At 54.0% G+C, this 122,396-nt stretch overlaps 3 protein-coding genes across 8 annotated transcripts; 2 read left to right on the top strand and 1 right to left on the bottom strand.

Annotated features, from left to right (window-relative positions):
- Positions 1 to 9,146: 9,146 nt before the first annotated feature.
- KCNAB1 (potassium voltage-gated channel subfamily A regulatory beta subunit 1) lies at positions 9,147 to 70,707 on the top strand. Of its 2 annotated transcripts, none has more exons than XM_071566709.1 (14): positions 9,147 to 9,553; positions 47,875 to 47,918; positions 54,684 to 54,721; positions 56,053 to 56,132; positions 56,883 to 56,927; positions 58,260 to 58,304; positions 59,037 to 59,080; positions 61,246 to 61,332; positions 64,976 to 65,061; positions 65,515 to 65,635; positions 66,374 to 66,468; positions 67,856 to 67,976; positions 68,579 to 68,667; positions 69,322 to 70,707. In XM_071566709.1, exons 1-14 carry the CDS (start codon positions 9,282 to 9,284, stop codon positions 69,409 to 69,411), a joined length of 1,257 nt encoding a protein of 418 aa, XP_071422810.1. In that variant the 5' UTR covers positions 9,147 to 9,281; the 3' UTR covers positions 69,412 to 70,707. The 2 variants fall into 2 exon arrangements, with proteins under 2 accessions (XP_071422810.1, XP_071422811.1); XM_071566710.1 differs by lacking the exon at positions 9,147 to 9,553 and adding an exon at positions 25,044 to 26,010.
- A 2,451-nt stretch (positions 70,708 to 73,158) lies between these two features.
- Positions 73,159 to 76,565, bottom strand: SSR3 (signal sequence receptor subunit 3). Its single transcript, XM_071566728.1, has 5 exons — positions 76,366 to 76,565; positions 75,589 to 75,715; positions 75,001 to 75,099; positions 74,363 to 74,494; positions 73,159 to 73,680 (listed from the first exon to the last, which is right to left on the bottom strand). Exons 1-5 carry the CDS (start codon positions 76,502 to 76,504, stop codon positions 73,614 to 73,616), a joined length of 564 nt encoding a protein of 187 aa, XP_071422829.1. The 5' UTR covers positions 76,505 to 76,565; the 3' UTR covers positions 73,159 to 73,613.
- A 9,579-nt stretch (positions 76,566 to 86,144) lies between these two features.
- Positions 86,145 to 107,001, top strand: TIPARP (TCDD inducible poly(ADP-ribose) polymerase). 5 transcript variants are annotated; one of them, XM_071566576.1, is made up of 6 exons: positions 86,145 to 86,200; positions 88,687 to 89,682; positions 100,295 to 100,577; positions 101,277 to 101,458; positions 103,949 to 104,218; positions 106,016 to 107,001. In XM_071566576.1, the coding sequence occupies exons 2-6, from the start codon at positions 88,730 to 88,732 to the stop codon at positions 106,461 to 106,463; spliced, it is 2,136 nt and encodes a 711-aa protein (XP_071422677.1). In that variant the 5' UTR covers positions 86,145 to 86,200; positions 88,687 to 88,729; the 3' UTR covers positions 106,464 to 107,001. The 5 variants fall into 5 exon arrangements, with proteins under 5 accessions (XP_071422677.1, XP_071422679.1, XP_071422675.1 ...); XM_071566578.1 differs by lacking the exon at positions 86,145 to 86,200 and adding an exon at positions 86,487 to 86,747 and having other exon boundaries at positions 106,020 to 106,368; XM_071566574.1 differs by lacking the exon at positions 86,145 to 86,200 and adding an exon at positions 86,490 to 86,747.
- Positions 107,002 to 122,396: the final 15,395 nt, after the last annotated feature.

Genomic DNA, 122,396 nt, shown 5'->3' with positions numbered 1-122,396 from the left:
CGTGTTCTGCTGTTTGTAGTGAAGCAATAATTGGAGAGATGGATACTTTGGACATGGAGCTTTTCTGATGTTTTGAGGCAAAGCCATTTCCATCCACCTGCGAGTCCTGAGCATGCCCTTTGCCAGGAACAGTTGGAGTCTGATCTGAGCAGGTTGCTGGGTGCCTGCTGGGACCTCCCCAAGAGAACTGGAATGTGTATCCAGGCTCATCCCTCTTATCCCTGGTGTTCTGATTTAAGCAGTTGAGTTTTGTTCAGCTGCAAGTTCACCATAGTGTTATGGGGTAAAATACTTGGTTTGAACTGTTCAGTAACATGGAGTATTTCATGGCTGTAGCTACTTCTCTCTCCCCTTGCCTGGATTTGTGAACTGGAATAATGTTGGAAGTGTTTGTTCTATATTCTTGGTCACACACATTTTCCTGTTCTTACGTTCACTGCCTACACATTATGGAAATTGGGTTTAATTTCTGCTCCTAGGAAATGGCCAACTGGTGTCAATGGATTCTGTTGCCTGTGTCAGGGGTGGGTTTTTGTGAGGGGAGGAGATGGTGTGTGCCAGCCCTCTGCTCCGGGGGCTGGTGGGGACACAGGGGTGCAGGAGGGCAGCACCCCAGTGGCTGCTGTGATGTGGAGTGGGCAGTGCCTCCCCTCCAGCCCTGCTCCTGGAGGGCTCTGCAGCTTGGGCAGGTCCAGCTGAACCTGCCTCAGCTGCCTCCTTTATAAAGGGCAGTGGTGACTGGCACTGGTCAGAACCTCCTGCAGCCCTTTGGATGGGCCTGGTGTGGTGTCAGGGATTACCAATCCTGTGTTCCTTTACTGCAGGATGGTGATCTGTAGGAGCTCTTGGTTACACCCTGGGAGTGCTGGGGCAGAACGTGGCCCAGTAGGGTCTGGGAGAACAGGCTGATCTCAGAGGGAACTGCCTAAGGAAGTTACAGCTTCAGAGTGCATTGAACTGGTCAGGAAAGGGGAGGCTTAGGACAGTTGACAGCTCCAGAGAGTGCAGAACTGAATCCCTGTGGTGTGGTGCAGAGATCCTGAGGCTCTGTGTCCCCCCCGCCCTCCCTGCGCAGACTCGGCCCCGCTGCCACCACGGGCTGTGTTGCCTTGACAGCAAACAGGCAGAGCTGGAGGAGTCACTAAAAATAATGCACAGGGTGCTGAGCCCCTCTGCAAAACAACCCTCCTCGGGGCTGAGCCACACACACCCCCACGTGGGGGCTGTGGAGATGGAGCTGCAGTCCCACAGCTGGGATGGAACTCGGGATAACACACCCCTGGGGGTGGTTGGGGGTCACAGGAGTGGCTGTGCCTCTGCCCACACACCTGCAGCACACCTGGCCAGCAGGCCCTTGTTCTCTGCAAGCTGCACACTTGGAAAGGTCCTCCTTGGACCATAGGCATGATGTCCACCTGTGTCCTGAAGTGTGCCATGCACTCATCCCATCCTGTAACCCCCTGGGCTGCATTCCTGCCGCTGGACAGCAACTCTGGGTTCTTATTTTTAAGCCAGAAAGTTGAGTGTTGAAAATTTTAGGCATAAACTATTGCACTATAAATCCCAATGTCTTATGGGTGTGAACTGGTGAGCCTTGGCTCTCTGCCCTGTCTGACCCCTGTGCCATGTGTGGCAGCTGTGGTGGGTTTGCTGAGGAGGGTTGGGGTGATCATCCCAGAGGTTCTTGGCTGTTGCTGTGGAATCCACGTGTACTGGACAGCCACAAGTGGAGAGAAACATCATCCTCTGTTCACATTTCTTAAGGAAAAATGGTATTTAGCACTAGGTTACAAACTAATACCTGTAGCTGCCCTGTACAATTGTTCACCTCGAGTCTTCAGTAAAACATGTCAGCAGTTAGAGGAGTTTGTATTGGGGGCATTCCCCATCAGTCTCAATTTTTAACATTTTTCTGCTTGTGAAATGATAAAAGTACTGTGAGCCTTAATTTTTATCCACAAATAAAAATATTATGTTTGAACCTTGGTGTGACTTTTTTTTAAGGGCTTACATGTAGAATGTATATTCTAAAAGTAGTTTCTACATGTACCTTATAAATGGGAGTGTATTTTGGGTTGAAAAAGCTGGTTTTATGGAAGTAATTGATTTGAAAGTGTGCTCAAGAGCCCCCTTAGAGCTGGGATATTTTTCATGTGGATCCTTCCCCAGAGTAGTTTGGGCTACAGAGGTCACTATAAAACTGCTTGCAAGTTTTCTTATTTTTAATGGGTTTTAGGGTGAAAAAAGTGTGGGAAAATGTTCTGGGGTAAGTGTAAACTTTGTGGACAGCCAAGTTTGAATTGTGTGTTAATTAAGAGAAGTGTTAATTAAAGAGAAGAGTTTGGGCTCCATGTAGGGGCAGGGGTTGGGACTGAGGGGCTGTGCCAGGGTGGGCTGGGCACCATCCTGTCCTGCTGCTACGGGGGGCCCAGGCTCTCCCTTCACAACGAGGTGTTTGCCCAGGTCCCTGTGCCCACACTCCCCTTGATGAGGCAGCAGCAATAATTGAAGGCTGCCATCCATAATTGATGGCTCTGACACCTGACCATGAGCTCCTGTGGCCCATGACCTGGCCACTGACAGCAGAGTCCCTGTGCTGCTGTTTGTCCCGTGGAAACCTGTGGTGCCTTTGGGAAAGGGAAGCTCAGCACTGGGGGCTCCTGCTCCCACAGCTCTGCCCCTGGTGGCCCCTGCTCCTGTCGGGTTTGTGGCCAGGGCTGGTGTTCCTGAGCAGCTTTATCCTTTGGGGTCACTTCAGGTGCACCCTGGGCATCCAGTGCTGCTCTGGCACTTTGCCCCCTGGGATAACTTTGTTATAGTTTGGGCAAGGTGTGACCTGGGACAAGGCACTGCCAAGAGCCCTTCTCTTTCTGTGCCTGGAGCTTGCCCAGCTTCTCTTTCTGTGCCTGGAGCTGCCCAGCTGTCCAGGTTTCTTGGTGTGGAGGTGGGATGCTGCTCAGGACACTGGGAATGCAGTGGGCATTGGTTGGATTTGGGGGTTTTCAGAGGGCAAAGGAGGTTTCCTGGCTGCCCCCAGCCCCAGGGGGCTCTGGAGTGATGCCCCCTGTTCTGTGCAGCTCCAGGCACTCTCAGGGGCACAGGGGCTGGGGCTGCAGGGGATGCTGTGCCTGTGCAGGGGGAGCTGAGTGTTGGAGGGGGTGGGTGGGCATGTCCTGCTGTGCCCAGTGGGGAGCAGGGACCCAGCACCCCCCACCCCCAGGGCTGCAGGTGGCTGAGCCCGGGCTGGGATTCGGGATGATCTTTGTGCTTTGCAGAGCTGAGCGTTATTTTTAGTGCCTTCTGTGGTGCTGATTGCCATAGCAATGCCATGGCACTGTGTGGGCACTCCCAGGGACGTGCTGGTTGTGCTGCTCCAGGACCAGGGGACAGGGACAGGGCTCCTGGCCATGGTCTGAGGGGGCAGTGGCAGCCCAGTGTCCAGGTGTGGTCCATGGTGCAGACTCAGCTCACTGCCTGCCCCAGCTGGGCTCCACACCCCTGGCAACCAAACAATTCTCCAGGCACAGGAGCCTGCCCAGGAACTGCATCCTGGGAGCATCAACTGCTCAACACTTGGTTAGATAAGGCAGCTCAGCCTGTTGTCTGAAATTCGTGCAGAAAAGTAAAGCACATTGGGGGTGGTTCTGCACCTTCTCGTGCTGAGTGAGAGTGGTCAGGGATCATCAGGCTCTGGGGCAGGGCTGGGCACAGGCTCCCTCACCCCCTGCCCAGCACAGCTTCCCTCAGCCCTGCCCAGCACAGGCTCCCTCAGCCCTGCCCAGCAGAGCCTCCCTCAGCCCTGCCCAGCACAGCCTCCCTCAGCCCTGCCCAGCACAGCCTCCCTCAGCCCCTGCCCAGCACAGCCTCCCTCAGCCCTGCCCAGCACAGGCTCCCTCAGCCCCTGCCCAGCACAGGCTCCCTCAGCCCCTGCCCAGCACAGGCTCCCTCAGCCCCTGCCCAGCACAGGCTCCCTCACCCCCTGCCCAGCACAGCCTCCCTCAGCCCTGCCCAGCACAGGCTCCCTCAGCCCTGCCCAGCACAGCCTCCCTCAGCCCTGCCCAGCACAGCCATGTCCCTCCAGGAAAGGCTGAGGGTCTGGATTCCCCTTGACCTTGGAAAAACTTCCCCTTCCTAATCACGGGTTTCTTGGTCACTGGTGGGTGCAGCTCAGCAAAGCCAGAGAGCAGCTCGTCCATGACCTCACTGAACTTGGCAAAGAGGAAAATCAGAGTTAATTAACGTACCCAGGCATTTTGCTCCTCACTTGGGTGTGCTGGGACTGGCCTTTGGCCCCACAATCACATCTAGAAATTATTGGAGAAGATAAAAGGCTGGAGAGAGTCACTTGCACTCAGTTTTAATTTCAGCAGATTGACTCACTGGAGCTGCTGTGACCCGGTGCCCCCCGAGCTCCCAGACCCCTTGTGTCCTTCAGGGACACAGATGGAGCTCTCTGCTGTTGGGATTGGGGTTAACAGGTGGGCTCAATGATCTTCAAGGTCCTTTCCAACCTGGAAGATTCCAGGACTCCCTGCTGTGGGGAGCAGGTTTGCTGAGGGTGCCCGGGTACAAAGGCAGTGGCTGCTGCCCAAGCAGGAGTTCATAAGTCACTGCATTTAAGCGCTGTCAGAGCAGGGTGAACCACTTAGGCCCAATTAAGTGCCTTAATGAAGCTTTCCCTGATGGGGTTTCAATTACCTGGAGCAGAGAGTGTGGAGCAGCAGAGCCTTGAGCCTCACAGCTAATTGGGTCAGGATGTGGGGATGATTGTGCTCCTGTGGGACCAAACAGCTGTGTGTGCTGAGGGAACACTTCCAGAGGCTTCCACACCAACCTGTACCTGTGCCAGGCTCGTGTTCTTCTGCTTAAACCTCTCCAACAGGACCTTGCAGGTTATTTACTGCTGCTCATTTGTTTGGCCTGGGAGTGTCTGTGTGTGCAGAGGTCTGGGATGTGCAGGTACAGACTGGGAAAATGTGGGGAACAGGCACTGAGAGGTTACTGTGGAACCTGAACAGGCACCGAGAGGTTACTGTGGAACCTGAACAGGCACTGAGAGGTTACTGTGGAACCTGAACAGGCACTGAGAGGTTACTGTGGAACCTGAACAGGCACCGAGAGGTTACTGTGGAACCTGAAAGAGGTTACTGTGGAACCTGAACAGGCACTGAGAGGTTACTGTGGAACCTGAACAGGCACTGAGAGGTTACTGTGGAACCTGAAGAGCTGGGGTGGATTTTGAGGTGAGTTTAAAAGAGGATGAACTGCAAATGTGTTTTAGTAGAATTACTGGAGAGTTGCTGGATCAGACTGTGCATCCTGCATGGCTTTAGTCTGGAATGGGGGTGTTCACCTGGAGAAGGGAAGGCTTCAGAAAGATCTGAGAGGCCCTTCCAGAGCCTAAAGGTGTTCCAAGAGCTGGAGATGGACTTAGGACAAGGGATGGAGGGACAGGACAAGGGAATGGCTTCCCACTGCCAGAGGGCAGGGTTAGATGGGATACTGGGAAGAAACTCTTCCCTGGGAAGATGGGCAGGCCCTGGCACAGGTTGGGCAGAGAAGCTGTGGCTGCCTCATCCCTGGAAGTTGAAGGTTGAACAAGGTTTGGAGCAACCTGGGCTGGTGGGAGGTGTCCCTGCCCAGAGCAGGAGGTGGAATGATGTTGTCTTTAAGGTCCCTTCCAACCCAAACCATTCTATCAAACTAAATTTGCATTGAAGATAATCAGGATAGACTTTCCAGGCATGTGGCATTGTGGGATGTTGTTGGACAGCATGGAGGTGGCACTGGATGGCACATAATGATGGAAAACTACTTATGAGATTCTAAAACCAGGTTAAAAATGGTCCCTGTGTGCAGTGCATTAACTCCCCGAGGTGACCTCCTGCCTCCCTGAGCAGAAAACATCTGCTGAGGGGGTTTTAGAATCTCTTATTTACATCTGAAAAACAGGAGGTTTGGCTAAAAGGGTGCCTGAGCCAGAGGAAAATGTATTAATCCTGAGCTCCCATCGTGGGGGCTCAGGGCTGGGTGTTACTGGAATGTTCTGCTTTAAAACCAGTGACACAAACAGTGTCGTTGGGGTTTTAACTCTGCTCTGTCCCTCTGCACCCCTCAGTGTTGGAACCCCTCCCTTGGCTCCAGACAGCCCAGGGTTTAGTGCTGGTCAGTGCAGGGCTCTGCCCTGGGCACAGGGAGATTAACCCATGGGGTCTGGGGGGGCACACGGGGCTGGGGACCCCCAGGAGCTGCCAGGCTGGGGTGGGCATGGGGACACTCCTTGGCTTGGATGGTTTCCATATCCTGTGTCCAATTCCAGGGACCATAGGTGGAATAAAAATCAGATTTTAGGGAGCATTTTAAGAAGAGTCAGAGAAATTTTCAAAGCCTGGCACAATTTATTAATAAATTTAAGTTCTATAATATTATATAATTAATATAATAATCAGTTATAACTTGTAGTAAGCTGTGGGTAGAGAGTTCCTAAACATGTTTCTGCACATTCATATAGTGTATAGATAAGTCAGAAATATATAATTCTAATGTTACATATTACTTTGACCAGTGATTGCCTGGAAAAAGGAATATAAAAGGAATACAAAAGGCAGGAGGTGCCTCCAGCCCTGATCACTTTGAGGTGTCATTCACTGGATTGTCACATACCCTGACCCTGCTCTCCACGGCCCCACAAACACCTGCCATGCCCTCACCCTGCTCTCCACGACCCCACAAACACCTGCCATGCCCTCACCCTGCTCTCCATGGCCCCACAAACACCTGCCATGCCCTGCCCCTGCTCTCCACGGCCCCACAAACACCTGCCATGCCCTGCCCCTGCTCTCCATGGCCCCCCAAACACCTGCCATGCCCTGCCCCTGCTCTCCACGGCCCCACAAACACCTGCCATGCCCTGCCCCTGCTCTCCACGGCCCCACAAACACCTGCCATGCCCTGCCCCTGCTCTCCATGGCCCCACAAACACCTGCCATGCCCTCACCCTGCTCTCCACGGCCCCACAAACACCTGCCATGCCCTGGCCCAGCTCTCCATGGCCCCACAAACACCTGCCATGCCCTGTTCCTGCTCTCCATGGCCCCACAAACACCTGCCATGCCCTCACCCTGCTCTCCATGGCCCCACAAACACCTGCCATGCCCTGCCCCAGCTCTCCATGGCCCCACAAACACCTGCCATGCCCTGCCCCAGCTCTCCATGGCCCCACAAACACCTGCCATGCCCTGCCCCTGCTCTCCATGACCCCACAAACACCTGCCATGCCCTGTCCCTGCTCTCCATGACCCCACAAACACCTGCCATGCCCTGCTCCTGCTCTCCATGGCCCCACAAACACCTGCCATGCCCTGCCCCAGATCTCCATGACCCCACAAACACCTGCCCTGCCCTGCCCCTGCTCTCCACGGCCCCACAAACACCTGCCCTGCCCCTGCTCTCCATGGCCCCACAAACACCTGCCCTGCCCTGCCCCTGCTCTCCACGGCCCCACAAACACCTGCCATGCCCTCACCCTGCTCTCCACGGCCCCACAAACACCTGCCATGCCCTCACCCTGCTCTCCACGGCCCCACAAACACCTGCCATGCCCTCACCCTGCTCTCCACGGCCCCACAAACACCTGCTATCGGTGGCTGCAGGTGAGGTGTGCCCCCCAGGAGATGCCCCCCAGCCCCCTGGACGCCCACCCTGCCCGGGCAGGGGCTCTGAGGGAACCAGGATCCCAGCCAGGATCAGCATTTCGGCAGCTGGGCAGCTTTGCTTTCAGGAAACCAATCGTTCTGCAATTTTTATGAGCTGAGCCGGGTGTCCTTACCTGCCGGGAGGTAGAATCGCCCCGCAGACAATACCGAGTGGCGTTACCTGCGCAGGTGACTCGTTAGGGAACATCCACCGCACAATAGCCCGATGCGCCCAACAATGGCCCGCTGAGACAGGGACAAATCGCCAGCAGCGCCTTTAATTTAATTTACCTTTCAGGTGACTGATACCTTTCAAAGTCTTAGGGAACAACAGGGCATTTCTGTGGTTAAAGGAATGATAAACACGGGAGGCTGAGGAAGCACAATGTGGCTTTTTTACAGCTCCTTAAGAACGTTATTTCACTTTTGACAACCAACTTCCACAGGGAAGGACCTGGAGAATCTTCAAGTTGTGTACCTGTAAAATAAGTATGGATTGCTTGACTGCTCGGGGTTGGTTTAAAGGCTTCTGGAGCTGCTGGAAACCTTCTCCTTTTTGGGAAGGGCTGTGGAAATTTAAGGATAAATGAGGAAACACTTTGGAACAGACACAAAATTGGAAAGTTTTAACAGCTTAAAGTCTGAGTTATTTTTTCTAGCGTTCTGCAAAACTTCTAGTGAGTGTTTTGGTGTCATTTCTGCTAAACAGGCTGGGTAACACCGGCTCCTGTTGGAGGCCAGAGACCTCCGGAGATCCCTTTTCCCTGATCTGCATCCCCAGGAGACCCGTGCAGGGCACAGGTGGGGATTGCTCTGCTTTGGGGCGATTACGAAGCTTTTGAGTGCAATGACTTGAAAATCCTGCCTGCCTTAGGGGGCTTTTGCTCTGCCTGCTCTCTCCGCACACGGATATGCTCCCGAAGTGGCTGCTGTGATTAGAGCTGTAATCTCTGTATCAGCTTTTACATTTCAGGCCGGGGAGGGAATTAATTCAACTCCCGCGGCCGCCCTTTCCTACGTTTTCCCCAAGACTGTTTGCTCAGGAACAGCCACAACTTCCTTCTCATCCTAAGGGTAACCAAAGCCCCGAATTCCTGCCAATCCCTTGGGACATGGAAGCTGCTGCTGGACGGGGCGAGCCGAGGAGCTGGAGGAGGAGGAGGCGCGGGGGGCTGGCACGGCGGGCTCGGGGCTCTGGCCGAATCCAGGGATGCTACAAGGCCGCGGCCGCAGGGACCGCGCCGCAATCTGCTCGGGGCAGCCCACGTGGCCCGGGTTTGCCGTCAAGGTGACACGTGTGACTTCCCCTCCGATGTTTACGGCGCTGGGGAGCCGGCCCAAGCCCTGGTGTGTCCGAGCCCAGCTGGGGGGCTGGTTTTGGGGCACATCCTCCTGGCTGGCTGCGGAGCCGCTGGCACGCGGAGCCGCCGCAGATGGTTCCATGAGAAGGTTGCAGCTCTTCTTTCTGGTTAAGCCCCGCAGACACGTCTCTAATTACAGCTTTGTGGCCGGCGTGAGGTTATAGAGCGAGGAAAGTGCGCGCTGCAATCACTTTCCATGCTTTGAGGGCACCGGGCAGGACGCGCGATGCTGGCGGCGCGCACGGGGACCGTGGGGGGCAAGAGCGCCGACGAGTCCCTGAAGCTGAGGAAACAGTCGGTGCTGTCCCTGGGCAGCAGGGACAGAGCCCTGAAAGCCTCCTCGGACAGCGGCAAGGAGGGCCGGGCGCGGCCCGGGCAGCCCCAGCAGCGGGCACGGCGCCTGGCGCTGCTGCGGGAGCTGGAGATGAACTGGTACCTGCGCGTGTGTGAGCTGTCCCACGAGTACACCATCGCCTACACCACCGGCATGCCCCACAGGTGGGTACCGCGGCTCTGCCCGGGCCGGCAGCGCTGCCGGGCACGGGGTGAGGAGGAGAGCAGTGATAACGGGGACAACAGTGACTGTAGTAATATTAGTAGAAGGGTCTTTGGCTTTGCAGCCTGATTTTTCTGATTATTCCCGTGTTTTCCCCCTGCACACAACGGGTGTGTGTTACAGAGCTGAAAATCCTGTGAAGTTTCTTGTTTCCCGTCACTTCTTGGGCACAAACTGCCTCTGGCTGTTCGGCCTCGTTTCTCACGAGCTGTTTTGTCCAAGTGGTTGCAGTTCTGTTTGAGTAGAGCTGAAAAGTTGCTGCTGTTGAGCAGGGACCGTGTGGGTGCCAGGAGGGTCCCCGTTTGCCCCGTCCCTGCCCGCAGTGCCGGTGGCTCAGCCGCCAACGAGCCGCTCGGGAGGGGGAACCTGCGGCTGCTGCATCGCTCGTCCCATCAGTCTTAAATGTCGCAGGCTCCAGAATCTGATCTTGCTCCTTTAAAAAAATATAAGGGGATCTTGGTATTAGTGGAAATTAGACGTGCGACTCTCTAATCTCCTGTGCAGGGTCAGACCCTCAGTGAAACCGGAACCCAAACGGGCACGGCCGGGGGTGCTGCTGTCCCATCCCCGCAGCGGCACCGGGGGGAGCTTCGGGGGCTGGCACAGGCAGGAGGGGGCTCTGGAACCGCAAGGGACGGGGCTGCTGCCGAAGGGGGTTCAGTCTTTCCCCCAGCTCGACTCAAATACATCGGTAGCAGGCGGGATTTTGGATGGGAACAGGCTGAGATCTTCCCTAATCCAAGACAGGATGGGGGTGCCTGAAGAGCCCGGCACAAACTGAGCTCTTGCAGATAGGCTTGGATTAGGAATTGTTTGGAATGTCGTTAGAATAAAAATTAGGAATGGGATAAATGAAAGGAGAACAAAGTAAAACAGACGGAGCAAGTGCTCGTTGAAGTGCAGAAATACCCACAAGCACCTGCAGAGAACACGAGGGGCTGTGGGCTGGGAGGGAGCAGATTGTGGGGCACGGTGCCCATCGGTCCCACCAGCCCCTGGTCAGGCACCCGGGGGCTTGGACAGCACCAGGAAAGCAAAAAAATTCAGAGGAGCTTGCAGAAATATTTCTTTGCATTGGTTCCCCTTGCATTATAGATGAGCAGAGGGCTGGGGCTGGCAGGAGGTAACAGCAAAGGCAGAGATCACAGGTACAGCCTTCAGGGGGAAAACACGGTCCCTGCGAGGCAGGAACAGCCGCAGCCTCGGGACTCGCTGCCCTCCCTGGAGCGTCCCTGGGCTGCAAAGAGCAGGGCTTGAAACCCCCCCCTGCACCCCACCCTTGGGGAGAGCAGCACCCCCATCTTCGGGCAGAGGAGTGTGGGGGTTCCACAGGGCTGGGGGGCCCCGGGGCAGCAGGGCAGGACCCTCCCGGGCACACCCAGGTCCATCAGTGCCCGATGTGACAGTGGCAGAGGGAGAATAGCAGGGTAATCCCCGTGTCCTCGCCACACTCCCCTCTCTGACATTGAATTATAAGCTTTTAAAATATATTCTGGGTGTGGGATCAGTCTTTCTTTATCTGCTTTGAAAGATTTAAGGATTAGTTGAGTTCATGATACATCCATCACTTGATTATTTAACTTATTTTTCTGATCTATTTGGGGCTGGAATGCCGGCCCAAAAATGGGTTGAGCTTTTAAAATAGAAGAGCTCAGAGATTTGCCTCAGTGGTGTGTACCAGACCTTGGCAGGATTCTTTGCTGGGGCCACAAAAGGTCACTGTGGTCCTTTTGGGTGTTGCCTTGGCCAGCAGTGATGAACACCCTGAAAAACATCCCTGGGAGTGTCCCAGGCCAGGTTGGATGGGGCTTGGAGCAACCTGGGCTGGTGGGAGGTGTCCCTGCCCAGGGCAGGGGAGTTTGGAATAAGATGGTCTTTAAGGTCCCTTTCAACCTAAACCATTCTATGATTCTATGAACAAGAAACCTTTTATTTTCTGTTTATCAGTAGTGAAATAATTGACAAAATTATGATTTTATTCATATTGATTGTCAAAGCCCTGGGAGGCTGCAGAAGTTCCCGGGCTGGGTAACCCCAGCAGTGCACTATGAGAAGACCAAATGTTCTAGTGAGGGGCAGGAAAGCTGCCTGCAGCTTCATCTGGGCCTGAAATACACCCTGGGAGAGTACCGGGGTTGTGCTTATTGGCCTGGGATTGAATCCCAAGCAAATATTCCTCATTATCTAAATATAAGACCTGGGAAACGGGGTCAGTGCTGTATTCCCACTGTAGCCCTTATCCCTTGGAGGCCTGGGCTGGGAGAGGCCCCGGCAGATGAACAAGATTGCTGATCTTGGCCATAATCCACCCTGGGCAGCCACTGAAAGGGGCCGGTGGCAACGATATAAACAATGTCTGAGGCAAAGGCGGCTCCAGCGCGCGGGGACCCTGCTGGGCAGCACAGCCCTGCGGGCCCGCTGGAGAGGGTGGCAGAGGGGTGGCAGGGGGGTGGCAGGGGGGTGGCAGGGGGGTGGCAGTGGGGTGGCAGGGGGGTGGCAGGGGGGTGGCAGTGGTGGCAGGGGGGTGGCAGTGGGGTGGCAGGGGGGTGGCAGGGGGGTGGCAGTGGTGGCAGGGGGGTGGCAGTGGGGTGGCAGGGGTGGCAGTGGGGTGGAAGCGAGGAGACTGTGGGGTGGCACTGGTGGCAGTGGTGACAGTGGGGTGGCAGTGGTGGCAGCAGGGTGGCAGTGGTGGCAGTGGGTTGACAGTGGTGACAGCGTGGTGGCAGTGGGGTGGCAGTGGTGACAGGGGGGTGACAGTGGATTGGCAGTGGGGTGGCAGTGGTGACAGTGGAGTGGCAGTGGGGTGGTAGTGTTGGCAGTGGGGTGGCAGTGGTGACAGTGGAGTGGCAGTCAGCTGACAGCAGAGTGGCAGTGGTGATAGTGGGGTGGCACTAAGGTGACAGTGGGGTGACACCTGGGTGGCAGTGGTGACAGCGGAGTGGCAGTGGGGTGGTAGTGGTGTCAGTAGGGGTGGCAGTCATCTCATAGCGGAGTGGCAGTGAGGTGGCAGCAGGGTGGCAGCAGGGTGGCAGTGGTGATAGTGGGGTGGCACTGAGGTGGCAGCGGGGTGGCAGCAGGCCCGCCCTGGGCTCTGCTCTCCCAAGTGCACCGTGGGAGCCACTGAGGCCGGGGGGCCGGGGCCATGCACCTGTACAAGCCGCCGTGCACCAACGTGGCCCCGCACAGGCCAGGCGTGCCCAGGGGCACCGAGGCGCTGCTGCTGCGGGGCAGGAAGGAGAGCGGTGCCCCGCGGGCACAGTGCCCGGCCGCGGGCTGGCCCGGCACGCCCAGCCCCACCGCCGAGAGGAAGCAGCTGGAGAGGTTCCTGCACCTGCACGGGCTGTCGCTGCAGGACACCACGCGGGCACGGACTGGCATGAAGTACAGGTACCTGTGTGGGCACCGTGGGCACTGCTGGCACCCACCTGGGGGAGGCACCCAGAGCTCCCCCGGGGGGTGGCACCCTGTGCCTCTCTCTGCTTCACCAACTCTGCTCCTCTGAGTCTTCTGAGCACTACAAGACTTGGAGCACAGCTAAATGCATCTGACCTGTTCTCTCAAAACTCTAATTTGATCTTTTTCTTCTAACGTTAATCACAGAATCCAGAATGGTTTGGGTTGGAAGAGACCTTAAAGTCCAACTCATTCCAACCCCTGCCCTGGGCAGGGACACCTTCCACTGAACCAGGTTTCTCCCAGCCCTGTCCAACCTAGCCCTGGACACTTCCAAGATGGGGAAAAACACACTGAATTTTCCAACTTGGGGTTTGAACCCTGAGGTGCTCTGCCCTCCTTATGGAGCAAATGGACTGAAGTCTGGCTGGGTTTAGGGTGGGAAATATGTGGCTTCTGTGTTAGGAAAAGTGTCCAAGGGAGTTGGAGCAGCCTGGGAGAAGAGGGTGTAGACTGGGGATGGTGGGTGAAGACATGGGTGTGCTCAGCCCATTGGTTGTCATTGTGTTTTGTTCTAAAGAGGTTCATTTCAAAAGGAAGATGTTCCACATGGAAAGTCCACACGTCCTCTGGGCTTCTAATAAAAACAGGTTCTCTTGGAAGTGTTTCCTTTCCCAAGAGGTTGATCTTTGCCCATGGCCCGTCTGAACCTAAAACCAAAATAAGACATGACTACTGTTTTTATGGATCCAGCACAGTTGTGTCCCAGCTTTAGCTGCTGGCCAGCAAACTCTGGTGGTGTTTGGAGGAAAGAGCAGCTTTGGAGCTGCAATCAGGAGAAATGGCAAAGGGCTTTGTAGCTCTGCTCTGCTGTGGGATCCTGCCTGGGCATCCTTGGAGCCCGTTGGGGCTACTCAGCCTGGAAAGCTGAGGGAGTGAAGTGGGTGATGCTGATCCCTCGTGGCAGTTGTGTTGGTGTCAGTGCACACACAGAAATCTCCATTTATCTGGTTCCTCTCTACTTCAGCACTTCCTGTGCTGTTGCTCCACTCCAGACATAGTTTAACCCTTGCTGTGCCCTCTCTCAGGAGCACAAGTGGTGCTGTGGGCACAGTGTTCCCATGGAGTGGTTGTGGTCTGGAATGTCCTCCCCAGGAGATTATCCTGCCAAAGCCCTGGTGCACAGACACCTCCTGACGTGGAGCTGGGCTGTCACTGAGTCCTAAAGCATCACTCAAAACCTCACAGTGATGTTCCTTCCTACATTTTTCTGCATAGAAACCTGACCAGTCTGGGGCAGAAACCCTGCAAAGAGGTTGGGTAGAAAAGTTCTATAGGGTTGAATCCCAAATTCGATGGAGAGAGTCCTTAAGCCACAGAAAACTGTAATTAATGAGAGATTCTGGGAGTGCTGAGTGCAGGGGTGGCTGCTTGGCCTTGAGGCTTTGCCCAGCCCTGGGGGCTGTGGCTGCAGGCTCAGCTCTGCAGGGCTCCAGGCTCACACCTCCCTCCACCTCTGCTCCCTGGCTTAATAATTGGAGTATTGTCATTCACCAGAGCCATTAGTCATGGGGAAACAAAGCCCGTGCTGCATTTCTGCTGAAGCTGAGGGGCTGGAGCATGTGCTGCACCTTAAGTGTGTGCATTTTTCACAGCTGACAGGAACAGCCTTAACACGTTGTGCTTCCAGGGCGCAGGGGATGTGTCCTGGGGAGAGGGGGCTCTGCCCCAGGGGCAGGGATGCTCCAGCAGCCACCACATGCTGTTTCCATAGGTTGTTTGCTCTTCCACAAGTACAGGGGCTCTTCTAGTCTGATTGTGAGCTTGAAGATTTTCTTTTCTCTTTCTTCCAGATGTTTCTTCAGCTCTCCTTAGGTCCAGCCTAAAGACAGCACAATAAATCCCTTTTTTATTAAGGTCTATTTAATTATATGTGGAAAGTACTGAACTGTGAACAGGAAACACTTGCTAAATACTTATAAGCTGGTTCATTTACAGAATGACCAGTTCCTTTTCCTTTCTTTGCTTTAGCCAATACAGTTAGTGCAGCCTCTCAGAGGGGAGCCCAAAGTGCAGCAGTGGATGAGCCTGGCCCTTTTCTGATGACAATAGTATTTCTCAGAGATGAAACACCATTTTCAGAGCAAATTTGTTGTCTTATTATGCCCTGGGGTAGTCACTGCACAGCTTCCTCCCCTGCACACTTTGCAGGGGATTGGGGTCTGTCCTCACACTGGGAGGCTGTGGCTGTAAAACCTCTCAGTGGTTAAACAGTGTCTGTGAGCTGGGGCAGCTGCACCCAGAGAGCCTGGAGGGGAAATGTTGGATGTGTATCTGTGTCTGCAAAGGCACCCAGGCAGCCTCTGCCCAACGTGCTGCTGGCACATGGGAGGGTGGAAGGGATTTCTGGAGGCCCGAGGCAGGGCAGGCTGGACCCCCTGGCTGGACCCCCAGCACAGCAGCCAGCTGGGCTGCACTTGGCTCTCTGGCTTTGCTCTGCTTTGGATTCCATGGAGGTTTTGCTCCAGGAAGGTGAATTCTTCCCTGGCAAACCCACTTCACCTGGTATGACCCCCCCGTGGTGTCCTGCAAGGACCCCCCAGAGTTCCTGCACCCCCAGAGAGCTCTGGGATGCTCTGACTTGTTTCTGTTGCTTTGGTTGGGTAAGTGAATTAAACCTTGGGAATTTAGGACTGGGATGCTGAGCTTTTGTACAGTGATGGGCAGCAGGTACCCTTTGGCAGGATGTTCCCTTCTCCCCTTCTCCCTTCTCCCTTTTTCTCCTTTTTCCCTTTCCCCCTTTTTTTCCTTTTTCTCCCTTTCCCCTTTTTTTTCCCTTTCCCTCTTTTTCCTTTTTTCCCTTTTATTCCCTTTCCCCCTGTTTTCCCTTTTTTCCCCTTTCCCCCCCTTTTTTTCCCTTTTCCCCTCTTTTTTCCTCTTTTTCCCTTTTCCACCCTTCTTTCCCTTTTTGCCCCATTTTTCTCCATTTTCCTCCTCTTTTTCCTCTTTTCCCCTCTCTTTCCCTTTCAAGAGTGGAATGGGCAGTGTGAGGAGCTGACACCCAAACGTGGGCCAGCTCTGGCCACCCCTTTTCAAACAGACACAGCCAGCTGGGCTGTGGAGGCAGAGGGGGCTGAGGGATGGGATTGTCCCCACACTGGGTGATTAAACAGGCCTTTAGCTCAGGGCAAAGATGATTGACAAGGATTACAGATGTGTTTAAATCAGGAACAGCCTGTGGGGATTCACTCCCTGTCCCCCACAAAGCAGGAATGGAGGCAGGGGGAATAAATTGAATTTGTGGACAACAAGTTTAGAAACAGACAACCCTTTCCCAGCATCCTGTAATGAAATTGGGGGATTCCCTGCCATGGAATCCTGTGGATACTGGAAGCTGAAAGTGTTATCAGGTATCAGCCAAGGCCATCCATGGTATTAAATACCAAGGCAGGGTTTAACCTGGGGCAGCAGAGCCCATTTATCAGCTCTTACCCCTTTTTCTAGGGTTGGGTTTATACCCCCCCAGAGCTGCCCCAAAAGAGGGGAATTTGGGAAAGATCCCTTTGCCATAGCTGCTTTTCCAGGCTCCCTTAGTGAGGCCCATTTTGTGCATTCAAGCTTTAAAATATCTAATCTTTAGATGGCAAAATATGTGAGAGCTCTTGATGGGGTCCTGTAATCCCACACTGTAATCCTGAGCTCATCTGCTCCATGCAGAGCCCTCGGTTGGTAGAGCTCCCAGCCCTCCTGTGGCCCTGTTTCCTGGGCAGGTTGAGCCACATCCAGCTGTGCCCTTTTTTAAACAGTCGCTGTCACGTGTCAAAGGGTTTTTCAGCCTTTCCCACTCTGTTCAAGCCCCAGCTGCTCCCTGGGGCACTGGGGATGGCACCCATTCCCGTGGCTGTCTTTGCCCAGGTTATTCCAGTTCCTTGGGGGTTGTGTGGTTTCTGTAGGGTCCTCCCCTAACCCATGCCCTGCTGGGGAGGGTGGGATGGCAAGGGCAGCTGTGTGGGCTGGGCAGGGATCCCTGGGGGTGGGGGGTGGGGGTGCCAGGGGGTTTGCCCCTTGCAGGGACTCCCCCTGTGCTGAGGTGGGCACCTCTCTGTTCCTGCCTCTCCCAGGGGTGCAGAGGGGTGTGGGCAGCGTGGCTGCCCCTGCTGTGCCCTGCGCTGCTGGGCAGGGGAGGCTCCAGGAACAGCATGAACCGCCTGGGCAGAGCTGCCACTGCCTGATAAGCTGCTTCTCCCTCATTCCCAGTGTGTTTTCCTGGTGCTTGGCTCTGTCTCTGCACCAGAGAGACTCCAGGAGCCAACGCAGCGTTACGTGATTCCAGGGTTGTGGTTGCTGGTTTTTCCCGGGGTGTTACTGCAGTGCAGGGGGGTCCTTGCAGGGTCCAAACGGGCAGGGGGAGGCCGTGGTGGGCACTGCCCCCTGTGGCTCAGCCACCAGCAGGGTGAGGGTCCCCCCTCCCAACCCTCGGCTGCCTCCCCAGAGCTGGGAGGATGAAAGGCACGTTTCTCACTGCAGAAAAAGACACAATCTGTAGATTGCAGGAGTAATTATTCATTTCCCCTGAGGGCCTAATGAGCGGTTATGCATTTGGCAGTAAGTAATGATCCTCTTGCAAATCTTTTTGTTAATTAAATGGGCGCCATTCCAGTATGAAAGTGGTTGTTCGATTCCGCTTGGGATGTGCTTGGAGATCAGGAACTCTTTGCCCAGCCAGCACCAGTCCCGGGGAGTACAGAGAATCCTTGGCTGGGAGTGCCTGGCAGTGCCTGGAGGTCACAGGGAAGCTGGACAGTGCCTTGCACTTAATTTATTAAAAGGACATCACCCCATCCCTGAAAGTGTCCAAGGCCAGGCTGGAGCAACCTGGAAGGTGTCCCTGCCCATGGCAGGGGGTGGCACTGGGTGGGCTGTAAGGGCCCTTCCAAGCAAACCATTCCATGACATTGTGCTGCTCTGAGGGACATCACACTCTTGCCTTGAGTACCTAAAGAAACAAGGTAAAAGCCTTTGCTGGAAGTGAAGTTCTGGAAGTGAAAAGAGCAAAGGAAAATTAGGGAGCTGAAGAGTCCCTGAGCCCCCGGCTCTTGCCTGGCAGCAAAGGGCTCTGCCTGCACCTGGCCAGGTAAAAAGCACATTCCAGAAGCCCTGAAATGCTGATTTTTAGCTGGCTGTGTGGGCTGGTAACCAAGTAGCAGAGGAAGTGCTGACACAGCAGGTTTTACCGTGTCCCTTCCCCGAGGAGGAGCCTGGCAGAGTGAAAAGGCAACAATAAAATTAATTGGGCTGAAGATCATTCCTTAGTAATCTGCCGGATTTCAGCAAATGGCATTGTCCTGGGTGATGTGCTAATTGTCCTCAGTGATTAATTCCAGCACGTGCCTCATGCCTTAGGAGTGTGGTCAGTGGGGAGAGCTTTGTCTCCAGTGCAGGACTGAGCTCTTGTGCCAGGTTTGTTGGGACAGCTGGGGGGGTTTGTACCCTGTGTCACTCACTTTAATAATTAGAAATGCTGTTGCAGCTGAAGGAGAGACTCTCAGGAGAAGAATTAAAATTCTTCTTTGAAAAGTGCTATTTGGGAAGGTGGTATTTTAATAGTGCTTATTATTCAGTTGGTGACTTCTGTAAGATGAGTGATGGAGACACGTGGCTTTCATGGAGTTGCTCCCAGCGAGGACAAGTCCCTGCATGGGCCAGAGGAGGGGGAGCTCAGGTGAGAGCTGAGTGGGGGCTCCTGGGCGAGGGGCACGGTTGGTGAAGGGGTATCCATTGCAAAAGAGTTTTCCAAACAACCCAGTCTGCTGTAGCTCATCTTTATTCTGACCCTCTGCCAGCTCATCTCAAAGAATCAGAAGTTATTGCATGATAATTACTCCCCCATCTGCTCCAGTGTGTCCCAGAAAAGGACAGCACAGAGCTGTGTGTTTTCCAGCAGCCAAATCGACGCCTCAGCAACAGATTTCTTCGTAGAAGTTAATTTAGAGCTTTGAGCTGTTACAAGTAATGCTTGGGTGAGGTTTGACGTGTGTGGATAACAGAGCACTGTACATAATTGCCTCAAATCTACTATTCAACAGGCACAGCCAAGCTGCAAGAACACTGCTTTATTCTGAATATGTTTATCCATCAGGTGATGCAAAGCTCCTGGGGCAAACCTGCATTTTCTGTATGCACAGACTAGAACATGAGTATGGTGAAATGGCAAAGCATTTCTGTGCCCAGGACTGGCACAGCAGCCCTGAATGCCCACGGGTCCTGCCACTGCTGCCAGGGATGCTCCTCTCCTCTGGGGCTGGGGTGGATGCTCAGCTCCTGGGATACCTGAACTGGGGGCTCCAGCCTCACCTGGGGGGGAAAAGCAGAAGAGCCTCCTGTTCAGTGCAGTGGAGCTTTGTGCAGCTCTAAGTGTTTCAATCATATTTAATCATAGAATCTCAGAATGCTTTGGGGCAGAAGGGACCTCACAGCCCATCAAGTGCTCGGTGTAGCACAGTACATTCATATAATGGGGATTTCTGGAGCCCTTCGTGTGAGCCACAGGCTCTCAGTCAGCTGAGAAATGGAATAGAGAGCATGGGAAAATTGAATTCCCTGCTTTGGAGTGGGGACACAGCAGCTCTTGGGCAACAGGCACCATTCAGGGGGTGTTCAACTCACAGGGACAAGTGACCTGTTCATGGAATTGGGCAGCGGTGATTCCATCCCCCTTGTCAGACACGGAGAGCTCTGGGGCTCAGTCCCACTATTGGTCCTGTCTCTCTGGATTAAGCCAAGATTTAATTAATTAATGTTGCACAGAGCTGGCTGGGACAGAACTCTGGTGGGGGCAGCCCCTCAGTGCTGGGGCAGAACTCTGGTGGGGGCAGCCCCTCAGTGCTGGGGCAGAGCTCTCTGGTGGGGCAGCCCCTCAGTGCTGGGGCAGAGCTCTCTGGTGGGGCAGCCCCTCAGTGCTGGGGCAGAGCTCTCTGGTGGGCGCAGCCCCTCAGTGCTGGGGCAGAGCTCTCTGGTGGGGGCAGCCCCTCAGTGCTGGGGCAGAGCTCTCTGGTGGGGCAGCCCCTCAGTGCTGGGGCAGAGCTCTCTGGTGGGGCAGCCCCTCAGTGCTGGGGCTGTACTGGGAGTGCTGGTGGCTCTCAGTGGGTTCTCCTGGGGGGACTGGAGATCAGGTGGGTGTTTGCTCATGGATTCACAGAATCACAGAATCCCACACTGCTTTGGGTTGGAAAGGACCTTAAAACCCACCCAGTGCCACCCCCTGCCGTGGGCAAGGACACCTCCCACCAGCCTAGGCTGCTCCAAGCCCTGTCCAACCTGGCCTTGGGCACTCCCAGGGCTGGGGCAGCCAGAGCTGTTTCTCACAGCCCAGCCCTGGCACAGGGGCCGTGGTGGCAGAGCAGCCTCTGTGCTCTCCCACCCCTGGGCTGGGTCCCTCCTGGGTGGATGGAGCCCTGGGGGCTGCCAGGGGCTCAGTGCTGTGCCAGCCCTGCTGTGCCATCCGAGGCAGCCCGGGCTGGGCACTGCCTCCAGCCCAGCTCAAAACCTGCCACAACGACGCCTTTTAACTAAAAACCGTTTAATGGGAGTTTTGATCAGTTTTCCTCAAGTGCAATTACAAATGCAAATGGGGTTTTTGATGTGAACCCAGCGGAACTGTGGTGGCTGTTGGCTCGATAAGCCGGGGCTGTTGTTCTGCAGCTCTTTGCCTGGCCCGGCTTCCAGCAGTGCCACCAAAAGGATCCATTCCTGGTGGGTTTAGATACACCCCAAAGAGCTGCAGATCCCTGCGGGGTTTGTCCCGGCTGCTTCCGACGGGCCCCTCCCGGGATGAGCTGAGAGCAGCCTGGCCTGGCTCCTCACTGGGGTGATCCCAGGGCAGCCCCGTTGGGAGCTGCCTGTCTGTGCCAGCGCTCCAGGGTGGCACCGCTCCTTATCTCCCCAGTGCCCGTGTCAGCCCAATTCTGGGAGATGGAACGGAACTGCCGCAATCCTCGGTAATTATCCCAGCAGGAAACCTGTTCCCAACAGCTGTGGAGAGGGAGGGAGCCAGCCCAGCACGAGCACGGGCTGTGATTGTCAGCAAAGCCCTTATGGCCCAATAAAACTTTTATAGGGCCGTAATGTGGGATTGCCCTGAGCTGGTCCTGCCGTGCTGCGGCAGAACTGCGGGTGCCAATCCCAGACCCAGCCACTTGTGACAGCACATGGAGATGATTCCTGGCAAGGCCAGTCCTGGAGGCTGCTGCCTGCAGAGTCCCTGGTGGCCTTTGGAAGGTGCCTGTGGACAGGCTGCAGTGGCTGCAGCCAGATCTGGGCTGTTGGATAAAATAAAGGTGGAAAAGCTCCAAGGGCACGGCTTGTGGAGCAGGATCCTGCCCTCCTGGTGCTGCCAGCTGTGTTTGCAGTGTTTCCATGCCATCTCCTGAGGTCTGGTCCACCCAAGGACATTGCATGCAAAGTCTAACTGAGCATCTGTCAAAATGTCCACTGTGGTTAAAACTCTCTCATGAAGGCTGAATCTATATTTTTGATGTCTCTCTAGGCTGGAAGCCCTGACTTTCCTGTCCTGCTGCACCTCCCCAGCCCTGGGGCTGCTCTGGCCCTGGGTGAGGATGACACTGGGAGCTGAGGGACACTGTCAGGGAACAGGGAAACTGTCAGGGCAGAGGGAACACTGTCAGGGAACAGGGACACTGGCAGGGCAGAGGGAACACTGTCAGGGAACAGGGACACTGGCAGGGCAGAGGGAACACTGTCAGGGCTATACAGCTGGTCATGCTTAAGAGCTGTGCTGGGTTTTGCACCCAAATCCCACCTTAGGTGCTGGGTTTGCACCCAAACCCCTTGCAGGGTGCTGGGTTTGCTGGGGTGCAGGGTGCTGGGGTTCTTCTCACAGCCACCTGGCTGAGGGCCCACAGCAGTGCAGAGAATCAGAGAATGGTTCAGGTTGCGAAGGGCCTTTAAAGGCAATGGACCCTGCAATGAGCAGGAACACCTCCCACCAGCCGGGGTTGCTCCAAGCCCTGTCCAGCCTGGCCTTGGACACTTCCAGGGATGGGGCACAGCCTGTGTTTTCCAGGATGGGAAAACAGCCTGTGGCTGCAGCCTTGGAGAAACAAAATCTCCAGCCAGACTTGACATCATGTTTGAAGTTGTTCCACCATTAGATGAAACTTCAAGTAAAAAGGAAGCAGCAAACAGCATGCTCTGCTTGAAGTGTGCCTGGGCAGGGCCTGCAGCAGCTCCCAGTGCTTCCCCCAGCTCAGCCTGCAGGACCTCATGAGGTTCATGTTTGTATTTTGGGCTGCAGAAGCATCTTTCCTTCTCTGGTTGCAGCCAGAGCTGTGCTGACCTGGGAGCAGAGTCCCTGTGGGCACTGGGAAGGGCATCTCCATCACCAGCCTGTGCTGTGCCTACCCCCAGGAGCCCCCCGTGCCTCTCCAGGACCTGACCCAGGCTGGATAAAGCACTTTTTGCTTTTTGGAGGTTTCTGCACTTCTCCCTGCAGTGCTGTGTGTCATCCTGCCCCTGCAGATCCTGGGCAGGGAGACACATTGTCCAGGGCAATGAAATGTGGTTTGTGCAGGAGCCCCAGAGCAGCCCCTGGGCTCGTGCTGCCCCACAGCACCCTGATTGCTGGAGCTCTGTTTGCTCTTTGCTTTGTAGGTCTGTGCTTGGCTCTTTATTTGCCCCTTGGGGTGGATGTAGCAGCTCCAGGGATGGGGCTGGTGGAGGTCACAGGATGGTCACAAAGCAGATCTGCTCGATGAAGCATTTTGAGCAAGTAATTTAATGAGCAGTTGTTGTCTTCCTCAGGGAGATGCACAGGGGCATCTTGGCCCAGCAGTTTGGTGGCACTGAGGTGGCACGGGAGCCTGGCCAGAGTGGCCTCTGTGCCTCAGCCCTGTCCTATGCCAGGGCTGTCACGTCCCTCCTCCTCTATAAGCTCAGCATTTTCATGACACAAAATTCCGTTACTCCACCGTTTTAGTCTAGAAGTGATTATCTTGCTCAGGGAAATGAAATAAATCCCATATTTAAATACATATTTCTTTGGCAGAGACTGTAACCCCTTCAAAGTTAAGCAGCTTGAGTTAATATGTCCTATGGGATGTGTCAGCACAGAACGTGACTGTCCCTCTCTGTCCCCCCCCTGCCCCTCCCCTGCCACCCCGGGGCATGGGCAGCCACGGCAGGGGGGACAAGGACCAGGACCTGGTGACAGTGACCTGGGCACATCCCCAGGACCAAGCCACAGCATTTGCAGAGCCTGCTGCAGTGGGAACTCTCCAGACACATATAGAACGAGAGGTAAAAATATACCTTGAAATATCTGTGACATATTTCCAGCAAGAGAGAGTGAGACATCAGAGAGGGAAATATTCCTGGGTTTGTCAGTCCTGCTCTGGGCTCTGAAATGCAAAGCTGGCCTCCAAAAGCCAGGTGGATGAAGAGCCCTGTGGGTGCCACCAGCAATGTTCCAGCTGCATGTCCAAGGCCAAGAGAGCCCTGGAGGATGTCCTGGACGTGGGGCACCTTGGTGCCAGTGGCCCCATGGCTTGTGCCCCCCGATGCCACACTCTCTGCTTGTATTTAACAGCATTTGTTGATCTGTAATACTGACTCTGTGAGGAGGTGTCTGCAAACTCTCCAAGGGGTCCTGCTGCTCCAAAGCCCTGTCTGAAGGTGAGTCCAAGGAGACCACCCACAGCTGGGAGTTTGTGGGTCTGCTGTGTGATTAACTGTTAATCATATTTTGGAAAATATAATAAAGTAACTTCCTTTGTTCTGAATTAATGCTTTCCATCCTCAAAGGAATGTGCTGGGTACCTGCTGATGAGCCATCAGTTAGAGGAACTGCAGGGATTGTCAGGAGCCTGTCACGGGGTGGTGGGTGGCCTTGGCTGGCTGCCAGCTGCCCACCCAGCCTCTCTCACACTGCCCCTCCCGGGCAGGACAGGGGCGGGTAAGGGGGGTCGGGGCAGAGGGAACCGTGGTGTGCCTCTGCTGTAGGACAGAGAATCAAAGGTTTGTCACCCTGAGCTCAAAACAGGCTGTGATCACCCCACCAGCACCCACAGCTTCTCCCTGCCACTGCTCCTGCTCCACCTTTGGGTGCCCTGGGCAGGAGAAGCCTGGCACGTTATCAGAGGGTGGGGGCTCCAGCTTTGGTGCAGCTCACGGCCCGAGGGGTTGGCTGGGGGTCAGAGGGCCTGGCAGTGAGTGGGAGGTGGGCACAAGGAGCTCTGGAGGTGCCCCCTCACCCCAAGCCTCCTGGCAGTCTGGGGCAGATTCAGGAGTGGTGTCCTGTGGACCATTTCCCATGGCCTGTGCAGGGTAAAGGGACCACAAGTGACTCTGCCCTCGCCCACCTGCCTGCTTGGCATGGCCACCACACTCACCCCATGGGCACCCTCTCCTGTGGGCTGCACCCATGGAGACCCCCACTGCTTGTACCCCACTCCTCTGTTGCCCCCAGGGTCTCTCTGCTGGGAGGCAGTGACACACAGGGGGCCTGGGGGGACTCCAAACTGCCCCAGCCCTGGTGACCCTCCCAGCACTGCAGGAGCAGCTCCCCGGCCCGGGGGTCACCGACTGGCCCTGCCCTCGGTGCCCAAAGCCAGCGGCCCAGGATAGGTGAGCATGGCAGTGGGCACTGCTGGCACACGGGCTCCGACAGCAGGGAGGGCTGGGGATGGTTTGCTGAGGGATAGGGATGGTTTGCTGAGGGATAGGGATGGTTTGCTGAGGAATAGGGATGGTTTGCTGAGGAATAGGGATGGTTTGCTGAGGGATAGGGATGGTTTGCTGAGGGATAGGGATCATTTTCTGATGGATGGGGATGGTTTGCCGAGGGATGGGGATGGTTTTGCTTCAAAGCCTTTGCGCTGCGGTTTATTCCACTGGCGCTGCTGGGGGAGCAGGGATTAACCCTGGCCCTGCTGCGAGCCGGGGGCTGCAGGCGGCGGCTCCGGGTGCCAGGAACACGGGATTAACGTGTTAACTCCCTCGCACACTGGAGCAGAGCGATCTTTCTCCCCCTCCCCCTTTTTTTTTTCCTTTCCCCCATAATTAACCCGTTCTAACCCCCTGCTAGAGAAGTGCTCTCCTCGCTTAGAGATGCCGGCAGCGATTTTTCCGGGCGGATCTGCCTGAATTGCCTGCCTTCTCTGTGAGCACAAAGGAGGCCCGTCGCTGCCGTCCTTCTCATCCTTCGCATCCTTCGCATCCTTCCCATCCTTCGCATCCTTCCCATCCTTCCCGCAGGCTGCTGGCGGGGGATCCCGGGCGCTGCCAGCGCGGGCTGCACGGCTGGCAGGGAGGGGAAGGACACCGATGGATGCTGCCGCTCCTTAGGGACGGCGCTCGGCCGTGCCTGCTCAGCACTTGGCGGTCCGGCGGCCGGAGCAGCGCTCGCAGGATGCCCGCAGTGATTTAAAAGCGGCGGCCAGGAGGCTGCAGCGAGAGCCGGCGGCTGCGGAGCGCTGCCCGTGGAGCAGCGGCGCTCCGGGAGCACCTGACTGCATGGATGCTTCTGGCTGAGCGGCATCGCCAGGGAGAGCCCGCAGCCAGCCCAGCCCTGCCGCTCTGCCAACTTCGGGGGTTCTCTGTCCCCGGTGCCCAGGGGACGCGGCGCGGCTCTCCCGGACAGAGGGGGCCGCTGCCCCGGCGCTTCGCGGAGCCCAAGGCCGGGGGTCCCTCGGCGGCGCTCGAAGCCCCCGCGCTGCCGGGGCAGCCTCAGCCGCCACCCGGCCCGGGACTGACGGGGCACCGCGGGCGCGATGCAAGTGTCCATCGCCTGCACAGACCACAACTTGAAGAGTCGAAATGGTGAAGACAGACTCATCAGCAAGCAGAACACCACGACCCCGAACGTAGTGAATGCAGCCCGGGCAAAATTTCGGACAGTGGCTATTATCGCTCGCAGTTTGGGGACATTTACCCCCCAGCACCACATTTCATTAAAAGAATCCACCGCAAAGCAAACGGGCATGAAATATAGGTATGGGCACGGTCTCGGTCTTTGTTCCCTTGCAGTGAAATAGCTCTTTACTTTGCCTGCCTGGATGCACCTGGGTTTGCAGAGGAGCTCTCTCCTCAGGTTATTAATAGATTTTTAAACTTGGGCATGACTGAATAGCTTTTGGATGTCGATGCTTTGGAAGGCATATGTATTTATAATTTTATACAAAACCCCCCACTTGCCTGGGTAGATTCCATACAGTGTTGTGAATTAGTGACCGTGATGGGAAGGTGGTTTCTATTAAGTGCTTAATATAACTACTATTGGTGCTAATGAGCAGAAAAATCAATTAGCAAAGCATGTTTGGTGCTGGCCAGGGAAGTTGGTTTGCAGCATGTTGTGTGGAGCAGAGGCGTCTGCCTTGGGTACCATTCCATTGTGGGGGTGGCTCACTGACTTCTCACCAGGTTCACTTGGAGAGGATGAGATCAAAGCCAATTTTAGGTGAATGCAGAAAACAAAATCTCGGGCATTCTGATGGAATGCCTCCTGCATCTCACAGGCTTTTATTCCTGCTAACCTAGGCAGGAAAAATAAGGCATGGCTGAGTTCATTCTGAAGTGCTCAGTGTGGGCTGGAAATGAGAAGGATTTGTGTGCCTCTGGTGCTGACTTTTGCCTGGTCAGGGGGTCCCTTCTGGCCACTAATGGGTGGTGTTCGCACTGGGAGTGGGGGACAGCCTGGGATGCTCTGCTGCCCGTGCCTGAGGCAGAGCTGCTGCTGCTGGAGGCAGCGGGCATGAGGGGGGCTCAGCGGGCAGGGCGAGGGGCACAGGGCTCTGGGCAGCCCCAGCCGTGCTGGTTCCCAGTCCTTCAGATGACATCCAGGGCTCCTGTGCCACCAGACCTGCTCCAGGGGAGCAGCACCGAGAGAGGTGCAGTTTTGTGTTAGTGCTGCTTTGAAGGTCCTGGGACAGATGCAGAGCCACCCTGGTTTTATCATTCACACGGATCCAGGAGTGGTGCAGTCAGCACCGGGCTTGGCTTGGGCCGTCCTGCAGCTCGGAAACTGTCAATATTAACTGTCCAGGAACGGCGCAGATTGGAAGGAGGGTGAATGGGATGTTCAAATGTAATTTTCTGTGAGTTGCTAGAATGGGTGATAAATGGCAGGGAGGCTTTGCCTGAGGGGAAGGAAGCCCAGCCCTTCCAGCTGCTTGTTCCTGTCCTTTGGCCATGACCAACTTTCAGCAGGAGCCTTGCACGCTCCCAGCACCGTGTTGGCACAGAGGTCCATAGCGAGCCTGTGGCGAGGGCAGAAGTGCTGATTGATAAATACCTCCTGGAGCCAAGTCCCAGCTGGGGGTGGCCTGGCAGGGGCAGTGCCCAGGGGGATCCTGGCTCCCGGGTGCTGTGGTCTGTCCCGCCGGGAGGGCAGTGTCTGGGGGATGGCCGTGGGGCTTGCCTGAAAACAGGCAACTTTCAAAATCGAGGTAACTTGTCCTTTAATCAGCTCCTGGTGGAGCAGCGGATCAGGCGCTCCTGCGACCCCTCAGCCCTCCTGCAGCCCAGTCACTGCCTCAGTTTCCTGCACAATCTCGTCTGTGGGAGATGTGTCTTTGGTGGTGTCATTCAGAGACAGGATCTGTTACCAAGTCATGCCTTGTGCTCCCTGGATGTGCGACCCTTGTGCTAATTGCCAGCAGTTTCCCTGCTGATTTCCCCTGGGCTCCCAGCGCTATCAGCGCACCAACACGCCGGCTAACTGCAATTCCTTCCTCCTGCAGCCTCCAAAGTTGGGCCTTGGTGAGTTCTTTCTGCCTAATTCCTAGATAAGGTTTGCACAGTAAGGGTGGATTGTCCCACTGGAGTTGGCACAGCCCTGGCACTCTCTGGGCTTCAGCAGCCCCAGACCTGGGAATTGCACCAGGAATAGCAGCTCGGTGGTGACAAGGCTGAGGTTTTATCTTTATGACTAATCCCACTTATGTGCCCAAGTCTCTGCATATCCAGAGCTGATTTCTCCCCCAAGAGAAGCAGCCCAGGGGAATTTGGAGGAAGAGCTGAGTAACCCTCAGGCTCAGCTGCGACGCTGCTGAGTTGCGACCACCTTTGGTTAGGGAGGACACCTCCACTCAGGGATGGAGCTGGTATTTCATGTTCATCTTAGGCTGCTTCTTCCATCCCAGGGAAACCCAGCGCTGGGAGAAGCCAAAGGCTTTTCCCAGCGGCTGTGACAATAATCCTGCAAAGCCCTCATCTCCCTCACATCTGAAGCTGAAGTCCTTCCCAATTCATTTTCTGCTTGAATTATGTCCTTGATGCCGGGCTCTGCAGCGGGAGCCGCTCCAAATGCCACGGCAGCTCTGCTGCCACTCGATCCACGCTAAAAATACCGCCGGCCACCCCCTCGGGCCCGCGCGGTGCTGCCGCCCCCGCGGCAGGGCTGCCCCGCAGCGCCAGCCCCGCTCCGGGATGAGCGGCCCCGGTCCGGAGTGTGCGGGGCCCCGGTCCGGGCTGTGCGGCCCCGCTGCGGGATGTGCGGCCCCGGTCCGGAGTGTGCGGGGCCCCGGTCCGGGCTGTGCGGCCCCGCTCCGGGATGAGCGGCCCCGGTCCGGAGTGTGCGAGGCCCCGCTGCGGGATGTGCGGCCCCGCTGCGGGATGTGCGGCCCCGGTCTAGAGTGTGCGGCCCCGATGCGGGATGTGCGGCCCCGTTACGGGATGTGCAGCCCTGCTCCGGGATGTGCGACCCCGGTTCGGGATGAGCGGCCCCGGTCCGGGATGAGCGGCCCCGCTCCGGGATGTGCGGCCCCGCTGCGGGATGTGCGGCACCGCTGCGGGATGTGCGGCCCCGCTCCGGGGTACTGGTAGCCCCGGGATGTCCGCCCCGCTGCGGGATGAGAGGCCCCGGTCCGGGATGTGCGCCCCGGTCCGGGATGTGCGGCCCCGCTCCGGGGTACTGTAGCCCCGGGATGTCCGCCCCGCTGCGGGATGTGTGGCCCCGGTCCGGGATGTGCGCCCCGGTCCTCCCCCGGTGCCAGGCGCGCCCGCTGCCAGGGGCATTATGTAAAGGGAGAGACAGCGACTGTGCCTGTGACAGGGGTGGGGGCGGGAGAGGAGCCAGCTCGGGGGCTTTTCACCAAGTGACATCTTTCTGGCCCAGCTCCAGCTCAGGCACGGAATTGGAATATGGAAGGCAAAACTTTGCGGGGATAAATCCATTCGCCTGGGAACAGCTGCACACACGAGGACTCAGGTGCGTCCCCGCGGCGCTCACCTGAGCAAAGCTCGGCTTTGCCTCGGCAAATGAGCTTTACATTTTGCGTGTCCCCTGCCGGGTTGTGGCCTCAGCCGGACAGGCCCTCGCAGCCATCGCCTCTGCTGCCTCCTCCTGCCCAAGGCGAGCGGGCACGGGGCTGCTCCCTTTATCCTTTATAATGCTCCAGTTCAGTCCCACTGGGGAGCCTGGCCAGATGCTCGGGGAGAATATTTGGGATCACTGCAAGCCCTCCTTTGAAAATGATGTTGTTGCAGCGCTTGGCTTGGAAAATTGCAATCTGCTGCACCACTGCTGGAAACAAAGATGTGCTTTGGCTTCCCTGCCATGCACAGCGGGGAGGAGGGATGGCAGGCTGGGCCTCCACCTGCTTTGGACATGGAGAGGTCTCAGCCTGGGTTCTTCTCATGCCTAACTTGCCATATTTTCTTTAACATTATTTCCAGTGAAGTGCATCCAGCCCCAGTCCTGGTGTTGGGGACTATTTGGGATGTGTTGTGGCTGCCTCAGGGAATCTCTCAGCCCGGGACTGGCATCAGCCTTCCTGTCCTCATGCTTAGGTTAGACATTAGAAAGAAGTTTTTTACAGTGAGGGTGGGCAGGCCCTGGCACAGGTGCCCAAAGAATCTGTGGCTGCCCCATCCCTGGGAGTGTCCCAGGCCAAGCTGGACAGGGCTTGGAGCACCCTGGGCTGGTGGGAGGTGTCCCTGCCCAGGGCAGGGGTGGCACTGGGTGGGCTTTAAGACCCTTCCAACCCACTGTAGAATTCCATGATTCTGTGATTCCAGCCCCTTTCCCTCATACCTGCAGCAGGGCAAAGCCTTGCCCAGAGCACACCAAGAGGCTGCCCCGTGCCCAGGACATGCCGGGCTCTGCCACTGCGGTGCCAATTCGGGGCTGTCAGCAGTTCTGAAATAGCCCTTGGTGAGCCCTGCCCGCATGGGCACCAGGGACCCAATTTACTGAGCACAACTGTCTATTTGTGTGCATACATAATTGATGGAGCAGCTTTGGCCATTAACTCTGGCGTGAGCCTAAACAAAAATTTTATCTGCAAAGGCAAATTGGTGCAGTAAATAGTCAGTGGAGCCTGGACAGGGCACAGAGAGGCCAGGAACTGTCCCTGGAGGGGAGACCCATCCCTCCCAGGCAATGGGGCCAGAATCTTCCTTCATTTAGAGAATGTTATTAATGTTGGTAATAAAAGATATGAAAAACAAGTGAATAAGGGGGAAAGAAGGGAGGGCAGAAAACAGTTATTTCCCTCCCAGCATTGTTTTCAAATCTGGGGAGATCTGAGCATTTGAGGATGGTGAAGGTACAAGGAGGAATCTGTGAAAGTAAAGCTACTGACATTGGAATTATGTAAAGGTGATCTGGGCAGATAAACCTTGAAAAGCAAAGTTTGCTTTCTTCCTCATCCCTTGGGAAAGGGGCAGGATTTAGATTAGAGCTTAGGAGGAAATCCTTCCCTGTCGGGGTGCTGAGGCTGGGGCACAGGATGCCCAGAGACGTGGAAGTGTCCAAAGGCAGCAGCAGCAGCAGCAGTGGGTCTGTCTCAGGTTGTGGGTGCTGCACTTGGAGTGAGCCCAGCCCAGGGGATCCCACTCAATCCTTTCCTTACTGGGGATTTTTCTGGCGCTCTGCCTGGGTGCAGCTGCTTGACGGGACCTTCCTCATGCCCGGTGGCACCGAGGCGGTGCCCTGGCCACAGTCCAGCAGGGTCATTTCATCCTGATGGCTGAAAACCCATCAGCTGTTTCAGGCGTGTGGAGATCGGGGGTTGTCAGAGCTCATTAACAGGAGCTGCTCCTGCACCACAGCACAGGGTGGGTGTGCTGCTCCCGTGGCTCCAGGGGGATGTCCTCCCTCCCTCCCTCCCTCCTGGGAAGGCAGCCCTGGACTCGCCCTGCCCAGGGTCAGAGCAGCCCTCCCTTGGCTCTGTGCACCACTCACAGGGGTTAAAATGCACCGTAAAAATACCACAGCACAAAGAACTCCTCATCCCACCCCTCTGCCTGAATAAACGTCCTCTGGCAAACACATTTAGGGTGTGTAACCTCAATCCTGTGGTTAACTCAAACCTCCTGGTGTTGCGGGCTGGCAGCACCCAGGCTGGAAGGGGCTTAGAGCACCTTCCCTGCCAGGAGCAGCAGGATGGGGAGAAGGGACAAGGTGCTTCTGGGAAGCATGGCTTGAACTGCCTGAGGGCAGGGTTAGATTGGGCATTACCTGTAAGGCCCTGGCACAGGTGCCCAGAGAAGCTGGGACTGCCCCAGCCCTGGGAGTGTCCATGGCCAGGTCGGACAGGGCTTGGAGTAACCTGGGACAGTGGGAGGTGTCCCTGCCCAGGGCAGTCCGAGATGGTCCTTAAGGTAATTTCCAAACCTGTGAGGATTCTGTGATTCCACAGAACATCCCTCAGCCATTCCCCCTCCCTGGAGGGGTCCCTGGCGGAGCTGCCAAGTGCTCCCAGAGGGGGAATGGCTGCCTGGGGGGACAGAGCCCCGCCAGGACCCAGAGCTGTGACTGAGCTGTGTGATCACCGTCAGCCCCTTTGCTGCTGCCATCGCCGGGTTCCTTCCCCTCCTCCGAACACAGCGGGGTCACCCAAGGGCTGCGAGCAGAAACCGCAGTGCTTTTATTGAAATGCAAATGCCCTCTGTGGAATCAGGCTATTACTGACGCTGGAATGGCCCGCAGAGCACGTGGTGCCCCTGACCCTGTGCCATGATGTGGGTTTGGAGGAGGGAACACCACCCCAGCCTGATGGGAAACGCACGGGTCACTTTGGGCTGCAAAATCCCACGGGAATAGAAGAGAAATGTCTCGTGCTTCCCAAGGGCTAGAAGTGAAAGGTATTTCTTAGCAGCGTTCCAGGACTTGTGTCTCCTTTTTCCTTGCTTTTCTTTTTCCAAGAATTAACCACAATAACCACCTCACATATTTAGGAATCTGTGGTTTATTTAAACCTTGCTGCAATTATGAGCAGTTTCAAACTCTCCCATGCAAATGGAACAATTATTTTGATATCAAGTTTCATATTATTTCAGTAGCTCTCCACATCAGGCTGTCTTTTATGGCTCATCATCTGATCTTTATTTTCTTGCTGCAAATTAAGATTAATCCAGTGAACAGAATGGATTTACGCTGAATTCACAATGCTTTTCCCCCCAGGACTGTAGCTCATAATGGGTACAAAGGAGGCAGGAATAACTCCAAGGGGGAGGAAAGGGAACCACTTGAGTAAAGAGAAGCTGCTGATCTGTGCTGCCTTCAGCCTCCCAGCGGCTCCCCAGGAGTCTGGAGCTGGAGGTGAGGCCGGGGCTGGTGGGGTCGGGATTTGTCTCGTCCGTCACATTGATGCAAAGCCCTGTTTGACTGTGCAGTGTTAAACCAGCTTTAGGTTTGAATACACGTTTATTTAAGCACTGAAAACAGGGCAGTGCAAGGGGCTTGGCAGGGGACACTCCTCTCTGGCTTGCACTTCTTTGGTACGTGGCAGCGCTCGGTTAGCAGTGGGGCTCAGTCATCTTCCAGGTCTTTCCAACCACAATAATTCCATGATTCTGTGCTAAATGAGGACCTTGCAGGTTGTCTGGGCTGGTGTGAGGGGGAGCTCCTCTTCTGGCCGTCAGATAAAGCCAAGTTGCCTTTGCCTTGCAGTGCCTGCCCAGCTGCTCCCAGCTCTGCTCCGTGGCTTTGCCCCCAGAGCAGTGATGCCCAGAGCTGCACTGACTGTGGGCAAAGAGTTTGCTGGTGCCCACCCTGAGTGCCACACTGGGACGGCCCCATCCTGCAGTGCTGGTGGCACTGAGGGCCCTGGGCAGAGCAGGAACCCAGGGCTTGCTCTGCCATCGATTCCTGCCCCCCCACTGGAATCCCGAGGGGGAGAGCTGAGCTCAGAACAGGATCCACGTCAAGGACAAAGAGTGTTCCAGGAGCACGACTCAGGGCAGTTGGGTTGAGTGGAAGCAAAACGATGATATTTTAAGGAAGCTTTTAAATAATGCAGTGGTGCTGTGGGAGGGAGTCCCAGAGCCACTCACTGCCTGCCTGTGGCCCAGGGTGAAAGGCACGGAGCAGTCTGGGTGCCTGTCCCTGTCCCCTGTGGGTGCCTGTCCCCATCACCCATGGGTGGCTGTCCCTGTCACCTGTGGGTGAACATCCCCATCGCCCATGGGTGGCTGTCCCTGTCACCTGTGGGTGAACATCCCCATCGCCCCTGGGTGGCTGTCCCTGTTCCCTGTGGGTGCCTGTCCCCATCACCCATGGGTGCCTGTCCCTGTCCCCTGTGGGTGAACATCCCCATCGCCCCTGGGTGGCTGTCCCTGTCCCCTGTGGGTGCCTGTCCCCATCACCCATGGGTGGCTGTCCCTGTCACCTGTGGGTGAACATCCCCATCGCCCATGGGTGGCTGTCCCTGTCACCTGTGGGTGAACATCCCCATCACCCATGGGTGGCTGTCCCTGTCCCCTGTGGGTGCCTGTCCCCATCACCCATGGTTGGCTGTCCCTGTCACCTGTGGGTGCCTGTCCCCATCACCCATGGGTGCCTGTCCCTGTCACCTGTGGGTGAACATCCCCATCGCCCCTGGGTGGCTGTCACCAATCACCCCTGGGTGGCTGTTCCATTACCCCTTGGTGGATGTACCTGTCACCTGCAGGTGAACATCCCCATCACCTCTGGGTGGCTGTCCCTGTCACCTGTGGGTGCGTGTCCCCATCACCCATGGGTGGCTGTCCCTGTCACCTGTGGGTGCCTGTCCCCATCACCCATGGGTGGCTGTCCCTGTCACCTGTGGGTGAACATCCCCATCGCCCCTGGGTGGCTGTCCCTGTCACCTGTGGGTGCCTATCCCCATCACCCATGGGTGGCTGTCCCTGTCACCTGTGGGTGCCTGTCCCCATCGCCCATGGGTGGTTGTCATCAATCACCCCTGGGTGGCTGTTCCATCACCCCTTGGTGGATGTCCCTGTCACCTGCAGGTGAACATCCCCATCGCCCCTGGGTGGCTGTCCCAGCCCTGCTGCTCCTGTGCCCCCCAGAGCTGTGCCCCTCTCCAGGCAGTGGGTGGCTGTCCCCTGGGTGGGGCATCTCCCTGGCTCACAGCAGTGGCAGGAGCAGCTCCCTGACCCACCAGCTGCTAACCCCCACCCCACTGCCCCCTTCTCCTCCCAAGCCATCCCTGCAGTGTGGTATTTTCCATCCAAGGCTGCCTGACAGCTTTAATGTGATGCTTAAATGGATGGAAGGCAAGTCGTGGTGCAGGAACGCTGCTAATTTAATTACTTGTGAAGTGCACAGTTTAAGACATTTCAAATGTATTATTTTAGCCTGGCTGCTTTGGAGAAATCCAGTCAGAATTTTGAGCATGCTCATTTTTATTTTAGACTAACATTATAAAATGCCTTCTGTGGAACATGTTTGTTAAGAAATTAATTGTCTTTGAGGAGGAGAAAACGCTCTGTGTGTGACTCGGTGTGAGCCCAGGGGTAAAGCCAGGGGGAGTGTCCTTGCTGTCAGTCAGGGGATGTGTCCCCTTCGTCCAGGGCTCAGTGTGTGCCCAAAAGCCATGGTGAGGAGGGACATCCCTGGGAAGGTGTTTCCAGAGCTTCTGCTCCACAGAACTCCCTGTGTTTTAGTATCTGGAATATACCCAAGGAGCCAAGGTCTGGTGGCTCATGGTGCTGGGTTGGCCATAATGCCAAGGCCCCCTCATGCACAGAGGGCTTTGGGTGCTGTGTTGTGTCCCTTGTCCCAGCCCTGCTCTTCAGGATGGTCAGGCCATCCCTTCCATCCCTCTGCAGAGTCACAGCACCATTTGGTGGGAGCTTCTGGAGGGCTGGAGGGTGTTTCCTTGTGAACAAACCCAGTGAGAAGATGGAATCACGGAATGGCTTGGCTTGGAAAGGACCTTGAAGCTCATCTCATTCCACCCCCTCCCAGTGGTGCCCAGCAAGTCACTGCCCCGGCAGTGGGAGATGGAACAGCCTCCCTTGGCAAACTGAGACTCGCCTCTCAAGGCATCTGAATGTGTCAGAAGGGTTTCCCAAATGCCTTTATAGCACCATAAAAGCTCCCATCAGGCAGGAGGGAGTGGGGAGCAGTGCCTGGTGCCTCCCATCCCTTGGCCAGGGTGGCCAGGCCTTGCTCAGGGCTCTGCTGGCTCTGAACTATTTACTGGTGAAGCTCCACTCAGAGAACAAACAGAACTAATCAATGGGACAGGGGCTGGAGAAGCAACAGAACAGGAACCTTATTGAAAAAGAAGGTCCTGAAGCTCCTGGAAGGCCCCAGCAGGGTCCTGGTACCTTGTCCCTGGCAGCTCCCAAAGAGGGAAGTGGGGTGGGTCTGATCCTCAGCTTTGCTTACAAAAGGCAGGAGTGGCATTGAGAGTCTATGCAAGCCCCATGGCAGCCGAAATCCAGCTGGAGGGAACACTTCTGGAGCACCTTGGATGCCATGGATGGGGTGGTGTCCATGCATGGGAAGGGCTCAGGGGAGGAGAGCTGGGCTGGGGCTGGTGGGATCAGCTCTGTGCAGCCACCCTGCACTCTGCTGCTGAAAGTCAGCCTAACAAAACGTGCCCTTTATGTAAACAAGCTGCTTTAGAGATATTTTGGGGATGAAGTAATAAAAATTTTATGGCATACCTATATTTTCCTGTTGGCATTGAATTTGCCATAAAAACAGACACAGAAAAACAGCCTCAGCTGTTCTGGCTGTGAAACTGCTGCAGCTGCTTTCACAGAGCCATAAAATCATCCCAGAATGGTTTGGGTTGGGAGGGACCTCAAAGCCCACCCAGTGCCACCCCTGCCATGGGCAGGGACACCTCCCACCAGCCCAGGGTGCTCCAAGCCCTGTCCAGCCTGGCCTGGGACACTCCCAGGGCTGGGGCAGCCACAGCTTCTCTGGGCAGCTGTGCCAGGGCCTGCCCACCCTCCCAGCCAGGAATTCCTTCCCAACATCCCATCCAACCCTGCCCTCTGGCTGTGGGAAGCCATTCCCTGTCCTGTCCTGGGTCCTCGTTCAGCAGTACTTAAAATCTGTCAAAAATGCCTTTTCTCTCATGAAAGGCCAAAGTCCTGCACAATAATTCAAACATAAATTCCCCTATTTTTCCTGGTGGTTTCCCTGCCTCAGCCTCCTTATTTTTATAATAATTCCTGCAAATGATTTTTACCTAAATATGGATGGAAGAATGAACTGCCCCTCCAAAGGGACTGTGTCCCCCTCCTGAGCTGGCCCTGCTGAGGATGCTCCTGGTGCTGATGGGATGGAACTGCTCAGGGCTGCACTGAACACCCAGGGTTGGTCCAGGGCTGCTCACATTCCTCCTCCTTCCTTAGTTTTGGAATTGTGTTGGAATCAGCCTTTCCTGACTGTGGAGAAAATACCTATTTTCCAGTTGCAGCTTATTCAGCCACTTCAGCTGAATGACTAATACTTTCCAGGGTGGGTCAAGGGATTGGGAAGGAATAACCATGGACAGGCTTTTACAATTTTTTTTTTCCTCTTTCAGGGTGAAGCAGCACCAAAAGGCCTTTATTATTTCCAGCCCTGTGGGGTGTGTTGGCTGTGGCAGCACAGCCAGCACCCTACACGTGGGTGTGACCTGGGGACTGATCTCCTCGTGTGTGAGGTGGGAGGGATGGTCAGGGGAGCAGGGCCAGGGTGGGTGCCAGGGCTGCTGCTGGGGCTGTGCCCATCCCTGCATCCCTGTGCCCTGCCCAGCCACGGGCTGGGTACCACCGTGGGGTGATGGGGCACTGGGATTACCCCACACAGATGGGGTGGAGAGACCCTGATCCTTTTGTTTCTGGCAATAACTGAATTATTTTTACAAGGATAATGCAACTCCCTCAGACATTTGAGATGCTGCCCTTTACAAGCCTTGCTGCAGAATGGCAAGTAGTGTTTTGTTTCCTCCCTTTATCCCAGATCCAAGGATGAGGAATCACAGTGGGGGCAGCAGGGCCGTGGGTGTGCCCTGCTCTGGGATGTGGCACTGGGATGGGTTGCCCTGGGAACGCCGGTGCCAGCGGTGCCCCCGCCCAGGCACCCCCTCCCTGTGCCCCACACCAGCTGTTCCAGCTGTTCCAGCTGGGGGCTGTCCCAGGGTGGGCAGAGCATGGCCCAAGCACAGCAGCACCTGCCAGAGCCCCTGCTTGGGCACGGCCCATCTCCTCTGCCCTGTCTACATTTTAATGTGTCATCTCCAGCTTTCCTGAGGATGCAGCCAAGGGAAATGCTGGGAATTGCAGCTGAGCCCCCCACCCCACAGCCAGTGGGGCTGGAGCATGGAGGGAGCTGGGAGGTGGGAAGGGAGCCAAGGAACGGGGCTGGACACCCTTTGGGCACCTGCTGCCCCCCATGCCATCTATGGCCGTGCTGGCTGCCCCTCCTGTGGCTGAGCTGGGCTCCCACTGCCCAGGACCCACCCCCTGCCTTCCCTGCTGCCCTTTCTCAGCCCACCAGCACTGTCCTGTTTTGCCTCTGCAGTTTTCCACCAGTAGCAGGTTTTTTCTGCTCTGTATTAGTGACCTAACCCTCAACAGCCCTGCTCTGTGCTGCAGGAGCTGGATGGGAGGGGAGATGCCCAGAGGAGCCCCTGGCATTGTGTTCCAGGCCAGGCTGGAGCTCTGGGGCTCTGAGCAACCTGGGGTAGTGGGAGGTGCCCCTGCCCATGGCACAGGGCTGGAACCAGATGATCCTGCAGGTCCCTTTGGACCCAAAGCACTGGGGGTCCTGTGGTGCCTGTGCTCCCACCCAGCCCTCTCGGGACAGCCCGGCTGCTCCAGGGGCAGCTCCCCAGCCCTGCTGCAGACACACCACCCAAACCCAGTTTACTGGGGATTATTTCTGTGGCACACAGGAGATCACAAAGCAGTTTGCAAAGCAGCAAACGGGAGCACAGTCACACAGTGCAGGTGTCAGATGGGATGTCAGAGCAAAGCTAAGGATGCACGTGCTCAGGCAAAGAAATAATCTGTGGTTTTGGCTTGCTGGAGTATCTGCTGGGACACCTCCAGCTGTCCTGCTTCTGCTGCTCTGCATGTTCATCTCTGCCTCCCAGCATTCGAAAACAGAGTTAAAATTTCCTGAGATCTGATGCTTTGCACAAATATCAGAACTTCAGCAGAGCCAGGAGGGTTTGGACAGTGCTCTCAGGCACACGGTGCCATTCTGGGAGTTGTCCTGTGCTGGAGCAATTCCAGGGTCTGTCATCCTGTATGGAGGGTGAAACAATTTCCATTTGGAAACAGGGAATATTTCTGAGGGACAAGTGGGAAGCTGGTTTGTGTCAGAGCAAGGACAGCTGCTCAGGAGGACTCTGGTTAAACCCACCACTTTTGTTTTCCAATACTGAAGGTTTTAACCCCAGTCCTGCACTGAACCCTTTCCCCCAGCAGTGACCGAGTCCTGTGGCATCACCCACAGTGGGTGATGTGCCATGCCCAGCCCTTCCCTGGCATGTGCAGGAGCCCCAGGGCACTCAGACCTCCCTCACCTCACCCTCTCTGCACGTGGGAACGGCTTGGAAACAAAGAGCAGCCCAAAGCTGCGACTGCCGCTCTGCAATTAGGGCTAATCCAGGCGGTAATTTAGAGGGAACTGCTGTGCGTGTTGTGAAGTGTTTTGTTCTCCCAATGAGACACAGAAAGTGTTATTTGTGTCTCTTCCCACCCACAGCACTCAGAGACAAGCTCTGCCACCTGAGCCTGGCACAGGGACAGCTCCTGAGTGCCCGAGATCTGCGGGGCTTTGGGGCTGGGGAAGCAAAACCAAACCCAGCCCGAAGAGCAGGAAGCCACTCAAGTTAATTAAAGGAGAGAATTAACACCTCCCTGGTGCCTCAGCCTCGGCTCCCAGAGGCTGAGCCCGATGAATCGTGACATGTGCATGAGATGGGAGGATGAGCTGAGCATCTTCCAGGACTTGCAGGGGGTTATAAAAAAGAAGGAGAGTGACTTTTTACATGGGCAGGTTGTGATAGGACATGGGGAAACAGTTTTAAACTAAAAGAGGAGAGATTTAGATTCGATGTTAGGAAGAAATTCTTTTCTCAGAGGGTGGGCAGGCCCTGGCACAGGTGCCCAGAGCAGCTGTGGCTGCCCCAGCCCTGGGAGTGTCCCAGGCCAGGTTGGACAGGGCTTGGAGCACCCTGGGCTGGTGGGAGGTGTCCCTGCCCATGGCAGGGGTGGCACTGGGTGGGCTTTGATGTCCCTTCCCACCCAAAGCAGTCTGGGATTCCAAGATCTTCCCCTGCAGGTGCCAGGGAGGGGGTTGGGATCAAGGCCAGTGTCACTGTCCCACTCCCCATGTGACAGTGAGGGACACTGGATGAGCTGCAGAGGGAGAGGGCAGTGGGGAGGGTCTCTCCTTTCACTGGGATTTTGGTGTCACTTGAAACAGCCACTATTTTTTGTCAGGGAATAAATTACATATTTTATTCATTTCTGCATAGAAAGGAGTGGTTCTGGAGCCTGATGGGGATGTTTCTAAGCAACGTTGTTTTCCCACCACCAGTGTCAGGAACAGTGACTTTTTTACTTTTTTTCACATTTTTGTAGCAATAAAACAACTCTGCAGTTTTTATCCTGGCAAACCATGTCATGATTTCCCCAGTTTTGTTTATCAGGTGGGTTGAGGCTGTATCCTCACCTTTGGGGTGCCCAGCCATGGGGGAGGTGTGAGGGGTCAGTGCCACATGGGGGCTGCCCCAGTCCCCCATTTCTGCAGGTGCTGGAGGATGCCCATGGAGACCCCTGGGTGTGATGCCTGTGCCAGGGGCTGGCTCTGTGCCCCTCCCAATCCCCTCTGCTCCCCCCCAAGCCCCTCTCTCCCCTACCACCTTTTTCCCCCATCTCTCACTCCCAGCATGTTTCCCCAGGCTGGAATACTCAGAAGTGCCAGGATTTGCCTCCCCCTCCTGCCTCCCTCATGCTGAGGCCGAGGGCACCAGGAGCAGGTGGTGCCCACACAGGGGGTGAGAAATGCCCCCAACAGCCCCAAGAACTCCACTCCTCCACCTCTGGCAGCTCCAGGGCCAGTGAACAGGGTCCTGGGGGTCACCTGCCCCTGGGGCTGCTGTGGTGGCACCGACCCACACAGGGTCTGTGCCCTGGGTTTGGCATTTCTGGCACAGCTTGGTCTCTGTGGGCACAGCCACGGGCACAGGGCAAAGAACTCAGGGTTGGAACGAGCCAAAAGCAGCTTCATCTGGTTTCTGTAGAGCTCTCCCAAGCCTGATGATTCCTCTGTGGGTGTGGAGTTGAAAATGTTTTAGTCATTGTATGTGTTATTGCAGAGATTTTATTTAAAACTTCTGTTTTTCCATAGAAAACCCTCTCACTGCTTCTCTCTCCCATTCCTGATCGACAGAGAGATGGATGGGTGGAGAGATGAAGAGATGGATGGATTGATGGGTGGAAAGATGATGGAGAGATGAAATGATTGATAAATGGATGGATAGACAAATAGATGACTGGATAGACAGGCAGGATGGGTATCCTGATCCCTCTGCACAGCTGGGAATGCTGGAGGGGAAGGGAAGGTTTGGGCTCACTTGGGGGTGTCAATGGGACTGGTGAAACCCAAACTCTCCCTGTTCTGAGCAGGGAAGGGCAGCAGGGAAACAAATCCCCAGCTGGATAAATGGGATGTATTTTCTTGTAATTGCTTTGTCTGTGAACAACAGAGGAACCACTTGTAGGTTAATGAGGTGATTAATCAGCACAGGAGTCTCAGGCCATAAATCAGTGCTGGGAGGGTGAGGGGTGTTGGGTGTCCCTGTGTGGGGCTTGTCCTGCTCTTCCAGCCCATGTGGTGTTTGGTTGAAGCTGTGGAGGAGCTGCAGGATTAATGCTGAAGGTTGTCCTAAAGGTGGGAATTAGTCTGTCCTGCTGCTCTGTTGAGTGGTAAGGGGTTTGCCCAGTGCCAGGGCTGGGTGCCAGGGCTGGGTGCTCTCTCCTGCTGGGGGCTCTGGGACCTGGGTCTGTGTCACCTGGGGAGGATGGAGGTGGGGATGGGGATGGATCCCTCTGAGGGATGGGGCACCACGTGCCAGGGGTCCCTGGGAGGTGCCCAGCCTGGGCTGGGGTCTACCCTGGGGTTGTTCCTGGGTCTCTGCAGCCCCTGTTGCAGCTGCCTCTGGTTCTGCAGCACCTGCTGCCACTGCTGGGCTCTTACTGATCCTCCTGCTCCAGAACTGATTAAAAGTGAGTAATTGCCCTGGCTTTGTGCCCTGTGCCACAGGAGACACCACCATTCCTGCCATATGGCACGGGCTGCTTTGGAGACATCTCTTCCCCCACCTCCTGCTACTTTTCTGTAAGTGAAGAGCCTTTGGCTCTGACCCCCCTGGCCCTGGCAGTGCCACCGTGCCATGGCAGACCCGGCTGTGCCCGTGGTTGTATTCTGGTGCCAGGGGTGGGAACCTGCCAGGCTGTGGGGGGCTCTGTGTGAGGTTTTGGGCCCCTCTCCCCCTGTGTCTGTGGGAGATGCCTGGCACTGATGCCACGTGGGGCTCCAAGTGCCAAAGCTGAGTTGGGATCTTAATGAAAGCCTTGCCCTGTGCAGAGCCGGGCTGGGCTCGGCCCCTGCCCCTCCCAGGGAAAACTGAGCTGTTTCCCCTCTGCTGAGACCCAGGGCCCCTGCTGGAGGGTGCCAGGTCTGGGGGCATAGTGGGGGGTGCAGGGCTGTGCTGTGCCTGTTGCCCCATCAGTGGGTGGTCATACAAATGTCACTGCATTGGGGTGTTTTCCCTCTCTCTGTCTCCTTGTGCCAGAGCTGAGCCTTCTCCTCCCCATGGCCTGCTACTCTCCAGTCTCCCTCTCATTTCTCATGGCTCCACAGGATCCCTGTTCCCCTGGGAGCTCTTTGCTCTGGGCTCATCCCACATATATATGTATATATATATAAATTATATATTCCTTTTGCTCTTGTTGAGCTCTGACTGCACCATCAGCACTTACCCTTGCAAGGAAATAATTCAGCTCTGAGTTCCCATAAAAGCCATGAAGGAGGCACTGGGTGAGCAAAGAGGCAATCTGAGGACTGGGAATTTTCCATGTCTCCCACAGTCCTTGCTGTTGAAGGAGGGTTAGTCTGGGCCTGAGCTGGGCACGGCTGGTTTAGGGCAGGATTGTGTGCTGGTTTAGGGCAGGATTGTGTGCTGGTTTAGGGCAGGATTGTGTGCTGGTTTAGGGCAGGATTGTGTGCTGGTTTAGGGCAGGATTGTGTGCTGGTTTAGGGCAGGATTGTGTGCTGGTTTAGGGCAGGATTGTGTGCTGGTTTAGGGCTGGTTTAGGGCAGGATTGTGTGCTGGTTTAGGGCTGGTTTAGGGCAGGATTGTGTGCTGGTTTAGGGCAGGATTGTGCCCTCCTCACCCACGTGCAGCATCCACTTCTTAGGAGCAAAGGAGAGTGAAATCCAGTCCCAGGGGATCTTTCCCTTGTACTGTGGCCATGTAGGAAGATTGGATTGTGTGCAATGTCAATTTTAGTTAAAAAGACAAGAACCTGAGGTTTAAAAGGGAGGTGAACATTTGGCAATGAAAAGTGAGAAGAATTTGACTGTGCAGTGACCCTAAAGCCATTTAGGTCCCTCCCTCCCAGGAAGAACATTTAGTGGGAATAAAATCATCCCACTTCTCATCCACTTGGACATGTTTTCCTCAGCGTGGTGAGGTGAGCCCTGAACAACCACAGGATTATGACTGGCTGCCCCCAGTGTACCTGTGTGTTATTGGGGCAGCAGCATCACAGGAAGGGCTGTTCTGTCAGCAAGAAATGGCTCAGTGCTCCTTAAACTGGTTTGAGCAGAGGGATCTGGGAGAGGCTGGAAATAGCAATCCCAGGGCAAAGGCTTTGCTGGGGGCACTGTGGAGTGGAACTGAGGCAATAAAAAGCTTTGGTTAAATACTGCAGGAACTTCCTATCAGGAGATCCAGTGGAGCGTGTCTGAAAGGAGGGGCTGCTGAGTGGGGCCACTCTGTGCCCAGCCAGGAGGAGCCAGCCCTGTGCCAGAGCAGCCTCACTGCACCTTGGGTCTGGTCTTCTTAATGAAAATTAACACTGCAGACATAATCTAATCTTCCTACACAGCCACATGCCAAGGAAGAATCCCCTGGGGTGGATTTCACCCTCTTTTTGCTCTGGGGAGTCTGAAGGGCTGTACTTTGCCCTGTCTCTCTGGCAGCCTTTGTGCCAGACACCCCTCACTGCCCTCACCACCCCTCTGTGCCTCTGCAGGATGTGCCATCCTCTCTTCTCCCTTTGTGCCACTTTCTGATGCTGAACCAAAGGGCTTTTGAAGCAAAAAAAATTCACCTTGACCTTTTTTGTGTATATTGGACCCTGGTTCCTTGGACACAAACCTGCTCTTAGCCCTTACCCCTGATCTGACACATCTCTGTGGTCCTTGGCTTTGCCCATAATCTGCTCACAGCAAAGTGACTAACAAGCAAAATGCTGCTTTTCCACCAGCTTTGGGAAGCTGGAGGGTTTTGCAGCCCTGAGCATGTCCACAGGGCTGGATTCAGGCTCTGCCTCCTTGTTCTGCACTGACCTGTGTTGGCCCTGAAACACCAGTTTCATTTATCTACTTGTTTCTGGCAAAATAATTGGGCTTATTTGGCATTGTAGCAGGTCCTGAACCAAAATGTCTTTCTGAGGACAGTTTCCTCCGTGTTTGCAGTCTCAGTGCTGTGGTGGAATTTGGGGGGTGATTTTCCTCTCCATTTATACATGAGCAGCTGAGGTGGGATATGAGGAGCCAGATGTGGTGCCCAGGCAGGGCTGAGCTGCTGCTGCTGGGGCTGAATCTGCTGGAAATGAGGAAAATGGGAATTGGGCCCAGAGGTGAAGCGACTCAGAGCCCTTTGTGCCCCTGAGCCCCAGGGATGTGCCACCTGCTGGCCAGGGAGATGCTTTTCCCTTCGCTGCACGCTGGGAAGGGGCAGGAGCAGCTGGGCAGAGTTTCCAGGTCTTTGTGCCACTGGAATAACCCCTTCACCTGCAGAGCTGATGCCCCCTCAGCTGGGCACTGCCTGCCAGGCCACTGGGCAAAACCCTGAGCTCATCCCAGGGAACATCCCTTCAGTAGTGGGGACAGTGACTCTGAGCCCGGGGGGCTGGAGGAGGATGAGGAAGGAGCAGGCACAGATGTGGCAAGAGAAAACAAGGCTGTGATGTTCCTGGAGCTGCCCTGCCATGGGGCAGAGGGGGCAGTGACCTGCCCTGTGGCTGTGCCATCCACGAGGGGCCTGTCTGGCAGGAAGGTGCCATTCCTTCCCCACCAGCTGTGGGCTCACAGCTCCAGTGGGTGCCAGGCTTCCGCCTCTTCGCAGCCTTTTCCCTGCCAGGCTGTTGGCACGTGGTGCTGGCTGGCATTTCACGGCGGCTCCGGAGGCTGCTGGCACGTGGCTGGTGCCACGGAGCTGCCATCTGGGAGAGACCCACAATCCTGGGAGATGATGTGCCCTGTGCTTGGAAATGCCCAGTCCAGGGCAATGCCAGCCGTGCCCGGGGCTGTTCCGGTGCTGGGTGTGTTTTTCCTGGGCAGTGGGTGCTGTGACTCAGAGCTGACTGTGCTGTCAGCCCCCCACACTCTGCTGCAGGCACGGGGTGTGGGCACAGGGAATGGCACCGTGGGCTTGTGCCAGAGGGCAGAGCTTTGTTAAACCCACCAGCAGAGCTGGGCTCTCTTTGTGCCCCCTGGTCTTGCTTGGCAGTTTTGCAGCTTTCAGACCTGACTGTCTCCGAATGTGTGTGATTCCAGATACACACCCGGGAGCTGCAAGGAAGGTGTAAATGTGTGTCTGTCTGTTTATGTTTGCTTAATGAGGTTTTGTATTTTTGTGGGGGTTTGGGGATTCTGTTCATGGAGCTACAGAACCAGGTCTTGGATTGATGCTCTGCCAGCCAAATTGCTGCTCTCTGTAGGAACCAATAAGGAGCTCAGGGCTGGAGCTTTTCCAGCACGAGGTTTGTGCTGGGAGCTCAGGCAGCCCCAGAGGGACCGGGTTTGGGGCTCCCTGTGTGAGTGGGGTCCCTCCACTTTCCCCCTCCCTGCAGTGTGTCTGAGTGCCCTGGCATGGGAGCACACCTGGTGGTGCCCCCCAGGCAGGACCAGGGGCTCAGGGATCCTCCTGCCCCTCACCTGGTGGTGCCCCCCAGGCAGGACCAGGGGCTCAGGGATCCTCCTGCCCCTCACCTGGTGGTGCCCCCCAGGCAGGACCAGGGGCTCAGGGATCCTCCTGCCCCTCACCTTCTGAGCTCCCTTTGCAGAGAGATCTTGCACTGCAGAAACTTGGCATTTTCAGCGTCGACTCTCAACATAAATTTTCCCAAATATCCAGGTCATGTGTGTGCTGAGTAAATGGCAACGCTGTAGAAATCCAAACACAATATTTCTGTCCAGATTTGTTGGTTGAGCAGACTCTTCAGAGAGCTGGTTATTGGTCCCTGGAAGAAGACTGAGTGTGTTTTACCCCCCCAAATCCCTGGAGTGGAGAGGGGCAAGCCCTGATGTGGCTTTGTGGCACAGGACAGGACAGGACAGTCCCTGCTGTCTGGGCTGAGACCCTGGAGCAGATCCTGCTGCTGGGGGAGTGCTGAGCCCTCTAAATGTACGGAAACACCCCAGAGATCCACTCCCAGCCTGTACTTACATATGCAATTATAAATGTATATATATATATCAGGGGGTGTGTGTAGAGGATGTGTTTGCATGCAGGTAACAGGTATATGTGTGTAGAGATCCAGTCATATGTGTATAAAAGGGGAACATACAAACAATATGAACATGCATATATGTATTTGAAGTGTGCAGGGGTGTGTATATAGAAGGTTACACATGAAGGGTATGTGTAGGCATGCAGATAAAGGGAGTGTGTCTATACATAGAGGAGTAGATATAAACAATATACATGCAAACGGGTGTATAAAGGGTGTGTGTTCATATTTGTGTAGGGAGAGGGGCCCCTGGCTGAGCTGGGCCCTCACAAACCTGTGCACAGCCAGACTCTGAAAGGCAAAGAACAGGTCAGTGAGAAACAGGATTTTAAATCCCCTCTTCTATAAAATAATCCCAGCCTGTCTGGGGGGGGGGGCAGCAGCCCTGGGCTCCAGAGGGCCATGCAGGGGTTGGGCTGAGTCCAATCCCAACCCCAGGAATTTGGGATTCCTGCAGTATTGCAGCTCCTCTGGAGCCCCCAGGCAGCTGCTGGGGGTGTGCCTGGAACCTTCTGTGGTTCCAGCCCGTGCTGGGGAGGATGAGCAGCCTCTGTGCTGCTCTGGGTCTGGGCTGCAGGGCCAGCTGTGCCTGCACTCAGGAAAAAAATCAAAGGAAAAAGACTAGGAGAAAAAAAATAAAAAAGAAAATATAGAAATGGAAAAAAGAAAAGAAGAAAAAATAGAACAGAAAAAAGAATCAGGTCAGTGCCTGCCCCAGCCCTGCTGTGAGCCCTGGGGCTCGTGGGGCTGCAGAGGCAGCTGCAGCTTCTCAAGCAGCTACTCCAGGTCAAGTCACTGTCTCTCCCAGAATATTCAATTGTCATCAGCAGGGCTGAATTTTGGGTGCAGCAGTGGCATAAGGGGCCCTGGGTGGGCACTCAGTGCCAGGGGTGCTGGCTGGTGTGGGGCTGCCCCTCCTGCCCCCCGGGGATGCCTTTGGTTGTGCTCCAGTGGGAAATTGTGCCATAGGAATGGAAACCTGAAATGGCCACAAAATCAAGTGTGTACAAAGAGAAAGAGCTGAAAGCACAGGGCACAACCTGTGCTAATGTCAGATGTTTTGGCTGCCCCCTTCCCTGACCCTGCTTGTTGGTGAGCAGGGCTTTGGCTTCTCTTCTATTTTATTGGCCTTTAAATAATTCAGCAGGAGCAGCAGAAAGTGCTGGGGATGTTTGTGGTGCTCTGCAGCAGAGAGGAGATGGATGGCCCCTAAATTACACCCTGGTCTGGCAGAACACTGCCCAGCCCTACCTGTGCTGTGGAGGTCAGAGCAGGAGGGGGAATTAGAGGGGATTTTAATTAAAGGGGTTGATGTGTGGCACCTTGTGTGGCATTGGGGCTGATTGTCTTGTCTCCAGCACAGCTCTGGGAGGAGGGTGATCATTTTATCTTGTGGATGTGGAAGAGCAGCTGCTGTTGGGGGTCCTGGTGCTGCCTCCACTTGGGTGGGAAACTGGGGGGTGTTGGTTTGTGGAGAATCCACCAGTTTGGGCAGGGATAGATGGGATATTGGGAAGGAATTCCTGGCTGGGAGGGTGGGCAGGCCCCGGCACTGGTGCCCAGAGCAGCTGTGGCTGTCCCAGCCCTGGGAGTGTCCAAGCCAGGCTGGACAGGGCTTGGAGCAGCCTGGGCTGGTGGGAGGTGCCCCTGCCCATGGCAAGGGTGGCACTGGGTGGGCTTTGAGGTCCTTCCCACCCAAACCAGTCTGGGATTCTGGGAAAGGGCAGGAAATGTGCATGACTTACCCCAGACTGCTTGGTCAGCACCCAAAGCAGATGATTTGGACAAAAAAATTGGGACTTGTCCTTTCCAGCTTCTGGGTTAAGTTGTGTGTCCCTTGAGAGCTGAACAGGGTTTTCTAATTGTTCTCTTTTCCTTTTAGGAACCTTGGAAAATCCGGGCTGAGGGTGTCGTGCCTTGGACTGGGTGAGTCCCTTTGGCTGCGGTGACGTTCTCCCCTCTCAGCTGTACTGGGGTTGTGGCACCAAATCCCTCTGCTGTGGCACAAAATCCCTGTGCTGTGCCCCAGTGCCCGTCAGGAACAGCCCTCAGGGGGCACATCTGAGATTACTGTGGGTGTGTCCCCCCCCCACCCCCCGGGGGGCTGTGGGTGTCCCCAGGGTGTTCCCCCCCCCCGGGGGGCTGTGGGTGTCCCCAGGGTGTTCCCCCCCCCGGGGGCTGTGGGTGTCCCCAGGGTGCTCCCCCCCCCCCCCCCCTCCCCCGGGGGGCTGTGGGTGTCCCCAAGGGCTCTGAGTGTCCCAGCTCCTGCCTTGGGGCTGCCCACCTGCCTGGGCTGGGGGCAGGTTCCTGTTCCGTTCCCTCGTTATTCCTGTGCTGACCTGAAAGCCCAAGAATCCCTTATCAGTATTTCCCCTGTGGGTCTTTGCTCCCCAGGGGCCTCTCTGAGCCCCCCAGTCCCAGCCCCCCAGGCCGTGGCTGTTCCTGTGCCCTGGGCTGGATAACCCAAATCACCCAGCCCAGCAATCCCCTGGGTGGCAGCTCAGCCACACGTGGCAGGTGCTTCAAAACAGAGATTTTATTTTTTTCATAAAAACCGAATGCTGTGGAAAGGAGGAGGCTGTTTCCTTGCTGTGGGCACCTGCCCACAGTGCCAGGCTGGGCATCAGCAGCCTCAGTGCCCGGGGTTGGGCAGAGCCCCCCAGGGGTGGGTGTTCTGCTCTGCCAGAGCCCTGGGGAAAGGGGCCCTTGTGCTGGGGGGCAGAGGGGCTGGCACAGCGGGTGGAGGCACCAGCAGGACTGGTGTTGCTTGAAGGATCACCAGAAAGGGTACCAGCAAACCAGGTTTTGTATGAATTTGTGAAAGGGTGGCAGAGTCTGATGGCACAGTTCATTCTATTACTGCATAGGTAGAACACAGGAAGGAAAATCAGATTAAAATCAGTCTACAATGACTGAAGTGGCCAGTGGGACACGGAAGGGTGAGGATGCAAAGGGCAGGAGACCCTCCTGGAGTCACAAAGTTCAGAGCAGCCAAGCTTGGCCTTAGACCAGATCAGTGGTTTAGGTCTAAAGGATTTAGCAATGCTTAATCAACACAACAATGGCAGTGCTTAATCAGTTGGCTAATTTAACATTTACAAAATGACTCAATAGGATTAGCTATAAGCACAACAGTAACTTCATTATGAGCCTGAGCTAATGATGAATCTGAGATGGCAATGTTCATCTATGCACACTCAGAGTATTTAAATCCATTTACATACAGATACAAGGAGTCTGTTCTGAGGTTTAAACCTGTGAGTTCAGGGGAACACTCCTGTCCTGCCTGGAGGTTTGTGACCATCCTACAGGATGCTTGGCTTGAATCACCAGTAGATTCCATCCTGGATGCAGTCTGGGTTGGTAGTCAGTTCTTTGAAAATTCCAGTAATATCACTATTTAACAATAACTTTATTAGCTCTGAGCAGCCTGGGCTGTGGAAGGTGGTTTGGAACAAGATGAGCTTTAAGGTCCCTCCCAATCCATTCCATGATTATTCAGCTCAGGCTGTTGTTCAGATGGAAAAATAAGGTCTGGGGGCTGTTTGTTGGAAAACAGGAACTTGATGGAGCCCAGAAGCTCTGGGAGTGTTTGGGGGAAGCTCAGGGGGGTCCCTGCCCAGGTGCCAACAGTCAGGGCTGGGCATTGCTGAGGTCCAGGGGAGGGGCTGCTGCCCCCAGAGCTGCTGGGCACCACTGAGAATCCCCTTCCAGCTCCATCCTGCCAGGGCTGGCAATGCCCACAGGGCAGGGGGCAGCTCAGTTTTTCCCAATGTGCTTTGATGTTTGATTTTAAAATAGAGTGAATTGTGAAAGTCACCCCCTATCACAAGTCAGATAAATAAGGCCCACTCTGCCAAGAGCCCTTCTGGTTAAAATAGACCCAGCCTTGGGAAGGACTTGTCTTGTGTGTGCAGAGGGTTTATTTATCTTGCTCCCAGCTTCCCCAAGTGCTGATGTGGTGCTGGAGAAAAGCTCTGGGAAGGAAGCAGGGAAAGAACCACTTTGTGGAGCTGCTCTCTAATTTGGAGCGGGTGGAACTGCAGCAGCATCTAAATATGCTGAGGCTTTGTGAGCACAGCTGTGCAGGGCTGGGGGCTGGGCAGGGCTGGCAGCCTGCTGGGCACCTCAGCCTGGGCACAGCACTGCGCCCAGCAGCCCTGGGTGCAGGAACAGGGCACAGGAGAGCTGGAGAGCCAGAAATTTGGGAATTCTCAGGAGTGGACAGGTGTTTCTCTTGCAGTACAGCATCATAGACTGGTGTGGGGTGGAAGGGACCTTAAAGCTCATCTCGTTCCACCCCCTGCCCTGGGCAGAGACACCTCCCACCAGCCCAGAGGGCTCCAAGCCCTGTCCAGCCTGGCCTTGGGCACTCCCTGGGATGGGGCAGCCACAGCTGCTCTGCCCAACCTGTGCCAGGGCCTGCCCACCCTCCCAGGGAACAACTTCTGCCTAATTAATCTAAATCTCCTCTTTCTCAGCTCAAAACTGTCATCCCTTGTCCCATCCCTCCCACTGCAGATCCATCAGGTGTCTGTTCCCAGTGCTGCCTTTATATGACTTTTCTAAATGGCTTCTCTGTTGCAGTTCCCCCAAAGATAAATGTGTTTCCCTACGCTCTCTGCAGCATGAAAATCTAATTTAAGGTTCACTAAAGTTTCTGAAGGCTCAGCAGTCCTCCTCTAAAGCCTTGCAAAACCTCAGCAAGGTGGGAGTGTGCTCCATCCTGCAGCATGAACCAGGGGAGGCAACGGGAAGTGGGGCAGGAATCAAAGGCAGGAAGGCCCTTCAGTGCCATCCTGCCTGTGCCAGCTCACGAGGCAGGGACTGTGTTTGCTGCATGAAGGGCCACAGGCGTTGAGCAAGTGCAGGACAGGTGTGTTGGCAGCGTGTTCCACAGGCAGGGACACCTGGGAAGGGTCCCTGAGCCGCTTGGGTGGTGCCTGGGCATCACTGCTGGGGAGCTGAGCCCCTCAGGGCAGTGCCTGGGCATCACTGCTGGGGAGCTGAGCCCCTCAGGGCAGTGCCTGGGCATCACTGCTGGGGAGCTGAGCCCCTCAGGGCAGTGCCTGGGCATCACTGCTGGGGAGCTGAACCCCTCAGGGCAGTGCCTGGGCATCACTTCTGAGCAGCTGGACCTCCCAGTGCTCTGCCAGGCTGAACTTCCCTGGCACTGGGCTCCTGGTGCTGCCCCTGCCCGGGCTGAGCTTTCCCCTCCTGCTTTGGCTGAGCCACCTCCAGGTGAGGCTTTACCTGAGGGACCTTCCCCACCTGCCCCTGGGCTGGCACAGGCTCTTTGCCTGGTGCTGGATCTGAAAGGGGATTGTGATGCAGGGGAAAAACAAGGTCATGCTTTTCATGTATTCAGTTCAAAGCAACTCCTGCCCATGGATTCCTGTTGCTTTTGAGAGAATGTTGAGACAGCCCCCAACAGGGTGATGAGCCCTGACTCAAAGGGAAGGAGCAGCAGGACAAAACCAGCCATCCCAAATCACAAACCCCAATTCCATCTCCTAAAGCACAGGGGAAACAAGAGCAACTCCTGCAGTCACTGTTGGGATATCCTGGGCTCAAAACTGGCTACAAAAATAGATGTTTGTGAGCCCAAAGTGGTCACATGTCTGTTTTCCCCTTTGGTCTTTGCTCAGGGCAAAGATTTTGGGCACCCAAGCCCAGCCCAGGCTCGTGCCATGCCCAGGGCTGGTGCCAGAGCAGCCCCACGTGCCAGAGCTCCGTGTGGCACCGTCCTGGGCAGGAGCAGGGCAGGGCTAACTCTGTGCTGGCAGGAGCAGAAGCCGTGGAGCTCAGCCAGGAGCTCCTGCAGAGGTGACACATCTGCTGGCAGTGCCATTATCCAGGGGCGGATTTTGCATTGGCACAAATCCCACTAAGAATCACACCTTGCTGGGCTCGGGGGTGTGATGGAAATGGAGCCAAAGCTGCTCTGAAGGCAGAAATTCCTGTTGAAGGGGAGGAGGTGCAGCTGGGAAGCTGTTTTCCAAGGCAAAGGAACACGGTGGTGGGCAAGGAGCAGGAGAGGGAGCTCTGTCTGTCACTGTCATGCTGAGCCTGGGCTGGGGGTTGTCTTTATAAACCAGGAATTGGGAGAGGCAAGAGAAAGGCACTGACTTGGAAAGGGGAAAAGTAGCAATTAAAAAAAGATGTATCTTTCTCTGGTATATTTTTCTCCCCAAATGAGTGTATTGGCTGAGGCTGTGAATCATCCTTGGCTGCTGTTTGAAATGCCAAGTGTGCCTTGTGCTTGTTTTTGCCCTTTTTTAAATTTTATTTTAAAAGGGATTTGTGTCACTCTGTGCCTCTGCCCCAGCTGCTCTGGGTGTGGGTGCCCCCCTGGCTGCCCAGGGGTGGTTGAGGAGGGGGATTCCTGTGCCATGGCCAGCTCCAGGTGCCAAACCCTTGAGCAGTTCACCCTTGTGCCCCTTGGTGGGCTGTGGTTTGTGCCCCTTGGTGGGCTGTGGTTTGTGTCCCTTGTGCCCCTTGGTGGGCTGTGGTTTGTGCCCCTTGTGCCCCTTGTGCCCCTTGGTGGTTTGTGCCCCTTGTGCCCCTTGGTGGGCTGTGGTTTGTGCCCCTTGGTGGGCTGTGGTTTGTGCCCCTTGTGTCCCTTGGTGGGCTGTGGTTTGTGCCACAAGGCCATGGCCAGAGGAATTCCAGGCAGGCTGTGCAGGCCACGGGGGTATAAATAAATAATTCTTCTCCTTCTCACCTGTGCTGGGGACCTGAGCTGCTTCTGGAAAAAAAAAATCCTCACTTTGGGATAAACAGACTCAACCCATTTTTTTGATAGAAACACATTTTAATGTATTCCTATGAAAATAACACCTCCAAAGCTTTAACATGGAAATCGGGCTTCATTTGGTTGGGGTTTTTTATCTACATGAAGAAGTTTAATGGTAAACTGAAACCTGCATTCATTTTTATCTTTGTTGTGCAGGCCCAGAGCCTCTTGCTCCAATAGTAAGTGAAAACACTTCTCCTGAGGTCTGTGAGGTGTAGCAGGGGCAGCTCCTGCCCTGTTATTGCCCTTGGAGAGAGCAGAAGTTGATGCAAAATTAGCCAGAAATACGTGTGCTCTTTGCTCATTTCTTTTATTTCCCCATTTCTGATCTGTGAAAGCTCAGCTTGGGTTGTTCTGCAGGAAATCAGGAGTCTCAGCCTGAACTCACACTCTGTGCATCTTTAAATAACTTTATTTGCACTCAAAGAAACCTGATGTATTAAAAAATTCAGATTGACCTTTTTTTGAGGGAAAGAGGGCAAGATTCTCCTGACAGAGACAACTCCTGTTGTGTGGCAGCCAGGGCTGATCAAAGCAGGCTGTGGGAGCAGCAGGGACCGGCCCTGCCTCTGCCTCTGCTCCGAGTTCACCTCCCAGTCCAGCTCCAGGGAAGGTGTGGGAGCACCTGTGGATTTGCTGCATCCCTGTCAGTGCCCCCAGGCAGGAGAATCAGAGGTGTCCCCTTGGCAGCAGCAGAGCTCGACCTCTCACCAGCACCACAGGCTGTGTCTTGCTCAGATCATAATTCATGGACTGGTTTGGGTTGGAGGGACCTCAAAGACCACCCAGTTCCACCCCCTGCCAAGGGCAGGGATGTTTTCTGCTAGACCTGGTTGCTCCAAGCCCTGTCCAACTTAGAGTCATAGAATATTTCAAGTAGGAAGGGACCCACAGGGATTATTGAAGTCCATTCTGGCCTGGAAAACTTCCAGGGATGGAGAAAATCTCACTGGATTAGGAAATGTGTTTTCCTTAAGTGCAAACATATAAAATAGCTCAGGAATTCCCTGAGGGTTGGACGAGGTGACCTTTAAAGGGCCCTTCCAGTGCAAACTATTCTATGATCCAGTCAAATCCACATGTTGCTTCCACTACAGGCTATTTACTTTTGTTTGAGCCAATGGGCATAAAGAAATAATGCTCCAGGATTTCCTAATAATAGAGCAGAGTCTGCAAGTGAGCCTAAACTGCAGCTCTGTTTGGAGCCAGCCTAAGGGAAGCTCTGCCCACGGGCTCTGCTGGCACTGGGCATTGGCTTCATGGAAAAGGTCCTGGGGAAAAGTCACTTTGGGTTTTAAGTACTTCATGTCAAAAGAAATATCTTTTTTATTTTTTTTTTCCCCATATTTTGGCCTGTACAATGTGAAATGCTGAAACACATATTGAAGAAGACTTTCCTTCCCTAAGTGACGTGTTGAGGCAGCATCATAAATTTTTTCCAATTTATCAAAGTGAAGCTTTGGGAAACAAACTCTGTTTTGCAAAGAGCTTCAGATTTCAAGGTTGGGAAGTGTCCAAGGCCAGGCTGGGTGGGACTTGGAGCACCCTGGGCTGGTGGGAGGTGTCCCTGCCCAGGGCAGGGGGTGGGATTGTGTGGCCTTTAAGGTGCTTCCCAACCCAAGCCATTCTATGGTGATTCTGTGGTTTGACTCAAACTGTATTTTGGCAGAGAAACATCCCCCTGGCACTGCCCAGAGTGGCTCCATGTGCTGTGCCATCCTGGGAGAGGGGGCTCTGGTGCCAGCCCCACAGGAGCTCTCCTGGGCACTCACCCCTCTCTGAGCCAGTTCACCCCATTTTAAACCCACTTAACCCCAAGGAGCCTGAATTTGGGGGAAGTGGAATTTTGATGTCAAACCCCTCTTGCAGTAACAGGTTCTCCTGCTTTTTTCCAGGGACATGGGTCACTTTTGGAGGGCAGATCTCAGACGAGGTAAGTGCTGTTTGCTGTGAGTGTGAAGCACAAAGTGCCCCCCAGTTTGAGGCATTTTCAGTGAAACCACAGCTCCCAAACAGCCCCTCCCTGCAGGGGCAGCAGCAGAGAGGGCTCTGCAGAGCTGCCCAAAGTGCTGCTGCAAACCCCAGTGACTGGGACTCTTCCAGCTCCAATAACCCCCCTCTGTCCCCGCATCCCTTCAAGCCTTCTCCTTTTCCCTGCCATCCAGAGCGATGCCTCCTCCTTCCCACTGGCAGTGGCTCCCACTCTGGAGTGGAAACTGGGCTCTGCTTTTGCTGGTGGATGGAATGGGCCCCACACAGGCAGGGGCTCAGCTCACCAGGAGGGTTTATCTGTACACAATGAGCTGAAAGCAGAGAGATGAGCTCAGGATTGCTCCGTGCCCCTCCCTGCAGCAGATGGCTCCTGAGCTCCCTTAGTCCTGGGGCTCTGGGCAGCACGTGGGCCCCTCCATGCCAGGTATGCTCCAGATGTGAGTGCCCAGGGCAGAGCAGCCACTCAGCTGCCTTCCCCCAGGACAGGGAAGAACCACCAAAATAGCTCTGGAATGAGGAAAAGAGCCTGAGAGCCTGAACTCAAAGGGTACTCAAGCCTTTTAATTCCTTGGTCTTCCATGGTATTGCTGCTTCCCCTGGTGGCTCCCCAGGTTCAATCCTGTCTCAGTGCTGTGAGATGACTTGTTTGGATGATCACTTTGCTCCCTGGTTCTCCTGCCCTCCTTAGCTTGAATATGTCCATGCAATGGGGTCATGCATGGAAAAAGAGGGCAGAAACACAGCCCAAGGATGACCATCCTTGGGACACTGGCCTAGAGCTTCCAGCCCTTGGACTGCAGAATCCTCAGGGAGCAGTGAGACCACACTGGGGATCCCATAAAGTGACTTTCAGGTGTTTCCATACCCCATGGCATCTCTGGAGAGCTGCAGGACAGCCTGTCAGGGAGCCAGAAAAAGGTTCAAGTCTTACCATTCTGTGTTAAATTCTGTAGCTGTGCAGAGTGTCTTCTGTAAACCTATTAAATTCTTGGCTGCTTTCCTGATGGAAAGCTCCTGTGGGAAGAGATTAATTCCTCCCAGGATGAGTCAAATGGAAATGGATGTAAATCCGTGTTTTGGTGCCTCTCATGCCCAGTGCCTGACCCCTGGTGCCCTGCTGAGGGGTCTCCCTGGGCAGGGGGTGCTCACACCCCTCCCAGCGCCACTGCAGCCCCTTTGCTGCTCCCAGGGGCGTTTCCCAGAGCAGGAGGGGGCTGCTGGCTGGGGCTGTGCCCTGTGCCCTGTGCCCCTCAGCCCCACCTGTGCCCGCAGGTGGCAGAGCAGCTGATGACCATCGCCTACGAGAGCGGCGTCAACCTGTTCGACACGGCCGAGGTGTACGCGGCGGGCAAGTGAGTGCCAGGGTCCTGCTGCCCGGGGGGGGGGGTTGGCAGGGACCCCAGAGGTCACCCAGCTCCATGGGCAGGGGCAGGGGCTGCCCTGGCTCTGCTCCTCCCTCTGCACAGCCCCTCGGGCAGGGGTGGGCTCTGGGGGTGCTTGGAAAGCCCTTTCCCCTGAGAAGCCCTTCTGTTTGGAGCACTCTTAAAGGAAATCACATAAATTACCCAAAGCTTCTTGTCCCCAGCAAAGACTGGAATGTTTGTCTTGTGCCCTTTGCTGTTGGCAGAGGGAGAAAAATATCCTGGATAAATGAAAAGTCAGAGTGGCTCTTAATGGTGATGGATGGCCTGGAACTGTGAGGGCTCCCGGTGGGAATGGCTCTGACTGCAGCAGAGCTGGTGCTCCCAGTGCCACTGTGGGGCAGGGGCAACATCCATCCCGAGGGAATCCCACTGGCATGACTTATACAGCTCGACTGCAGGTGGAAGGGGTGCTGGGCATCGTGGCACTGCCGTGGGGAGGGACAGAGTGGCTCCACCTCCCACAGCAGGGTCAGGCAGAGGTGGGGATCAGGGATGTGGGGCTGTCCCACAGGAGTGGGGGGATCAGATGCTTTGGATTGATGGATGGGATCTGTCCCAGCTGGGGGGCACTCTCAGGAGGGGAGGGGAGAGCTGTAGCTGGCATGGGGGCACAGGGTGGGCACATGGGGCCGATGGTGTCCGTGGGGCTGAGCATCCTCCTGCCTGTCTCTTGCACAGGGCTGAGGTCATCCTGGGCAACATCCTGAAGAAGAAGGGCTGGAGGTACTGTACAGCATTCCCTGTTCCCCCACAAACCAAGGGGACCCCTTGGCATGAGACAACCTCCTGGACTGTAAAACTTCCCCCTGCCAGGTGGTGCCATCTCGGGAGTGGGTGCAGCATCCTGTGTGTGTGATGGTTGCACAGGGAGCAACCAGACCTTCCCAGTGCCCAGTAAAAGCACCCTGCTGGATTTCTTGGGTGTGCCAGTGGCTCAGGAGGCTGTGCCCATCCCTTGGTGCCATCCTGTCAGTGCCCACTGCCCTGGGAGGTGGGCGATGTGGCTGTACCAGATCGGTGCCCCCGAGGTGTGGATTAAGGATGCAAAGCTGTGATGGGCCTTCATCTCAGGGAGCCTGGTAGGAGATGATACCTCATTTAAATGATGCACATTAGCATATGTTGTGCAGTTTTAAGAGCATTTACATAATCTTTAAAGGCCTCCTGTGTGTGTCACAGCCAGACTGACTGAAGGGTGGGTTCTGGTGGTGCTCTCTCCAAAATCAGCATCCCTGTGTTAGGGCTGAGGGATTACTCAGGAAGAAATATTCTGGGTGCTGTGGAAGAAAAAAAATCCACCAGAAGCTGGAGAAATTGTGCTGTACATGTCTGGTTATGCAGCAAGGTGGTTGGAGAATGATAAATCCTTGATTTAACATCATGTAGGAGTTTATAGATTAATTCAGATGTATCACTCTTGAGTTTTATTAACTCTGGGAATACTGCATGGTAATGAGCAGCACTGGACATGGATGGCAGGAGGCAATAGCACTGCAGCCCTTGGTTAAGGGTTTGGAGATTGCTCACACTGTAATTAAAAATGTTTGGAGGTTTTTTTGGTCACTCCACTTGAATTAGTTTTGATTTCTGGGCCCCTTTCCTAATGTCCAGTCCCAGCTTTCCCTGGTGCAACTTCATTCCATTTCCTCATTTCCTAAATATTTATGAATACATATTTTGCCAAAACACCTCCAGGATGCTTTGCTTTCCATCTTCTAAACCAATTCCAGCCTGGATCCCCTGTGCTGCTCAAACCCCGTGGCTGAGGAGCAGCTCCCTGGGCACAGAGATGCCATTCCCCAACACAAGGGAAGCTCCTCCTTGCTCAGGGGCTGCCCAGGTTCCCTCAGCTCAGGACTAATCCCCCCAGATCCACTCTGGAGTCGGTGTCTCCTCCACAGGTCACTCCTGCTCCTTCCTCTCTGAGTGCTGCCAGCAGAAATGCTGTTCCTAGATTTTGGAAGTTGTTGATGGGCAGCACCTTGCTTGGTTATTCATATTTGTTTTTAATACTGATTTTTTTTAATAATGATATTTTTTCTGCTCTGTTTGCAGGAGGTCCAGTCTGGTCATAACAACAAAGCTGTACTGGGGTGGCAAGTAAGTCTCCCAGTGACTCGTGCTGGTGTTTGCTACTCCAGCCCTACAGCCAGGGGCAGAGTAACAGCACCAGGGAGATGCTTTGCTGCTCTCCTTGTCCTTCTCCTCATCTGCCAAGTGTCTTAAGGAGTCAGAGCTTAGTGGAGGTGGCAGCTTCCCACAAAGGCCAGGATGCAGTGCTGGGAGTGCTCTGCCCTGAGCATCCCTGTGGCTCCAGGGGGTGTGAGCAGCAATGGGGGACATGGGGCTGCTGGAGCGAGTCCTGAGGAGGCCCCAGAGACACTCCAAGGGCTGGATCTCTCTGCCCTGGGATAGGCTGGGGGAGCTGGGGGGGTCACCTGGAGAAAAGAAGGCTCCAGGAACACCAGGAGAGCTGGAGAGGGACTGGGGACAAGGGAGGGAGGGACAGGACAAGGGACAGGGTTAGATAGGACATTGGGAAGGAATTCCTGGCTGTGAGGGTGGTGAGCCCCTGGCACAGGTTTCCTGAAAAACCTCTGGCTGTCCCATCCCTGGGAGTGTCCCAGGCCAGGTTGGACAGGGCTTGGAGCACCCTGGGCTGGTGGGAGGTGTCCCTGCCCATGGCAGGGGTGGCACTGGGTGGACTTTAAGGTCCCTTCCCACCCAAGCCAGTGTAGGATTCTGTGATTTGGGGGGTATTTAAATCAGCACACAGTCAGTGCTCCCCAGTTGCTGGCCCCTCACAGCCATGTTGCTGTTCTTCCCTTGCAGAGCTGAAACAGAGAGAGGCCTCTCAAGGAAACACATCATTGAAGGTACGTGTGGCTGGGGGCTCTGGCTGTGCCCACGTGCCCTGGGCAGGGGGATGCTGCTGCCTGGAGCCCAAGGTGGGGGCTCTGCCATGAGCCAGGTCTGTTTGATCCCAGTGCTCCCTGTGCCAGCCCTTTGTGGGGCAGTTCACAGACTTGGCTGTGAAGTGCCCAGAATGCACCAAAGGATTATTTTGGCCCTTTCCAAAGGTGTGAGCAGATGAGTTGCACTCAGAGCCTCCCACCCTCCTGCTTGGTGACCCTTGGGCTTTGCTGCAGGAGGCTGCTCTGGGGACACCCCCAGCTCTTTAGGCGGCTGCTCTGGGGACACCCCCAGCTCTTTAGGCGGCTGCTCTGGGGACACCCCCAGCTCTTTAGGCGGCTGCTCTGGGGACACCCCCAGCTCTTTAGGAGGCTGCTCTGGGGACACCCCCAGCTCTTTAGGAGGCTGCTCTGGGGACACCCCCAGCTCTTCCCAGCAGCAGTTTGTGGTGGCACGAGCAGGGAGGGGGGAGGCTGAGGGTGTGGGTATGATGTCAGGCTGCAGAAATAGCCTCTGGAGGGGTGCCAGGCCCTGGCTGGCACGGCTGAGCTCTGCTCTCAGTGCTGTTTGTCTCAGGTGCTCAGGTCTGTTGTCCATTCCCTCACCTGGCTCCTGGTATCCGGTGCCCTGTCCCGCTGAGCGATGCCATGTGCTGCCTCACCCTGCCTTGCTGGGCATGGATTATATGGAAAACATGGATTACATGGCAAATATTATTCCTATATTTCTATTACTCACCCCTTGCCCGGGATGTCACTGCCCCCTGGTCACAGCCTGGCTGGTGCTGGCCCAGGCAGGTCAGGTGGGATGGAGGTGGTCCAAAGCAGAGCAGCCCCTCCCTGGGTGCAGCTTTGGCTTCTTCCGTTCTCCTTCCCATTCATGACCAGGAGCATCCCTGGAGCATGGGCAGTTTCCCAGGTCACACATCTGGGATTGCCCTGGAAAGTTTTTATCATTAAGTGTTTGCAGGATCCAGCTGCATTAAGGTGTGACTGTCAGAGTAAGGTAATGCTGGAGAAAGTTGGGGGGTTTGTGGGGTTTTGGTAACATTTTGTTGAATGTTAATTTGAATAATCCTCTGTGAAGTGGTGCCTGGCTGGGGGTGCCACTGAAGGTGCTCAGGGAAGGGGCAGCTGTGCCACAGGAGCTCCAAATGCATCCATTTCCCATCTCTTGTGGAGCAGCCTCATGAAATGACAGACAAACCCTGGCAGTAGTTGGAAAACTTCACAGAACACAGAGCAAACAACGTTAAGGTCAATGGTAGCTATTCTGTACATATATATGTATGTATTATATGTGTGTGTGAGAGAGGAGGATTTCTAACACTTATTTTCTCTGAATCTTCCCAAGAACAAAATGTTTTTATGAATGTTCATGAAGAATGAGTCAAAATAGAGCAGGCTGAAAATGTTTGCTGAATTTTGAGATGGATAAAATGCCAATCTTCTTTTCTCTCATACACATGTACATATATATATATATATTTATATCTCTAGGGGTTTGATGCCATCTCCCATCAAATCCTCCCAGAGAGGCTGTCAAAGTTATGGACTGAGCTTCAAAGGTCCTTGACTTGATCTGCCAACCTCCCTCTGCCCTTTGCTCAGCTTTGGGGGGCACAGCTCACCCTGACAGGAGGTAAAACCCTCCCTGATCCTCATCAGGAGACATCAACCTCCCCTAGAACTGCATCCCTGGAATGTCCCCCTGGGGACACCCATCGTGAGGCAGGACTGGAGCAAGGACTTGCCCAGAGAGGAAGGCTCTGTGACAAAATTTGGATTCAATTAGCTCAGAACAGGGCACAGAAATCAGTCCCTGACAGCTGACACGGGCTCAGTAACCAGGGGCTGTTCAATCCAAATCCAAGGGGATTCAAAACCAAAGCAAATCCCATGGAAGAGGGGCCCAGATTGGTGTTCTCCTCCTGATATGGCTGCAGTGATATGGGACAACAATACTCAGCATCCTTCTCATGCCCTGTATGGTTGTATGTATGTATATATAAAAATACGTATATTCAAACACACCAAGCTGTATTTTAGTCCCAGTTTGGCTCTGCCCTGTGCTGCCAGCTCTGCCCCCCTCTGACCTGCCTGTCCTGCCTCTGCTCTCCCACTCCCAGGGCTGAAGGCTTCTCTCCAGAGGCTGCAGCTGGAATATGTGGACGTTGTCTTCGCCAACCGCCCCGACAACAACACCCCCATGGAAGGTTGGTGCAAGCCTGACCTAAAGGTTTAATCTGATCCTGGCTTAGGGGCTGAGACCGAGGAGAGTAGCAAATGAAGAACAATTTTTAATTAAATATTCAGGAGGGGCAGCTTGAATATGAAATATCTCATTCCTGGTATCTGTGAGCCTTTTATTCCTGGTCTATGGGAGGTGTCCCTGCTCTTGGCAAGGGCTTGGAATTAGATGGTCTTTAAGGTCCCTTCCAGCACCATTCCATGATTCTACCTTTTCACTTCAATGAAATGTGTTTGTGTTTTGGAAGGGATGATATCCCAGTAGTGGCTTTAACGTTGCTTGGAGTTTTTCTTTCCTTTTCCTGATTCCCTCAGATGAAGTGGGTTTGTGTTTGGATTTAAGGCAGGTTTCCATGTCAAATGACATGTTGTGACCCTTATTTCCCTATGGAATGTGGGGCCGTGGGCCCTGGCACGACCCCTGGATGCCAATCAGTGCCAGCAGCTGCAGACTCAGAGACTGGCGTGGGGTTTTAGGACCAGTGCAGATTCCTCAGTCACTGCTGAGGTCAGGGAAGGTGACATGTTGTGTCTGGGAGGGAGAGCTGACCTCCCTGCTCAGTCAGTGTCAGGAGCAGTGGGACACATTCCCAGCTGATCCGGCGTTGGCAGCGCTGGAGATGCTGCAGATCCCTCCAGCAGCTCAGCCTTGGCAGCCAGGACGGGCTGTGGTGCCTGCTGAGACTGGGGCAGGGTGAGAAAAGGGACATTTTTGTTATGAATGGCATGGTGGAGAGTCTTCCCATGTTCTTCATGCTTTTTTTATGGTTCACCTACTAAGCCACTTCTATCCCAGAGTATCTGCTGAGCCATCTGGTGGTGCTGCGGGCGCAGGCAGAGCTGTGCTGCCTTCCCACATGGCCCTGCTCCACAGCCTGGGCTCAGCACACAGGGGAGTCATGGAGCGGTTTGGGTGGGAAGGACCTGAAAGTTCAGCTCATTCCAACATCTCTGCCGTGGGCAGGGACACCTTCCACTAGCCCTGGTTGCTCCAAGCCCTGTCCAACCTGGCCTTGGACATTTCCAGCCACTTCTGATGGAGGAGGTAACCGTGAAGTGTTCCCTGCTCACGGCAACACCCAAGGTCCTGCTGGAGCAAACAGTGTGGTGTCTGTAGTGGGGCACAGGCAGATTAAAAGGGACTCAGAATGTTCACCTTGTTTTCTGCACTTGCTGCACAGGGGCAGGTGAGGTTTCTCTGCTGTCCCTCAGGGTCTCTGCTCTGCTGTGATGTGTTTGTGGGTATCAGACAGAGCAGACATGTGGAGCCCCTCCTGTGGTCCTCCCCAGCAGAGCAGAATCCGCTGCTCCCCCAGGCTGTCCAGCCTGGCTCAGGTGCTGTGGAGACAAGAAAGCATTTCATACATATTTCTGTCGGTGACTCTGGTCCCCAGAGTCAGGCAAAGCTGCTTAACTAAACTCAGAAATGTATTTACCTTCCCTAAAAGTCTCAGCAAATTAAAAAGATATTTTCATTGCAAAATCAGCAAATATTGGTGTCAGGGAGCAGTTAGGGATGAGCCCCCTGTGTGAAACTCGTTCCAAGTCCTGCACGTGGGTCTGCCCAGGCCAGCCGTGTCCCCACACCCTGGGCCAGGCTGGGCTCTGCCAGGATGGTGGGATGAGGGGCTGCCCACCCTCACTGGGGCAGGTCAGCCATGGGTGGGGTGTCCTGCCATCCTGTGCCACCACACAGTCCCCTCATCAGGGACCTTGGGAGGCAGGTGCTGGGAAGGATCTGTCCTCCTCTCCTGAATTCCCAGGAGTTCCATGCCTCATTACTCAGGCTGAAGATCTAATCCCCCAGCTGTGCAAAGCAGATGCTTTTTCTGCATCCCAAGGGGTTTTTCCAGCAGTGCAGCTCCAGCTATGGGGAAGGAGGGCCCCTGAGGTCCCACTGTCAGTGCTGAGTGCCCACAGCACACCCAGCACCCACCCCACAGCCCTGGGACGCAGGGAGGGAAGGAGAGAACATTCTTATCAGGGAACTTCAAGCTACTTCAAAGTCATTATTTTGCTGCCAGGAGCTGTTTTCTGAGATTTGAAACATTTTTATATTAAAAAAAATCTTCTGTTCTTAAGTGTTGCCATTTGGGCATCCAGCTGGCAGGCCAAGAGATGCAGGGATGTGCTATTCCCAAATCCCATCACCCTGCCCATGGGAGCAGGCTCTGCAAACAAGAAGATATATATATTTTCTGAGTTGACTTGGGTTTTTCTTGAAAGGAGTAGAGGTGGAGAAATGAAAACAGCCACGGGCTGAGATGTGTAAGAGGCGTGTGACGAAATGTTTGTCAAGACTCCGAAAGGGCGGTGGGGCAAAAATAGAAAACTAAACCAGGGAGAAGCTGGTGCTGACAGGGAGGGAGCGAGGCAGGGAAGGATCACTTACAGCTTAGGCTGCTGAGGGTAGGAAATAAAAACATTTTTAAATTAAATATTCGGGTAGGGCAGCTTGAAATAGCTCTTTTGGGGTATCCTGGAGCCCTGTGTAGCTGGTCAGGTGAAGGTGGCCCTGCCCACAGCAGGGGTTGCAATCAGACAGTACCTGGGGTCTCTTCCAACCCCAACCAGGCTGTGATTCCATATTTACATTTCAATGAAATGAGTTTATGTTTGCAGAAGTTTCCTTTATGTCTCAGTGATGGCTTTAACATTGTTTGGGATTTTTATTTCCTTTTCCTGATTCCTCCAGATGGGTGGATTTGTGTTTGGGTTGAACCCTAATGCCAGCCCTCCAGGCTGTAAGCAGAGCCCTGCCCTCCCAGGCTGCCATCCCTGCCTGCAGCAGGATCTCACAGAGGGCCCACACTGGCACTGCCATCTCCTCACTGCCAAGCTCCTGCTTTGTTTCTGCATAAGTAGGATGAGAATGTTGATGGTATAAAAGGCAGCTCATCTTGGTGCCGACACAGCCGTGGCTGGAGTCGTTACCCAGGGCAGAGCACAGGGACTGGCAGGCATGGCAGGTGCCCCCAGGCAGCCCCACAGCCCTGCAGAGGGTTTGTGGTGGGGCAGAGGGTTTGTGGTGGGGCAGAGGGAATGGTGCCAGTGGAGCATCAGCTCCGTATGGAGATGTGGCAGTGCCACTGCCCACGAGGTGCCCCTGGTGGCACTGACAGCACCAACCAACAACTGTTTCCTTGTGCTTCTCAGAGTGAGTTCAGCCCAGTTTTGCCCATTTAAGTGACATGGTTGGTGGTCAGAGCAGGTGACAGGGCCCTCAGTGAAGTGGGGTCCAGTCATCCAGTTTTGCAGCTGTATCCCTAACATCCCGATATCCTGGCAAACACAGGCAGAGCCAGATACATGCTTTTAGTGAACAAATGTTAAAATAAATTGAATTGATCTTGTAGGTTATTTTTCCACTGTGCTGCCCTCTTGTGCTAAATTTTAAAAGACACACTGTGCTGAGGTGCTGGTAGGCAAGAGATCAGTGTCCTTATGTTTGCACTGAAAATGCTTTTGCATCTGTGCTCAAGCAAAAGAGCAGAATTGCTGTTCAATGCAAAGTGCTCAGGATTGTCAGCATACTTGGGATTGTGAGTGGATTTGGTGCTGGAAACAACCCATGGGCACTTCTCACACTGCTTTTGTTCCCTCCTTCAGAGATTGTGCGAGCGATGACACACGTGATCAACCAGGGCATGGCCATGTACTGGGGCACGTCCCGCTGGAGTGCCATGGAGATCATGGTAAGGCCCACCTGGGCAGGGGCTGCCACTGGACAGTGCCCTGGGGGTGTGGGACTTCTACTCCATCCATTGTTTTATCTCAAATAATTGAAAAGCCTCTTCTGGAATAAGCCCAGTGTTAATTAGGAGAAGATGGGCTGAGCTGGGGTTTTGGGTGTCTTCTTTAATTGGGGTCTGTGTCATTTTGGTTTGACTGAATTCAAGTTTCTTGCTTTGGTATCAGTGTCCATGGCAGTCTGGTCTCGTGGAAGGTGCCCCTGCCTGTGGGAAGGAGGTTGGACCGGATGACCCTTAAGGTCCCTCCCAACCCATCCTGCTGGTTCTCCCTTCCCCTTGATAAGGGACAGCAAGACTTGCACTGGTTGTCTCTGTACACTCAGGGAGCACTGGCTGTGTGTCCTGCAGGACATTTGCATGTAGTGAAGCATTGTCCTGTTGGTTCCTCCTCTCCAGGAAGCCTACTCTGTGGCCAGGCAGTTCAACATGATCCCACCCGTGTGTGAACAAGCTGAGTACCATCTCTTCCAAAGAGAGAAAGTGGAGGTTCAGCTGCCAGAATTATATCATAAAATTGGTGAGTCTGAGGCTGCTGTGCCTTTTGGCTCCTGCATTCCCAGAGAGGGAGAGGGCAGGGTGGCCTGGGGCTCCAGGTGGGAAAGGAGGCACACAAATATCTTTCTGATGACTAAAAAAAAAAAAAAAAAACAGCTCACTGGGCCTCTAATAAAGTATTAGCTAATATTATATATTAATAAATATATTAACTGCCATAGCTGCTTCTTACTGTGAGGCTTGTGTGGCCCATTAAAGTGCCACCTCTCCCCTGCATCCAAAGCCACTGATGTCCCCTCGTGCCTCTCCCAGGTGTCTGAGGACCAGGCTGGGAGGGAGGGTGGGAGCTGGTCCCGTGGCAGGCTGGGCCAGTGCAGGAGGGATGTGATGGTGGAAGGCAGGAGGAGATGCCTGGTCAGGAGTTCAGGTGCTTCACTGCAGCTGGAGCCAGGATGGGGCTGGAGGCTCCTGAAAGGGGGTTGTTGGATGATTAAGACAGTTGGTGTCTTTCAGCAGATGCTGCTGTTGCATTAAGGAGTAGTAATTATTTTATTTTGCAATTTATTAATCATATAAATATATACTTAAGGGTAACACCAGCATTTCCCTGGAAGACACTGACTGACTGCCACTGCCAGTGGCAATAGAAACAAGCAGAAATTGCTTTGCTTTTATTTCATTTTTTAACTGAAAGTCCTATTTTTGATCCAGCTCTGGTTTCTCCCACTCCCCTAACATGCCTGCTCTGTTTTCCCTGCAGGGGTGGGAGCAATGACGTGGTCTCCACTGGCCTGTGGGATCATCTCAGGGAAATATGGCAATGGGGTCCCTGAAAGCTCAAGGGCTTCACTCAAGGTATTTTCTGAGGCATGTTTTAGATGTGCTGCTTTTGTGAGGGCAGGGAAAGAACAAAGGGGAAACAGATCCCTGGGGAGAAGGCCGGGCTGTGTATTGATGGATCAGCTTGGTTTCTCTGGCAACCACTCTCCAAAGTGCAGGAGAATCTGGGTTATAGCAGGGCTCGGGTTCCCCAGGCAGAGCTGGGGGCTGAGAGGGGCAGGGTGGGACTGGAGCCAGCATGGGGGGCTGCAGAGGGGTGCTGGGTGCTGCCACCACCCTGCCTGGATGGGCATCAGCAGGGAGAGGGCACAAGCCCAGGGGGTGAGTGGTGCTCAGGGCTCCTCACTCGATCCTGGCATCAGTAAGGTTGGTAAGGACCATGGAATCCAACTGTGAATTGATGCAGCTGGTGCCACTTCCAGGCCCTTAACCAAGCCAGTCAAAAAGGCTTAGACACCATTTTCCTGCTGCCCTTCCCTGAGCACCAGCCCAGTGCATGGGGGTGCTCAGTGGTGGGAGCTCAGTCCCCCAGTATCCCCCCAGTGCCCCATGAAACAGGGAGGTGCTTGGTGGTCTTCCCCTTTCCCTGCCAGAGGAGCAGCCCCCTGTAACAGATTTTAGTATTCCAGAGTCATCTCAGCTTGGTTTCTCCACAATTATCCTGATTTTAGTCTTATTGGGGGCTGGGGTCTCCTCCCATATTGTGGCACAGGCATATGATTTACTGGTTTGAAAGATGGCAGAGCACTAAAATGTTATGGATTTGGGAAAAAACCCAACCAACATGGGATCTGAGCCTCTGTACCACCTACTTCATTGCATTTGGGATTTTTTTCCAGAACAAAATACATTTATTGACTGTTGGTAAAGGCTATTGGAGAGGGTGAATGGCAGAGAAGGATCCAAAATAAATTGATGAGAGTGCAGCAAAACCAACTTCCAAGTCTGGAGCTGGGAGAACTGAAGTCTCGCTTTGCTTTAATTAATGTTCTAATCCTGAATGGTAAAATCAATCTTGAACAAGAACATAATTCTCTCACAAGTTTTTGGGAGGGGCCTGGGTCAAAGTCTTCTCAAGCTGGCTAATATTTCATTTCTTTTTCTGCTCTGTGATGGGATTCAGTGGCCCAGAAGGAAAACTTGGGAGGTTGCAGGTTCTGGAGTGAGTCCATCAGTTGCATAAAGCCAGGGTGATGTAGATCCAGGGGACATTCTGGTCCTGTCCTAATTGCTTTGGGGAGCAAAACTTTTTTATTCACCCTCCATGACCTCCTGGGCTGGATATGGCTTTTCAAGTGCCTATATATACACATATAGATTATGCTTGTAATTATAAGTTGGCTCGAACTGTCCATTTGGGAAGATGAAAGGCAGCAGCTAATGCCATGTCCTTGGGCTGCAGTGCTACCAGTGGCTGAAGGAGAAGATCATCAGCGAGGAGGGCAGGAAGCAGCAGGGGAAGCTGAAGGACCTGTCGCCCATCGCCGAGCGCCTGGGGTGCACCCTGCCCCAGCTGGCTGTCGGTGGGTCTGGGGGCACCCTGGGGGGCCTGGACAGCCCCCAGAGCTGCAGGGGCTCTGTGGCTGCTCCTCTGCTTTGATTCGGTGCCAGGGATGGTTTGGTGAAGGGTTAACACAGGACAAGATGTGTCATATTTCAGACAGGGCAAAGGATGGCTTGGGTTGGGCCTGTAGCTAGAGAGGGGTTTATTATTTAAAATAATTAAATGATTATTTATCCTGGAATGATTTGGGTTGTTCAGTTAACACCCCCTGCCCTGGGCAGGGACACCTCCCACCAGCTCAGGGTGCTCCAAGCCCTGTCCAACCTGGCCTTGGACACTCCCAGGGCTGGGGCAGCCACAGCTGCTCTGGGCAACAATTACTTAAAATGGGATTGTTTCCAGCATCACCACCAGCCTTTGACTGATGGTATTTTGGGCATCCCCAGGGGTCCAACCTGCCTGTTCCTCTGCTCCCTCCCCACACAGAAGCCAGCAGTTGCTCAGCACAGGGGGCTGCCATGAGAGAATGCTGTTTTCAGACAGAGGCTCTGCCAGAGCTGAGGGTCTGGAGCGAGGCTGTGACGCTCCACCTTTCCCTGACCTTGTTGTGCTTTCCTCCAGCGTGGTGCCTGAGGAACGAGGGGGTGAGCTCTGTCCTCCTGGGATCCTCCAACCCCGAGCAGCTGATAGAGAACCTCGGAGCCATCCAGGTAAGTGCAGGTGGTGGTGGCCCCTCCTTGGGGGGGTCAGCTCTGTTCAGCTCCCTGGGGGGAACACCCTCACACCTCAGCACCCTCCTGCTCTTACTTGAGTGTTACTACTTGGTATTTTGTCTTCCAGGTCTATTTATGCACCTTAATTAGGCAAATCCAAGGTGTCACCACGATTTACCACCTTTTGGGGTTGTTGCAGATGACCCCGTATCCAGTGACACGTGGGTGGCATCAGCAGCCTGAATGTGTCTGGGACACAATCCCAAGACACACTGTGATGGATTCTGTGCTGTCACATGTCACCTGCACCCACCTGAATTAATCTGTTTTGTGATGGATTCTGTGCTGTCACATGTCACCTGCACCCACCTGAATTAATCTGTTGTTTTTCACAGTCACCTTCCTCTCCCTCTGCTGTCCTTGCCACCAGCTCGGGTCCCACTGCAGCCCAGCACTATTTCAGTGTAGAGGCACTGCTGTGATTCTCTCACTGAGTAAAGACTCTCCAGTGGTTTTCCTTTAAGGGAGAAAGTTCTTGGATGAATATTTAATATCTGTCAGACAAAAACCCCAGAGGAAACGTGATTTGATAAAATCTAGGTTTAAATTTGGAACAACCTTGATTAAACATGGGTTTTCCTCTACCCCCAGGTCCTTCCAAAGATGACATCCCATATTGTGAATGAAATAGATAATATCCTGGGAAATAAGCCCTACAGCAAGAAGGACTACAGATCCTAATGCAATGCATGAGCTCCCTGGACTGCATGGTTTAGAAGTGCTCTGGACACCAGGACAGCCCCGAATCAGTATCTGGTCATGAGAATCATTCAGCAACTTGCTGCTCAGTGTCTCCTGTCACTGGACCCTTTGAGATGTGTGCTCTTGCTACTACTCTGCAGTGAAATTTCAAAGCACAGTTGATCTCTCTTCTAACCAAGAATAATCTTGTATTTTCTTAACTTTGACCGAATTCATTAATTTTTACTTTACTCTTTGCACCTCATGCTTGTGCTGTGAAAAACAATGTAAAGCAAAAAAAAAAAAAATTATAACCTTCAGGTACTTGGTAATTAAAGAAGGATGTATAGATCTATTTTTTCAATGAAGAAAAGCCAGATACAACTTCAGGTTTTAATAAAACCACGTTTGGGAAATCTCAACTGTAAAGTTTCTTCAGGTTAACAGGTGGAAGGGGCAAGCTCAGACTTTGCTTTTTTATGCTGAAAATAAGCTTTAGGATTTGTTTGTAGTTGAATAAAGGCTGTAAGACAGAGAATTAGTTAGAAATTAGCTAGTTCAGCTCCTAACTGTACAGTTGTTCCAGCTGTGGAGTGCTCCTGGAGCATTCCTGGAGCAGTGTCAGGAAACCCAAACTCGCATGTCAGGTTACTGAACCAACAGCTCTGCAAAGTTCTACTTCTCCATGAACCTTAAACCAAGAAAGCCATGATTAAATACTGGGTTTTGCATCTATAGAAACCTGCCTCTACTTCTGCCTGCTTGTAGACAGAGCTACTGCAAATTTCAATATTCAGGAGCTTTTAAGGACACAGATACTTATAAATATATATATATATATATATAATATAGAGCTGCTGAGCACTACCAGGAAAAATCAGGTATGTACTTTAAAGGCTACATCTGCTTTAGTTTGGAATCAGGGATAAGTAAATGCATAGACACATTTTAAACAGATTTTTGTGAGCATTTACAGGACTTGATAGTAAGAATTTCCTTATGAATTTGCCCAGCTGAAGAGCCACGTTGTGTTTTCCCATGGATTTGCTCTGTACAATGCTCTGATGATTTCAGTCTGTATTTCTCACGTCCCTCCTGGGATGCAGCTCTGTACAGTATTTGTAGGCCCCTTGTACTCTAGTCCCCAACTCCAGGGCTCACCTGGGCAGGTGAGCAGACCCCAGTGCTGAGTTGTCTCCTCCTGTATTCTAAGCTGTGGTCTGTGTAAATGGCTCCTGCTGTATATGAGAACTGCAGTCTGACTGGATCCTGCTTGGACACAATAAAAGCATTTTGTGCATCTACTTTACACCTACAGACCTGTTCCTGGCCCCAAGAGCTGCTGCAGGGGTTTCTGTGGCAAAGGGGGGTGTGGTGTGTTGTTCCAAAGGGGAAATTCCTGCTGTGCCCACTGGCAGTGAGGGCTGGGGACACAGGGCAGGAGCAGGGACAGGGGGCACCTGGGCTGGCTGCACACCTGGAGGAGGCACCTCTGCCCTCACTCAGTGCCATGGCATGGTGGAATGGCCTGAAACTGAAGAAGGGCAGGGTTAGGTGGGATGTTGGGAAGGAATTCCTGGCTGGGAGGGTGGGCAGGCCTTGGCACAGGTGCCCAGAGCAGCTGTGGCTGCCCCAGCCCTGGGAGTGTCCAAGGCCAACCTGGACAAGGAACACTCTGGGCTGGTGGGAGGTGTCCCTGCCCAGGGCAGGGGTGGCACTGGGTGGGCTCTGACATCCCTCTCAATCCAAACTGTTCCATGATTTTGGCCTGAAATGAACACCTGAATGTCCTCCAGACAGGTCACTCCAGGCCCAGGGCAGGTGCCCCAGCTCTCTGGAGGGCACCAGCCAGTCCCAGCCACCATCCTATCCCAGTGTAGCTTCCACTGCCCTGGGAACATCCCTATTATCAGCTTGGAAAATTAACTAATGCTAATTCTTACAAAGGCTCTGACCATTACACAGTTAACAGCTTTATTAATTTAATATAATTATCTTGCCAGTAGCAGACTTAATTCCTTTCCCTCCCTCTGGAGGTACAATTTAATGTTCTCTCTTCCCTCTGCATGTACGTGGGAACCCAACAATGTATTAAAAATAGATTAATTCCCAACTTTTTTAATTGAAAAGGAGATGGCCTTGTCCCTTGCTTGGAGCAAGAGCTTAAACCTCTGAGGGCAATGGGGTGCCAAGCAGCAGCTCAGCTTTAGGTTAAGCCTCACCTTGTAGTGGGGATTGCAAGGGGGGAAAAGCAACCACTACTCAAAAAAAACAACTCAAAAGCAGATAAAAATGCAAATAACAACAAAAAAAAAGACAACCCAAAACTTTTCTGTGAGGGCCCAAGATTAGGCTTTTTGCAGCACACAACCCACCCCACCCACCCACCTGCTTTTGTTTCAGGCTGTCAGTGCTCAATGTTCCCTCTCCAGGAAAGTTCTGACACTCACTAAGCTGCAGGCCTTGGCAACTGTCAATACCAAAAAACCCCTAAAATAAGATGAAAAGCTGCTATAAAAGACTCAGTGAGGTGACAGTAATAGCAGAACAAAGTGCTGCTTTCAAGCAATACATCTGTCACCTGCTGAAACACCTGAGAGGGCAGTGTGAGCCCTGACAGTAAAATGAGTATTGTCTGTTCAAATGTTTGAATTTAAGTACTGGGTACTTTGAGAGGAATAGAGCAAAAATCAGCACACCCAATCCTGCCATTAGGGACCTGCCACCTCAGCCTCCTGGTGGTTCAGACTGGCTATAGAGTTTGGTTAAAAATCTGCTTTATGTGTGCCAAAAACTCAGCCTGTACCACAGAAATGACACCCTTTATAACAAGTGATAAGCCAAGGAAATTGTGCAAGGCAGGCACCAGCAACATGGAATGGCTCCTTCCACTGGGGAATAATCAGGCACCAGGGATACAGAAAAATCCAAATATTTTGAGGGGAAACAAGTTAAATTAGAGAGGGTTAAATGACAGACCAGGAAAGTGATTTCAAGGGCAGGTCTGAAGTGCATCAAACCCACTGGAATTTTCATGGTGTGAGTACAGGAATAGTGCTATTCATACTGAGAAGCAAATGAAAAGTAAATTATGCAGTGAAGAGATTGAAGACCCCCCATGCAATCCCAAAGGATCCTGACAAGTATTAAAAGTCAGTCAGCAGGCACTGGGTAACCAGGAATCTTTTTATGACTGGCTGCATTTGTCAGAAATAGAGCCCTTACCATCTCCTGCTCTTTATTCCTTTTCCTCTGTTTTCCATAAATCTGATTGAAGTAAAGGTTTGCAGAATAACTTTTGCACTAAATCTGATTATAAGCTTTCTCTTTCTTCCCTGTTTAGAATCCTGAGTCTGGAAGGGCAGGATCTGTAACTTCTGCACTAGAATTCCATTAACAGCAGTCGAGTTTGGCATTGAACAGAACAGCTGCTTCAGTGGTAGCAGCAGAAAAAGGGACAGGATTGTCTGCTAAACCCATTACACAAAGCCAGCTAAGGCACTGCTGTTAAGCTGTGCAACTGGCAGGGCTCTTTATTTATTTACAACTTTGGAGATGAATGAAAAAACAGAACATTCAAAAGCGTTTTTCTGTGAGGTTCAGGTTTTGTCCTGACTCCAATTACTCAAAAATGAGGAGTATTTCCAAAGAACACAAGACAAGACCCCCTCTCTTCTGGAAGTGGAAAGAGTTAGCAAGTGAACACATAAAAATACCCATTTTTAAAAAGAATGGAAATACAAGGAATTAAATGGCAAAACCCCCTCCTTTTTATTACAGCTTTTCAAGTTACAATGAGAGATGGTGGATTGTCAGTTTAATGATCAGTTTGAGTTTGGCTCTGAGCCTGCCCACACCTCAGGGGCATTCTGCTCCAGGTGTGTGTGTGCAGCTGGGCAGTGCCCGTGGTGGAGCTGCCCAGGGGGCTGCAGAGCCCTCACAGCCCTGTGGTGCTTCACAGAGCTGAGCTCTGCTCACTGCTCACACCCCCTTTCCTTCCCTTGCTAAGGAAAAAAATTCATTAACTCAGATATTTGATAATACCATGGAAAGATACCAAAAGTAAATACAATTCCATCAATTTGGATTCAAACCCTCCCCCCCCTTACACTCATAATAAAAAAAAAATCCTATTCTGTCCCTTAAATGTTTTTCTGGCATTTGAAGCCTCTCACAGAAGCAAATTGCTGTGGGGTTTCTGTCTACTTAGAGCCTGTGGAGAGCAGAGCAATCAGTCCTGATGAAGCACTTATAGTAAGAATGTAGTTTCTGTAGGAAACAGGTTAAGGACATATAATTTTAAGTAAAGTGTAACTGAAGTAAAGATACTTCTTTGGTACAGAGCATTCAGCAACAGTTTTATGAAAAACAAGGAACTGAAATGGTCTTTCTTTATGGTTTTAGAACTGCAATTCTGCAACCTGAAATACAGTTCACAATATAGGTCTGAACTTACCTTCAAAGTTAAGGCACCCATAAAGCTTAGCCTGTTCTCTTAACATTTATTTTATAAATACAGTTAATTACAGAACATCTTATTAACTGCCCTGATTAGCAATGCTGATTTCCTTAAGGAACAAAACATTTTGCTGGTAAAGTCACTGAAACTAAAGCATCCTGTAAGGTAAGATCTCCTGGCAAATAACACTGACAGAAGGATTGGGCTGGAAAATCAGCTGCCTCCTAATCCCAAAGTTACAATTAACATGGCAAAGCCATGAGATTTTCTGTAGACTGTCCAAGTAACATCCTTAAAACACCTCCTGTCACATTTTTGTGACTGGGAGATTTTTTGTGAACTGTTTTTATGTCACAACGTTCTAAGCTGATGTGCTGCAAACAACCTGCACTTACCAGCAGGGTTATCTCACAGCCCACATGGCCACCACAGCTGGTAATGGCAACTGACAGGAGTGGGACTGGGGGGTTCCAGTGTGCTGACAAAGGATACACAGTGGGGTTGAAGTTCTTCAGCACAAAAAACGAAGCGATGATGACCAGGACCAAAAACAGGGTATTGTTGTAGAAGATGGAAAAAGTTGTTGCTTCATAGTCTGCAACTTCATTTTTCTTCCACAGAATTCTAGGAACAAGTAGAGACAATACTTCAGACATACTTAATTCACTGTGTATCACAGAATTGGAGTGGTCTGGGTTGTGAGGGACCTTAAAGATCACCCAATCCCACCCCCTGCCCTGGGCAGGGACACCTCCCACCAGCCCAGGCTGCTCCAAGGCCTGTCCAGCCTGGCCTGGGACACTCCCAGGGATGGCACATCCACCCTTATCAAGTGTGCAGGACTTCTGTTGTAGCCAGCCTTGAGAAGACAGAAGTTTGGGTTCCAAAGACCTGACAGCTCCCATCCTGCACACTCCAATGGGCCTCCACTCTAACCCCAAGTGCATCTGAGACCTCTCCGTGACAACTGAGCTCAGAAAGGCTCCAGGATGGACCAACAGCTACAGTGCAGCTTCTGCTTCCCAGAACACAAAAAACCAATGGCCAGGCACAGTCCCTCTATCCCATCTAGAGCCTTCAGGAAACTTCAGGCAGCATCACAAGAAGGGAGAGAAGGACAGAGAGATCACCTTTCATCCTTCTCCTTCCGGGACATCTTCCTGTTGTCTGCCTCGGACAGCTTGCGAGTCACCTCCTTGGAAACAGCATCCTCTCTTTTCTGGGCTACCCTGTAAGCAACACCACCCATGTTCAACTTCTAAAATGCAAAATAACCCCAACCCTGGTAAAAAAACCCACAGCCAAACCCTGGGATTACACAAAAGCTGTATCTGCAGTGAAGAATAAAACTTAGCCAAGACACCAAACAGTTGAAAGGACCACCAGAAAAAAAACTAACAAAAAAAAAACCAAACAAAGAAACAAACCAAGCCCTAAAAGTAATTTAATTTATATATCATGTAATTTATAATTTAAACACAATTTGTGGCAACACCCACTGAGCATGAAGATGGCTTTGCTATTTCACTGTCCTCTTATCTGACAGGATTTGACTATTCCACAAAAGACAACAGAAACCAATTAGGAGATACTTCTGTGCAAAATACTTTTTGGAGTAACATTTCAGACATTCTTATTCATTTAAATAAAGACTGGAGATGCTGGTTTTGTTAAATTAATAAATAATGAATTCTACTTCCAACAGCCACCAAACTTACTTGTGTTTGAGGACAAACTTGACGTTCTTATATGCAAAAGCCACCAGGTAGGTACTGATGAGGGTCATCACGCTGTACAGGACTGCAGACTGAACAAGATCCATGTGCCATATTCTCCAATAAAGCCCTTCAAAGAAGAAAAAGTGACATTTTAAGTCGTTTCTCTCCAAGAAAAACATCCCCACAGGGGCCCCACACAGGGTATGAGCTCTGTAATCCAGCAGAGGCTCTGCCAGACCAAATCCCGTTCCTGCAGAATCACTTGGGGGTCTCTGAGCTGCACAGGAAACCCTTCGGGAGGGAGGAACGTGCTTTGCCGAGGCCGCCCGGGGCTCTGTGCGGGCCGTGCCGAGGCCGCGCCGCAGGGACACGTCAGGGCAGGCCGGGCCGGGCCGGGCGGGGAGGCCCCGCTGCCCTCGGGGGCTGCTGATCGCTCTCACAAGGGGATCCTGCTCCCCTCGGGGCCGCTAAACCCCTTCCCAGGGCTTGCCGATCCCCTCGGGGGCTGCTGATCCCTCTGACAAGGGGCTCCTGATCCCCTCGGGGGCTGCTGGTCCCTCTTCCAGGGACTCCCGCTGCCCCCAGGCCCTGCCGATCCCGTCCCGGTGTGTCCCGCTGCCCCCAGGCCCTGCCGATCCCGTCCCGGTGTGTCCCGACCCCGTCCCGGTGTGTCCCGACCCCGTCCCGGGCTGTCCCGATCCCGTCCCGGTGTGTCCCGATCCCGCCCCGGGCTGTCCCGCTGTCCCCGGCCCCGCTCCCCGCTGTCCCCGCGCTCACAGATGGGGATGGCGGACACGATGAAGGCGTTGCCGAAGAAGAGCGCGGAGGACTTGGCCGAGAGGTTGCGGCTGAAATCCTGCAGGAGCAGGTCCTCCTCCGACTGCTGCCGCCCGCCGGGGCCGCCCTTGGGAGCCATGGCGGGACTGGGCACCGTCAGCGCCGGCGGGAGCGGGGCGGGACCGGCAGGGAGGGGAGCGGAGCGGGGCGGAGCGGCGGGAGCGCTTCCGGGGCGCGGGGCCTGCCACGTGCACTGGCACTGCCACATCCACTGCCACTGCCACATCCACTGCCACATCCACTGCCACATCCCCTGCCACTGCCACTGCCACATCCACTGCCACATCCCCTGCCACTGCCACTGCCACATCCACTGCCACATCCACTGCCACTGCCACATCCCCTGCCACATCCACTGCCACATCCACTGCCACATCCCCTGCCACTGCCACATCCCCTGCCACATCCACTGCCACTGCCACATCCACTGGCACAGCCACATCCCCTGCCACATCCACTGCCACATCCACTGCCACTGCCACATCCACTGCCACATCCACTGCCACTGCCACATCCCCTGCCACATCCACTGCCACATCCACTGCCACATGCACTGCCACATCCACTGCCACATCCACTGCCACATCCCCTGCCACATCCACTGCCACATCCACTGCCACATCCCCTGCAACATCCCCTGCCACTGCCACATCCACTGCCACATCCACTGCCACATCCACTGCCACTGCCACATCCACTGCCACAGCCACATCCCCTGCCACATCCACTGCCACATCCACTGCCACTGCCACATCCACTGCCACATCCACTGCCACTGCCACATCCCCTGCCACATCCACTGCCACATCCACTGCCACTGCCACATCCACTGCCACTGCCACTGCCACATCCACTGCCACATCCCCTGCCACATCCCCTGCCACATCCACTGCCACATCCACTGCCACATCCACTGCCACATGCACTGCCACTGCCACATCCCCTGCCACATCCCCTGCCACATCCACTGCCACATCCACTGGCACTGCTACATCCACTGCCACATCCACTTCCACTGCCACTGCCACATCCACTGCCACATCCACTGCCACATCCCCATCCCAACCCCAGCCCCAGCCCCAGTCCTGGGCCCCACCCTGGCCCCATCCCAATCGGAACCCCAGTTCCAATCCCGGCCCCGGCCCTGGCCCCATCACAATCCCAGTACCAATCCCGGCCCCATCCTAACCTCAGTACCAATCCCAACCCCAGTCCTGGCCCCATCACAATCCCAACCCCAATTCTGACCCCAATCCAGCCCCCATCCCACTCTCAACCCAAATTCCTGCCCCATCCCAACCCCTGTCCCAGCCTCATGCCAATCTCCATCCCAACCCCAATTCCATCCCCACCCCAAACCCCAATCCCCATCCCAATCGCAACCTCAGTCCCGGTTACATCCCCACCTCAACCCCAATCTCCACCCCAACCCCAATCCCAGCCCCATCCCTATCCCCAGCCCCATCCCGACCCCAATCCCCATCCCAGTCCCCACTCCAATGCGAACCCCAGTCCCCATCCCAGTCCCCAATCCCCATCCCAGTCCCCAATCCCCATCCCAATCCCCATCCCAGTCCCCACTCCCCCTCCCCACTCCAACGTGAACCCCACTCCCCATCCCAGTCCCCACTCCCCATCCCAGTCCCCACTCCCCATCCCAGTCCCCAATCCCCATCCCAGTCACCAATCCCCATCCCAGTCCCCAGTCCCCATCCCAGTCCCCAATCCCCATCCCAGTCCCCAGTCCCCATCCCAGTCCCCATCCCAGTCCCCCTCCCCAGCTGCCCCCGCGGTGCCCGAGGCAGGTGAATCCCTGTGGGGGTCCCTCCAGGCGGGCACAGTTTGCCTGGGAAGGAGTGGAAGTTCTCCGTGTGTGCCCCGCCTGTGACATTCCCACCCTGCAGCCAGCACAGGACAGCGATCCTGGCTCGCCTTAGGCTTGGGGAGCCGTTCCTGCTCCCACCCCTCCACACAGGGCTCTGCTGTTCCCTTTTCCTGGCCCCTCTGCAGTGTGTGGGAACGACCTGCAGGAATTCCAGGGGTTGCCATCGGTGTCCTGCAGGTGGAGGGGATGCCCGTGGGGTACAGGCACAGCCCCGGTGGCCACTGCAGCACTCCCTGTCCCCTGCACAGCACGTGGATTATTCCTAACGTTTTGCTGTAAACTTCAGTTAGCTAAGCATATATCTTCCTAAAATTCCATTAAAGTCATTTTTTCCCATTTATTTCCTCCTCAGTTACTGGTGTTCTCTGCTTCCCAAACTCAAGAGGTGCACACCATGAGGAAATGCTACCTGGAAATGAGGTTAAATTTCACCTTATTTCTGGCTGAGCCATTCCTCTTCACACGTGTGGGAGACCTCTGTCTACTCTGTTGTTTTAGTTTAGTAATCCATGGAAATTGAGAATGTTTCCTAGTAGTGCAGGCACAGCCCAAAAAGTTCATGACTAAGACTTAATTTGCAATTCTTGAGTGAAATTGTGTATTCTCATTCTGACTAGAAGAAAGATGGTCAGAGTTTTTCTGTGTTTCCTCTTACAACACCTCCCTCTTCCTCTCCAACACTTGCTGAAATTCCATCATTTTCAAAATGTGCAGGTTTTCATGTTCACACCTAAATCTAAATTCAAACAAGCTTTCTCAATGGCATTTGTTCCACAGTCAGAGCACTCAACTGTGTCCAAGAACTGGAGCAGAGCAAAAGCTTCACTATCATTATTACTGAAACCCTCTCTTTGTACAAAATAGAAGGGTGCTAGTCTGAAATCCCTGTGTTTACTGGGATCTACTGGAATTTATCATGCAGGAAGGGATTAGAGTGCTGAGTTTGGGGTCAGCTGATGGGGGATTGTTGAACTACAAAGGAAAACCTCCTTTGGATGAGCATTCATGGCACTTGTGAGCTGAGCAGCTTCTCCCTCTGTGTGATAACTGGGTGGCAGAGAAGCTTTCCAGTTTTCTGGTGTGCTGTGCTTTTGCTGAAACATTCTGTGGTGGCTGAGGTTTAGAATTGGAGCCATAATCTGTATTATTTTCCAGCCAGTTCAGTTCCCAGATGTGGTTCAGAATCCCAGAATGGTTTGGGTTGGAAGAGACCTTGAAGCTCACCTTGTTCCACCCCCTGCCAAGGGCAGGGACACCTTCCACTAGAAAGTAGCCCCCCAAAGAGGGAGGTCCCTGTCACTTGTGAAACCTGGGAATTGCTGGGTTTCTGTGACACTTGCTGTGTGTGAAGGCAGCTCAGTGTGGCATATGTGACCCATTTTTGATGTCTTGAAATGGTCTCATCTGCTCCAGTTTCCTTCTTCAGCATTTTGAAGGTTCTTGTGATATGGACCAAGTGAATGAAATCATATCTAGGAATAGATTCAGGGGCTGGTTTGCTCAGCATTTGTTCCAGGTAGAGCCTGGAGCTGACCACACTTTGGCAAAGCAATATCAGAGGCATTATTTGGGAAATAACCACAGTGCCAAGGCAACCAAACAGTTGTTTCCACGGGGGATGCTCAGTTTGTGTCTCTCAGCAGCAGGTCAGGGGTTCTCCCCCTGCCCTCGCCCTGGGTCTGTGCTGGGATTATTCCAGTGCAGTTCAGCAGGCTGGATCCCTGCTGGTGGGAGGGAATCAGCCAGATGGATCTCTGAGTGTGCAGTGTGTCATCCTGGCACCCACCCACCCCTGCTGCTCATCCCTGGGGCTGTGGGAGGATCTCACGCTGCTTGGTGCCAATTCCCACCCCTGAGTTCTCCAGGGCTTCCCATTCCCGGAGCCTTGAGCTTGGCAAACAGCTGGACTTTAACCACAGGACAATTTCAGCCTACAATGTGTGGTCAGGAGAGCTGACCATCCATGTGCTGAGGGCTCCCAAAATGCTGACATCTAAAGTAAGAAGGATGAACTAAATTGAAGGGTCATGTGAGGAATGTTTGACTGAGGGAGTAAAAGGGAGTATTTCTGACTGTTCATCTCCTGAAGAGCTGGAGATTAATCCAGCCACAGAAAGCAGACTTAGCTTTGAGTTTCCCAGCTCAACCTGGACCTGTGTAGAGAAAATTCTACCAAGTTTTTTTTCCTAATTTAAAAAACTTTAGGGAACATGGAAAAAAAAACCTGAAGAGAATTAGCATAGCAAGGCAGTGTCCTGTGCCCTTCTGGAATGCAGCAACACAGAGTGGTGAATTCTAGAAATAAAACATTTCTAGTGTACTCCCACACAGGGATCTTGGGTAAAGAAATAACGTCCAAATGCAGATGCCCATTGTGGGATGAGAGCAGAGCATCTCCTACCAAGGCACTTGAGGCTGTTTCCAGGAACAGGGGCTGAACAGAGCAGCTCGTGGCTCTTTCCTGCATCATCCTAAGGCTGTGGTTTTCCTTAGGTGTTCTGCACCCTGTGTCCACCCAGCTGCTCCCTGAGCTCAGATCTTCATTCTTCAGCTCCTGTGTCTTAGAAGAAAAATGTGTTGTTGAATTTAGTGTTGATTTCTCCCACTTATTTAATTCTCAACTTACAATGTGAACACTTCTATTTTCCTCCTTGCTGTTTGAATCCTGCACAGCCTGGCAGAAAGGGCAGTGGAATTTTCAGTGCTTCTCCCTTTTATATTGTAAGGATTGACCTTTTCCAGGGATATCGACAGAGATCTTCATTCACACCTCCAACTTCTGCAGGGTCTTTGTAGAATCAGAGTTTTGCTGGGCAGGGAAAGGTTTGTTACAGGGGGCAGCTCTTGGCTGCTTTTCACACGCAAAATAGGTCAGCCTTGCAGATGAATGTAAAGAGCCTTAGTTAGAGATGAGTGTTCCAAATTGAGGAAGACTTCCAGGTATCCTCTTTACATTCCTTGGAATTTTTGGTGGAAGAATGGGCTTCATTTGCATGGAGACAACTGTCTGTTAGATAGAACCAGCTGACGATTCTAGAAAGAATTTAAATTCGAGTTGGCCAATACTGCATTGCAAAGGAACATTCCCATTCTGTTCAAATAGGAGCCAGCCTAGAGGAGAAGGAACAAAGCACTGCCACCCACACAGTACTGCTGACCTGGTGGCAGGACCCACCTGGGAAGTGCTCCAGAATCTCCATTATCCTTTAAAAATCTCAGAAGTTCAGTGGTGTGTTCTGAGTCAGATGAATCAGACAAGGATTGGTAAGTGTTGCCTTGGCCTCAGTTAAATTTCCACAGTTTCCATGATTTAACGTGGATTTCAGAGACTTCCACAAGAGGGTGCAGCAGTTCAACAAAATGCCATCTAAGCCAAACGAGCCTGTCTCCACTGTGGGCATATTGTCACTGATTTTATGTATTAACTCGGATATTTGCAACTTCCAAACTGGGTGGATGCTTTAATTAATCAGTGTGATGTCCCAGAGTGACTCTCCAGTCTGTTCCTGTTCAGTGCACTGTGTTACTTGCCCTCAGTTCATGCCTGATGCCCTGAAATGCTCACTACATGCATTTTAAAAGTAAAATTCAGGGACTTTTTCAAAATATTATTGTTTTAGTTGTGAAGCATCATTGCTTTTCCCCTCAGACTGGTCAACTGCAGAAGGGAAGTCCATCTAGAGAGCTGAGTTCTTGAGAAAATGCTGACTGGAGTGTGACTGATACAATTTTTTCTGTTTCTATTCAGTGATAAATCATTTCCAGAAGATAGTGGGGAACTCTTAGTAATGATTCAGCTTCCCATGGATCCTGTTCCTGTCCTGGTGTGCTGGAAGCATTAAGGTGTTGGGCCAAGGGTCGAGGTCTGTCCCCTGACTGGGACAGTAAAACCCTCTGCAGAAATCATTAACTCCCACCAATTTCCAGGGAAAGGGCCCACTGCTGAGTGCTGTTCCTCATCCAAATCCGTGAATCATAAATCACTTCCTGAGAGAAGATGATCTGATAGTGAAAGAAGCAGAAGTGTGGTGATCCTTCTGTATAATACATGATTTGGTTTTCCTGAGAAATGCTGTTTTCACCAGACTTTGAAGTCTGTTCCACAAGAGAAACAGAATGCTGAGCTTTTCAAACTCTTGACTCCTAGTATAAGATATTAACAAAGGTGAATTTGAGCCAAAGGCAATGCCTGGTTACTGCCAGCTGCAAATGTAAAAGCTGAGTCTGGAATTGATGAATGGGAGCTACAGAGATGAACAGAGCGAATCAATGGAATAAAATTAATGAATAGAAATTCATTAATGAATGTAATAAATAGCAAATTTCATCTGGACACGTTTGGACTGTGAAATTTCTGCCCTCCTCATGCTGAGCACAGACACAGCAGGTGGAGCCCAGTAGGGGTCAGTCCAGCCAAGGCTACCCGAGGACAGGTGTGAGAAAAGCTTTGCTGCCTCCTCCCTCTTCCTCTTCATTGGTGAGATTGGTGACATGATTCCACCTTCACAGAAACACAGCCAGCACTTCGAGATTCTCATGTCCCATCTGCTAACCTTTAATAAATGACCTTTCTTTTCCCTGGGTTCTCACCAATCCTGGCTCACTGGCACAAGGGCAGGGCTTGGTGTGATCCTTGCTGGTGACTGGCATTTGTCATCAAGCATTGGTATGGAAAAGCACAAATCCAAGCATTGGTAGCAGTCCTGAGGAGAAGGATTTGGGGGCTCACCACGCCCTGACCTGGCCATGAGAACTGGCAAACACAAACCCCTCCATGCTGCGGGCTGACCCCCCAGTGTGGGCAGCAGGGCTGGGGGGATTGTGCCCCTCTGCTCCACTTGGGTGAGACCCACCTGCAGAGCTGCCTCCAGCCCTGGGGAGCAACAGCAGAAGGACGTGAAGCTGCTGGAGCAAGTCCAGAGGAGGCCCCAGAGATGCTGCAGGGCTGGAGCCCCTCTGGGCTGGAGCCAGGCTGGGAGAGCTGGGGGGGTCACCTGGAGAAGAAAAGGATGCAGGGACATCTGAGAGCCCCTGCCAGGGTCTGAAGGGGCTCCAGGAGAGCTGGGGAGGGACTGGGGACAAGGCCTGGAGGGACAGGACACAGGGAATGGCTTCCCACTGCCAGAGGGCAGGGATAGTTGAGATATTGGGAAGGAACTCCCGGCTGGGAGGGTGGGCAGGCCCTGGCACAGGTGCCCAGAGAAGCTGCAGCTGCCTCATCCCTGGAAGTGTCCAAGGCCAAGCTGGATGGGAGTTTGTTAGTCATCAGCACAAGGCTGTTTGTTGACTTGTATGAAACACCAGAAAAGGACAATCAGCCTTCCTGTACTGGGATGTGTTTTCAGGAGTGAAGAATGTTCATTGTGCAGAGGCTGAGATAGAAAAGGAGGTTTCCTCATTAGAAAAAAATGTGTTGGAGCCTGAGAACTCGGTTGTTTTAGCACAAACATTTAAGTCAGATGTTTCCCCTCGTTCATCACCAATCAAGTGTGCATACTGATTACCCTGTATTTGCAAGGCAGAGCTGTAAATTGCTGCATTCTTTGGTGCCGTTTACCATCTGAAAGAAATAATTAAAGCTTTCATTCTCTTGCTTAAGATTTAAACATGTATTTATAAATGAGATCATACTTTCGTGGCGGTCAAGTTTCTTTCTATATTTGTGTGGGGGAGCCTCAGCAATGGGTGTATGAGGGTCTGGTGTGCTGTGATGTGTTTCCTTTAATTATACATTTGTTTTGAGAGGAGGTTGTTCCAGCCTCCATCCTTGCCCAGCTCCATCCTCCCACTCCCTCTGCAGCAGGAGCTGTGCCCACCCCAGTGTGTCGTTCAGCCATATGTGCCTCTTATTTATATCTCATGCGTGAAATGAGCTATTCCAAACCGGTAGTTTCTGTTCTGTGATGGCAGATCAATGTGAGTGTGTGTGTGCAGCTCCCTGTCCCTGGGAGGATATGACACATCGCACTCGCCCTGCTCCACACGCTCCTCTTTGCTCCAGTCAGACACACTCTGGGCTGTGTCTGGGGCTTCAGACACTCAAGAGTTCAATTAATTTACAGATGCTAATTTGTTTTCAGCTCCTGCAGGTACAGATGCCACATTTACTGAGCCTCTGTTCTGTCATTCTCTCTCCAGCTGCATCCAAGAGGGACAGGGCCTGGAGTGACAGGTCAAGGGGAATGGCTTCAACTGCCAGAGGGCAGGGATAGGTGGGATATTGGGAAGGAATTCCTGGCTAAGAGGGTGGGCAGGCCCTGGCACAGGTGCCCAGAGAAGCTGTGGCTGCCCCTGGATCCCTGGGAGTGTCCAAGGCCAGGTTGGACAGGGCTTGGAGCACCCTGGGACAGTGGGAGGTGTCCCTGCCCAGGGCAGGGGTGGAATGAGATGAGCTTTAAGGTCCCTTCCAACACAAACGAGTCTGGGATTCTGTGAAGCTCCATTTTTGTAATTTGTTGGTAGAAGTGCCAGATTTCTGCCTGCATTAGTAATGCAGCTGTGCAGCATTTTCCAAGTGCACCGTGCAGCTTGTGCCACCTTCAAATGAGTTTCTTTCCAGCTGCCTGTGTGTTCCATAAAGTCACTGAGCACAAGGAATGAAAGACTGGCTTTATACCTAAAACAAGAACATGAGTCATGGAACCCCAGAATGGTTTGGGTTGGAAGGGACCTTAAAGTTCATTTTGTTTCACGCCGTGCCCTGGGCAGGGACACCTCCCACCAGCCCAGGTTGCTACAAGTGCTGTTCAACCTGGCCTTGGACACTTCCAGGAATTAATCTCTTCTGAAGTGATTTCAGCAGTTTCTGGCTTCCACCGGTGAGAAAGGCTGTTTGCCTGTTAAGTGGCATTCCAAAATCTGTGCTGAGGATGGTGCTCCAACAAGAGTGGAGATCAGTCTTGGACTGTTTGAAAAACATGTTAAACCCACGGTGTCCCTGCCCATGGCTGATGGCTGGAACTGGATGGTCTTTACAGTCCCTCCCAACCCAAACTAGCCTGTGATTGTAGTAGGCAACATCACTACTGGGACACTGGGACATCCCTGGGACACTTCCAGGGATGGGGCAGCCACAGCTTCTCTGCGCAAATAATTTAACAGATGTTCCATCACCATAATTTTTTACCTTCTGAAGCTATTTCCTCCTTTATAAGTTGCTTTATCCGGCCAGCCCAGCGGCGCAGAGGCGCTCGGTGGAGGCTGTGCCCGTGTGCCGCGTGCTCTGAGCTGTGCCGGCACAGGCGGTGAGTGATTCAGCAGCGAGGCATGTCAGGGCTGCCCGGAGCGGCCGCGCCGCCTGCGCTCACACACGCACAGCCCCGCCGGGACAGCGCGGCCCTGGCCCCGGGACAAGGGAGCGCAGCTATGCTCCGAACCAGCTCCACCTAGAAAGTACTGGCTAAATAAATACTAACTGCCTGTAGCGTGTTAGCACAGCGTGGTTTGGGTTGGAAGGGAATTTAAAGCTCGTCTCATTCCACGCCTTGCCCTGGGCAGGGACACCTTCCACCAGCCCAGGTCGCTCCAAGTCCCATCCACCCTGGCCTTGGCCACTTCCAGGGATGGGGCAGCCACAGCTTCTCTGCCCAACTTGTTTCCCTGCCGCTGGCTGTCCCCGGTGTGTGACGGTGTGGCAGCACAGCCCCGGCCGCAGCCCGTGCCAGGGGTGCGTGTGGGTGACTCAGGGTGACTGTGCCGGGAGGGGCCCCGGTGTGTCCCTGCGCTCGGTACTGCTGAGCACGGGCTGTTCCCGGAGCTGACACGGGGCATTCCCGGCGTGTTCCCGGCTCGCGTGCGAGCCCCGCGCACGCAGCCCCGCTCCCGGGGACATCCCTCCCTCCATCCCTCCCTCCCTTCCTCCCTCCGTGCCGCGCTGAAACGAAACGCTCGGTGCGTGATAAATGAAACGCGAAGGCGCCTCTTGCCCCATCGCTGCGGGGAACGGCCTCGGGCAGCGCTTTCGGTTCTTCCCGCGGAGAGCGGGGCGAGGGGGGGCCGGGAGGGCTCAGCCTGGACACACCGACCCCGGGGTGGGCGGAGGGACGGGACGGGACCGGCCTCGGGGCGAGGAGACGGGGCCAGCCCGGGGGGCGGGGGGACCGTGAGGCGGAGGGACGGGACGGGACCTCCCGCTCCGCCCCGGCGTCTCCCGCTCCGCCCCGGCCGGCGCTGCCCTGCGAGCGCTCCCGGCAGCGATATTTAAAGCAGCGGAGAAGATGCGAGCGGGAGCAGAGCGAGGTGCGGCGGGAGGCGGCGGCGTGCGCGGCCGCACATCCCCGGCGGGGCGGTGCTGAGCCCGGGGCGCTGCAGGTGCATCCCCCGCCTGCACCTCTCGCCTCTTTTATTGCCCCTCCCCTCGCAAGGAAAGTGCTTGTTCTGCGGAGATAGCCCGGATTTGGGGCAGGACGCGGGAGCCGCGCCGAGGGAGCCCGCGCCGGTAGGTCCCAGCAGGGCTGGGCTGGGCTTGGCTGGGCTGGACTGGCTGCCCGGCAGCTCCGCCGGTCCCCGGTGCTGTCCCTGCGCCGCCGCTGCTTTGTGGTGTTTGTTTCAGTGTGTTTTAAGGCAGCGGAGCGCTCTGGAGCAGAGCAGGGGGGCTCGCGTGCGATGGGAGCCAAACCTCCCGGCGACACATCCCGGTGTGACACGGCGAGCGCCCCAGCAGCGCTCCCGGCCCTGCTCCCGCACGGCACCGGCTCGGCTGGCACCGGCAAAGGCTGCAGGGGGAAGGCCGGCAAAAGAGCCTCGTGTGCTTCCTTCTCGCCGCTTTATTTTTAGAGTCGTTGGGGGGATTCGACTCTGCTCACCGGAGCGGTTCTTTAAAAATAGCAGCAAAACTTAAATGCTGATCAAGTGAGAAACGTAAATGTTCAAATAGCAGCGAGGATATGGCTGAACGAGATCAGAAGTCCTTTGCTCAGCTCGGCGGCACAGCAGGGACTCCTTGAGCCCCGGGAGATCTCTGGCTCATTGCTGAGGCTGTGAGACCCGGGCTGGATGAAGGAAAACAGCCGATTCCTTTCGGAGTTGAGGATTTTTAAACCTTTGGAGTTACTCGGAGGTGTCTTTGGTGATCCAGAAGGAGAATTGCCTGGTGTGTCTATGGAAGAATAAGATACACCAATGACTTTGGGGTTTAACTGGCAAACATGCATCAGTTCCTTTAAACTTAATCTAAAAATGGAAAAACTGGAGAGATAAAACTTTTTTTCTTTTTCCTGGCAACCCTGACGTGCTGTTTCCCAGGGAAATGGAACAGCTTTACAAATGAATGTTCCAAAATGAGGAAGACTCAGTGAGAAATTTTCCAGAGCAAACCGTCAGTAGTAAGAAATTATTGCCAAATTTTCTCTGTTCTGTGGGATTCTGTTTGGAAATGAGAAGTTACTTTGCTTGGGGTGCATTTATCCAGGAAGTAATCCATAATGTGCTCCAGTCTGAGCGTTGAGACTACGTGTGAGATTGAAGAGGGTTTAATTAAATGTAATCAAATATTACAGGATTGCTGATTAAAAGGCATAGCGCTGGCTCTTGGTGATGTATGAGACACACTGCTCATTTGTACTTTAAAAATATCATTCTGTAGCTTACAAACAATTTCTTTCTCAGTTCCTGGGTAACTACCACCCTTTAGTTTGCTGCAGTGCCCAGTCTGAATTCCTGTCGCCCAGGCTGGCTGGAGGTGGCAGGCAGGGTGACAGGGCAGTGAGTCAGGGCAGGGCAGGGACCGGCCGGGGCGGCAGCAGGACAGGCTGGGAGCGCTGGGATCCCGCGGAACCCCCAGGATTAACTCCTGGCCCTTGCTGAAGTCCGTGTGGAGTTTGCTCAGGGTTTGTGTGCATAACTCTGGCGATGCTGCTGGCGGAGGTGGGAGGCGGTGCGAGGGAGGAGGATCCGAGCGCATGGAATGGGAACGTGTGGGTTTGGCTCTGGTGGGAGAGGAAATGGTTGAGGAATGGCCAGAGATGGTGAGGACGCTCAGGGCTGCATGTCTCGTGTTCCTCGGGTTTGTGTGTGAGGGAGGCGCAGGAATGAGCACTGTCACATTGGCTTTGGGGAAGAGAATGAACCGAAGTGCTCTTGCCTGACAAGGAGGAGGCGTCGGAGCAGCCCCCGTGCCTGCCCACCCCGGGGGACTGTGTGTTCGTGCCTCAGTGGCTCCGAGACTTCATGTGCGGGAAGATGAGGAGTGTGGGGTTGCGATTAATTAGCCCGAGCTGATCTGTTTTCATGCTTTACGTGCCTAAGGGCTCCCCGCAGTCCCAGCGAGGGGAGGAGTTTGCTGTTGCTGGCTCGAAATCCTCTCCAGGGGTGATCTTGTTCGTGTCAACTATGAGCAATTAGAGAGATTAACTGTCTTGTTTTTCTTTCTGCCCTAGATTGATTCTTGGGAGGCTCTGGGACATTTGAAAGTGATTTGGGATGAGCGAAGTGTGTGTGATGGACACCGAGCCCGCGCCAGCGTGTGTGGTGCCCCCGGCTCCCTGCCCGGGGATGAAGTGCCCCCCTGCAGAGGAGTTCCCTCCTCAGGTGAGGTTGTCTGAAAAGATACCACCAGTGAAGCCTTGCTTCAAGAAGAAGCAGCAAGTGCAGAAGAGACTGGACACACAAACCCTCCGGGCTCTGCGGCCAATCTTCACCAGCCTGCTGGGAGCTGGCACCTTGGAGAGGGTCTTTGTGCCCCGAGGCCAAGGTGCTGGCCACAGCGATTTATGTGAAACTGCTGTGAAAAAGACTCTGGACCTCAGTACTTCTTGCCCCCAGACAGAAAATAATGTGACTGTGCTGGTGCCAACAGCTCCAGATGTGCAGGGTCAGTTGCCAGGCACTCGTCCTTCTCCCAGGCACCCTGAGCAGGATGTCCAGTCAGGAGAGCAAGGTTTCTCCCCAGAAACTCCTGGAGCTGCTGCTGATAATGGTCATGAATCATTCCAGGATCATCCTTTGCACCCAAGTGCTAGTGATGGTGCAGCTTGTCCTTTGTTCCCTGACAAGATTTTGGAAAGCTACACGTCTGGCTTATTCCAGGAGAACAGCTGTCCAATGCTCTACAACTTGAACCCAAGCAATACATTCAGTGCTGGGATATTCCAGGATAAAAGTGAAGAGGCCTCTCTTGACCTGGTGTTCGAGCTGTTGAACCAGCTGCAGTATCACACCCACCAGGAGGACGGCATCGACATCTGTGTGCACTTTCTGCAGGGCACGTGTGTTTATGGCAGTGATTGTCCCAAACATCACACGGTCTTGCCATATCACTGGCAGGTGAGGAGGACAGCAACCCAGACCTGGCAGAGTGTGAGCAACGAGTCCCAGGAGCACCTGGAAAGGCTCTACTGCAACCCTGACAATGACAGGATCAAAGTCAAGTATCGGTAGGTAACTGAATTTACTGCCTTGCCAGCAATTTACTGTATTTCCAGCAGAAATACAACAGAATGTGCTTGCTTTTTTCTGATACTTGTATCCAAATGTTTTATAAACCCTACGATGATGTTACCTCATCAATACCCAACAAGTTTTCCTCAACAGGAAATTGTTGCCCACCTGTTAAAACTGTTACTCAATATCTTGAAAGTCTTCCTGGAAGTTGAAAGACTTGAGAGTGTGTGAAATAAGAAAACTTCAACTCTGTAAAAATTCAGAGGCTGTTGTGGAGTTTTCTGCTTGTTCTTGACGTTCCTAATTAGTCTTTTCCCTGTATTAGAAGTGGCAGCATGACAGAGCCCTGGCAGCTCTGGGGCCAGGGATGACAGAGCAGTTGCTGTCTGTCCCTGTGAGTGCAGCCTGACTCTGCACTCCCAGCAGTTTTCACCATTCCCTTCCAAGCAGCTGAAATCAAAGGGGGGCTCTGTGGAGTCCTTTGGAAATGTCACATCACTGATAATAAATGGTGGGGTTGCAGCTAATTCCCTATGAACAACCTGAGCACAGCAGCAGAAATGCTGCTCATCTCTGAGTTGTCACCTCAGGTATTAACCAGTCATTAGAAGTTGTTGTTTCCTCTGCACAGAGTTGTGTTTATCGACTCATTTTCTAAAATTAGCCACCAGCTGCTGAGTTGCTCTGATTGTGTTACCAGTGTGGGCTCGAGAGCTGAAACTTGTTCAGCTTTGACACTGCAGGTTCCCTTTTGAGGAGCAGTGGGAGGCTCCTGTTTGCAGGTTCACCAGATCTGGCTGGGGCAGGGTGCAGGCTGGTTTATTTTCTAGTTCTGGAGGAAGTGCACAGTGCAGATGGGGCAGGATAAGACAGAAATTTGCCACCCTAGTGCAGCTCATGCCAGTTCAGACACCTGTGCAGTGAAAACTTCTGGCTGCCCTCTCCATCTGAGTCCTTGGGGTTGTGCTCCCTGCCTCTGCTTCCTTCCACACCCTGCAGGGGCTGTGTCCCCACTTCCAAACATTTCATTTTCCTTTACTGTGCTGAAATTTCTCATTAGGCACCAGTAACCAACCCAATGTAATGCTTAAAGTCAGTGTTAGTCTTTACTTTCACTTAACTTGATGTTGGCTTGGTCACTAAATTTAGCCTTTCTCACAGAATCCCAGACTGGTTTCAGTTGGAAGGGACCTCAAAGCCCACCCAGTGCCACCCCTGCCATGGGCAGGGACACCTCCCACCAGCCCAGGGTACTCCAAGCCCTGTCCAGCCTGGCCTGGGACACTTCCAGGGATGGGGCAGCCACAGCTTCTCTGGGCACCTGTGCCAGGGCCTTTTTAGTGATGAGAATGCCAGAATGTAGATAGCCCACTGAAAGTGAATGTGAAGTATGAAATAAAAATTATATTTAATAGGGAATAATAATATTCTATAGAATTGTCTTGAAGAAATATGCCAGTCTTTGGAAAAAAAGTCATGAGAGTGCATAGCAGAAAAAATTGGCTGTATTTTGCAACAGAGAAACTTTCAGTTTCCCAGTGCTTGAAACGAGTTCTGAAACCAAAACAGCAAAGGCAGAGACAAGCCCCGAGGTGGTTTCAGTTTGAGCTCTGTGCCCATGAGCACAAAGCTCTGTGTTGGAGGCTGGATCACTGATCCATCCTGCACAGAGCTACGAGTGCTCAGGGATGGACTCGGGAGTGATTAATGACGGAGGAAACGATGCCTGGTCATGGCTTAGTCAGCCCCAGGCGGGGAAGGGGCTGCCCAGCTGGGGGGGCACCGGGGCAGGTGCCAGCAGTGGGGAAGGGGCTGCACAGCTGGGGGGGCACCAGGGCAGGTGCCAGCAGTGGGGAAGGGGCTGCCCAGCTGGGGGGGCACCGAGGCAGGTGCCAGCAGTGGGGAAGGGGCTGCACAGCTGGGGGGGCACCAGGGCAGGTGCCAGCAGTGGGGAAGGGGCTGCCCAGCTGGGGGGGCACCAGGGCAGGTGCCAGCAGTGGGGAAGGGGCTGCACAGCTGGGGGGGCACCAGGGCAGGTGCCAGCAGTGGGGAAGGGGCTGCACAGCTGGGGGGGCACCAGGGCAGGTGCCAGCAGTGGGGAAGGGGCTGCACAGCTGGGCACCAGGGCAGGTTCCATCTGGCAGGACCCATGGGACACAGAGTGGGTCTCTGTGTGTCTCTGTGTGTCTCTGTGTGTCTCTGTGTGTCTCTGTGTGTCTCTGTGTGTCTGTCTCTGTGTCTGTGTGTGTCTGTGTCTGTGTGAGCCAGCTGGGGGCTGTGCCAGAGCCCAGACAGTCTGGGATGACTGTGAGGGAGGTGCAGGAGCAGTGTGGGCTCTGCCAGCCTGCTGAACCCAGCCTGGCACTGCCCTCAGAGCACAGACAGGCTCCGGCAACACAGACGAGACTCGACTCTGTTGAGTTGAGTGGGTGTCTGCCAGGCTGTACATTTAGACTGTATATGGGGAGGGAATCCTTCCCTGGGAGGGTGGGCAGGCCCTGGCACAGGTGCCCAGAGAAGCTGTGGCTGCCCCAGCCCTGGGAGTGTCCCAGGCCAGGTTGGACAGGGCTTGGAGCACCCTGGGCTGGTGGGAGGTGTCCCTGCCCATGGCAGGGGTGGCACTGGGTTGGCTTTAAGGTCCCTTCCAACTGAAACCATTCTATGATTCTGTGATACATTTTCTTCAGGTAAAAGTAGCCCACAAAGACTAAAACTATTTTAACATCAACATTTTTTATCTAAATTCTGGTTTGAGCTGCTGGTCCCATAGCCTGCCCTCTCCTTCCTCTTAAAAGTCCTGGTGAAGATCTTTGCCCTGGGCAGTGCTACCAAATCATGTCCCAGTGCAAGGTTGGGAAACTGTTATAAATTTATAATATCCAATGTCATGGAATGTCGAAGTGGCAGTTCCTGTTGCTCTTGTGTGTGTTCCATCCCTTGGAAGAGCTTCCTGTGTGTGGCTGTGAGGGAGACCCTGGGAGTGGAGCTGTGTTTAAGGCTAGAGCTTCTGATTTCTAACTTTTGAGGAGTATCAGACTCAGACTTTACAAAGTTTTGAAGCAGGAGGTAAATGTTGTGGCCAGTTTCTCCTTATGCAGCATCCTCTTGAGTGAGATGACCCTGCTGAGCCCTGAATGGGGTTCATAGTGCCCAGTGCCACCTGCTCCCGTCGTGTCCCCAGCCCTGTGGTGTCTCCTGGGCCCCGTGGTGACAGCATTGTGTGCTAAAGCCATTAATCTGCTGTGGCCAGACGGGCTTTGCTGGCCTGTCTGCCCAGGAAATGCCTGCTCAGCGCCTGGCACGGCCCAGGGGCCACCAGGAGCCCCCCTGAGTGTCACACCCCCTGTGTGTGTGCCCTGTGCCCCCCTCTGTGTGTGCCCTGTGCCCCCCTGTGTGTGTACCCTGTGCCCCCCTGTGTGTCACACCCCCTGTGTGTGTGCCCTGTGCCCCCCTGTGTGTCACACCCCCTGTGTGTGTGCTCTGTACCCCCCTGTGTGTGTGCCCTGTGCCCCCCTGAGTGTCACACCCCCTGTGTGTGTGCCCTGTGCCCCCTGTGTGTGTGCCCTGTGCCCCTCTGTGTGTCACACCCCCTGTGTGTGTGCCCTGTGCCTCCCTGTGTGTCACACCCCCTGTGTGTGTGCCCTGTGCCCCCTGTGTGTGTGCCCTGTGCCCCCTCGTGTGTCACACCCACTGTGTGTGTGCCCTGTGCCCACTGTGTGTCACACCCCCTCTGTGTGTGCCCTGTGCCCCCTCGTGTGTCACACCCACTGTGTGTGTGCCCTGTGCCCACTGTGTGTCACACCCCCTCTGTGTGTGCCCTGTGCCCCCCTGTGTGTCACACCCCCTGTGTGTGTGCCCTGTGCCTCCCTGTGTGTGTGCCCTGTGCCCCCCTGTGTGTGTACCCTGTGCCCCTCTGTGTGTCACACCCCCTGTGTGTGTGCCCTGTGCCCCTCTGTGTGTGCCCTGTGCCCCCCCGTGTGTCACACCCCCTCTGTGTGTGCCCTGTGCCCCCTCGTGTGTCACACCCACTGTGTGTGTGCCCTGTGCCCACTGTGTGTCACACCCCCTGTGTGTGTGCCCTGTGCCCCCCCGTGTGTCACACCCCCTCTGTGTGTGCCCTGTGGGTGCCATGGCAGGCTGCAGGGCAGCACTGCCCCAGGGGGAGCTGGGCCCTGGCACCAAGTGTTGGCTCTCAGCTCAATTACGCAATAAACTCTACCTTATGATGCTCTTCAATTAGCTATTTATATAAATCTTCCTTCCTCTTAATTAGTGAGATGAGTAATGATGGAGATAAGTTACTGAGATGAGTGATGTAAAATACACTTTAAGTTGTTGCCCCACCTAAGGGAATGTGATCTTAAAGTAGGAGAAGTGGTAAACCTTGTTTGGTTACTTTGTAATGCAACTCCTTCAGGTACTTCTTGTAGTTTGGCCTCAGACTGAATATTTATCATAAATTACTTTTATTTTTTGCATTCTCAAGTCTGCCAAGTATGTAGAGCCCCATACCAAGCTACCTAAACAAATGGAGGAATACCAACTTAAGCATGTTCAAATACTCCAAAGCCCTGAGTTTTTTCTGTGGATGTGAGGAGAGGCCTTGGAGAAGTTCCAGCTCTGAGCCAAGTATTGGAGAGAGCATTGCCAAGTGCTGCTTCCCAGCAGGAGATACCCAGGCTGGGATATTTTAAGATGCTCTTTACCAAGGGGAAGTACTTGGCTGAGGAGCTGAGCAGGTTTCCCCACACACACACCTGTCCAGTCATGCAAATGTTGCTTTTCAAAACAAGCAACATCATTATGGATTACACAAGGCTTTGTTTAAAACAGCTCTGTGGTTCCTGACCCGTCAGTTCCCCCCAGCTTTGGCTGAAAATTCCACCTTTTGTGTTGCCAAAAAGTTATCCCAGCTCTTCTGACACAACAGTCTCTCACGGCTGCTTTGAGTTGTTTTCTTTTTCTTTCTTTTTCCTGTCCTTTCTGTAAGTTTTGTGAAATGGCTCATTCTTGCTAGAAGAGAAAGGCCAGAAGGAAGTGGCTGCAGTGAGGGAAAAGCAGCTGGATCTGCAGTGGGACATTCTGCCTGGCAGCCAGTCTGTCAGTCAGTCAGTTCCTCAGCCAGTCCTCATTCATGGGATTTGGGAGAAGTCAGAGTAAATAGCAACAGGACAAGAGGAAACAGCCTCAGGCTGTGCCAGGGCAGGTTCAGGTTGGACATCAGGAGGAATTTCCTCATCAAAAGGGTGGTCAGGCCCTGGCAGGGACTGCCCAGGGAGGTTTGGAGTGCCCAGCCCTGGAGGTGCCCAAGGCAGGACTGGCCGTGGCACTCAGTGCTCTGGGCTGGGGGACAAGGTGGGCATCGGGCACAGGGTGGGCTCCAGGGGCTGGCAGGGCTTTGCCAAGGTGGGCATCGGGCACAGGGTGGGCTCCATGGGCTGGCAGGGCTTTGCCAAGGTGGGCATTGGGTACAGGGTGGGCTCCAGGGGCTGGGAGGGCTTTGCCAAGGTGGGCATCGGGCACAGGGTGGGCTCCAGGGGCTGGGAGGGCTTTGCCAAGGTGGGCATCGGGCACAGGGTGGGCTCCCTGGGCTAGGAGGGCTTTGCCAAGGTGGGCATCGGGCACAGGGTGAGCTCCATGGGCTAGGAGGGCTTTGCCAAGGTGGGCATCGGGCACAGGGTGGGCTCCAGGGGCTGGGAGGGCTTTGCCAAGGTGGGCATTGGGCACAGGGTGGGCTCCAGGGGCTGGGAGGGCTTTGCCAGCCTCAGGGATCCTGAGAGTCCATAAATGTTGTGTGTTGCAATGAGTTATCCGTGGGCAGGTGGAGGGACCTGGGCTGGTTCTCCTTCACTGATGTGTGCATGGGATGCTGTTCCCTGGTGCTGTCAGCAGGTGCTTCTATGATGTTAAAACCATCCAGAGCACAGTGGGAGCATTTCAGTTACAGAATCCCAGAATCCCAGAGAGGTTTGTGCTGGAATGGACCTTACAGCTCATCTCATTGCACTCTCTGCCATGGGCAGGGACACCTTCCCCCAGCCCAGGTGGCTCCAAGCCCCATCCAACCTGGCCTTGGATACTCCCAGGGCTGGGGCAGCCACAGCCTCCCTGGGCAGGGCCTTTCAGGGAGCTCTGCAGGTCTGTGGCCCACTGAAGAGTTAACTTCCAGGAGCTTTCTGTGTGATCCACACAGCTGCCACATTGAGATAAGGCTGTTGGTGGTAATACCGCGATGGGGAACCAGCTGAGAGTCCTCTGCCTGACTGGGGGAGTTTCTTGGCTGAACACAGCTGAATGCTTTGGAACTGTTTTTAATTCCTTACTCGGAGGAATGCAAGAACAACATCATGTGAATTGATTTTGGAAGTGTTCGCCTTGTGCTGTGTAACAGCCCGTCAGTGGATTCCTTTTCGCACTTCAGAGCATCGTATGCAAATCAAATCAAACCAGTTGGATCCGAGCTGTGCAGATCTGTGGCAGCTGCAGAGGAGCCACTGCCTGTCCCCGCTCCCGTTCCAGGCAATACACGGATCGGAGGAGCCACTGCCTGTCCCCGCTCCCGTTCCAATACACGGATCGGAGGAGCCACTGCCTGTCCCCGCTCCCGTTCCAGGCAATACACGGATCGGAGGAGCCGCTGCCTGTCCCCGCTCCCGTTCCAGGCAATACACGGATCGGAGGAGCCGCTGCCTGTCCCCGCTCCCGTTCCAGGCAATACACGGATCGGAGGAGCCGCTGCCTGTCCCCGCTCCCGTTCCAATACTCGGATCGGAGGAGCCGCTGCCTGTCCCCGCTGCCGTTCCAATACACGGATCGGAGGAGCCGCTGCCTGTCCCCGCTCCCGTTCCAATACTCGGATCGGAGGAGCCGCTGCCTGTCCCCGCTCCCGTTCCAGGCAATACACGGATCGGAGGAGCCGCTGCCTGTCCCCACTCCCGTTCCAATACATGGATCGGAGGAGCCAATGCCTGTCCCCGCTCCCGTTCCAATACACGGATCGGAGGAGCCGCTGCCTGTCCCCGCTCCCGTTCCAGGCAATACACGGATCGGAGGAGCCGCTGCCTGTCCCCGCTCCCGTTCCAGGCAATACACGGATCGCAGTTTCGGGAGCGGCTGTCACCGGGTTGGGGTCAGGCCGTTCCCTGGGAGCTCAGGGCAGTAAAGCGGCCCTTGCTGAGACAAAGGGTTTAATCTCTGCGAGGATTGCTCCCAGGAGGGGCTGCTCCCGGGTAATCCTGCGGGAACAGTGCGGGCCAGGACCTGCCCAGTCCAGGATGGACGAGGAACACAAAGAGTTGTTTGCTCAGCAGGAGCAGCGATCGAGGAGTTTCTTCCTCGTGGGTGCTCGTGAGGTTTGCTGAAGTCAGGAGGGATCTGAGCTGAGTAATAATTGCAAATCTCATTCTTCAGTCACGTGGCTACACCACAGGAGTCGCTGGAGGAGCTTTTGGGGGAGGTGGGTGTGCCAGGGGTGAGGTGGAACATTCATTTTGGACAAGGGCCCAGAGGGACAGGACAAGGGCAATGACTTCCCATGGACAGAGGGCAGGGTTAGGTGGAATATTGGGAAGGAGTTCCTGGCTGGGAGGGTGGGCAGGCCCTGGCACAGGTGACCAGAGAAGCTGTGGCTGCCCCTGGATCCCTAGGAGTGTCCAAGGAAAGGCTGGACAGGGCTTGGAGCAACCTGGGCTGGTGGGAGATGTCCCTGCCCATGGCAGGGGTGGCACTGGATGGACTCTGAGGTCCCTTCCTGTATCAGCTCTGCAGCCTCTCAGAGCTGTGGTTGTGCTCCTCTAAAACATAAATAGTTTGGGTTGGAAAGAGCCTTTAAAGGTCACGAGTCCCACCCCCTGCTGTCAGCAGCTACTGATACAAAAACTGAGATAAAGCAAACAAACAAACCTTTCCCAAACACATCTACATCCCGAGCAGCTCAGAGCCTTGGAACCAGCAGCCTGCCCAGAGAGGGGTCTGTCCTGCACTGCAAAGAGAAGGTGTACCTTGGATCTCAGGTAGGAAGAGTGGTGCATTCAGTACTCCTTGGAAAATGGGAATGTGTTCAACATCCTCATTGCTCTGAGTTCAGAAATCAGCACCCAAGCACCACCCAGTACCTCGTGTTCAGGAGTGGCCAACAGTGGGTTCTTGGGAAGAACAAACATACTTTGGGTACACTCTCTTCTCTTCCAGCAGCTGTGCCTCAGTGACTTCCTGATCCAGAGGTGGTGTCACTGTGGGGGTTTATTGGCATTTTTATTATTGTCGTCCTTGCCAGGCATTCATCTAAAATGTGTATATATCTATATATATCTTTAGATCTATATCTGTCTATCTATCTATCTATCTATCCATCCATCTATTATCTATCTATCTATCTATCTATCTATCTATCTATCTATCTATCTATCATGTGGGCCAATGGGCCAGCATTTGTTTCTGACTTACAAGCTGCACCCCCTCACAATAAAAATTCCAGTAGTTTTCTTTTCCAAGCACCCCCAGTTACCAGTTGTAAAGGGAGGAAAAACAGTCCTAACTTTGTAAAAAATAAATATAGGAAAGGCAGCAAAGCCACTACTGCAGTGCTGGATTATCTTTTCCTCTGTTGATGGAGCCTTCAAGCCCAGGGGGAAGTGTGTCCACAGCACCTTTCTCCTTCCCCAGGTCTCACCTCCTGAGTAGCTCATGGTCACCATGGGGAGAAGCAGCATGACATGAGGTGGGGACAAATCCTGTCAAATATTGAACTAATTTCCTGCCCTGGCACCTGCTGCCCCTCTCTTGGGTTTGAGGATGATGAGGCACTGATAAGAGTCGTGTTTACTGCTCTGTGCTCCTGCCCCAGTGCAGAGGTGCCCATGTGCCTTTCCCCCCCTCAGCCAAGTCCTGGCCTGGGCTGTGGCTCAGTGCTGTGTGGGGAAGAGCTGCTTGAGGGACATGCCCTGGGAGCCTTCCCTGGGAGCATTCCCTGGGCTCAAGCTCTTGCTCCCACTGTGGGTTTTGGCAGATTTTGGCTGCTCTTGTCTGAGCTCTGCAGTTCCTATTTCAGTACCAACACCAGCCCTGGCACAGCCTGGAGTGCAATCCCCATCCCTGCAGGGACTTACCAGCTGTGTGGATGTGGCATTTGGGGACATGGGTGGCCTTGGCAGTGCTGGGGGGTGGTTGGACTCGATAGTCTCTGGGGGCTTTTCCAATTTAAACAATTCTGTGGTTCTCCCTGACCTTGTGAAGACAAAATACCCTCTCAGTCAAGTTGGGTTTCACGCAGGAGTTTAAACACTTGGCCCCTCACCTGCAGCTTCAAACAACTGTACAAATAAGGTGAACTCTTGCTGATTTGGGCTCATCAGAGTGTGTGGCTGCCTGACTTGCCCCTGCTGCAGTAACCAAGCCCAGCTGAAGCCTGAGCACAGCACCTTCCCCTGCCTGCCTGGCCCTTTGAAGCCTCTGTGGTCCCGGGGCCACCGGGTTGGTGGTGGAGCAGAGAGGAGGAACTGGCTTAGTCAGAGAGAGAGGGAGCAGCTTTGCTGGGTGTGAGCAGAGCTGTGGCCACAGCTGGGCTGTGGGAACACTCTCGTTTCCTGCACGGCCCCTCTCGGCGCCGTCTCTGCCTCTCCCAACCTGTTTGTGGTGACTCGGGGCACGGGGGACGGGCCAACCACAAGGGCTCTCACAGAGCTCAAAACATGTTTCTCTGCTCATCTCTTTGTACGTAACATTTACAGAGTGTTTGTCTTACTGAGGGGAAAGAGCCCAGGGGAGTCAGAGGAAGTTCTTCAGAAGGAGGCACAGAAGAGCCAAACAGCCTTATTTTAGCAGGCTGCATTCACCTAAAAAATAACCCATATGTGTTTATGATGTATTTAGAAACATAAACCAGTGTTACAACTTGCCAGTCAAGGAACCTGCTCAGTTCAGTGTCCTGAAGAGATTATATCTGTCTGTTGTTTCTTACATTTAGGGGACAGAGAAAATATAACTGACTCGAGGTGGCAGGTTCTGCTGCTGAAAGTGCTTGTGCAGTTTTATTTTGAATTGTGCTGTTGTACAGCACCAAATTTGGGGTTGTGTGCCCTGTTCTTCCGAGAATTCAATGTGCTCATTCTCTCAGTGCAAACAATTCCACTGAACTGCTTTATTTTGTACATAGAGAGGTTTTTTTGGTTGGCTGGTGGGGAGAGGTTCTTCAGAAATCTCTGTTCTCACCTCTCTTGCAGAGTCTTTGTGGGACCTTATACAAGGTCATGGAGGAACAGGACACAGGGAATGGCTTCCCACTGCCAAGGGCAGGGATAGGTGGGATATTGGGAAGGAATTCCTGGCTGGGAGGCTGGGCAGGCCATGGCACAGGTGCCCAGAGAAGCTGTGGCTGCCCCTGGATCCCTGGGAGTGTCCCAGGCCAGGCTGGACAGGGCTTGGAGCACCCTGGGCTGGTGGGAGGTGTCCCTGCCCATGGCAGGGGTGGCACTGGGTGGGTTTTGAGGTCCCTCCCAACCCAAACCAGTCTGGGGTTCTGGGTTTGGGGTTTTGTCCTCTGTGCTGAACACCGTGGGTTTAATGGCTTACAGAAGGTGAGAATCCTGCCTTTCCCATCCTCCCCAGGGGCCAGGAGTTCTGTGTGGATCTGAACCTCATGAAGTTGTACGACACTGCTGAGTTTGACCGAGTGCGGCGCCTGTGCAGCCCGTCCTGCCCCAGCTCCAGTTCCTGTCCCAGCTCCAGCTCCAGCTCCAGCTCCAGCTCCAGCTCCAGCTCCAACTCCAACTCCTGCTCCAGCCCCAGCTCCAGCCCCAGCTCCAGCTCCAGCCCCAGCTCCAGCTCCAGCTGCTACACCGTCTGGAAGTACTTCTGCAGGGACCACTTTGGCTGGAGGGAGTATTCCGAGGTATCCCACCCCTCCAAACCCTGTTCTGGGCTGTGACCCACAGCTCTCTGTACAGGGGGTAATATGTCTGTGCTTGTTTGGTCTGGTGCCTCCCCAAACGTTCAGGGAAGTTCCTTGGAGTTACTGGTGAGGAAGAGGGTCAAGAAAGTCAGTGCTGAACAGAGGCAGCAGTAAAGGGAGAGCTCAGCTGGGCTGGGCTGGGTTGTGGTTCTGTGATTCTGGGACTGGAGTTCCCCCCAGAACATCAGAGCCACGGAGCCTGAGCAGGTTGGCACATTGCAGAGCAAAGCAGCCCCTGCCAGCACCAAGCAAGCCCTTCCCAAGCCCTAGCAATGTGTAAAGACAACTTTCTGCTGCCTTTTTAACACCACTGCAATTCACCATTGCAGTTTCTCATTTCTTTCCCTGTCCTCAAAGCTCTGGCAGGGCAGGATGTGCCCCTCCAGTGCAGCCCTTGGGCTGGGCAGGACATTCTAAATACAACTTATCAGGGTTGGCAGCCCCAGAGGTACCTCCTGAGCATAAACCCAGCAACTGGGGAGAGCTGGGCAGAAAAGCACCACAGATAACAAGTGTGAGGTGTTTGAGGTGTGGGGAGAAGTTACAGAACTGGGTTTCTGTAGTGTAGAAAATGAATACTAATTTTGCAACGTGCCATTTCTCATGTGTGTGTTTTCCTCCCCTCCTTTCCCTGGGCAGCCCGTGGTGAGGCTGATTGAGGAGGCCACGTGCAGGGGGCTGAAGGAGGTCAGGTTTGTGACCTGGCACAACCAGTACATCCTCAACATCAAGGATGGCTTCCAGCAGAACTCCTGCTTCAGGAGGGAGATCAAGAGGAGGCCCCTGCTGCGCTCCTGCGTCGTGCTCATGCCCTTCCTGCAGTAGGTATCCCAAGAAAATGGGAATTCCTCTGTTCTCCAGGGGAACTGTGGAGATGGGACAAGGAAACAGGCATTGTGGGGTGGAAAAATTGGAACCATCATTGAAAATCTGGGTCATACTGGCAGCTCTTACCACTGTCCAAAATGGTGTTTTTCTGAGGAGCTCCTCATGCTGTTTAGATTTTTGTTTTGTGGATTTCAGAACATCAGGTGTGTTCCAGGTCTGCCAAATTCCTGTCCAGCTTTCAGCAACCTGGTCTGTGGAAGGTGTCCCTGTCCTTGGCAGGGGTGGAAGTGGGTGGGCTTGAAGGTCCTTCCAGCCCAGAGCATTCCCTGGGGGTTTCGTGGGAGCACTGGGGTTCTTGCAGAGTCTCACCCCCCTGAGCAGGAGGTGAAGGTGGTTTGGGCACAGCCCCAAAGCAGGTGGTGCTGGAACCATTTATAGATGTGGTTTTGCAGGAAGGAAAGGAGGGGGCAGGTGAAAACCCAAACTGGTTAGAGCAGCCCAGGTTCTCTTCTCAGTGAGAAGTGAGGATTGCAGGTGTCCTCCTGGGGCTTCTTTACCTGTGACTGTCCTGCCCCAGTGATCTGCTGGAACGGGACAATTCCCACTGGTTTTGTTGGATCTTGAGGGCTCTGCACTCACCAGGATTGACCAGAACTGTCTGTGCCAACTCCCAAATCCACAAACTAAGCTGTGAGATTTCTGTTCTGCACCAAACCTCGTTCTTGTTTTCTTTGTCCAAAGACCTTGTAAACCTCACCTAAAATCCCCAATTCTTAGCAACAAAAGAGCATTTTAAATATTTATGAGCTCTATCCTTAAGGAGTCAGCATTGCCTCCACTTCCCACACAGTGACACCTGAGATTTGTTCTTTCCCTCCCTCCCACCTGCTTAGATCTGTTCTAAACTTGGGAAAGATTCCTTGAATAGAAGCTGTGGGTGATAGTGGGTGACAAATGGTGACTCACTAATGGCACCCCCTGTAGAATAAATAATATAAATATTTTACTCTACTCAGGAGACCTGAACCATGTACATAAAGGATTACAGGATTTTTATTGGGCTTGATGTGTTATTAATTCATAATTTTTTGGAAATCTCTGCTTGGTCCCCCAGTCCAGTGTGAGTGACTGAGGCCCTACAATAACATTTTTTTACCCATTTACCCATTAAAGAAGGAAAGCAAATTAAATCCTAATGCACGCTGTGATATTTAATTGCTATTTTAATAATAATTCTTACCAAACTTCATCCTCTGGGTTTCTGCTCAGCTATTAATAGGTAGTGAGAAGAACTCTGAGTTGAGTCAAAGCCATGCAAATGAAGGGGAGGCTGGTTTTGGCCTTGAGCAGCAGGTGACAACCACGTGAACACTTCAGAGCATTTCTGCCCTGAAAAGTGTGAGGGCTGGCACAGTTTTCCATCCCTCTGATCCAAATCAAATGTGTTGATTTAAAAATAGACTCCTTTTTCGCCAAAAAAGCCTTTTTTTGTGGGATTAAAAAGCTCAACCCGCAGTCAGAAAATCACATTAAATTATTTCTTGGGTGGCACAGGGTTCTTTCAGGCTCCTGAATCACTGGGAGCATTAAATGTGCAGAGAGGCACAACCTGAACTGGCAGCTCTGTGGGTAAGACAGTGGGAATAGCGGGAGAAATCCTGAAATTGGATTTCATTGAAGGCCATCTGTGGGGTTTAGTGACAAGATCCACCCTGGGCAGGCAGCTGGTGCAGGGCCCCCTCAGGGCTCTCAGGCTGGGTGATCCCAGAGCCAGTGGCAGCTTTTCCTAGGAAAATAACTTGGGAAAATACTCCTTGGTGGAGTTTTGAGATAGTTGCATGTCAGCAATAGGACAAGGGGGCACGATGGGCTCAAGCTCTGCCAGGGGAAATTGAAGCTGGAGATCAGAAAGAAATTCTTTCCAGAGAGAGTGCTCAGGGATTGGAATGGGCTGCCCAGAGAGGGGGTGGATTCCCCATCCCTGGAGGTTTTTCAGCTGAGCTTGGCCGTGGCACTGAGTGCCATGATCTGGTAAAGGGACTGGAGTTGGACCAAGGGTTGGACTTGCTGATCTCGGAGGTCTTTTCCAACCCAATCCATTCTATGATTCTGTGGATGTGGCACTGAGTGAGAATCCACCATGCCTTGATCCAACCCCACTGTGATCACCAGCCCAGGGCACTCCGTGCCCTGGGCTGGTGATCACAGTGGGGTTGGATCAAGGGTTGGACTTGATGGTCTCAGAGGTCTTTTCCAGCCCAATCCATTCTATGATTCTGTGGATGTGGCACTGAGTGAGAATCCACCATGCCTTGATCCAACCCTACTGTGATCACCAGCCCAGGGCACAGAGTGCCCTGGGCTGGTGATCACAGTAGGGTTGGATCAAGGGTTGGACTTGATGGTCTCAGAGGTCTTTTCCAACCCAATCCATTCTGTGATTCTTGTGTGAGTTGTTGAAGCCCCTTTTCTGCTCCCCACAGGACCCTGGGTGGTGGCTCTGCAGTGCCCTCCCCGTGTGCTGACCCCACACACACCTTGTCTCCAGCTGCTGTCACCTCTCCCAGCTTCTACCCTGAGACGTGGATCTGCATGGATCCTTCTCAGGACTTCATCCAAGTGCCTGTTCTGAAGGAAGACAAAAGCTACAGAACTATTTATAACCTGTTCCACAAGACTGTGCCAGAGACCAAATACAAGATTCTGAAAATCCTGCGAGTGCAGAACCAGTTTCTTTGGGAGAAATACAAGAGGTAAGAGAATGCAAACCCAGTTCTTTCATAATGGATATTTGTAGAGAAGGTGTGGTAGTTTTGCCTTTAGTTTCAGTCCTCAGTTCAGCAGTGACATAGATCAGAAGGGACAAGCATCCCCTGACTTAAGCAACCAAAGAGGTATTTCATATCATCTGACATGATCAAGAAGCATCAAGAGGTATAAAAAGAGAGAGAGGAGGAGCTTCTGCCTCTTTTGGTCTTTGCCTCCTGCCCTGCCCTGCTCTGCCCTGCCCTGCTGAGATCAGGCCTTGCTGCCATCCCTGCTGGGTTATCCAGGGAGGGGAACATTTGCTTGTTAATTTTCTCCTCTCTTGCTGGGAGTTTTCTCTGGAAGAGTTTTTGGGAGGTTTTGTGGGGTTTGGGTGGTTAGATCTGTATTATTTGGTTGGGTGACTCAGTAGTTATTTGTTAGTTTGGTTTTCTTTTCCCACATTTGTATATATATGTATAATATCATATTCTGGTTTTGATTGTCTTTCTTTTGTGTAATATAAGAAGTTTGCTACTTTGGGTTTTGGGGTTGTGCTGTGACCCTGAGTGTGGGTGACACTGTGAGTGACCCTGAGTGTGGGTGACACTGAGTGTGGGTGACACTGTGAGTGACCCTGAGTGTGGGTGACCCTGAGTGTGGGTGACCCTGAGTGTGAGTGACCCTGAGTGTGGGTGACACTGAGTGTGGGTGACACTGAGTGTGAGTGACCCTGAGTGTGGGTGACCCTGAGTGTGAGTGACCCTGAGTGTGGGTGACCCTGAGTGTGGGTGACACTGAGTGTGACTCTGAGTGTGAGTGACCCTGAGTGTGAGTGACCCTGAGTGTGGGTGACCCTGAGTGTGAGTGACACTGAGTGTGAGTGACCCTGAGTGTGACACTGAGTGTGGGTGACCCTGAGTGTGGGTGACTCTGAGTGTGAGTGACCCTGAGTGTGGGTGACCCTGAGTGTGGGTGACCCTGAGTGTGGGTGACCCTGAGTGTGACCCTGAGTGTGAGTGACCCTGAGTGTGGGTGACCCTGAGTGTGAGTGACCCTGAGTGTGACACTGAGTGTGGGTGACCCTGAGTGTGGGTGACTCTGAGTGTGAGTGACCCTGAGTGTGGGTGACCCCGAGTGTGGGTGACCCCGAGTGTGGGTGACCCTGAGTGTGAGTGACCCTGAGTGTGGGTGACCCTGAGTGTGACACTGAGTGTGGGTGACCCTGAGTGTGGGTGACCCTGAGTGTGGGTGACCCTGAGTGTGAGTGACCCTGAGTGTGGGTGACCCTGAGTGTGGGTGACCCTGAGCTGTGATTGCTGCAGCAAACCCACCTATCCCTGAGCAGCACAACTGAAGTAAACAATAAATACATGGAGGAATAAGGACACCACGCACAGACCAGTGTGGTTGAGCAAATGCCATTTATTGCACACTGCACGTGGTTTGTATGGGGTTAAAGCTCCATTCTGTTGGCTAAACTGAACCTCACACCATCAGACTGCATGTTCCAGTTGGTTATAGTCCATCTCTCACAAGTCCAGTGTTTTGGTGAACTCATCCTGACTGTTTTCAGGAACATCTCCGGGGTCTCGTGGGAAACCTGAGGGGTTCTCATGAGAAACTCCTGGGGAGTTGCTGAGAACTCCTGGGGAGTGATTTCTCCTTTACCAAACACCAGCAGCTGTGGCCTTGATCATTCTCAGCTGCTTCCAGCCTCACAGGGTCCATCCAGACCTGAATCGCTCCCCTCTGAAGTTCCCGTAGCCACACCCGCACTGCCCTCCCTGCCCTTTGTCTTGCAGGAAGAAGGAGCACATGTGCAGGAAGGCGGCGGGGCTGGCGCGGCTGCTCAGCGAGCGGCACCTGTTCCACGGCACGGCGCAGGACGCGGTCGACGCCATCTGCAAGCACAACTTCGACCCGCGCGTGTGCGGCAAACACGCCACCATGTTCGGCCAGGGCAGCTACTTCGCCAGGAAGGCCAGTTACTCCCACAACTTCGCCCGGCGCTCGCCCAGGGGCGTCCACTACATGTTCCTGGCCAAGGTGCTGACGGGCAGGTACACGGTGGGCAACCACACCATGAGGAGGCCCCCGCCCCTGGAGCCGGGCAGCGTCACCAGTGACCTCTACGACTCCTGCGTGGACAACTACTTCGAGCCCCAGATCTTCGTCATCTTCAACGACGACCAGAGCTACCCCTACTTCATCATCCAGTACGAGGAGCTCAGCAGCACTGTCTCCATCTGACAGCTGTGCTGCTCCAGTGTTCCTGGGCAAGAACTCTCCATCTGGCCTCAGCTTCCATGGGGAAGTACAATGTGGGCACTTCCTGGCTGGTGGAATGACTTGGAGCTTCCTGACTGATGGAATGACTTGGAACTTCCTGACTGGTGGAGTAACTTGGAGCTTCCTGACTGATGGAATGACTTGGAGCTTCCTGACTGATGGAATGACTTGGAACTTCCTAACTGTCGGAACGACTTGGAACTTCCTAACTGGTGGAGTAACTTGGAGCTTCCTGACTGATGGAATGACTTGGAGCTTCCTGACTGATGGAATGACTTGGAACTTCCTACCTGGTGGAGTAACTTGGAGCTTCCTAACTGGTGGAATGACTTGGAAGGAAGGAAATCTCAACTTCCAGGAAAGGAAATGTGAAGTGACCAACTGTGCACTTGCTGGCTGATTCCCTATGTGCAAATTGTACATATTTTTCCATTGTTTATAGTTGAAAATCTGTGCCTTTTGTTATAAAACACTATTTATGTTAGTAAATATTCATGTTTAAAAATCTGCCTGTGGGTGTAATTTCCTGGCGTTCTGTGCATGTTACAGGAGGATCTGTGTGTGCTTTAGGGGTGTCTGTGCACCAGGATCTGGGGCTGCTCCAGAATGGAGGTTTCAGATGGACCAGAAGGACAGAGGTGTTCAATAAGGGTTGATGTTCCCATGGCTTTTGTGTTCAGTAGTTCCCCCACTCAGGGCTTCTGGCCAGTTTGGGACTGGGAGGAACAGGATGGGAGTGGGAGGTGGGACAGCTGCTGAGAGTGGGGAATGTGTCTTCCCTCCCACATTCCATCAGTGGGAAAGTCAGTTGTACTTTTTCCTTGGATGTCATAAAGAGGTTTTGGTTTTTGGGTCCTCCTCCTGTGCCCTGCTGGTCACTGGGATGCTCCCATTGATGCTTCCGGGGTGGTTTGTCTGAACCTCCTCCTTTCCAGCCTTCCCTGGGGTTGTGGGGATGTGGCATAAGGAGCTCCTTGGCAATGCACTGCAAATATTTATGGTGTTTCCATGGCAACCTGCTTGGAGTGTTTGAACCCTCCCCAAAGGCTTATCCAGTCTGCAGCTCCTTGGCACATAATGGGGCGGTCCTGTGGGGGGGCACGGGCATGATGGCACCTTCTGTGCCCATGTTAGCCTGGCCCTGTGGCTCTTGTTGATGCTGGTGTTGGGATCCCACCAGGTCACAGGGATCCCATCCAGTCACAGGGATCATACCAGGTCACAGGGATCCCACCAGGTCACAGGGATCCCACCAGGTCACAGGGATCCCATCCAGTCACAGGGATCCCATCCAGTCACAGGGATCTCACCAGGTCACAGGGATCCCACCAGGTCACAGGGATCCCATCCTGTTCCAGGGATCCCACCCAGTCATGGGGATCCCATCCTGTGCCAGGGATCCCCTCCAGGGCTGGGCTGGGGGTTGCTGGGGAGTGACTCAGTCCTGGTGCCTGGTTTTGGTGGTGTCACTGGCCAAGAATTCGCAGATGAAACCAGGTGACAAAGGAGGATTTGTGATAAGGATCTCCTGAGTCCTTACCGAGATTGCAGGGGATGACACATGTTTGGGCAAGGCCATGTGTTATGAAAAGCCATGAGGGAGCTGGTGGCCCGTGTGGGGGTGGCACCAGTGTGACCTGTGCCCAGAGGGACCTGCTGGGCTGGCCATGGGGGTGGCAGCAGTGTGACCTGTGCCCAGAGGGACCTGCTGTGCTGGCCATGGGGGTGGCAGCAGTGTGACCTGTGCCCAAAGGACCTGCTGTGCTGGCCATGGGGTTGGCACCAGTGTGACCTGTGCCCAGAGGGACCTGCTGTGCTGGCCATGGGGGTAGCAGCAGTGTGACCTGTGCCCAGAGGGACCTGTGGGGCTGGCCATGGCAGCAGTGTGACCTGTGCCCAGAGGACCTGCTGGGCTGGCCATGGAGGTGGCAGCAGTGTGACCTGTGCCCAGAGGGACCTGCTGGGCTGGCAGGGATGTGCCCGTTGTTTCTGGACCCGTGGGAAGCCAGTGTGGGCTGTGGGCTGTGGTGTGTGTGCACCCTGGGCATCTGGGGGGCTCCAATGCCCTCTTGGCAACCCTGTGTGTGGGCCCCCTGCCAGGTCAGTCCCCTCAGCTCAGGGGCAGCAGTTTGGGTGCTGCTGTGGGTGGCAGGGAAGGGTGAGGTCACCGCTGGGGTTTGTTGGGACACAGAATGTTCTGGACAGCAGGATAAAGCTGGGAGGAAGGAACAGCCTGAGCATGTGATGATTTGGGAGCTGGGCAGGAGGGAAGGAGCTGCTCCTTGAGGAGACATTCAAATGCCAGCTGCCTGGGAGGTCGTGTGGGAGCAGCCCCACTGTCCACCCTCCCCCCGTGGGCACAAACACTGCTCATCCAGGGCAACTTGAGGCTGGCTGGGCTGTGGCACAGCCTGGCAGAGCCCCAGCTGTGTGTCTGCTGCACTCTGTCCTGTGCAAGTGATGGTTGGGGCAGTCCAGCCTCTGGATTTCATCAAAGGGCAAAAACCTGGGGGCAGGAGATGCCCCTTTGCCCTCCTGCCAGGTGCTCAGGAGCTGCTGGGCAGGGCTCACACCCTGGCACAGCTCTGTGGGAGTTGTTTGGGGAAGTGGCTTGGAGAAAAGTGGAGACAGCGTGTGATGGTGCTGGGAAGGACCCCCAGGAAATGCCATTCAAGTGGGAAGGAACCTCGGGAGGCTGTTTAAACCAACCTTCTCTTCAAAGAAGGGTCAGCTCTGAGGTCAGAGCAGGTACTTCAGGGCTGTGTTGAGCCTGACCTGCAAACCTGCAGGGGTGGAGGGTGCCCAGCTCCTGGACAACCTCCCCCACCACTGCAAAGCCCTCGTTGTGGGGTAAACCCACCCCTTTAATCCCGGGCTGTGCTGCCCCTGCTGACGGGTCCCAGCTCTGCTGTCCACGGCTGCAGAGGGTGTGCAGAACTTCCAGGCTTGGAGCAGGGGCTGTAGAGGTGGTGGAGGAGCTGGGGGAGCCCATGAATGGAGGTAGTGAGATGTTTCCTGGCAGCAGGAGCTCACCCTGGGTGGCTCTCCCAGGGACTTCCTCTGCATTTCTGTGGCTCCCACGGCTCAGCAGAGCCTTGCTTTGCTCAGCCCTGGGAAAAACACTCTTTCCTCTCAGCTCTGCTGGGAAAGGTGGAGGGAGATGAGGCCAGGGGAACACTGTGCCCTCGGTGTCACAGCAGGGGAGGCACAGTGTGGTCCAGGGTTTCCTTCTCCTGGAGGGGTACTCGGCACTGCCGGGACCTCGTGATGGGCTGAGTCATGGCCTTCAGCAGAGCACAACACACCAGGAGGCTCCTCTTCCTGGTCCCAGACCCTCCAGCCTGCACAGCTGGGGGGTTGAGAGCCTTTTATCTGTATTTTATGTGGAATTCTGAGGTTCTTGCAGTGACAAGAGCTGGGAATTGGGTGACAGACGTAGGAGAATCTCTGGCTGCCCCTGAGCTTCCTCCATCACCACGATGTCAACACCACGATGACATCACAGCAACCCAACACATCCTCTGCATTAATATTTATTTTTCTCTTATGGCTACAGAGTGTGTTTTTATGAGAATATTTTCCCACAGACCCAACACCAAATGTCAGGTTGACCTCAGGGTTGTTCCTGCCTCAGTTTTCTCCGGCGCCCTCTTCTTCCACCGACCGGGTACAAGTTGTTTCCAGCGTAATTAGACTGTTACAAATCATCATCTGCCTCTCTTCCCTTCCACAAGGAACACATTCCCATGTGCTGATCCACAGTTGGGGTTGTTTTGTCTGTCAGACTTTGTGCAATCCTCTCCCTCAGCAGTTGAGCAGCTCCTGCCTGCTCACCCCACCCAGGGCCACCCGGAGCTCTCTGCAGCTGGACAGGGAGACCCATCCCTTGGCCAACCCAACACTGCAGCTGCTCTGGGATGGGATGCTGGTGGGACACAGGGTCTGGCTGGTGGGATGACCCAGAGAGGTTGTGGCTGCCCCATCCCAAGGAGTGCCCAGGGCCAGGCTGGATGGGGCTTGGAGCAACCTGGGCTGGTGGGAGGTGTCCCTGCCCATGGCCAGGGATGGCACTGGATGTCCCTCCAACCCAAACCTGTGACCCACTGATGTCCATGCAGACAGAGGAAGGACTTGCTGTTCAGCTTTGAGGCCAGGTCATGGACCAACCTGGAAAGTGAACTTCTCTTTTAGTCCATCCCAGTCAATGGTAGGACACTCATGGACATCCAGGACCATTTCCACCTCTGTAATGCACCAGCCCAGGTTGCTCCAAGCCCCATCCACCTTGGCTGGTTCCCACTGCTGCCCACAGGTGTTTGTTGGAAACCATCCCCTGGGTTCCCTTTAGTGCCTGAGTTGTGAAATGTTCTTTACAGGTCCTGCAGGTCCCTGGCTCTGTGCCCTGGGGGTGTTTGTGCAGCCCGATAGAGCCCTGGGGGTGCTGAGGTGTGTGCTGGCACAGTGAGTGCTGCTCGGGCAGGTGCTAATGAGGGCACTGCCAGGGCCTCTGGCAGCACCCAAAGGCTGAGGGAGAGGAAGGGATGTCTGCAGACAGGCGGTTTCATAAGCCATGAGTAACTCCCTGGTTGTGCTGCTGGGAACCAGTTGTTCCCTGTTATCTCCGGGCTGGGCACGCTGTGGGGTGGACGTGGCAGCTCCTCCTGGGGGAGGAGCAGAGCTGAGCAGGAGGCTGATGCCCTGCCAGGGCTTGGCAAACTGGGCTCACCCAGCCTGTGTGCCTGGTTTTGAGAGGGGATGGCTGTGGGCCTGCAACGGGGTGGTGGGAGCTCTGCTGAGCCATCCCCATGGCGGGGTGTGAGTGCCAGCTGTGCCATCCCCATGGCAGGGTGTGAGTGCCAGCTGTGCCATCCCCATGGCGGGGTGTGAGTGCCAGCTGTGCCAGCCCCATGGCAGGGTGGGAGCTCTGCTGAGCAATTCCCATGGCGAGGTGTGAGTGCCAGCTGTGCCATCCCCATGGTGAGGTGTGAGTGCCAGCTGTGCCAGCCCCATGGTGAGGTGTGAGTGCCAGCTGTGCCATCCCCATGGTGAGGTGTGAGTGCCAGCTGTGCCAGCCTCGTGCTGCTGGACGTGGGGTGAGCCCTGCACACCTGGGGGACTGTGGGGAGAGCATCACCTGCTTTTCCATCTGCACATCCACCCTCCCAAGCCTCCAACTGCTCTCACATCCCTTTTCCAGCATCTCTTGGTTTCCCTTGTCCTCAGGTTATGCTGAATTGACCTGCAGACCCTTTTGAAGGGGTCAGTGGCCCCCTGCCCATGTGTGGGACATGGCAGTGAACCCAGCCCAAGGTTTGGGGCACCTGTTGAGAGCCCCACATGGGGACACTCCTGTTTGGGCAGACCAAGGGAGATGAAGAACCAGCAACAGCTTTAGCTGAAGACAGACACACCAAAATGTTCCTCACTGCTCCCCCCTCGTTTGCCTTCCCTGGGCTGTAAGGACCAGAGCCTTGAGCTTTTCTCCTGAGCTGGTGCTAAAAATCTGTGCTGAAAGAAGACTAAAATTGCTGTATCCAGGCAGGGCAACAACCTCGGTGTTGTTATGGACCTGCAGCTGATTCTGCTTTAACATCCAGTGGCTCCAGCTCATGTGGGCATTGGGTGGAGTGACCTGGCGAGGAAGGTGTCCCCAGACCCCCCCAGCTCCTGCTCTGGGCTCCTCCAACACCCACAGAGAGCCTCGGCCCCCCCAGCTCCTCTGCTCCTTCTCTTGGGGGTTGTTGCAACACCAGAACTTGGCGTGTGAGTCGTTCAGATTGTCCCTGTGATACGCAGGGGCTCGCCCGGGTCTGCCTCTTGCTCAATGAGCTGCAATTCAGCTCAGGCTGAGCTGCCTCGGCCTCACCTCGGCTCCCAGGCTGGGGCTGGCAGGGAGGGCTGGCGCTGGGCTGGCACTGGACTGGCATTGGGCTGGGGTTGGGCTGGTGCGAGGCTGGCATTGGGCTGGCACTGGGCTGGCATTGTGCTGGGGTTGGGCTGGCACTGGGCTGGCACTGCCAGGCTGTGTCCCTTGCCCTTCCCCTCTCACACACTCCCAGCCAGGTACTGCCTGTCCCTGCAGCCCGTGCCCTGCCGAGAGCTCTCCCGAGGGGCTGTATCCAACTGCAAGGGCTCTTAATGACTCATTTGTCACTGATAAGAGCGGTAACAGCTGCCCCGGCCGCACTCCGTGTACAAACCCTGCAGGAAGGAGCCTGTTCCCATCAATTAACTCTGCACAGGATGGGCTGCCCAGAGCACCGCAGGGTCACCCCACGCTGGGTGCAAACCCTGGCAGAACAGGAACAAGGTACCAGGGAGGGCCAAGGCTGAGCTGCCCGGCCCCTCCACAGCCCCAGAGGGCAAAGCTCAGCCTGAGCTGCTCCAGGTGCCCCAGCCCAGGGCCAGGGAGAGTGGAGAGACACCCAGGAGCTGTGGCTGTGAGACACTGCGATGCCTCTGAGAACCCAAATCCTCCTCGGCCCCACTGGGCAGTGCCAGGGAGCACACAGGGAAAAGACAGGAGTGCATCTGCCTGCCTGTGAGGGAGGCAGCACCAAAACACCCTGTTCCTCCTTCAGGAGCCCCACTGCCCCTGGGAGTGTTCCACAAAGGGTGGATGTGGCACTGTGTGATCTGGCTTAGTGGGCATGGGAGCACTGGGTCAGAGGCTGGTCTGGCAGCTCCTCCAGCCCAGCCTGGAAGTGCAACGTGAGCATCAGCTGCTCCCGTGAGCTCCGTGTTCCTGGGCTGGTGTTGCAAACATCTGGCAGGCTCTTGGTTGTTTGTTTTTCCAGGCTCACACACATTTTAGTCATTTCTGCTGGGGAGGCCACGGGGCTCTGCAGGAAACGAGTCTGGCCAGGGCAGATCTGGGCTTGCTTTGAGAGGGAAGTTGGGGAGAATGAATATTTGCCCTGTGGCATCAATTTCCTGTCTGGCATTGTCCAAAAAGCAGCTGGCAGACGCCCAGGAACACAGCTGGGTCTGTGTGTGCCTGGCACCCTCCTGCAGGGGTGAGAGGGAGCTTCCCGTCCTCTGGCCACAGCCCTTCCTCCCTCCAAAATTCCCAGAAGCAGCACTTTGCTGGAGAGCTCCTCTCCTCTGGAAGCACAAATTCATTATTCACTTTAATGGCCCATGTGGAACAGTGCAGCTCCTGCCTGGGGAGAGGGTGATGCAATGGGTGGGAGGGAGGGAGGCACTGCCAGCACTGGAGCCCCGTGGGCTGGGCAGGCACCTCAGAGCCACTTGACCTTTTAACCACAGTGAATTTTAACAATTTCCTTTATGAGGCTGACGTGTGGTAGCTCAGGGCCATGTCCAGTGCTGACATCCTTTGGTGGGAGCTGGTGGGCTGAGAGGACACAGGAATCAAATGCAGCAGTTACAGACAATCACTGCTCATTGCTGTGCAGTTACAATAATAACAAAAAAAAAATCCCTTAGAACTGTTTTATTTAAAATGTGTCTTATCTACGAATGAAATTTTGCTGTGGGTTTCATGTAAAAGGCTTTTAATGGCTCAAGTTTGACATGTCATGAGCAGAGTTTCACAGAAACACGGAATCCCCTGGGCTGGAAGGGACTCACGAGGCTCATGGAGTTCAACCCCTGGCCCTGCACAGACACCCCAACAATCCCACCATGTCCCATCAATCACATTCCATGATTCCAAGGGCAAACATCAGCTCACAAAAACTGGCTTTGTGTGACCCCAAACCAAACGTCTTGTCCACGTTTTCACCTTCCTGCTCATGAAACTCAGTGGGGACAGACCCTCTTTGTCCCTTCCCCCAGAGTTTGCAGTCGTTGGTTGTGGTTATGGAAATGCTTTATTTGAATAGTAATGGGAACAAATTCCCACCGAGTGTTGGTTTGGCTCCAGCCACGTCCAGGCAGCGCCGGAGCCGCGGCGGGGGCTGCGGGGGCTCAGGGGGTCCCGCGGGGGGCACAGCACCCCGGGCATGGGCACAGGGCAGGATTGGCTGCAGGACAGCCGCAGGTGGTTCAGATGGCTCAGACCAGCTGTGCCAGCGTCGCAGGGCTGGGGGAGATGCCACAGCCCCGCAGAGACTCCCTGAGCGCTCCTGACACCGCTCCTGCCCCGGGGCAGCCGCACTGGGCTGGGCATCCCACCGGGCAGGGCTGGACACACCACCGGGCTGGGCTGGGCATCCCACCGGGCTGGGCTGGGCATCCCACTGGGCAGGGCTGGGCATCCCACCGGGCAGGGCTGGGCATCCCACCAGGCAGGGCTGGGCATCCCACCGGGCAGGGCTGGACACACCACCGGGCTGGGCTGGGCATCCCACCAGGCAGGGCTGGGCATCCCACCAGGCAGGGCTGGACACACCACCAGGCTGGGCTGGGCATCCCACCGGGCAGGGCTGGGCATCCCACTGGGCAGGGCTGGACACACCACCGGGCTGGGCTGGGCATCCCACTGAGCTGGGCTGGGCATCCCACCAGGCAGGGCTGGGCTGGGCATTCCTCCAAGCAGGACTGGGCATGCCACTGGGCTGGGATGGGCATCCCACCAGGCAGGGCTGGGCTGGGCATCCTGCCGGGCTGGGCTGGGCTGGACATCCTGTTGGACTGAGCTGGGCATCCCATTGGGCTGGGCTGGGCTGGGCTGGGCATCCCACTGGGCTGAGCTGGGCTGGACATCCCACCGGGCTGGGCTGGGCATCCCTCTGGGCAGGGCTGGGCATCCAACCCCGCACGCAGCCCGCGGGTCCCCAACACCCTGCACGTCCTCCAGCATCAGCTGAGACGGGCTCTGATCTCATCAGTCGGGCGGCTCTGAGTCACAACCAGAGAAATCACGGAGTGGTGAGTGTTGGAAGGATCTTAAAGCTCATCTCGTTCCACCCTCTGGGCAGCGACACCTTCACTGGAGCAGAGTGCTCAGAATTTAAATCTTATTTACAGACCAAATACGTGCTGAAAGTTATGCACTCCCCTGACAGGGCATGACTTGTGGGCTTGGGTTTTGTTCTTCTTTTCCATTTTAAATCATGTGCTGTGACAGCAGAAATAATGTGACTGAATTTCTTTGGCAATCTGTTTGTCTGCAATGTATCTCGAGGCTTTTGAGGGGAGGTAAAGCCAAGAGAGCTGTAGGTGTTGTATGAACAAGTCTGTCCCCACCCAGCTGGGGGATCCTCACCTGTCTGCACAAATAAGTGGATTTTTCTGTATCCAGGGTCCATTTTCCTTTTGCTGTGCTCTGGAAGGCCAACAGACATTAAAGGGAGTTGTACAAACACATCCAGAACAGACCCTTCCAGGGGCACCTCATGAGCTCTTTTTTCCTGTGGTTTGCATTCTGAATTGCTAAATTTTATGGATTAGCAAGAATGCTGAAAACTCTGGCAAAGCAACCCTGGCTGTTGCCATCCCAGAGTGTTTGCTGAGTGAATTTGGATGAGTCAGGTTTGAGAAGGGGTAGGTGGGTCCTCATGCAACCAGCCAGCTGTGCAAATATCCCACCAACTCTTCCTCTCAGACAGCCAAATTCCCTGGGAAACGCTGTTTCCAAGGGGAAACCACAAGAACTCAGAAACTTCACTTTCCCCACCTGCCAAAGAGGTGTTTGCAAAGGGATTCATGTGCAGGAGAAGCCCAGAGGATCTCCTTTGGGCACAGTGATGCTGCAGGCATTGCTTCTTCCCTGGGATTGCCTCTTTCCTGGGATCACACTGAGCTCCAAGCACCCCCCACCCAGCTGAGCTGGGATTTTTGTGGATGTTGTGTATTTAACACAACTCTGAGAAACCTACAGCCCCTGACATCCCTTCCCTGGCCTCGGGATGTGGATTCTTCCCACGTTGTGGGGGGATAACATGAGATGTGTTTTCATGTGTCATCTCCCTGTGGTGTTTGAAGGGCCCTCAGGAAGGAAAGATTCTTCCCTGTTTCTTCTTCTCCCTGTGGGTTTGAGGGAATGGAACTGCACAAGGGACCTGGGTGTGTCAGAACAAACACCACAAACTTGCAACTCAAACAGTGAAACATCTGAGTTCATCTGTCAATGTGGATTAATTATCAGGATCATGGGAAAATTGACTGCATTTGAAAAGGAGTGATCAAGCCATGATAAAGAACACAGAGGTTGGGAATTTGCCCTCCTTTTTACTGGCAAGTTTTGGAAATCTTGAACAAAAGTAAGATTTAAATAGAGAAATAATCCTGTGCAGCAGCAACAGCCTCGTGGTACAACTGTGCTGAGTGTGTGGCTGGTGCAGGGCTGGCTGGGGCTGGGAGACAGGGAAGCCTCCAAATCCACCTGGAGAGAGAGCAAGGGCAGAGCTTGACCTCTGGAGGAAACTCAGAGTGGGAGAATAGGGAGATCCATGAGAAAACCCAGGGAAGGAGGGTCCTCTTTATAAAAACCCAGACTGTCTGTGGGCCCTCAGTCCTCACTTCCCACAGCCATGGAAAACAACCCCATCTGCCTCATCTTCCTCACCATTCCCAAAGGAGGGGATCCCAAAAGAGCCCTGCCAAGCAGGGGAGGAGGCTCCCACTGCCATCCCACATGACCCACGTGGCTATTTTGATATTCCAATCCCAGTCGTTTTGAAATTAGCTCTTGGGGTGGAGTTTAACATTCTTACTTTCAACAAAGCAAGAGAACAAAAGGACAGGCTTTCCTTTCTTGTCTTTATTGCTGTTCCAGTCCAGCTCTGTCCTGCTATTTTTAGAATTCTGTGTTTTAATGCTGGGGGATGAATCGCTGGGATTTCCCTTGGCTAACATGAAATAGAGGATCTGCTCTTTGGTATTAGCAGCCAGCCAGGAAATCCATGCCTGGTGCCAAACCCAGGCCTTCCTTCACAAATCTCTATTTATTTTCATTTCCTAGTGCAGCAGTGACGTGCCAGATCAGCTGGGCCAGGCTCTGACACGTTTGTAGGGCCACAACAGGGAGGCTGAGCTGGAAACAGAGCCCGGATTTGCCTCTGTCTGATTCACACACAGCTGGGAAATGCTGGTTTTCAGGAAACCAGAATGGCACTTTTCTCATCCCTATAAAGAAGTGGCAAAAGGCAGTTGTTCCACAGGAAGCTTTAAATGTGTGACAATATAAGTTTTCCAGTTTTCCTATAAGTGTGATTGCCTTTAACATCATGACAATTCCCTTGCACAGATTGCAGATTTATTACAGGGCAGGAAAGCTGTTCCCCCCTCTGGCTCCAGGGTAATTCCCAAATCCCTTGTGTCCTGGGGCTGCTGTGGCCATTCCCCTCAGCCAGGGAGACATTACAGGGTCAGGATGTCATGAGGAACTTTTTAAAGGTCTATTTTTAAGAGTTCTGAAAGGCAATACCTACTTGTAAGTCATTGCCATCCTGAAAATAAACAGCAGCTCTGGGCACTTGGGCACTGGTGCTGAGCAGGGCACAGGTGGCACAGGGAACACAGGGCAGTGCTCAGGGCATCACTCTGGGCAGGGAAAGGCTCCTGGAACAGGTTACCCAGGGCAGTGGGCATGGCCCCAAGGCTGCCAGAGCTCAAGAACTATTTGGACAATTCTCTCAGGGACAGAGTGGAATTGTTGGGGTGTCTGTGCAGGGCCAGGGGTTGGACAATCCTTCTGGGTCCCTTCCAGCTCAGGATATTCTGTGATGGCATGGAATTCATTCACCACCTTGCACAGTGCTTGAGGCAGCAGCTGAAGAACAGATTATTAGAGATCTAAATTAGTCTCAGGAGCAGATTCCTGGAGGCCAGTGAAGGCCCAGGGAACACGTTGTACACCCGAGCACTCCTCACCAGAATGGGCACCTGAGTGGGAGCAGCACCAGCAGAAAGGCACAAGTGTAGCAGGAGCAGCAGGTATTGGACTTGGAATTGTAGAACCATGGAATCATTAAGGTTGGAAAAGACTCCTAAATGGAGTCCAACCATTACCCCCAGCACTGCCACCAAACTGTGTCCCCAAGTTGTGCCACATCCCGATTTTTTTGAACACTTCCAGGGCTGGTGACTCCATCACTGCCCTCAGCATCGTGTGCCAGCACCTGACCACCCTTTCCAAGAAGTTTTCCCTCATCTCCAATCTAAACCTCCCCTGCTGCAACTTTTGGCTGTTTCCTCTTGTCCTGTTGTTTGTTAGCTGGGAGAAGAGACCAACTCCCACCTGGAATGAAATGACCTTTAAGGTCCTTCCAACCCAAACTTGAATTCTGTGATTAAGGCACAGCCTCCACCCTTTAGCAGCACCAATAGCTCTGCTGCTCTTTCCTCCAGCAGAGGGTTTGTGGCAGAGGCCAGGCAGGGCAGCCCAGGAAAAGGCCCCCCCGGGCTGTGGGAGAGCCTGAGCACGGTTGGGCAGTTTTGGGGCAGGGACTGGCTCTTATCAAGGTGTAGAGTACCAGGTACATGGACCTTAGTCCTGCTGGGGCCTCCAGGTGTGACAGCTCAATAAACATTGAATGTGCCTTAATCTTGGGGTGGGGAGCATGACTGGTATCCCCAGGGAAGTGCTGATCCTCCCTTTGTGTGACTTGTACTGGAGATACTGCCCTGAGTGAGTGCCACGTTATCACCGAGATACCGCAGCGTGCCCGGGCCGTGGCACACGGAGCCAACAGCAGCCCCGCAGGGAGGGCTTTTGTCCTGCAGCCACCCAGCCCAGGGCAGCAGGTGGCACGTGGCAGAGCTGCCCACATCAGCCTTTGGGTCCTGGAAAGGGAGGTTCTCTCCCTGAAAACAGGGTTTAGTGTGGTGCCCTCCCGCAGAGGAGTGAAAGGAGGATGAGTGCCAGGACAGTGGGACACATTCTGTCCCCATGAGCTGCTCCCAGCCCACTGGGCTGCCAGACACCACAAACCCTGCTGGGGGAACTGGGAAGTCTTTCCACCCATTCCCCAGCTGCTGGCTGGTTTGGCTGGAGAAGGTTTCCTGCACACCTTGGGAACAAACCACGGCCTTTCCTCTCACCCTTGTAGAGAAAGGCCACCAGGTAAAGGCCAGGAGGCCCAGGTTTGTGTGTAACTGTGTATTCTGTAGGGAAGGAAGGCACAGGTTGTGAAAGGAGGCTGGAAAGTGGAGGATGCAGGGTTGGATGTTCTCCTGTGGCACTGGATGTGAGTGATGCCTTGGGACAGCTGTGGATTGAGCCTCTGCCCCTGCTGCCCCTGCTGCCCCTGCTGCCCCTGCTGCCCCTGCTGCCCCTGCTGGCCCTGCTGCCCCTGCTGCCCCTGCTGCCCCTGCTGGGCTCTCTGGCACTTCCCACCAGCACAACATGAAAGAAAAACTCATTGGGAACGAAATTTCCCGAGATCCAAAGGAGGAGCATGAAAGCATTTGCCACAACTGCTGGGAATAAATTCACTGTGAGTTTTTCACAGCATTGTGAATAAATGCTGAACTACACATTGCACAGTCCCTGGGTGGGGTGGGGTGGGATGGAGTGGGGTGTGCAGTCCTGAGTGACAGAAGGCCTTTTGTTTTAAGCCATGAGGTGCTGCACTTTAGGATGGACCCAGAAAGTCCAGCCTGACTTCCCAGCAAGGCTCAGCCTTGCACTGGGAACGATGAGATGTAGGTTGTATATTGATGTGGGGATTCCTTGGGGTGCAGTTTCACCCCCATGATGTATCTGGGCAACCTTTGGTCTACCCTCATTTGCACCTTGGTGGCTGCAGCCACTGTGGGCTTTCAGCAGAGGGAAGGGGGTGGTTAAGCCTCTCTCAGCCCTCCTGTCCCAGCCCTGGGCCGGACAGGAGCTTCCTTATTTCAGCCCCTAAGAAACGTCTGACAAACTTTTATCGCCATGGAGTGTCAACACAGCTTGAGAATTGTGGCTGCAGGTCATCACAGATGGGGGCAAAGCTACTGGTGGCATGTTGTGTAAACAGGAAGAAAACATGCCCGTTCCCTGGGTGACTCCATAGTGACCGGGAAACACTGGCCCATTTCACAACCACCTCCTGCCTTCCTGGGTCACGGGCACTGCTCTCCCACCGGATCTGCTGCTGCCAGGGCAGGGCACAGCCTGGGGCCAGCTCTCTGCACATCCTGGCAGGTCCCACATCTGCCCAGAGACAGCCTGGGAGGCAGGGACACCTCACACTGCAGGCCTTGAGCTCAGCTCACAGCTGGGATTTAAGCTGTGCCAAGCTCAGCTGGCAGGAAACCCTGGAAATCACACGGTGGAACCAAGGTCACTGCACGTGCTGAGTCCCCCTGGAGCTCAGCAAAAACAGCTGGCACGTGGATTGCTTCCCACAGGAGCTGGGGACACCTCTGTGTGTCCCTCTGACACCGAGGCACAGAATGGACATTAAAGCTCATCCAGTTCTGAGCTCCTGCCATGGAGTCCTCACTCATACCCCCAAACATCTCAACACTCTGAGCCTTCTGCTGACAGCTGGGCTAAATTCTTCAACAGGTTTTTTCTGGAACACATCTCAAAGAAACCTAAAGGTTTTGAAGCAATTTTGTCTAAAATCTCCTTACTTAAATCATTTAGGATCCTTAAAAAAGGAAAGCATCCCTTGCTGAAGGATAATTCACAGGAATGGGGTGAACCTGGTGGTGCTGAGCAGATCGTTTGTCTCTCATGTGCTACAGGAGACCCAAAGCAACCACCTTGCCACTTCTGCAGATTTGTTGCAGGCCCCTCAGAAACCACCTCTCACAATGGTGGTGGTGCCTGACACAACTCATTTATCACCCTGGGCTCTCATGAGCTGCCAGCTCAGCCACCATCAGCCACAGGTCACCTCAGGTGGCCACAGGTCACCTCCAGTGGCCACAGGTCACCTCAGGTGGCCACAGGCCACAACAGCTGAGCTCTCTGAGTGCATTTGCTGGTCACAATAAGAAGGGAGCAGTCAAGTCCAACTCCCTTGGCCACCATCTCCCTCAGTATCTGCCTTTAGAGCCCCAAAATAACCATTTTTGCACTTCAGTAAATATTACCTACACTTTGGGTAACAAAAGTACACCCCTCTCGTTGGATGGGGTGGTGACCTTGCCCCATTTGAAGTCATTGAGTTTAACTGATGAGGAAACAGGTTCTAAAGCAAAGCAAGAAAAATCTCATTCCATCCTACTTTCAGCCTGAGTCCCCACTCCAAGGGATAAGGATATGGCTGCATTTTAACAACTCTGCTGTGGCCCAGCCAACAATCAACATCCACGTGCTGTTATCAGGTTGGGGGAGATAAATTTCAATCATTGGGGCTGTGCCACAGAAATGCAACATTTGCATTTCCCTGTCAGGATGTGCCAGGACATTGCAGTGCAATGGCAACCCAGGAGTGAGTAACCAACACAAAGTGGAGCAAGGAGTCCCCTCATCTCCTGCCAAGCACCATAAGCTGTTGTTTAGAACTATTTTAAGGGAGATGGAGTAGAGCCCAAGAAAAGCTCCCGAACTGTGTCAACAGTGCATATCCTAATACGATTTCAGGGCTTGCAAAGCCAGACTCTCCTCAATATTCCTTATGGCTAATCCCATTCCCTTCACTGTTAGCTGGGAGTCTGGTGGATTGTTTTTGCATGCTGGATCTTGGAATGATGCACATACTCATATGACCTGTTGGATTCAAGTCAGCCCCTTCATCCTGCTTGGGATGCTCCGTCCTCTAAACATCCTGGCTTCCTTAATTTGTATTTTCCCTCTGTCTTTTCCTGTTTCACAGTGACTCCAGAGTTCCCTCAGCACTGCCTGGTGTTCCTTCCAGTCGCTCACCAAGGCTGTGTCTTGTCCCAAGGCTGTCTGGTTCCATCCATGCTTGTCCCCTTCCAATGGGAGGGCTCCATGTGCAGTTTCTCTTTGGCAGGATTTTCAGGTTTGGGGGTTTTTTGAGCCAGCAGTAGAAACATTTCCCTCCCTTCAGCTCGTGTGTTTAAATTAGGAAAGAGTAGGTCGTT

Source organism: Pithys albifrons, chromosome 11 (assembly GCF_047495875.1).
Source record: "Pithys albifrons albifrons isolate INPA30051 chromosome 11, PitAlb_v1, whole genome shotgun sequence".
In the NCBI taxonomy this organism is placed as follows: Eukaryota; Metazoa; Chordata; class Aves; order Passeriformes; family Thamnophilidae; genus Pithys; species Pithys albifrons.
This window is presented reverse-complemented; position numbering and strand designations above follow the sequence as displayed.

Bases quoted from the DNA above. Each gene is read 5' to 3' on its own strand.
- KCNAB1 (XM_071566709.1), top strand. From the start codon at position 9,282: ATGCTGGCGGCGCGCACGGGGACCGTGGGGGGCAAGAGCGCCGACGAG. The intron at 61,333-64,975 runs GTTGGTGCAAGC...TCCCTCCTTCAG, and splicing joins CAACAACACCCCCATGGAAG to AGATTGTGCGAGCGATGACA. The intron at 68,668-69,321 runs GTAAGTGCAGGT...CTCTACCCCCAG, and splicing joins AGAACCTCGGAGCCATCCAG to GTCCTTCCAAAGATGACATC.
- SSR3 (XM_071566728.1), bottom strand. From the start codon at position 76,504: ATGGCTCCCAAGGGCGGCCCCGGCGGGCGGCAGCAGTCGGAGGAGGAC. The intron at 75,716-76,365 runs GTGAGCGCGGGG...TCTTCTTTGAAG, and splicing joins CGTGTCCGCCATCCCCATCT to GGCTTTATTGGAGAATATGG. The intron at 75,100-75,588 runs GTAAGTTTGGTG...TGTTGCTTACAG, and splicing joins AAGTTTGTCCTCAAACACAA to GGTAGCCCAGAAAAGAGAGG.
- TIPARP (XM_071566576.1), top strand. From the start codon at position 88,730: ATGAGCGAAGTGTGTGTGATGGACACCGAGCCCGCGCCAGCGTGTGTG. The intron at 89,683-100,294 runs GTAGGTAACTGA...CATCCTCCCCAG, and splicing joins AGGATCAAAGTCAAGTATCG to GGGCCAGGAGTTCTGTGTGG. The intron at 104,219-106,015 runs GTAAGAGAATGC...TTTGTCTTGCAG, and splicing joins CTTTGGGAGAAATACAAGAG to GAAGAAGGAGCACATGTGCA.